The following is a 144,179-nucleotide window of genomic DNA, read 5'->3' on the forward strand; positions in this document are numbered from 1 at the left end:
ATGTGTGTGCGTTTTTTTGTTTATGCATGTTTTCTCTCTCTTTTCCTCTCTCAATGTGTGCGTTTTTTGTTTATGCATGTTCTCTCTCTCTTTTCCTCTCTCAATGTGTGCGCTTTTTGTTTATGCATGCTCTCTCTCTCTTTTCCTCTCTTAATGTATGTGTGCATTCTTTGTTTATGTATGTGTGTGCGTTTTTGTTTATATTTGTACTCTTTCTCTCTCTCTCTCTCTCTCTAAAACACTATGTGTGTGTGTGTGTGTGAGAGAGAGAGAGAGAGAGAGGGAGAGAGAAAGAGGGGAAGGGAACATGAGAGTGAGGAGAGGGAAGGAGCATACCTGGCTCTCCTTCCTCTCCTCGTGTGTGTGTGTGTGTGTGTGTGTGTGTGGTGAAGAAAGAGAGAGAGAGAGAGAGAGAGAGAGAGAGAGAGAGAGAGGGAGAGCGTTACCTGCTCTTGCTTGAGGGCGCCGAAAAACTCAAATATGAGATCTGAGTTTTTGGGCGCTCTCTGTTATTTTTTTAGCCCAGCCGGCGTCGCTATGAGGGTCGCAAGTAAATTTGCGACGCTCATAGCGACGTCGGGATTATTTTTTTTTGAGCGTCGCTAATATGAATAGCCTCTTGTAGTGCATGTAAATCCGGTCCTCAACTATTGTCAATAGCTTAATTTCTCTCTCTTTTTGAGGTATTGTTCATGCCTATCTAACTAGGTGTTACGCTTTTGTTGCTCTCTCCATCGAAGCACTCTTGCTATGCTCATCAAGAATCTAGTCTTAATGAAATGCTCACTATGTCTATGTTATTTTCTGCAATTACTAGACCATTAAATGTTACATTGGTATCAGAGCACAAGGTTTTTCTTTTCTTGCTCAAGAAGAGAGGTCCTCAAGCTGATTATAAATGGTTGGTATTATTAATTGCAATTGAGTAAGTACAATAGGGATTTTTCAGCCTTGCAGTGTGCCTGCTTCGTGCAGATAATGAGACATCACCGTCGAGAGCTATGGTCTTAATAGTGGAGTCTTACGGGGCTTGCCTACGGCCACTATTGAGCTATTAGAAGCTTGACAGAAGCCGGTACTGTTTTGGTGGTGAAAGACCCTCTCTTCTATTCATTGCAATTAATAATATTTGAGCCACAGGTACAGGAGCTTGAGTGCTTTCCTAAAGGGGTAAAGAGGAGTAGCAATTAGGGCTTGAAGTGCCAAAGTATGCTTAAAAATTTTACACGTAAAAGTTGCTAGAATGGTTGATAATAGTAAAGAGAGTGAAATTAATGTTGATAGCTTTGATTTTGCTAATGAACAGGCTACTAATGATGCCCCTATGCTTGTTAATCACCTTGTTACTAAGCTTCAACAAGCCATGGGCAAATCCATCGCTCCAAAGTGAAGTACAAAGGCAGCTACGTGCTCATGGGATTCTCCAAACTCCCCACCAAGAAGAGAGAGTATTTAGGAAGCCTCCTTGTGAGACTTCCAAAAGAGGCCTCTCTCCGATAAGAGAAGAAGAAGAGGATCCGTACAAAGGGCTCAAAAATCTACTACTTGACAACGCATCTCCTTCCCAAAGGAGAACTCAAGTTTCAATGGTAGAGCCCCCACCGAAAGAAAGAGAAAGAAGTTTCTCCTGCCACCTCGACGGAGATGGCTCCACGAAGACAGCGGGCAAAATGCTCTTGAACACCCCCTAAACGGAGAAGACCATCGTACACTTCTGTACACCATAATACAAAGGGACTACAACAAACAAGAGAAGAAAAAAGCGAGAAAGAGGTCACCCTCTTCTCCATCTTCTTCATCCTCTTCCTCTTATGAAGAAAATAATGGTGCAGACAAGGAGGAACAAGGGAAGAAAAAGGCGAGAAAGAGGTCACTCTCTTCTCCATCCTCCTCAAATTCTTCCTCTTTTGAAGAAAGTGATGGTGTAGCTTTTGAACCACCAAAAAGAAGAGGCCATAGGAAATCCTATGCCGCGTGGAAGAGGTCGCTCAAGCTCAAAAAGTTCAAAGAGGGAGGAAAGAGCATCTCTTTCCTTACCTACGATGGCAGCTTTGGTGCTACGAACAAAGTTTTGGCCTTCATCCAACAATTCGATGCAGTGTTTGGAGATGAGGGCTTCATGGAGTCCTGTAAGCTACACCATGTAGCTATGCATTTTCAAAAGTCCGTCAGGCAATGGTGGTCTAGCCTACGGGCAAACAGTGAAGCTCCACGAACATGGAAAGCTTTAAGAGCTTCCATCATGAAGCAGTTTTTGGCTACCGATGCCAAAGACAAAGTACTCACCGAATGGCGAAGCTTGAAGCTCTCTCCCTACGAACCTATTCACAAATATGTAGACAAGCTTTGGGACTTACATCTCAAAGCCACTGCCTTCAAAAAGAAGGATTTTGGAGAGCAGAAACAACAATTTTGTGCGGGTCTAACTGAAGATATGTCGGAGTATGTTAACTCCCAAAGGCCACGCACCATATCTGCGGTCATACACCATACCATGGTGGCTTCACGAATCAATTTCCAACAAGGGGCTAAGAGAAATCTTAAGCCCACAGATACCAAGGACCGTAATAATGAGCCTAAGGGGAAGGACACTGTCCAAAAGTCTCCTAAAGGCAACGCCAACAACAACAAAGCTAAGGAGAAGGGAGTTTATAAAGGCAAAAATAAACTCTCTTCTAAAGAGCTAGAGCGTTATCCTCAAGATAACGGTTGTTTCAAGTGCGAGGAGCAAGGGCATGCTTATCGTGCTTGTCCCCACAAGAATACACGAAATGAGCCTTCTAGAGCTACCTTGGTCGAAATCCAAGAAGAGGATTCTCACCACAAAGGATCTCCTCTGCCATGCTTGAGGAAAGGTAAGAGAGAGGGGCGGCATTTGGGGCATGAAAGGGGAGAGGTTCGGGAAATGAAGGGCCAAACATCCTGCCCGAAGGGGCAAGGAGGGTTAGGGTTGGTTGGCTATGCCATGGCCAAGCAAGAGCCTTATCAAAGGAACAAGAGACTCTCTCTCTCTCTCTCTCTCTCTCTCTCAACCCGTGCAGCCAAAAAGTTTGCCATCATTACCTTGCCATGTTGACAAGCTCTTAGGCTGGACACACACTGCCAATGCGGGTGCCCGTCACCTTTGATGATGGGCGGGCATGCATTACACACTGGCTACATTATCAAAGGTGACGGGCGAGCATGCATTACACACTGGCTACATTATTTTATCATAAAGCAAAATCATTTTTAGCAGCTGCGTCCATCGCATGGGTTCGCCGCCTGATTTTGGCTGACCTGGCAAAAGCTCAACCCCCGCCCGAGCTTGGGTAGGGGGTATCGCCTCTCCAAGACCTTGTCCTCTGCCCTTTCTGCCCTGCGTATCAGCAAACGCCGCCTAGCCTCCACGTCTGCACGCCCAAGAGCTTGGGCGCGCGGTCTGTAACCAGCCTTAGTTCCATCATATACTTCCATGCTAACGACGAAGTAGGCCAAAAATTAGCTGGTGATATTCATCTCTTGTTATCAGAAGAAGCGAAATGTTCGCTTCCTTGCTCGGTTCATCATGGAACGCGTCATTTATCTCACGTAGGGGGCCCGTGGAGGAAGGCTCCATTCCTCAGTGTAAGCTCTGCTCGTCGCCACAAAGGCAGGTTCTTCGTGGCACATTCTCGTCATCATCTGTATTCCAGCTTCAATGGTGGAGCTCTACGAGAAGTCTAGCAGACTTGCTTTTGCCAAGGGGCCCTTCACCCCATTTCGACAGACTATGGGTTTCTGCTGCTTACTCCTCTTTCGGAAGCACTCTGGGTACGGCCACTGTAAATACGGCTTATCAAAGAGTAGCAGATTGCCTCGTTTTCCAACCTCTCCCAGGTCGAAAGCCCCGTGCTCTGATCCATTTTATTGGTGGTGCCTTTATTGGAGCTGTCCCTGAAGTGACATACAGGTGACTATTAATAATCTGTTTGATGAGAGATGCGTTATCTGTGCAGCTCAAGAACGCTTGCATGGATGCATCATCATAAAAAAGCAAGTTTAGGGAGTGGTTATGCAGAAGTTTAAATGTGAGACCCGGTGAGTAAGCGCTTTGCGACGTGAACAGAAAATAAGTCCACTGATATGCACTGCTTCCATAAGTCATTGTATGAGTTTGTATCTAATTATCATACACGCAGCAGGAGACGGTCCTACTTCTGTTAAAGTGTCTACTTGTTACTTTTTGCTAACTTCGAGAGAAATTGCATGAGCCATAATGTCGATATTGACAGTCATTGTTCCATATCCTTTGGGGGTATCAAGAGGAGCCACCTAACTCACATTATCCTTCTCATTATTCTTATCCAACAAATTAAGGTAAAACTTAAGAAAACTGAGTTGTGAAAATGTGTACTCTTGGACTCCATTATGAAGTACATGTTAGAGGACCATCTGCTGTCTGGTGGTGGCTCGAGTATTTCCCAGGAGTAGTTTAGGGAGTGATGGGTGTTCTATGGGAACAATTTAGGGAGTGATGGGTGTTCTATGGCTGTGCTTGGCCGCATTTGACGCAGACATACCTTTCAGGCGGAACAAGCCATGTATGTGCTAGCCCGGTAGGTTTGCATGAGGTAGGACCCTTGTTCATGGGTTTCTCGTGTCACGTGCATCGAATTCTAGAGCCAATTTTTCCCTTCTTCCTAGATAGGAGTGTCGGAGGATTAGTACCAGCAATTTTGTGAGCCTGTTCGCTAGACTTGCATGTCTGGACGAGTCCATTAGATTAGGTTTTCCAGTTTTGGAACCCTCTTGTTTGTACACACGTTTTGACAAATGTTATTACACTAGGTGGGCATTTGGCATGACGTGCATATAGTTTTAGGTTAGAGGAATCCAATGAGCCATTCCTTGCGTCAATCGGATTCTCCGAACGGCAGATGTGCGACAATTTCACCCGAACTTAGCCTTGGTCCAAAACTTATAAATTAAATCATTTAGTGATTTAACTTGTTGGGTTTGGTGGAAAGTTTGCCCTACCTCAACCTAAAGGAGTTTATAAGTAGGAGATTGGGCCTGTAAAGGGAGCATCAAGCAGTTTCCAGGCATTGCAGCAAGGGCCAGGATCAACCCAATGTTTTGGAGACAGAGCAGCCCAGCATTTTTGGAACCGGATCTGCTGGTGTTTTCAGATTTTCAGCATAGTGCTTGTGCATCTGCAGATCAGCCCCTAGTGCCTGTAGTTCTCAGCAGATCAGCTAGCGGTTTTAGATTTCAGCCCAGCTCCCTCACGGAACCTGCTCGGATCTGTCCTTGCGAGTCTTTCCCGGTACTTTGGCAGCCCATCGAGCCTGCCCTCGGCCATTCCCTCGCCGACATCAAGTGCTACATTGCTGTCCATCATCGGCATTGTTGAGATCTTCGTTTTCAGCCCTTCATTCCTCTCACATCGGGAACGCAATTCAGCCCCAGATCTACCCCTTGGTGGCCATCCGTAATCCCATATCGACAAAGATCCAAAGGTGCATCAAATCAGCGCAAGAGGGCCCTCGTCTTAAGGAGTTACCACGGCTACATTCACCATTCGAGTCAATAGAGTCTGCACTTGAGGTAATGCATGTGTGTACATTCCATTTATACAATCTATAGCAAATACCACATCGGCAATGGTGTGAGGGGCCCTTGAGAGGGTTGGTTGGGACCCCATTGGGTGTCATTCTCCTCTTCCCTCTACACATCTCTATCTCTCTCTCATTCCCTCTCTTCAGGAAAAGGTAAAAGGAGCCTTTTTCATGTATGTGGCATTGAAAGTGTTCTAGATCAGAGTCAAGGTGTCCACCAGATCATGAGCCATTTCTTGCCTTCATTGCATTCTCCGCTACCACCTTTGACATGGTATTAAAGCCCTCGGTCACACGACCACCTTGGATGCTCGGATTTAGTTGATCCAATGCCGTTTTGAGCTCGATTGTGAGAGAAGAAACTTGCTGTTTTTTCTTGGTTTTTCTCGAAGTTTGGGGCAGGTTTGGGTATGTGGAAGCTACGGATCCTTGTCTACGACTTCCCTATCTTTACCCTTGTTTACCCTGACCTCTCTTCTCCGGGGGGAACGCGATGGAGGTTTCAGGATGTGTAGTAGTGTTGGATTGCTTTTGTCTTCCCAGATGGAGTCATGTTGCTGTGCCTTCCCGCAAGGGGCGAAAGCATGCAATTGTGGGGTCGAGAGGGGGGAGCTATTCATTTCCAGCTTCTTCTTTAGAGAGAAGTAGTAGGATCTTCAACACTTTTGGAGTAGGTTTCTATGGCCGTGTTTTCTTGGAGGAGATTGATTGGCAGATTTGCTGTGCCTTTTGCAAATGGACGTCTTTCTTGGAATTGTCGATGGAGCTACCCATCCAATGGGTAGTAGGTTGATGATTCGGTTGCAAACCAGATTGTGGATTATGGTCAACGAAGGAGGATCTCTTTCCTTCTTGAAGCAGAGGATGCTCTTTGATTTTCTCTTGTCCATTTAAGGATGGAAGTTCTAGTTTCGGCAGTTGACTTGCTCATCTAGTATGGAGCACTTCTTGTGTATGTGTTGAGTTGGCTTTGACAAGTAGAGGGGGATACTTCTATCTTTAGAACCACTTCTTGTTTTATCATCCTTCTTCTTTATATGAGGTTTAGAGGTGGAGCATGTGGTGTAGATGCTTAGTCGACAATGACAACAATTCAAGGAGGTTTTGTTGGAGTGTGGACTTCTCTTATCTCCATGTTCTCTCCTTTCCCGGTTGTAGTGTGGCCGTACAGATTTGGTCATTCCTTTTCCTTGTGTGAGCTTGTCATAACCAGTTGTGGGACAGGTTTTTGTGAGCTTGTCAGCACCATTTGTGGGACAGGTTTGTTCTCTCTTATGGGCGGTTTTCTTGATGATCGACAATAGATTTGTTAAAATTCTATGGATGACAGGTTTGCACGTAGTGTCGATAGTTAGTGGGGACATTTAGTTCCTACTCCCGGAGTCGGGAACATTTGGATGCTTCCTTCATACATCCCTTTGTAGAGCTTCAACCTTGGGGACAGTCCTTCGGGTGCAGATTTGGCCATTGCTGGCAAGTAGGCAGATTCTTTCCTCGCGGTTTTTTTTTGCCCAACTTTCTAGCATGTTACAGATCAACCCCATCGTTCTTCATGGGCTTGTTGTAGTTCCCCAGGGGGCTCCTTTATTCTTCTCTTGAGTATTGGAGTCCTGTTGTGTATTGGATATTGGTTGCACAATTCAGTTGTGGGTATCCCTTTAGCACAAGTGGAAAGGACAGTTTTGATAAAGATTTTAAGGAAACAAGTTACAATAGTGGGAATATATGTGCTCTCTTGAGTCTGTATGCAGTTTGGCATCATGTATCGAATTGTACCCACAGATTTGATCTTGGCAGATGTAGAGAAGTGGCGGACATTTGGTTTGATCTCAAGGAGTTTGCTTGAGTAGCTAGGTTGTTTTTTGGACCCCGACAGCTTCTTTGGCAAACATGATCCTCAGGTGACGACCTTTCAGGTCTTCCTATTGTTAGCGGTCTGAGTTTACCTTTGGTGTGATTCCCTTTGAGTCTTGAGTTCCTTGAGATTGAGGTTTTGCTATTCAGTTACAAAGGAAGCAATTTTACTCCAGGTGTCTCAGATTTCTTTCTGGTGGTACTCATTCTCTTTTCCTAGGATTGATTGGGAAGGGGCTTTCTATCTTAGGGGGAGCTCTCAGCTTTAGCTCTGGAGCTTTTAGTGATAGTGTTTGCTCTGATCCGACGTGGGGTTGAGTCAGTTGTTACCTCAGAGCATACTTTTGATGATACCTCTCTTTCAGAGGGGGGCTTCCAGGTTATTATCTTGAGTCGACTACTGGTCATCCATTCAACGGAGTGCCATACACGATGTCTTCTAGTCCTTGGTTTCCTTGCCCATTTCTTGTGGCTTTGGATGGTGTGCTTTAGCCCACAGTGCAATTAGTCTCTTGGCGGATGTTCTTCGTGAGCCATCTCGGTGGTTGCTTCGTCTTGCGGATTTGTGGTGTGACGGTTGCTCTACCTAGTGCATCCGAGTAGTAGTTCCTATGCCTTGTCTTCCAGATTGATTCACGGAGACTACCATTCAGGACACACCTAATTCTCTTATCCTTAGAGTGGCATGTTGTTTCGTATAGGTGGATAATGGTCCTTCTTGGACTAGGAACTAGCTATAGCTAGCTCGAGCACTCTATACAGTGGAGAAGTGGTCTTCTTGGCTCTCCTAGATTTGGTTCCAAGTTCCACAGGTATATTTTCCTTCGGATTCACCTACCTCGGGTGATCCAATTACACATGCAGAGACTGTTGGTAGAGTTATGGCAGTTATCCATGGTCTGAGTGTTCTCCCTTCAGAGGGGATGTGGAGCATTTGGTGACTTTCTACAACACCTTGTTCTTCTCTTGCACAGCTTGGGTGCAGGGTCTCTTGATCTTGCCGTATTAGCTGGAGTCTCAGGATTGATGTGTGTTTTCCGTCGGATGTTTGTTTCCGATTCACTCTGAGAGTGGGGTGATATTGTCTCATGTAAGGTGCAGTGGAAGTGAATGTTGAACTTTGCTCAAGATTAGTGCTCCGAATTGTGCTCAAGGGTTCCTTTTACTTAAGGAAGGGAGAGCCTTCTGTTCCTTTAATGAGAGTGTGCAAATGATCACAAACAAAGTGAAAAGACACTGTGAATGAAGGTGCTGAGACTGAGAGAGAGAGAGAGAAAAGAATACGACACCGGATTGTTGTCAAACCCTCCTCCAAGGGCCCCCTCTCTATGGCGAGAGAGGTCTATGCTTTTGATTGCACAAATCTGGTACAACGGTCTAGATGCAATGGACTTGCTGACGATGTCGACGACAATGATGATGGCGACGAGACGGGCTGAAATTTGAAAACGCTAGGGGCTGAAATCTGAAAATCTGCTATTTGTTGAATTCTGACACTATGTCGGCGATGACGACACGACGACGATGCGCTGAAACCGCAAGTGCTGAAATCTGCGAACAGCGGGCTGAAACTAAAAACGCTGGCTGACCTGACTGTGCGGCGAGGATCTGCTACGGGTAGGTGAGATCTGCGAGGTTTGGGGCGATACTTGCGGAGTCTAAGTGCTGAAAATAGAAAACGCTGATGCTATGGCTGATTCGTCGCGGGAATTTGCAAAACGCTGATGTTGATCTGCAAGTTGCAAAAACGCCAGGCTGATCTAGGATCTGCAAAAACTCCAGGCTGATCTGGGGATTTGCAAAAAGCTGTTTGCACTCTGTTGCAGAAACGCCAAGGCTGATCTGCTATAGAAAACGTTGGCTGGTCTTGATGGTTGAAAACGCTAAAGAATTCTGGCGGTCTTGTTGAGAAGGTGCACTGTAAGTGTAGAAACTTCTGCTGCCTCTTCTGCTAGAAAGTGCTAGCGTTAGGTTTCTTTTATAGAACTTAGCAAATTTGCCCTACCCAGTTTCCCAACAAAGTCACTTATTAATAATAAGTGAAAAATGGACAAAATGGGGAAAATGGGTTTTGTGCACTGTAAAATGCTCATGATGGTTACTGACTGTCATGCTGATGATCATGCTGTGTGCAACCAGAGGATATGCAACTACTCTAAGTGCCTGGACATGCACGGCCTACGCACAGGCTCACAAAGGTGCCATAACACTTCCTAAGTTGACATGAACCCAAGGTTGTTCTCGTCCGTCGGACGGAACGTGGCGTACGGTGGCGTCCGGTCCGATCAAGGCGTCCGTTGCGTCCGGTGGTTTTTTAGCACGTTTGACCGGTTTTTTAGTCCGTTGACTGTGCTTTTTTTGGGAGGTTTTTGGGTTACCTTTTGGCATAGGATCCCTCCCACCTAGCCTAGGATCCCCCCCTCCCCCCCCCACACACACACACACACCTCCCACATGCCCTAGCCTCCTCTCTCTCTCTCTCTCTCTCTCTCTCTCTCACACACACACACACACACACACACACATTGCTTTGGATTCCATTAGACTCCTCTCTCTTCCTCTCCCTCTCCCTCTCCCTCTCTCTCTCTCTCTCTCATCCTCTCATCTAACTCTCCCTTGTTCAAGGGCAAGTATCTACACTCTAAATCTATATATGGATGCCCTCTTTCTGTTCTTCTCCATTATGTTCCAACTCAAGGTTCAAGCTCACGAGTCATTCTCAAGCTCTCTCATGAGTCATGAGAGATTGCTCAATGGCTCAATGAATCCAGGATAAGCCGAGATTCACCCTTAAAGGAAAGTGCAAGGTATAGACCCATGGTAGTCACCCACAAGACAATATAACCATCAGCTCCATCCTTCATAGTATTGACTAAATACCACGACATCCCCACTGTGATAACCAATTGTCTAATTGTCCCAAGTGTAAAATCTAGGATTAAGAATTGCATGTTTTTATTTTTGAACGTACGTAACCATGTCGTACGACATAAAATTTTCTAGTTCGATGAGTACCGTACGTCTTCGTACGTAGACAAAACGTACGTGACCGTACGAGACCACCCTGCATGATCCCTAGACTTGAAGTAGTTTGTCCACATGCACATAGGGTTAGATGTGCACGTGACATCCCCTCCTTTTCAAAGTGAGGTATTGGTACCGAACTGTATGGCGTCGAGAGAGATCGCAAACAACGTTTGGAATCCTGGGAAGGACTCTTCACCGGCCCACTCTGATGCGTGGGTCGTGCGATACTTGAACTTCATAAAGGTCTGCAATGCTTGCTTCTTTGGGTTGCACCGAAAGTGACACAGTCATCTGTGCTGGTTCAATGCTCCAACTGACGTAGGTCCACCTCCTTCAAGAATCTCCGAGGAGGAAAATTCCTGAAACCACTTCCAACACAAAATCATGAATATGTTGGGTTAAAGGCCTAAATAACCCCTTTTTGTACATTTTTATACTTTTTCCAAGTTCATCTTGAACCTGGACACATTTTTTTAAAGTCACTTATAATAAAAGTGGGAAAACCCAAAACTCAATTATTGAGTTTTCCCCAAAAACGTGAGCTCTCTCTCTTTCTCTCTCCCTGCTTCGATCCTTAGCGCTTCCTCTCTGCTGCACTCCGCCTCTTGCTTCTTGTCCCAATCCTGCACTACATCGCGACGCGCATCTATCGGTACCTTCTGCTTCACGCTTTCAATTGGTATCAGAGTCCTAGGGTTTCAAAATAGCCCTGCGCAGTCTGCTGGACAACGAGTTAAAATTGCTCTCCCACGATCAATTTTGCTTCCATCCCGAAGCTCCTTGCTTCCGGAGTCGAAAAGGTTACCCAAAATTGTCAAAACAGCCCAAAACAGGCTGTTTTTAGGTCAAAACAGGTGATTTACAGGTTATAACAGGTCAAAACAGCAATACGCAGGTGTACCAAAGTTGTGGGATTGCATGTATTGATGTTTGTCGCAACAAATTGAGTGAAAAGCTGAGTACAAGTGCTTGAAATTGCACTTTTCAACTGAAATTTCAGATTTGGACAGTTTCATGTAAAGAAATTGTGGTCTATCGTATGCAAGGTCTTGTGGTTGCTCCTATTCGCTGAAATTTTCAGCCTATTGCATCTCTCTTGTATACACACTTGTGGTTGAATTGAAATGGCTTCTTCCTCTTCCACATCTGACACTAAAAGTTTAATGGAAATCAAACGGTTCGACGGTCAAGGCTTCGACCTCTGGCAAGAACGCATGCAATGTATCCTTTTCTTAAAGGATTGTGAAGATGCATTGGAAGAGAATAATCCGCCAGGTTTGTCTGACAAAGAGTGGGCGAGGTTGAATAAGAAGGCTATTGCCTACATCAAAATGGCTATCAATGATGACATTTTGACGGACATCAAGCGTTTGGACTCTGCTTATGCAATATGGCAAAAGCTAAAGTCCAATGAAAACACCACGCCTGTGAACCAGGTGCATTTGATGCCAAAGGTGGTGAATATGCCGTTTGATGACTCGAAGTCAGCTTTTGAGCATTTGAGTGCTTTTACAGGTATGTTGAGTCAGTTGCAGAACAGTGGGCTTCAACAATTCGATAATAAGCTGAAAGCTATTTTCTTGCTTATGACATTGCGAGATACTTGGGAAACCTTGGTTGTCTCTTTGAGCAACAGTCCGACCCTCACGTATGACGGTGTGAGAGGGTCTATTCTCAATGAAGAGATTAGACGCAAGTCTAGTGGGGAAGGTGGCAGTTCTGTCTACAATGCAAGAGATAGAAATCAAAAGCATGATGTGGACAACAGGACTCAAAATATAAGTAAGAGCAAGACAAAAGATAAGGATATCACTTGTTATCAATGTGGCAGAAAGAGTGACAAGAAACCCGATTGCAAGTATTTCAAGAAAGAGCAGGAAAGGAAGAAGGAAACGCAAGATAAGAAGAAGAAAGATGAGAAGAAAGAGGAAAAATCAGCAGGTGATTCCTCCAGGGATGTTGAGAATGCAAATATATCCTCTAGTGTGGTCATTGAGGAGTTGTCAGACGTTGAGAAAATCTTGGTTGCGGCTTTATGTCCCTCAGATTCGGTGATAGCTAATGCAGAAAACATGCTTATCTCGAAGAAAGATGTCATTGATGCATTGCTTAGTGCTAATGATGGCCTGTATTCTGGTGCTTCATTCCATGTGACTTCATCTTTGGAGTGGTTTGCCACATATGCTGCAGGCAATTATGGCAAGGTATACTTTGGTGATAATTTTGCTTGCAATATTGAGGGAATAGGTACTATGCGTTTGGCTCTTAACAATGGTCAAGAGCTTGTGTTGAATGATGTCAGGTTGTACCTGGCATTAAAAAAAGTTTGCTATCTGTCGGTCAGTTAGATGCACATGGTTATACTACCATCTTTGCTGGGGGTTCATGGAAGTTGCTTAAGGGCTCTACGCTTGTTGCAAAAGGGTCTAAAAGAGATACTTTGTACTATCTTCGATGCAAGGCTTTGCCTGGCAAGTTTCTTGGTGTTGCTGAAGTTGCTTCACACATAGAATTGTGGCATAAGAGACTTGGCCATATGAGCCAAAAGGGTATTGATGTGCTTTCCTCTCTGAAGAGGGTTGATGTAAAAGGCAAAAACTTGGATTTTTGTAACGACTGTCTTTATGGAAAGCAAAAGAAATCTTCCTATTACTCTGGTGTCTCTCGCAAAGCTAATCCTCTTGATCTTATTCACTCCGATGTATGCACTATGCCTGTTAAGTCATATGGTGGTGCATTGTATTTTGTTACATTCATTGATAACTGTACTAGGAAAGGATGGGTTATATTTGTTAAAAAATAAGAGTGAGACTTTTAATGCTTTTAAGAAGTTTCATGCTTTTGTGACTTGTCACTACGCAAAAGAGTACTAAACTTAAATGTCTCAGATCTGATAATGGAGGAGAGTATGTATCTGTTAAATTTCAGTGTTTTTGTGATGAAAATGGGATTAAAAGGGAGTTGACAGCCTCTTATAATCCGTCTTCTAATAGTGTGGCTGAGAGGTATAATCGTACTTTATGCGAGAGAGTGTGTTGCATGTTGTCCACCGCTAATCTTTCCCAAGAGTTTTGGGGGGAGGCATTGAAAACTGCAGTTCATATTTGCAATTGCTCTCCTAATAGTACGCCGAAAAATGACATTCGAGAGGAGGTTTGGTCTGGCAAACCTGCCTCTTATGATCATTTGAGAGTATTTGGCTGCGAAGCTTTTGTTCATGTACGCAATGACTTGAGAACAAAGCTTGATATGAAGTCCATAAAAGGAGTCTTCTTAGGTTATGGGGAAAAAGGTGAAATGGGCTATAGAATGTGGTTACCACAGTTTAGAAAGGTAATACGCAGCTGAGATGTAGTGTTCAATGAGGCAAAATTGCTTAAGAATGCTACAAAATCTGATGCTGACAAAAAAACAGTCAGATTTCAGCCTTCCGTGCTACCCATTGATGTTGAAAAAGAGCCTCATGATGCATTACCGCAAGCTGAAATTGATAATCAGCCGGTTAACCTTGAGCTAGAAGAGGTAGGACATGATTTTGATGCTCCTAATGAGGATGGAGAGGCGCCCGAATTTGCTGAAAAGCATGATAGAGCTGAAAATGAGTTGCCTTATGATGTAGAACCGTTGCCTGAGAATGTAGATCATTGGGTACGCAGGTTGACTCGTTTGAGATGGCAACCGCAGAGATTTAACCCCTCTTTGGATCATGTAATGTTGACAGATGAGGGTGAACCTCTTATGTCACAAAGTGATGACGTGGCGGACAGCAGAAACCCTAATTTCTGCCAAAAACCCTAAAATTCTTGCAAACCCTAATTTTTGTCAAAAACCCTAAATTCCGGAAATCGCAAAGGATTATTAATTTTTTTTTTTTTTTTGGAAAATGATGAGCGACGCGAATTTTGCTTTTGCTTTTTTTTTTTTATAAAAAAAGAGAAAAGACTCTCTAAGAGAGAGAGAACTGATGCTTTTGATTTTAAAAGCTTTTGGGGCTCTGCTTTTGGGCATCCCTTGTAACCTTTAAATTAGTGGTGAGGGCCTCACTTCTCAGAGCATCTGGACGCAGAGTCTGAGAGTGAAACCCTAACCGCTCTCTTGTACTTTGATGATTGATTAATACAAAAAGAAATACCGAAAGGGACGTCAGTCTTTGGGGCCAATATCTCTAGGCACGGAACTCCGACGGGCCAGTGCAAATCTATTGTGATCTGTGAATTGTTTTGAAGTGGTTATTTGGTGCTGTCGCGGTTGATTCTTGACTTGGAGTGTCCAAGTTTGTTACAGTGGTATCAGAGCACGGCCGATTTCTCTTCTACGGGAAATCCGATCCCCGAATTTTTTTTCCGCGGCACCTATGGCTTCAGGCAATGATCAGTCGACTCCCTCTGCATTTGGAGATGCGGGCTCGGATCACAACGAAGATTCAGACAGAGTATGGCCCGCCTCGGCCTACTCAGGCGTAGCAAAGAGAGATGGAGCGTCGTCAATTGATTGGTGATGCAACAAAGATGATGCTCAATTTTGCCAAGGACGCGAAGATGGCAAAATATATGAACCAGACCTCTTTGGAAGAGGTACAGATGGAGTGGCAGAGAACCACAACACCACTCCCGAAACTCGCTCTCAAGAAACCTTCTGCCTCCAAGAAAATATACGGAGCAGGAACTGGAGAACGTGGTTGATGCACGGATTGCTCTGCTTTTTGACACGCAAAAGAAAGCCAAAAAGCACAGCAAAAAGCAGAAGAAAGGCACTGACTTCCCGGGATATTTGGGTCGTCGGTCGACATTTGACAAGGCAAAGAAATTGAAGAAGTGCGTCAAGTTTGAAGACCTATCCAGTTCTTCTTCTTCTTCTTCTGACAGTTCTTCTAGCTCCTCGGATTCGAGCGAAGAAGACAGAAAAGGTAAAAAGCGAAGCAAGAAGCAACGCTTTGGAAAGGGCAAGAGAAAGGCAAAGAAGGCTAAATCTCGCCCAGAGACTGACAGTTCTACCGAGGACTCGTCTACAGACAGCTCAGATTCCGATGACGGAAAGTTTTATGCGAACAAGAAGAATTTTTACAAAGCCAACCAGTATGACTTTCTCGAAGATAAAAGCAAGAAAGTCCGAGAGTTTAAGGAAGGTGGCCACTCGATCAAGTTTGATACTTTTCAGGATACTCAGATGCTTCGAAGGCTTTGTCTTTTATACAGCAGTTTGACATCGCTTTCGCGGGAGGACGCTATTCAGAGCACTCCAAGATTCGGAGAGCTGCCTCTTACTTTAAGGGGAATGCTCGTACTTGGTGGTCCACGCTTCTATTTAGCAAGACTGTGCTAGTTACATGGCTGAAATTCAAGAGGCTTTTTATTTCTTCTTGGTTGACTCAAGAGTTTGAGCGAGATATACGAGCTGCTTGGAACCATCTCCGGATGACCAAGAGCGATACAGTGAATTCTTATTGTGAAAGATTCTGGAGCTCTTTTCTACCCACCTCTTCATTCAAGAAGATCTTGTTCAGAGAACAGATTGAGCGGTTTACCTTGGGTCTACCTACAGAGATCCGAGATCACTGCTTGGAACAGAAGTCAGCTTCTATTCAGGAGTTGATGAGTCATGCGAAGCGGGGCTTTGCCATTCACTGTGGCAGTCTGACCTACCCCACAGATGAGGCCATGACACAACGAGCCGAACAGACTTCTGGGAATGAAAGTAGAATGAAAAAGAGCAACCCAGAAAAAAAAAAAAGGATGCACGACCCAAGCTTACTCCCGAGGAGAGAGCTCGCTTCATCAGAGAGGGAAAGTGCTTTGGATGCGGGGAACATGGACTTCTTTCCGCAAAGTGCCCTGATAAGGCACAGAAAGAACAAAATGATAAAGACGACGACAGGTCTGAGAGTTCGAGAGCAGCTGAGGAATGTGGCAGAAAAGGCAGATAGAAAAGCAGAACTGGTACCACATGGCGTGGGACCTGCACCGAATCTAATGAATGAAAGTACAAACTTTGCCGCTTTCGGGGCAAAGTGAAGGATCAAGAAGCTCTTTTGAAGGAGCCAAGGCCAACTTCTTTTCACTTGGAATTGGCGGCTCGATTTGGAACTACGCCCGACAGACTGACGCCACAGGCGAAGGTAGTTCGACTGGCACCCGGATGGGATGTTGCCATTACACCGAGCATTGGCAAACTTCGTTTGCAAAGACAGGGGTGTTCAGGGCACGCGAGTGACGTTCTACTCGGGATCCCTTGGTACCACAAGAACTACGCCGTGGTTGACTACCGGGCCGAGAAAGCGTTTTTGATAAATGAAGGGCTTAGAGATTGTACTTGATGAACTTCAGTTTTCTTACTCATTCTTTTGGGAGAACTGAACGATGGATAAAGGTTGAATATGTTTTGACCTGAAGAAAAGAACGACAAGATTTTTTTTTTTTTTTTTTTTTCTCTCCACGCTCATGCCGATTGCTTTTGAGAGGGCTTGAAGATCATACCATTGATCTGATATCTGGAAGCACGCCACCGAATCGGCCACCTTATCGTGTGAGCCGAGTACAGAATGAAAAGATTATGAACTCAGTGAAAGACCTCTTGGAAAATGGTCTTGTCCAGCCTAGTACTTCACCGTATTGCTCTCCAGTGTTGTTGGTTTTGAAGAAAGACGGATCTTGGAGAATGTGCATCGATTATAGCACTCTCAACGAAATCACCATCACGAACAGATTTCCGATTCCTAGGATCGATGATATACTCGACAGGTTCCAGGGATCCTCGTGCTTTAGCAGGATTGACTTGAAGAGTGGATATCATCAGATCAGGATAGCACCAGGAGATGTCTACAAGACAGCTTTTCGGACGACTTTTGGGTTATTTGAGTTTTTGGTGATGCCTTTTGGCTTAACCAATGCTCCTGCGACATTTAACCGGATGATGGATAGGATTTTTCGAGAGTACAGGCTATTTGTTGGCACTTTCTTTGACGACATCATTGTTTTCTCCAAGAATGAGGCAGAACACAGAGATCATCTGCTTCAAGTCTTTCAGGCATTACGAGATCACACATTAGTGATTAATGCTACGAAAAGTGAATTTTTCCTACCAAAGATACATTTTTTGGGACACATTGTGTCAACAGCAGGAGTGCAAATGAACCCGGCCAAGATAGAGACTATCCGTGATTGGCCCGATTTGAGGAATGTCCATGAAGCTAGAAGCTTCTTGGGACTGTGTTCGTACTAGAGGCGGTTCATACGAAAGTTTGCAGAGGTTGCTTCCCCTTTGCATACCTTGACACAGAAAGGAGTACCTTTTTCGTGGGGACCCACAGAGGTGACTGCCTTTCAGACATTGAAAGAGAAATTGACTACAGGACCATATTTTGACTTTGCCGGACTTGCAGAAGTCATTTGAAGTATATTGTGATGCTTGTGGTCGTAGTCTGGGTACGGTCTTGATGCAAGAAGGCCATGTCATAGCTTACGAGAGCCGTTTGTTCTCTAGGCCGGAGATGACAACACAGATCTATGGGAAAGAGCTTTTGGCGGTTATCCATGCTCTTACTCAGTGGCGGCATTACCTACTCGGAGCGGATTTTACTGTCTTTACAGACCATCAGAGTTTGCACTACTTCTTGTCACAGAAGCAGCTTTCGAAAAAGCAGATGCGGTGGGTGAACATCTTGTCACAGTTCCACTTCCAGATTGTCCATGTGTAGGGACAGAAGAATGTGGTGGCAGATGCTTTGTCTCGGAAACCGTTGGTTCTGGCTATTTCCGCGATACACCATAGGAGCTTCGAGGATATGGTCGATCAGTATGCCACAGATACAGGTTTTGCAGATATTTTCACACGGATACGGGATGGGGAGACAGTAGCTGGATACTCCCTTCGGGAAGGCTACTTGATGAAAAAGACTATGTTGTGAGTTACACAGCTGTTGAGGGAAAAGGTTATGACTGATTGCCACTGTCCACCTTTTACGGGTCACCGCGGCATTGCTACCACCATGAAAGGGGTAGAGAGAGATTTCTTTTGGCGGAGACTGAAGAAGGATGTGGAAGAGTTTGTGCGCAGTTGCTTGGTATGTCAGAAGGTCAAGTTTGACAGGCATAAGGCACAGGGATTGTTAGAGGCTTTACCCATACCCACCCGCCCCTCGGAAAATATTGAAATGGATTTCATTTTTTTTGATCTCCCGAGAATACAGAATGATCACGATGATTTTCCGATTACATGGCACGCCTGAGACGATTGTCTCCGACAGAGACCCCAGATTTATGAGTTTGTTTTGGAAGGCAATTTGGGAGAACATTGGCACGCGGTTGCAGTTCTCGTCATCGTTTCACTTGCAGACTGACGGGCAATTTGAGATTGCCAATTCAGTGATTTTAGATTTATTGAAGTCTTGTATCTCGCATCAGAAGACTCAATGGGAAAAGAACTTACCTTTGGTGGAATTTGCCTACAATAACACGATACACTCTTCGACGGGGAAGACGCCATGAGAGATTGTTGAAACTGCTGCGAAGGTTCCATCCTTCCTGAGCACGAAAGATTAGAAATTTGAAGCGGATGAATATTCGCGAGATTTGGATACGGCTTTTGCCAAGGTTCGCGAGACTTTACAGAAGTCTCAAGAACGACAGAAAAAGGCAGCGGATCGCCATCGTCGCGACTGGAAACTGAAGGAGGATGATTGGGTGCTCTTACTTTTGAGAAGGCACGCCTAAGAAAGAAAAAGGGAAAGGAGAGGTTTTTTTCCAAAGCTTAGTATGCGATACTACGGCCCTTTCCAGATTACTAAAAAGATAATGAAGTCTCCTTCCGACTGAAACTGCCAGATACTTGGAGGATTCACAATGCATTTCATGTGAATCTCTTGAGACCTTTTAAAGGTGATGTGCCTGATGATGGGGAGCCTGATGAGCAACCCGAAGTGGAAGAAAACGAGGAGATCCTTGTTCCTGAACAGATTTTGGCACATAAGAATACGAAGAATAAGGGTAAAGTCCGAAGGCGGTTCTTGGTTAAGTTCAAGAATTATCCTGCACTTGATGCGAAGTGGATGGAGGAGGAGGACCTAGCAGATACTCCTCAGATTGTGAAACTTTACCTCGATGCTTTTGGTTTAGCATAGTCTACTCCAAATGGAACCCAGAAACTCAGCTTGGCCGAAGATCTGGTGCAGTGGGATGCACAAGAGGGGAGTTACTCCACTCCTTTGTCAACAGATGCCTCGATTTTGATACTAAAGTCACTGATGTCTCTTTGAGCTTCAGGGATACTGAGAGCTGACAGTATTCTGCTGGATGACTTTATGAAATATAATTCCTGATTATGATACTGATTTGTTCTTGACTTCTTGTGAGTGCAGGAACTGGTAGACGAAATGACTGCAGCATTTCGGTCTACTTGATCTCGAATAGACATGGTTGCAATAGGGGTTAGTCAATCGGACATCGATGAGGTCCCGATTGGACCTAGATGTGATTGCTAGCTACATTGCCGATAAATCATGGTCTAAGATCCGAATGAATGTTGAATGTCATGTGATGTCCTGTGATGTCTGGTGATGTCCTGTGATGTCGTGTGATGTGACTGTCGATTTTGTACATGTGCTAGATGTGTGTTCCTAGTACGAAGGTACTAACAGTCAGTGTCTGCTAAGACAGTTTATGGCTTTTGTTGGTTTTGCAGGCGTAATCGCGGTCGATTACAATGCTTTCAAGAGGGGGGTATGTCACAAAGTGATGACGTGGCGGACAATAGAAACCCTAATTTCTGCCAGAAACCCTAAAATTCCTGCAAACCCTAATTTTTGCCAAAAACCCTAAATTCCGGAAATCGCGGAGGCGGACTATTATTATTATTATTTTTTTTTTGGAAAATGATGAGCGACACGAATTTTGCTTTTGCTTTTTTTTATAAAAAAAGAGAAAAGACTCTCTAAGAGAGAGAGAGAACTGATGCTTTTGATTTTAAAAGCTTTTGGGGCTCTGCTTTTGGGCATCCCTTGTAACCTTTAAATTAGTGGTGAGGGCCTCACTTCTCAGAGCATCTGGACGCAGAGTCTGAGAGTGAAACCCTAACCGCTCTCTTGTACTTTGATGATTGATTAATACAAAAAGAAATACCGAAAGGGGCGCCAGTCTTTGGGGCCAATATCTCTAGGCACGGAACTCTGCCGGGCCAGTGCAAATCTATTGTGATCTGTGAATTGTTTTGAAGTGGTTATTTGGTGCTGTCGCGGTTGATTCTTGACTTGGAGTGTCCAAGTTTGTTACATCTTACATATAAAGAGGCCAAATCATGTGAGTCAAGCAGTAAGTGGGAGCTTGCGATGCAAGAGGAAATGAAATCCTTGTATTGTAAGGTGCAACGGAATGAATGTTTGCGCTTTGCTCAAGATGAGTGCTCCGAACTGTGCTCAGGGTTCCTTTTAGTTCTTATGGAAGGGAGAGCCTTCCGTTCTTAATGGAGAGTATTATGATCACAACAAAGTGAATGGACACTGTGCGTGCAAGTGTATGAGACTGAGAGATAGAGAGAAGAGAGATACGACACGAGAGATGTTGTAAAACCCTCCTCCGAAGGCCCCACTCTCGTCGGCGAGAGTGGTCTACTTATGATTGCACAATTTGGTACAAATGGTATGCATGAGACTGATGCAAGTGTAGGCTATGTCGACGATGACGACGGTGATGACGAGGTCGACCTGACCTAAGGGCTGAAATCTGCAATCTTTCTACTGCTGTCCAAAAACGCTATGGGCTGAAATCTGCGATTAGTCCAAAACGCTGATTTGGGGGGGCTGTTTCTGTGGTTCTTTGACGCTGAAATCTGCAGGTTTAGGGCTGAAAACTTATGATTTTCAAGGCTGAAAACTAAGTTCTTCTGGGGCTGAATCTGCTACCTTTTCATGGGCTGAATCTGAAGGTCTTTATCGCTTGGAATCTGCAAAATCGTTGGACCTCCTCAAAACGCTAGGGCTGCTTGTCTGCTATTGACCAAAACGCTAGCTGATCTTGCATCTTCAAAAACGTTGGGCATGTGAAAAACGCAAGGCATGTGATGGTCTTGCTGGCGACGATTTGATGCAAAACGCCAAGGGCTTGGCTCGCTGGCGATGAAGGTTGTTGAAAAAACGCTAGGGATTGGCTGATGTAGGAAACACTAGGTGAGGGAAGGGGCTATGGCGAAGGTTCTTGCTTGGAGGAAAATCCACCAAGATTCTTGTGAGAAGTTGCCTGCTGAGCTTGGCTCCTGTTGCCTCTTCTGCCATTGAGTGCTAACTTGGATTTGCTTATATACAAACTTAGCAAAATTGCCCTACCTACTCTTGTTGGAAAGTCACTTAAATTAATAAGTGAAAAATAGGCTAAATGCACTGGAAAATTGCCCTGATGGAATCTGATGGATTCTGAAGGGAATACTGATGATCATGCTGTGTGCAACCAGAGGATATGCATCTACACTAAGTGACTGGGCATGCACGGTCTACGAATAGACTCACAAAAAGTGCTAGATTACTTCTAATCTAGACTGACTGGACTTGACGGAAACTCTGTTATGGTGTAGCTTGTCCACGGACACATAGGGTTGGATGTGTCACGTGACATCCCCTCCTTTTCAAAGTGAAGTACTGGTACCAAAGTGTATGGCGTCGAGGGAGATCGCCAACAGCATCCGGAATCCTGGAAGGGATTCTTCGCTGGCCCACTCTGATGTGTGGGTCGTGCGGTACTTGAACTTCATAAAGGTCTGCAACGCTTGCTTCTTTGGGCCGCGCCGAAAGCGACGCAAAGTCATCTTCAATGCTTCAACTTTGGCTAGAGTCGTGCTTCTTCCTTCTTCAAGAATCTCCATAACTCAAAATTCCTGAAACCATTTTCAAAACAAAACCATGAACATACCCATTCCATGTAAAGTGAATGGAAAAAATCTTGTCTTCTTCAAAGACTGTGCATGCAATGTAGATGAACAAGGAGACGGAGTGTCAAACCGTTCACCACACACACGCAAACAATGAGATAGAATCTTTCTCTTATGATCTAGAGCAATCAACTTTGGCAATTCACAACGGAAATACCCATGCTTGGTGCTCATACTTTCATGTGCTCTTGCTAGAAATGTGTCATGCCAAGGAAGAGACAAGGATTGTGACTGTGACTTCTTTGAATGCATACTTTTCAGCTTTTCATGAAAAATCCGCATACATTCGTGCTCATTCATGAGTGAAACGTGCTCAACGTACAATATGTCATGCATAGGAAAAGGGATCACATAAAGACGCTGACTAAAATACAGGTAACGATCACGAATGAAACACTTGAACAATGCGTGCATATCAATCATGCGAACACATAATACTTCCTGTGAGGGTTCTTTGGACCTAGGCTCAAGAGCCAATATCGATTCGTCCTGAATGATCGAATCGTGTTGTGGGGGTTCTTTGGACCTCGACTCGAAAGCCAAGATCGGTTCTTCGTGATTGATCAAATCTACAACGAGGTTAGCTTCGCTAGAAAAAGCATCCACTAACACATCATCCTTGTGAACAATCACATCATCTTCATGCAACTCATCATGCTTGTGAGAAATCAGATCTTGATCATGCAAATCATGCTTGTCATTGTCATCCAAATTATCATGCAAATCATTGTCATTCAAATCATCATGCTTCTCATAATCATGCAAATCCCGTGTGTCATGCTTTGGAAAAGAAGAGACTTAGAGAGTCTCCTTTTCCCGAATCTCTTGCATCTGTGCCTGAACTTGAGAAAAGAGTCGCAAGAACTCTTTCATGTGTTGGTCGCTCTTTTCTATGATGGCTTTGTTCTGGCGATCAAATTCTGCTTGTCTTGCTTTGTTCTCGCAATCAAATTTGGCTTGACTTTCTTTTTCTTCCAAATGTGCTTGCTCGTCCTCACGCGCTATGGCTGCCATTCTTTCTTGGTGTTCGCGTCTATTTCTGCTTTTCTTTCTGCTCTTCTTCCTTCGCGTTCTAACTTCCTTTCCATAAACATCTGCTCCAACTCCTCCATAGTAGTTAGTGCGATCCTTGACGTAGATGGGGAAGGGGGAGGGTCTGAAAAACCTCCTGGTGGGGAAAATTCTTCTTCGCCTCTCTCATGCTCATCACCTCTAAGCGAAGTATTCATTCCGCTTCGAATGATGACCATTCTGAAGTCGTGGGTTCTTGTGGTCTTGGGTTCTTAAGTTCACGAGGAACTTGGGTTCTTGCGGGTCTTGGTTCTCGGGGTTCTTGAGTTCTTGAGGTTCTTGCTGGTCTTGAGGTTCTTCTTTCGCTTGCAATCTGTGTTAGAGAAGGATCTTCTCTTCACCCGGGTTCTGCTCTTTTCCGCGGGCGCACCCCTTGGCGGCCTTGCGCTCACACCAAGGTTGCTTTTTCCCACCTCACGTCGATTGGCCGGCCGCTAAGTGCACGGTCCGCTCTCAATGAGTGAAAGGAGGCACAAGGGGAGGCTGGACAAGCCCTTCTTTCTTGGGATTCCTGTCACTCTTCAAAAACACGATTAGGAATCGACACGCCCAAGCGAACTTGGGTTCGTGCGACCTCAACAAGCAAAAAAAATCCTGTGGTTCTTGTGGTTCTTTCCTTGAGTGACACAAAACAGTGCCAAAGTTCTGATACCAATGTTAGGTGCAACACAATGATTGTTTGCGCCTTGCTCAAGATGAGTGCTCCGAACTGTGCTCAAGGTTCCTTTTAGTTCTTACGGAAGGGAGAGCCTTCCGTTCTTAATGGAGAGCATTATGATCACAACAAAGTGAATTGTAAGGTGCAGTGGAATGAATGTTGTATTTTCTCAAGATTAGGGATCTTTATCTGCTCAAGGTTCCTTTTAGTTCTTAGGGAAGGAGAGAGCCTTCCGTCTTTATGGAGAGTGCTATGATCACGAACAAAGTGAGTGGATATTGTGCCTGCAAGTGAATGAGACTGAGAGAAGGAGAGAAAAGAGATACCACACCCGAGAGGTTGTAAAACCCTCCTCCGAAGGCCCCACTCTCATCGGCGAGAGTGGTCTAACTTTGATTGCACAAAGGTGTACAATGATGATGCATGGACTGATGCAAATGGGGGCTATGTTGATGACGACGATGATGACTTTAGGGCTGTTTTTGGTCTTCTTGTATCTGCTGTCCACAAGGGCTTGATGGCTGAAAATCGGGGTGATCTTGGGGCTGATTCTTGTGGCTGAAAATCCCTGTTTTTGTCGATGGTTCTAGGCTGAAAGAAAACGCTGAGGTCAAGGGTAAGGCTGCATTTTTGACTGACTGTTGCCGGCTGAAAACGTTGAGGATTTGCTGCGTTTTTTAATGGCTGAAACTGAAGATAAAAACGTTGGTTCTGCTGCAGGCCAGTAGTGCGTTTTGAGGCCGAAATCGCTGCGAATCTGCAAGGGTGGCTAGCGTTAGTAGAAGCTTGATGCTGCTGCCGGTAAAGAGTAAAAACGCTAGGCAAGTGGGGACTTGGATGGCGATGGGCTGAATCTGGGAAGCGCCAAGGAAGGGAGAGGGCAAGCGATGAGGAAACGCTGGCTTGAAGGAGTGGCCTCGCTAAGGGTTTGGGGAGGGTCTTGCTGAGAGAGAGGGAACACCTGTTGCTTGGGGAAGCCTGCTGTGCTCCTTGCTCATCTTCCAAATTATGCTAACTTGGGTTTGCTTATATATTAACTTACCCAATTTACCCTATTGAGTACCCAACAAAAGTCACTTAATAAATAAGTGAAAAATGTCAAAAATAGGGAAAAATGGGATAAAGTCACTTGAAAAATCCCCAAACTGACTCTGATGGAATCTGATTTAAATGCTTATGCTTATGCAGTGTGCAACCAGAGGATATGCATCTACATTGAGTGACAGGGCATGCACGGTCTACGAATAGACTCACAAAAGTGCCAGATCACTTCTAGTCTAACTTGACTGGACTTGACGGAAACCATGTTATGGTGTAGCTTGTCCACGGACACATAGGGTTGGATGTGTCACGTGACATGAATGGATATTGTGCGTGCAAGTGTATAAGACTGAGAGATAGAGAGAAGAGAGATACGACACCAGAGACGTAAAACCCTCCTCCGAAGGCCCCACCTCGTCGGTGAGAGTGGTCTACTTATGATTGCACAATCTGGTACAAATGGTATGCATGAGATTGATGCAAGTCTAGGCTATGTCGACGGTGATGACAAGGTCGACCTAAGGGTTGAAATCTGCAATCTTTCTATTGCTGTCGAAAAACGCTATGGGTTGAAATCTGCGATTAGTCCAAAACGCCGATTTGGGGGGGTTGTTTTTGTGGTTCTTTGACGCTGAAAATATGCACGTTTAGGGCTGAAAACTGATGATCTTCAAGGCTGAAAACGGAGGTCTTCTGGGGCTGAATCTGCTACCTTTTCATGGGCTGAATCAACAATCGCTTGGAATCAACAATCGCTGGATCTCCTCAAAACACTAGGGCTGCTTGTCTGCTACTGACCAAAAACGCTAGTTGATCTTGCATCTTCAAAAACACTGGGCATGTGAAAAACGCCAGGCATGTGATGGTCTTGCTGGCGACGATCTAATGCAAAACGCCAAGGGCTTGGCTTGCTGGCGATGAAGGCTGTTGAAAAAACGCTAGGGATTGGATGATGTAGGAAACGCTAGGTGAGGGAAGTGGCTATGGCGAATATAAACGGCATGTACAACGTAGAGGGCGGTACTATTTCAATTACCTGTTAACTTTACACAGAGCACTGAGAAGGGAAGAGAACACAGTTGCGTCTAGGGACTAGAATGCCACTGCGTAGACGAGACCGACACCCTGTAGGCCCCAAAGACTAGCGTCCCTTTCGGTATTTCTTTATTCAAATTAAAGTAGACGATCCGATCACTTCGCACAAGCTTTCACAAAGCTGTCCAAACCTGGCGAGGGCTGAAAATCCAGGTTTTCGACCTGATTTTGGTAGCATAATGGCGCAAAAACCCCTGTAGGTCAAAAGCACCTGTCTAGGACGGATTCCCTCGCTATCTGGAAGCTTTCTGGTGAGCTATCACAGAAATTCAGCGGGCTGTAATTCCCTGTTTTTCACTGCCGGGTGCCCAAAAGCCTGTACACGCATGCCAAGGCTCTCACAAGGCTCCCCCGGGGTTCCCTTGCAGTTTAGGTGCAAAACCCTAAACCTGTAGAAAAACACAGCAGGCTGTAATTCGTTGTTTCGGATCGTTTTTAGCGGAGCGAACACGCCTACGCGTGTCCCAAGGGCTCCCGCACGCAATGGGACAGTTCCCCTGTGAATCGGACGAGTTTTCACGCGAGAAAATTTCCAAAATCGCAATCTTTCGCGATGGAACTGTGCGTACCTGTGGGGGATTAGCAGTTAGCTAATCCGGTTCTTGTTCAGAAGGCTCTTGCCTTGGCAAACGCGCATAAACCCCCAGAACTGTACATGTTCATCTGAGTAGCCCATCTAGTGGGGCATTACCATATGTGCCAAAGGGGAGAGAGAGATGCACGAGAGCAAATCATCGCGCTAAATGAGACAGAGGAGAAGGCAAGCTTTCCATTAAAGCTGTAGACCTGCACCTACTACTCACACACACACACACTGTAGGTCACTTCTTGCAAAAATCAGCCTCCTCTCTCAAATTGGGCGCCTCCTCCAGCTGAGGTGTCCTGCAGACTGACCTCCTCCTGCCAAGTGTCCAGTTTGCCCCTTTGAGTTAATTCTCTAGTTCCCACTCACTTATAAAGTTGTAAGTGACTTTCCGAGTGGCCCAGATTTCGTTTGGCGGGCATAGGCTTCCATACTCATCAGAATTCAGTGCTAACTGGCCCGACCAATCCCAGACTGACCGACCCAGACTCCCGATGTGAGAAACTTATTCGGTCGCAGCCGTTTCACACTGGCCATGCAATGCCCACTTGCACCTTTTCAAGGGTTCCGGGGAAAACAAGTAAGAATAAAAATAAATAAAAATATCTAGTACTTATTTACGAAAGGCAACAGGAAAAATACACCTCCTGGTGACACTCCCCACCCTTGAAATACTGCAAGCGACCTCGCTTGCATGCCAATAATACATGCGGTATCTCGTGATATCACATATATTCTATGATGGGAATCCTAGATATACATGCTTCCGGAAATGTAGCGTTGGACGATTAAACAATCCCACCAACCTGGCTACGACACATATATCAAGCATAGAAGTCTTGTAGTGTACTCTCAAGCACAAACTTCTCTAGCTAAATTCTGTATGGAAAGAGTAGATACAATTGCTTAACTACTCTCTTGAGCATCATGAACCATGCTCTTGCCTTGCTCCAGAAAAGGCTACATCAAGTGACTGTGGGTTCCATATGAAAGGCTTCAAGATACAATTGCAATAGCTGAGGTGAATCAACCAATTCAGACTCTTCCATCCATTTGGCATCCAACAATGGATAGTTCTTGAACTTCACCAAATAGCGTCGTGCAACCTTTCCTCTAACCTTTCTTTCTTTATGTGCCAATATCTGTTCAAGAACAAGGATTTCATCCAATTCTTCCACTTCGGGTTGTTCCTCATCAAGCATGTTCTCTGGCACATTACCAACAAAGGGTCTTAGAAGGCTGACATGAAAAGCATTTTGTATTTTCCAGCCTTCTGGTAGCTTTAACTTGTAAGCTACATCGCTGACCTTTTCTGAAATCTGAAAAGGACCATATACTGAGCTTAGGAAACAAGTGTTCCTTGCCTTTCCTTTTCCTTAACCTGGCCTTTTCAAAGCGCAAAAGCACCCAATCACCAAGTGAAAATACAAGTTCATGACGGTGACGATCAGCAGCTTTCTTTTGCTTAGCCTGAGTCTTCTCAAGAGCAATCTTTATCTTCCTGTATGTTTCATCCATATCTTGCACGTACTTGTCTGCCTCAAAAATCTTGTCCTTAGTCTGCAAAATGGGCGGGACTTTCTTCCCTCCTTCCACTATCTCAAATGGTGCCTTACCTGTTGAGGTATGCACAGTGTTATTGTAAGCATATTCAACCAATGGAAGATGGTGTTCCCAAGTTGCCTTGTGCTCTGACACATAACATTTGAGTAGGTCCAGAACAGTTGTCACAAATGCGGGCACCACGTGCCAATAGAAAAGAACAGACTGAACAAACTTTTAGCACTTCAACAACAACTGAACTGAAAGAGAGAGACGACACGCGACACGGAGTGGCGGAATTCCACCCCAGAGAGTATTGGCCCCAAACCTTGGCGCCCCTTTCGATATTTCTTTATATTGCATCATCAAAGTACAAGCCGGTACTCCAAACTCTGCACCTTCTCCAGGAAGCATGCCAGAGAATGAGCCCTAGCCTCATATTTAAAGGCCCTTGGCCTGAAAAGCAGTTATAGTAAAAAGCCTTTAAAACTCAAAAGCTTCTGGTCCAAAAAGCAGTTTACATGAAAAACTTTCAAACTCAAAAGCTTATGGTCCAAAAAGCAATGCCAAAAGTTGCCAGCGTAATTTACGGAAATCCGTACAGCCTGCCACGTCATCATGTCAGCGCAATTTTCGGAATTTGTCTGCTGCCTTAGGGTTAGGGTTAGGGTTTCTGGCAGAAATTAGGGTTTGCAGGTTTTAGGGTTAGGGTTTTCAGAATTAGGGTTTCTGGCAGAAATTAGGGTTTGCATATTTTAGGGTTAGGGTTTCCAGAATTAGGGTTTCTGGAAGAAATTAGGGTTAGGGTTTTTCTGCACTTGGGGCAACCACGTCATCACTCTGTGACACTTCCTCTGTTGCTTGTTCTTCTTAGGGTTTAGGCCCCTCGGCCGGTAGCTCCGTTCTTTAGTAGGTGGACACGTCAGCAATTTGTCACAACAGTAGAATTTGCCTCTTCTGACTGTCCATCAGTTTGCGGATGAAACGAAGAAGAGAACTTTAGCGTAGTGCCCATGTTCTCAAACAAAGCCTTCCAAAAAAGACTCGTCATACGTGGATCCCTGTCACCGACAATTGACTGAGGCATCCCGTGGTATTTAAAGATATTGCTCATGAATATCTTGACCATGTGTTCTGGCTTTATCTTCTTCCTCACACAGGAATGAAATGGGCTTGCTTACTGACCCTACAAATGATAGTCCAAATCCCATCATTGCCTGTTTGCGTCCTTGGAAGATCAAAGATAAAGTCCATTGCTATGCTTTCCCATGGCCTATCTGGGATCGGCAATGGCTGCAACAATCCTGGTTGTTTTTGTCTATCAAATTTGACTTTTTGGCATACTAAGCATGATCTTACAAATGTGTCAACATCTTGATGCAAAGCTGGCCAATAGAAAAATGCCTCAACCCCTTTCACTGTCGCATCAATTCCACGATGCCCGGCATAAGGTGGAGCATGACTTTCCATCAAAATCTTTGGCCGTAACTGTTCGCATAACTTTCCATGCATCATGAGAAAGTCATTCTTAAGCATATAGTGCTCATGATGTTGCCCATCAACAAGCTGGTCATAGGTCCTTGCAAAATCTGAATCTTCAGCATTGTGTCTTCATTTCGTCTAGTTCACAATGGTACGGAATTGACACTGCTGAAATTTGGGGCTTTCGTGACAACGCATCAGTCACCACATTCTTTTTCCCTTGCACATGCACAATCTGAAAATGGAACATTGACAAGATGTTTGCCCATCGCATGTGCTTCTCAGACAACTTCGTCTGTGTGAGAAATCTGAAAATGCACAATCTGAAAATGGAACATTGACAAGATGTTTGCCCATCGCATGTGCTTCTCAGACAACTTCGTCTGTGTGAGAAAATATCGTAAGGTTTGATGATCCGTTTGGACAACAAAATCAGCCCCTAGCAAATAGTGTTTCCAACTAGTGAGAGCATGAATTACTGCCAGCAATTCTTTCTCATAGACTTGCAAGTTCCTTTCAGTCTTCAAAAGAATTCTGCTCTCATATGTGACTACTCGGCCATTCTGCATTAGAACTGCACCAAGACTATGGCCACACGCATCACACTGAACCACAAAAGGTTTTGAAAGATCTGGCAAAATGATTACCGGATCTGAAGTCAGCTTCTCTTTCAAGTGTTTGAACGCTAAAATTTCCTTGGCTGTCCACTTGAAAGTAACTCCTTTTCCTTGTAGTGCATGGAGTGGAGAAGCAATCTCAGCAAAATTTCGGATGAACCTCTTGTAGTAGGAACATAAGCCTAGAAAGCTTCGAATGTCATGTACGGACTTCAAGTCTGGCCATGACCTAATTGCTTCCACTTTAGCAGGATCCATGCGTACCCCATCCTTTGAAACAATGTGCCCAAGGAAGTGAATCTCTTGCAAAAAGAATTCACTCTTCTTCGCATTAATGAGTAGCCTGTTCGTACGTAACTCGTTGAAAACTGTAGTCAAGTGATCCCTATGCTCCTCTTCAGACTTCGAATAGACAATCATGTCATCAAAGAAGGTACCCACGAAGTTTCTATGTGGTCTAAAAATTCTGTCCATTATTCTATTAAACGTGGCAGGAGCATTTGTGAGACCAAATGGCATGACAAGAAACTCATAGAGACCAAATGTTGTCTTGAACGCAGTCTTATGGACATCTTCTGGCCTAATGCGTATCTGATGGTAGCCACTCTTTAGGTCTATCCTTGTAAACAATGACGCTCCCTCAAGCCGATCAAGAATGTCATCTATCCTCGGTATGGGGAACTTGTTCTTGATGGTATTCTTATTCAAGGCGCGATAGTTAATGCACATGCACCATGAACCATCCTTCTTCTGCACTAAGAGTACAGGCGAACAAAAAGGGGATGAACTGGGCTGAATCAGCCCCTTCTCTAAAAGCTCATTGACCTGACTCATAATCTCTTTCTGCTGGGCTGCACTAACCCTGTATGGTGGTCTATTTGGTGGACTAGAACCTGGCACAAGATCTATGGTATGATCCTCAGGTCTCTCAGGAGGTAACTCCCCTGGCAAAGAGTCCGAAAAACAATCACTGAAACCACTCAAAAAAGTTGACCTGTCTTTATCTAAGGTAGACAAATTAAATACAACTTGAGGTACTTCTTTTGCAAAGATCAAGTACGCAGAAAGATGATTCTTTATTACAGATGAAATAGCATAAGCAGAAACAACTGGGACAGACTCGCCTTTAAGCTTTACATCAAGGACATGAGTCTTTCCTCTATGTACAAGAGTAATCTTTTTGTTGTAAGTATCCACCATAGCATGCAACCTGTAACACCATGGGATACCGAGTAACACATCACAGCCCTCAAGTGGCATAATATGAAATTCTTCTGCATCCACATAGCTCTGAATGTGCAGACGAAGCTTCCCCAAAATGGGAGTAACAGGCTCTGAATGACCTGGGCATGCCAAACTTGCTTCCCCTGTCATACCCATCTCCTCTACACGAATGCCCAACTTTGATGCCAATTCTGGTGATACGAAATTTGCACGGGCTCGTGGATCAAAGAAAACCAGCATTGTCTGGTTTCCAACTTTGCCCCAAGCTCTGCACAGCTCCGTGGCATCTGTGTTTGGCTGGTCTCCAACCAAATCTGGAACAAGTCTTGCACTTGGCTTTGGCTTCTTCCCTTTATGGTCTGACTTGTCATCCTTATCCTGTGACTTTTTCTGTGGGCATTCATTCGCAAAATGTCCTTCCTGTTCACAAATGTAGCATTTCTTGGCCTCCCTAAGAGCTTTCCTTTCTTCAAAAGTTTTGCCTGAAAAATGCCTTTTTTGTCCTTGTCCTCGTCCCGAAGAAGAAGACTTAGATTGCTTCTTGGACGTATCACCTTCTTCAGTGGAGGGCTTCTTTGTGGGAGGCTCAGAAGGCTTTGCTGCAACATTGCCCTTGGCTGAAAACTGTTTGCCCTGGGACCCTTTCTTGTGGCTATTAAATCCATCGGAATCTCCCTTCGACAGATTGCTGGCCACTCTTGCATTCTCTATCAAATGAAACATATTCATGACAGTAGTCTTTGTGCAATAGTCCATGATTTTCTTGGGCAATCCGCAACAATACTTCTCAATCTGTTCTGACAATGGCACAAACCTGTAAGAGGTGATTGGCAACAGTGCGGCCCAAAACTGTTTATTGTACTCTTCCAAATTCGCACACTGGTTAGCATTCAAGTCGTGCCATTCTGTCATCACATCCACTTCAAAAGTGTTTGTCAACCATGCAGGCGCAAAAAGCTGTTTGAATTGGACCCACGTCGTTGGGGCTTGACCTTGGTTCAACAATGCGGTCCACCATTGAAGTGCATTCCCTTTCAAGAAAGTGTCAGCCTTGCGTATCTTTGAAGATTCCGTGAAGTTTCCTCCAGCATAAGCTGCATCGAACTGCTGTATGAAGGTCAAAGCCTTCAATTGATCCTCAGTTCCTCTGAAAGTTTCAAACTTCACTCCCTGCCCACCTTCCTTGTAATCCTTCAACTGACTCAAAGGAGCCACATTATCATAAACAGGTGCCTGTAACAGTGGTGCTCCATGATTGTTCATTCCAGCACTCGCATCAACTGTTCTACCTGTGGTATCTGCATTTGGTACGTATGGCTGTGAAAAACCAGCCGTACCAAATTGTGTTCAGGCTCTCGAAACTGGCCATAGGCACCCTGAAAACCTGGTTGGACACCCATGTTCGCGTACATAGGGTTACCCATGCTTGTTTGCATTGTCCCGAACACATTCCCTGGCATATAACCTCTGGAAGGTCCAGCCATAGCTTGAAACATTGAACCACCTCCAAAATAACCAGGATAAGTATTAGGTAATGGAAGGGTCTGACGCATAGCGTGTTCATTACTCCCTTGACCATTCACAATTGGTTCCTGTCCAGCTAAAGCAAGTTGCTTTGGATCATTGGACACCGCTAGTTGCTCAACCACATGGGCTTTCCCTCGAGCATCATGAGTCCTCTGCACATTGGAAATCTCCTTTTCCTGCAACGGCTCAGTCGTGCCCTGTGTAGGAGGCTGAAAACCCTGTGTCGGAGCCTCTAAGAACTCCTGCATCCTTGGGTTGTTAGCCAACTGCTGAAACATGTCAATACAGCAACGCAGTTGAGTTCTAAACAACCTGTCCTCTTCTTGAAGAGTTGAAGGAACTTTCTCCGTGCCATGTGAGGAAGATCCCTCTTCATGTACTTGGTCTCTCTTCTCTGCCATAACGACAAGCTCTGTGTTGCTTTCACCCACAACAATCCACGCTACACTTTTTGAAGAAAAAGTGACTATCCCGTCGATGGAACCATATAACCGGCCTGTACAACGTAGAGGGCGGTACTACTTCAATTACCTGTTAACTTTACACAGAGCACTGAGAACGGAAGAGAACACAGTTGCGTCCAGCGACTAGAATGCCACTGCGCACACGAGACCGACACCCTGTAGGCCCCAAAGACTAGCGCCCCTTTCAGTATTTCTTTATTCAAATTAAAGTAGACGATCCGACCTCTTCGCACAAACTTTCAGAAAGCTGTCCAAACCTGGCGAGGGCTGAAAACGTAGGTTTTCGACCTGATTTTGGCAGCATAACGGTGCAAAAACCCCTGTAGGTCAACAGCACGTTTCTAGGACGGATGCCCTCACTATCTGGAAGCTTTCCGGTGAGCTGTCACAGAAATTCAGTGGGCTGTAATTCCCTGTTTTTTACTGCTGGGTGCCCAAAAGCCTGTACACGCATCCCAAGGCTCTCACAAGGCTCCCCCGGGGTTCCCTTGCAGTTTAGGTGCGAAACCCTAAACCTGCAGAAAAACACAGCAGGCTGTAATTCGTTGTTTCGGATCGTTTTTAGCGGAGTGAACACGCCTACGCGTGTCCCAAGGGCTCCCGCACGCAATGGGACAGTTCCCCTGTGAATCGGACGAGTTTTCTCGCGAGAAAACTCTCCAAAATCGCAATCTTTCACGATGGAACTGTGCGTATTTGTGGGGGATTAGCAATTAGCTAATCCGGTTCCTGTTCAGAAGGCTCTTGCCTTGGCAAACGCGCATAAACCCCCAGAACTGTACATGTTCAGCTGAGTAGCCCATCTAGTGGGGCATTACCATATGTGCCAAAGGGGAGAGAGAGATGCACGAGAGAAAATCATTGCGCTACATGAGACAGAGGAGAAGGCAAGCTTTCCATTAAAGCTGTAGACCTGCACCCACTACTCACACACACACTGAAGGTCACTTCTTGCAAAAATCAGCTTCCTCTCTCAAATTGGGCGCCTCCTCCAGCTGAGGTGTCCTGTAGACTGACCTCCTCCTGCCAAGTGTCCAATTTGCCCCTTTGAGTTAATTCTCTAGTTCCCACTCACTTATAAAGTTGTGACTTTCCGAGTGGCCCAGATTTCGTTTGGCGGGCACAAGCTTCCATACTCATCAGAATTCAGTGCTAACTGGCCTGGCCAGTCCCAGACTGACTACCCAGACTCCCGATGTGAGAAACTTATTCGGCTGTAGCCGTTTCACACTGGGCATGCAATGTCCACTTGCACCTTTTCAAGGGTTCCGGGGAAAACAAGTAAAAATAAAAATATCTAGTACTTATTTACGAAAGGCAACAGGATAAATACACCTCCTGGTGATAGCGAAGGTTCTTGCTTGGAGGAAAATCAACCAAGGTTCTTGTGAGAAGTTGCCTGTTGAGCTTGGCTGGTGTTGCCTCTTTTGCCATTGAGTGCTAACTTGGGTTTGCTTATATACAAACTTAGCAAAATTGCCCTACCTACTTTTGTTGGAAAGTCACTTAAATTAATAAGTGAAAAATGTCAAAAATAGGAAAAATAGGCTAAATGCATTGGAAAATTTCCCTGATGGAATCTGATGGATTCTGAAGGGAATACTGATGATCATGTTGTGTGCAACCAGAGGATATGCATCTACACCAAGTGACTGGGCATGCACGGTCTACGAATAGACTCACAAAAAGTGCTAGATCACTTCTAATCTAGACTGACTGGACTTGACGGAAACCCTGTTATGGTGTAGCTTGTCCACGGACACATAGGGTTGGATGTGTCAAGTGACATGTGTATGCAAATGATACTTGGGATCTTGTGCCATTGCCTAAAGGGAGAAAGGCTGTTCCTAACAAATGGGTATACAAGATTAAGATAGTGGATGAGAAACCCAAGTACAAAGCAAGATTGGTTGCAAAAGGATATGCACAGAAAGAAGGAATTGATTTTCAAGAAATCTTTTCTCCTGTTGTAAAGCTTACAACTTTACATGTCCTTTTTGCTCTCATTGTGGTGCTTGATTTGGAATTGAATCAAATGGATGTAAAGACAATGTTTTTGCATGGTGACATTGAAGAGGACATATACATGAAACAGCCTGAAGGTTTTGTAGTTCCTACACGTGAGGAACTTGTATGCAAACTGAAAAGGGCTCTTTATGGTTTGAGACAATCATCACGACAGTGGTATAAGAAGTTTGACACTTTTATGCTATCTCAAGGCTTTAAACGCAGCCATGCAGATCATTGTTTGTATACGAAAAGGGATGAAGATGGTAGTCCCATCATACTTGTTCTCTATGTTGATGACATGTTGCTTGCCGGGAAACATAAGACTAGTCTTGATGCTCTGAAACGTAAGCTAAATTCAGCATTTGCTATGAAAGATTTGGGTGATGCAGAGCATATTTTGGGCATGCGTATTAAAAGAGATAGAAAGCTGAAATTGCTGTTTTTATTTCAAGAAAGGTACATTGCAAAAGTACTTGACAGATTTAATATGGCTGATGCTAAGTCTCTTGGGGTACCTTTACCACGATACACTAAGCTTAGCAAAGCAGATTGCACAAAGGATGAGGTGGCATTGAAAGCAATGAAGGGAATCCCTTATGCATCAGCTTGCGGTTCTCTTATGTATGCAATGGTTGCCACTCGTCCCGACATTGCTTATGTAGTGGGAGTTGTTAGTCAATACATGCCGAATCCTGGCAAAGCGCATTGGGAAGCTGTCAAATGCATTCTGAGATATTTGAAAGGTACATTGAAAGCAATGAAGGGAATCCCTTATGCATAAGCTTGTGGTTCTCTTATGTTTGCAATGGTAGCCACTCGTCCCGACATTGCTTATGCAGTGGGAGTTGTTAGTCAATACATGTCGAATCCTGGCAAAGCGCATTGGGAAGCTGTCAAATGCATTCTGAGATATTCTGAAATTGCTGTTTTTATTTCAAGAAAGGTACATTGCAAAAGTACTCGACGGATTTAATATGGCTGATGCTAAGTCTCTCGGGGTACCTTTACCACCATACACTAAGCTTAGCAAAGCAGATTGCCCAAAGGATGAGGTGGCATTGAAAGCAATGAAGGGAATCCCTTATGCATCAGCTTGTGGTTCTCTTATGTATGCAATGGTTGCCCAAAGGATGAGGTGGCATTGAAAGCAATGAAGGGAATCCCTTATGCATCAGCTTGTGGTTCTCTTATGTATGCAGATTGCCCAAAGAATGAGGTGGCATCGAAAGCAATGAAGGGAATCCCTTATGCATCAGCTTGTGGTTCTCTTATGTATGCAATGGTTGCCACTCGTCCCGACATTGCTTATGCAGTGGGAGTTGTTAGTCAATACATGTCGAATCGTGGCAAAGCGCATTGGGAAGCTGTCAAATGCATTCTGAGATATTCTGAAATTGTTGTTTTTATTTCAAGAAAGGTACATTGCAAAAGTACTCGACGGATTTAATATGGCTGATGCTAAGTCTCTTGGGGTACCTTTACCACCATACACTAAGCTTAGCAAAGCAGATTGCCCAAAGGATGAGGTGGCATTGAAAGCAATGAAGGGAATCCCTTATGCATCAACTTGTGGTTCTCTTATGTATGCAATGGTTGCCACTCGTCCTGACATTGCTTATGCAGTGGGAGTTGTTAGTCAATAAATGTCGAATCCTGGCAAAGCGCATTGGGAAGTTGTCAAATGCATTCTGAGATATTTGAAAGGTACACAATCAAAGTGTATCTGTTATGGCAAAAGTGACTTAAAGTTGCAGGGATATTGTGATGCAGACATTGCAGGTGACATGGATACCAGGAAATCTACCAGTGGATATGTATTTGCCATTGCCGGTGGTGCAGTCTCTTGGTGTTCTAGGTTACAGAAAATTGTGGCATTGAGTACTACAGAGGCTGAATATATTTCAGCCGCAGAGGCTTCAAAAGAGGCCATTTGGTTGGGTAGACTTGCAAAAGAACTTGGCATGCCTGCTCATACACTCGTGTTGGGTTGTGATAGCCAGAGTGCTGTCTATTTAGCCAAAAATCCCATGTTTCATGCGCTTACCAAACACATAGATGTACGGTACCACTTCATATGACAGGTATTGGAGGATGGTCTAGTCACCTTGACTAACATCCATACACAGGATAACCCTACAGATGTTCTCACCAAGAGTCTTGCTAAGGCTCAACATGAGCATTGCATACATCTGGTGGGAGTTGGTTAACTTAAAGGCGTCATTTATGTCTTTAAGTGGGAGGTTGTTGGGTTAAAGGTTTAAATAACCCCTTTATGTACATTTTTATACTTTGTCCAGGTTCATATTGAACCTGGACACATTTTTTTAAAGTCACTTATAATAAAAGTGGGAAAACCAAAAACTCAATTATTGAGTTTTCCCCAAAAACGTTAGCTCTCTCTCTCTCTCTCTCTCTCTCTCTCTCTCTCTCTCTCTCCCTGCTTCGATCCCTATCGCTTCCTCTCTGCTGCACTCCTCCTCTTGCTTCTTGCCCCAATCCTGCACTACATCGCGACGCGCACCTATCGGTACCTTCTGCTTCGCGCTTTCAGAACATACTCATTCCATGTAGAGTGACTTGAAAAATACTGGTCTTCCTAAAAGACTGTTCATGCAATGTAGATGAACAAAGTGACGAAGCGCCAAGCCATTCACCAAACACACCCAAAAAATGGGGTCAAAACTTGACTTTTTGATCTAAATCTATCAACTGTGGCAAATCACAACCGAAAAGCCGATGCTTGATTGACAATCTTTCTTGTGCTCTTTCTAAGACTCTGTCATGCCAAGAAAGAGACATGGAATGTGAATTCTTTGAATGCAAACTTTCTTTCTTTTTGAGAGAAATCCGCATACATCCGTGCTCATTCATGAGTGAATCATGTGCATCGTACAATACGGCATGCCTGTGGAAAGGGAACACATAAAGACGGTGACGAAAATACAAGAAACAGTCACGAATGAAACACTTGAACAATGCGTGTTGACTAATCATGCGAACACACAATACTTCTTGAGTGGGTTCTTTAGACCTCGACTCGAGAGCCAAGATCGGTTCTTCGTGATTGATCGTATCTGCAATGAGGTTAGCTTCACTCGAAAAAGCATCAACTAAACCATCATCCTTGTGAACAATGACATCTTTATCATGCAAATCACGTGTGTCGTGCTTTGGAGAAGAAAAGACTGAGAGAGTCTCCTTCTCCTGTTTCTTTTCAAACTTCGCCTGCACATTGGAAATGAGAGGTAAAGAATGAACAACTGCCTCTCCACGAATGACAACGGGAGAGTCACTTTTGGCATTGAAAGTGAGAGGATTCTCCGCCCAGTCAATGAGAGGGTTATGCTCATGAAACCATCTAATGCCCAAAATCATATCACATCCTGAAAGAGGAGACGCTACAAATTTTCTGCGGAAGGACGCTTGTTGAACAGTGAATAACACATCAAGGCACTCTCGTGTAATGAGAGAGTCCATACCGGGAGCGAAGCTTGACACCTCGAGAGGAGATGTCTGGCTAACCTCCAAGCGGGCTCTTTCGACAAGAGAGTCACCAATCACATCATGCATACTACGAGAATTAGACCACCATGTGTTGACGATTCACATGACCATAACACTTCATGAGAGACTCGTCAATGAGAGGATCATGAGAAACTTGGGGGACAGTAGTGTGCTCATTTATGGCATTAATAGAGGATGTGGGTTCCATGGGTTCTTTAGATTTGTTAGATTCAATCTTAGGACATGTTTTCTTTATATGACCCTTGTCGTGACAGTGATAATGTAAGGTGCAACGGAAGTGAATGTTGAACTTTGCTCAAGATGAGTGCTCCGAACTGTGCTCAAGGTTCCTTTTACTTACGGAAGGGAGAGCCTTCCGTTCCTTTAGTGAGAAAGTGGTGAACACTGTGAATGAAGGTGCATGAGACTGAGAGATAGAGAGAGAAGAATACGACACCAGAATGTTGTCAAACCCTCCGAAGGCCCCACTCTCTATGGCGAGAGCGGTTTACTATTGATCGCACAAAACTCTACAATGCTTGGAGTTGCCAACGATGTCGACGACGACGAGATGGGCTGAAATCTAAAAACGCTAAGGGCTGAAATCTGCAAATCTTCTATCTGCTGAATTTTGACTCTATGTCGGTGACGATGTCGATGACGACGATGCAACGACGACGCACTGAAAACGCAGATGCTGAAATCTGCGTTTTCCGGGCTGAAACTGCAAACTGTGGCTGATTTGACCGTGCGGCGAGGATCTGTTGCGGGAAGGTGAGATCTGCGAGGTTTGGGGGTTCTTTTGCGGAGTCTTGATGCTGAAAACTGAAAACGCTGGTGCTACTGTTGATTCCGTCGCGATGGAATTGCAAATTGCCGAGGCTGATCTGCAACCAAAAACGCTAGGGCTGAAAACTATCCTTGCTGAGGAAATCTGTTAACGCTAGGGCTGATTTGTTGTCGCTGTGGAATCTGCTAACGCTAGGGCTGATCTGCTGTATCTTGTTGTCGCGGAGGCTGATCTGCCATGCAAAAACGCCAAGGCTGGTATGTGGATGAAAAACGCTAGGTCCTGGCTGTGATGCAAAAACGCTAGGCCTGTTGGGGGTCCTACTGAGAAGGTACCTGTTGAACCGAAGTTCCTGCTGCCTCTTCTGCCAGAAAGTGCTAGTGCTAGTTTGCTTATATAGTTACTTGCTAAAATTGGCCTACCTAGTTCCCAACAAGTCACTTAAAAATAATAAGTGAAAAATGGCTAAAATAGGGAAAATAGGTCTATGCACTGTAAAAATGCTCCCGATGGGTTCTGATGGAAATTTGATGATCATGCTGTGTGGAACCAGAGGATATGCATCTACTCTAACTGTCTGGACATGCACGTCCTGCGAACAGACTCACAAAAGTGCCAGATCACTTTCTAAGCTAGGCTAACTGAACTGATTTGAACTGAACCCATGTCATGAAGTAGCTTGTCCACGTACACATAGGATTAGATGTGCACGTGACAGATTACATCTTCCTTTCTTAGAATAAATGACTTGTTCGTCTGGCGTTATGTATCCTCCTATGATTCCTTGTGCAACTTTTTCATCTGGGGTTAGCTTAGGTTTAGCAGGTGTGTTAGCTTTACCCTTAGATTCATTTTGAGTGTTCTTTTTTGAAGTATTAGAGGAAGATTGGCTACAAGAGTTACCGTTCTTACCATTCTTATCGTTCTTACCATTCTGTGGGTTCTGAGGAGTCTGAGAGGTACTTTGAGAAGACTTGTTCTCCTTAGGCTTTCCTTCTCTTGGGAGAGAGCAATTGCTACCGCCTTGCTGAGATCCACGGGGTCGAAGACTTCTACATCAAACTTGATATATTCGTCTAACCCAGAAAGGAATGCCTCTTTGTGCTTATCATCCGATTTGCGTAATTGGGTGCTGAGCTGCAAAACACAGTTAGAAAAAGACATGACTGGCATACCATTTTGCTTGAGATTGCGCCAATTTTCTTTCAATCGTGCTAGGTACTGAGGAGGCATAAACTGCGTCTTGAGCTTGTCTTGGAAGACGGCCCAACTGAAGGAAAGGGACTCGTCTTCTTCCGCTTTCTCTAGGTACGTGGTCAACTGTGCCTCTTGCCATGCGTGATACCAATTAATGGCATCGCCGGCAAGGTACATGGCTGTTGTCAAAACCTAGCTATTCCCTGTCTTCTTAGTTGTCGCAAAATAAGCATTAAATTGATGCAACCAAGAATGAATAACACTAGCATCCATCTTACCGTCATACTTATTGAATGTCAACTTCTCAGTGACGGGGTTATTGGAGTCCGAATCTCTGCTTGTGCTACATGATGAACTACCAACATCTTTGACTGGCTCGAGCTTCGAGGTAAGTACGTGTAGGAGCAACTCTTGCATGCGTTGATCTCTCTGCACCTCACGCTCTAACTCCAAGGCTGCTCGTCTTTCTTTGGCCGCCAAGTGCGCTTGCTCACACTCACTCTCCAAGGCTACCCTTCTGTCTTCGGCTGCCAAGCGCGCTTGCTCGCGCTCACGCTCCAAGGCTAACTGTCTTTCTTTGGCCGCCAAGCGCGCTTGCTCGCGCTCGCGATCAAAGGTGGCGTGTTGCACCTCTTGTTGTAGAATCATGTACATCATCGACTTGACCAAAGCCTCCATAGGATTTGGTGCAAACAGTGGCGTAGATGGGGAAGGGGGAGGGTCGGAAAAACCTCCTGGTGGGGAAAATTCTTCTTTGCCACCTTCATACTCATCACCTTCACGCAAAGTATCCGTTCCGCTTCGGGTTGAAGGAGTACGAGCGGAAGCGCGACGCGAGAGAGAGTGCGAGAAGAAGAGCACGACGATATGGTGAACTCACTCTGTTGTAATGTGTAGAGCATAGTGAGTTCTTATTAGGTTTTTACAAAAGAATATGTGTATATACCTGGCGGCCCGCCCACCTATCTGGGCGACCACATTGGGCTTTATACCCCAACAACCTCCCACTTAAAGTCCAATGTGGTACTTTAAGTGTGAGAGAAGCTACTATACAAGCTAATATACAAGAGATGTAGAGAAGTGATGTACTACCCTACACCTAACTGCTTGCGAAAATGCGCAAAGCTCTCTGAGGGAAGTCCTTTTGTAAGTAGATCAACAGGATTTTCTGTGGTGTGAGCTTTGACAAGCTGAATTTGCTTATCCTCGAGCATTTCCCTGATGAAATGATACTTCACATCCACATGCTTTGTCTTTGAGTGATGAACTGGATTGTGAGCCAATTGTATAGCACTCTGACTATCACAATATAACACAGGTATCTCTTCTTTGATTCCCAAATCTGTTACTAGTCGATTAAGCCAAATTGATTCTGTGCATGCCTTTGACGCTGTAACATATTCAGCCTCTGTAGTAGACTGAGTAACACAATCTTGTAATCTAGAACGCCATGATACTGCTCCACCAGCCAATGTAAAGACATACCTTGACGTAGACTTTCGGTTGTCTAAGTCACCTGCATAATCTGAGTCTGTTAAACCCTTTACACTTAGCTCCTGACTCCCATAGCATATACGCATACTCTTTGTAGCTTTCAGGTATCTCAATATTCCTTTCACTGCCTCCCAATGTTTCTTGCCTGGGTTTGACATGTATCGACTTACTACTCCCACTGCAAATGCAATGTCTGGGCGAGTAGCAATCATTGCATACATCAAACTACCCACTGCAGACGCATATGGAATCTTATCCATTTCAGCCTGTTCTTCCTGAGACACAGGACAATCTTGTTTTCTAAGTTTCACATATGGTGGCAATGGAACACTCAATGCCTTTCCCTTGTGCATATTGAAACGTTGCAAAACCTTGTCAATATACTCTGTTTGAGATAACCAAATTAACTTCTTTGATCTGTCTCTCTCAATGCGCATACCAAGTATATGACTTGCCTCACCCATGTCTTTTATGTCAAACGATTTTGCCATCTTTGACTTCAAAGTTGAAATTTCTTCCAAGTGCTTGCCAGCAATCAACATGTCATCCACGTACACTTTCAGATGGACCCAAAAAGAGATTTCAGCTTTTAGTCTCTTAAAGGAAAAGTTGACTTCAGATCCAGTTATTGTTTTGCCAGATCTCAAAAAGTCATTTGTGGTCCAGTGTGACGCGTGTGGCAGTAGCATCGGAGCAGTGCTAATGCAAGATGGACGGGTAGTAGCCTATGAAAGCCGAATTTTGCAAGGGCCAGAGAGGACTATGCAAGTCTATGAGAAAGAGCTCTTGGCCGTGATTCATGCGCTTTCTAGTTGGAAGCACTACCTCTTAGGTGCTGATTTTGTTGTCCAAACAGATCATCAGACCTTGCGATACTTCTTGACACAGTCAAAGTTATCCGAAAAGCATATGCGATGGGCAAACATTCTTTCCATGTTCCACTTCCAGATTATGCATGTGGAAGGCAAGCAGAATGTTGTGGCTGATGCGTTATCAAGAAAGCCACAAATTTCAGCTGTGTCAATTCCTTATCATCATGAGTTAGATGACATGAAGGAACAGTATACTGCTGATGAAGATTTTGCAAGGATCTTTGAACAGTTACAAGAGGGGCAACATCACGAGCACTACCTCCTCATAGATGGTTTTATGATGATGCATGGCAGACTTTGTGTCACTAGGCCACTGCGACATAAGGTCATGGAAGAGAGTCATGTCCCACCGTATGCAGGGCATCGTGGCATTGATGCGACAGTTAAGGCGGTAGAGACATTCTTCTATTGGCCTACCTTGAGGAGAGATGTGGATGCCTTTGTGCGAGCATGCATAGTTTGCCAAAAGGTCAAGTTTGACAGGCAAAAGGCACCAGGGTTGTTACAACCACTGCCGATTCCGGATAAGCCATGGAAAAGCATTGCTATGGACTTTATCTTTGATCTTCCAAGGACGCCAACAGGGAATGATGGTATATGGACCATTATCTGCAGGTTCAGCAAGCAGGCCCATTTTATCCCTGTCAGGAAGAAGATAAAATCTGATCAGATGGCACGCTTGTTCATGTACAATGTGTTTAAGTACCATGGTATGCCACAATCGATTATCAGTGATCGTGATCCTCGCATGACCAGTTTGTTCTGGAGAGGATTGTTTGAGAACATGGGTACTACGCTCAAGTTCTCGTCTTCGTTTCATCCACAAACTGATGGACAGTCAGAAGAGGCCAATTCTACTGTCTTAGATCTGCTGAAATGCTATGTGTCAGATAATAAGGGCAACTGGGAACAGTATTTGCCTATGCTTGAGTATGCGTACAATAATACAGTGCATTCGTCTACTGGCAAAGCACCTTTTGAAATTGTTGAAGGCGGCAAAAAGGTTCCTCCCATTTTGCATACAAAGGACAAGATCTTTGAGGCAGATCGATATGTTGAGAACTTGGATGAGATGTATAAGAAGATTAAAGTTGCCTTGGAGAAGACTCTGGCAAAACAGAAAAAGGCTGCTGATCGTCACCGTCGTGAATTGCTACTATCACCTGGTGATTGGGTTCTCTTAAGGTTCGAAAAGGCAAGGTTAAAGAAGATGAAGGGCAAGGAACGGCTGTTTCCTAAGCTCAGCATGCGATACTATGGGCCTTTTCAAGTGCTTGACAAGATCAGCGATGTGGCTTACATGCTGAAATTGCCTGATGTGTGGAAGATTCATAATGTGTCACGTGAGTCTTCTAAGACCCTTCGTGGGTGATGTGCCAGAAGATATGCCAGTTGAGGATCAGCCAGAAGTTGAGGAACTTGATGAGATCCTGGTACCTGAGCAAGTTTTGGCACATAAGGATAGAAAAGTAAAAGGACAAGTTGCAAGACGCTATTTGGTGAAGTTCAAGAACTATCCGCCTATGGATGCAAAGTGGATGGAAGAGCATGAACTGTCAGAGTCACCAAATGTATTGCAGCTTTACCTTGAAGCCTTTGGGTTACAGCCTACTTATGCCCCAACCCAACGTGTGCAAAGGAGGGGTAATGATAGAGCTAGTACATCGAATGTACATATGAATTCAGTGCCATAGATAGAAATGGCAAAAGTATGAAGGCCTCATTAAGTCATTTGTATCTATGTATGTTACGACCTTTCTTGCGGATACATGCGATGATAAAAGAGTGTTGATAGCACAAGATCATCAGTGGCGTGTATTTATGGTATGCAATCGAGGACGTTTGCGATTTCAAGAGGGGGGTATGTCACGAGGACGTGGCAATTATTAACCATGTCACAGAGATGTGGCAACTGCTAACCTTGGTTGTTGGTTTCTTTCCAATGGGGTTTATTTTATTTATTTTGAGACCCTCTTTTTGAAGTAGCAAACGGTCGGACATTCGATGGCCAATGTGAACGGTAGATTCACCCGCAGACGGGAAGTGGTCGGCACTGGAATTCGTATGGTAAGAGGATGTCTAGGCTCAGAGCAAGATCATATAGGTCCCCCCGTCGCACTTAGCAAGTTGGTGGATACTAGGAAGTGAACTCAATTAAGGCATAAAGTCAAGGTGGGACTACCAACAAAAAGTATCCGACAGTTGGGCCACATTGCATTTTTGGATGCGGTCCCAATGAGGATAGATGGTCAGAAGACCAGTGGGAGCCCAACGGAAGCATCTCCTAAAATTTAGGGAACTGCTATTTTGGGCCACGAAATGTGTTCGCGTCATTACCTTCGGTATGACTAGGGGAACACTTTACAACTCTGCCGCGAAGTCAACTGACGCACCAGTTGAGATATTTTTAGCAGGGAAAGCCCAAACTCGGAAACTGGGCGACGTGTCAGCTTGTGAGCGATTCTGCCACTCTTGGAGGCAAAAAAGAGCTGCATATCATCAAAGGGGGCGCCATTTTCAGCCACAGGCGGATTGCAACAGGTACAGAAGCTATGGAATGCTTACCTTGCCCTCTATGCACAGTATGGTGACGGGAGTGATGCCCCGCACGCTACATACTGCTCTCTTTCTCCCCTACGTGCAGTTATGTGATGCCCCACAAGAGGGCTACTCATTTGACTGATGTACAGTTGTGTGGGTTCATGCTTTTGTGCTGAGGCAAGAGCTTCCTTGAGCAGGAACAGGGGTAGCTAACTGCTGCTCCAAAGCAGGCACTGGTGAGGGTCATAACCTCACCGTACAGGTGCAAAATCAGCGCTGTGTATGCGCTGTAATTTGACTGTTTTTCAGCCATACGGACGCCAGGATCATTGGGAATCGTGCCCCACTGGCAAAGGACAGTTAGGGGACTGTTTGGGGCTGAAAACAGGGCAAAAACCAGTAAATACAGCGTGCTGAATTTACTGTTTTTGGACAGGAATCAGAGGGTATACGACAGTGCAAGCGAGTTCCAGCAGGGGAATTGGTTTCGCGCAAGTTTTGGGGCTGTTATGCTGCCGAAATTTGGCCAAATCAAATGGTATCTAGGTGGATACACGTGAAGGATTCCCAGGACCTTACCTTGTAATTTACCCTCCTAAAGAATAAAGAAATACCGAAAGGGGCGCCAATTTTGGGGCCTACAAGTTGTGGGCGTCTGCTCGGAGCATTCTAGCTTCCGAGCCGTGTGTGTGATCAAGTGTGAACTCCCGTCGCAGGTTCTCTTTGCAAAGTGCTCTGTGTGTGTGTGTTTAAAGTAAAGAATTTCGGGTGAAAGCCAACGCCTACCGCCCTACGGGCCGGTTTCAGTTAGTGTTAAAAGTCCTTTGACCCTATGCAAGCTAGGGCTGAGCTTGAGGTGGGGACTTGACCTAAGCTTGAGGTGCTTGTCGTGCTTGATGACTAAGGTGGTTGAGTTGCTTGTCATGCTTGATGACCAAGGTGCTTGAGGTGCTTGATGACTAAGGTGCTTGAGGTGCTTGTCATGCTTGATGAGGAAGGTGCTTGAGAAGCTTCCCATGCATGGGAGGTAAGGTGCTTGAGTCAAAAAGAGACCCTACAAAGGAGGGGGAAAGCTCCAAAGTTGAGAAATCTTTGACTTAACCTCCCACTCACCCAAAGGGCACCCCCTTTCTGAAGCGGCACATGGGACACATGCTAGAATCTCCCTATACTTAGCCACATGGTGTGCTTGAATCCTATTGGTTGGGCTAAAGAGGAGTCCAATGAGTTTCTAGTTCAATTCAACAAATATCTAGATATTTTCAAGCTCTCTCTCTTAAAGGGGTAAGGAGGACACTTGTCCAAAGACTACCCATGTGCTTGAAATGCATGGTGCATGTGATTGACTAGGGGGAGAGGGGTCCAATGAGCTTCAAGCTTGAGCAAAAAGGAGGGCTCGCCCAAAGCAAGCAAGGGGTATGCTGGGGGGGTATGCATCTCTCATATACTCATTTTTTTAAAAATATTCTCACTTGGTGAAATTGGAGGAACTCCATCTTCTTCTCCAAGCTTGTTGAGAGGTGGAGTGCCTACACCAACACTCTTGGCTATGGAATGCAAATCCAACCAAGAGCCATGCTTCAATGCAGGGCATAAAGCCATGAAGAATCTCACATTACTTATGGATTCTAACAAGAATCAGTCGACTTCTTCTACATCTGCTAATGCGGGAGGAGATCACGAAGAAGATTCTCATGATCAAACAGAGGAAGAGTACGCCCACCTCGGCCTACTCAGTACGAACTTGAAGAGATGGAACGTCGACAACAGGTTGAGATGATTAAAATTGTGACGGATTTGAAATTTGCAAAATTTTTGCCTCAGCAATCCATCGCAGAAGTGGACACTCATTGGCAGAAAGCCACACAACCACCCATCAAACCAGTGATCAAGAAGCCTCCTACTTCGAGAATGTTTATTGAAGAAGAACTCCATGTTGCGGTCCAGGCCTAAATCAATCAGCTTCTGGACACGAAGAAGCCGTCGGAAAAGGGTCAAAAAATCCACTTTTGAAAACGCCAGAAAGCAGTAGTAGTGTGCATGCTTCGAAGGATTGCCCAGTTCGTCCTCATCTTCTGACAGCTCGGACACCTCATCTTCTTCTGACTCGAGTGATGAGGACAGGAAGGACAAGAAACGATGGAAAGATCACATGTTTTATGCAAAAAGAAAGCATTTTTACAGAGCCAATCGATATGATTTCCTTGACGACAAGGGCAAAAAGCCCAAAGAATTCAAAGAGGGAGGACAAGCAGTAAAGTTTTGGCACTTTTTAGGGTTTTGAGATGCTCCCAAGGCTTTAGCCTTTGTCCAATAATTTGACATATTATTTTTTGGAGGCTGCTATACAGAGCACTCCAAGATCAGACGGGCGACATCCTTTCTGAAAGGCCATGCATGGACATGGTGGTCCACTCGCTTGTTAAGGAAACAAGCGCCGACAAAGTGGTTGAAATTTAAGAAACTCTTCATTTCTTCATGACTCACACAAGAATACGAACGAGACGTGATTACTGATTGGAACCATGTTCGGATGGTTAAGACAGAATCTTTGGATTCTTACTGTGAAAGATTTTGGGAAATTTTCCTACCTGTTTCGTCCTTTAAGAAGATCAGTTTTAAGGAGCAGATTGAACGATTTTGTTGTGGCCTTCCCAAAGAAATTCGAGACTATTGTCTCGAAAGAAAGTCCGAGTCTATACAATAGTTGTCACAAGGTGGGCACCACGTGTCAATAGAACAGAACAGACTGAATAGACTTTTAGCACTTCAATAACAACTGAACTGAGAGAGAGAGACGACACGCGACACGGAGTGGTGGAATTTCACCCCAGAGAGTATTGGCCCCAAACCTTGGCGTCCCTTTCGGTATTTCTTTTTATTGCATCAACACAGTACAAGCCGGTACTCCAGACTCTGCACCTTCTCCAAGAAGCATGCCAGAGAATGAGCCCTAGCCTCATATTTAGAGGCCCTTGGCCTGAAAAGCAATTACAGTAAAAAGCTTTTAAAACTCAAAAGCTTCTGGTCTAAAAAGCAATGCCAAAAGCTGCGAGCGTAATTTACGGAAATCCGTATAGCTTGCCACGTCATCAGCCAGTGCAAAACGCGGAAATCCGTACAGCTTGCCACGTCATCATGCCAACGCAATTTTCGGAAATCTGCCATGTCATGAGTTTTTGGCGTGTGTGCGGATCTTGCTTTATTTTCTTCCTTTATGTCACTTGGGGCCCCATCGAACGGGGTCCCCATAAGTTGGTAGGACTTCTTCTGTTACTTGTTCTTCTTAGGGTTTAGGCCCCTTGGCCACATCTGTAAGTTGGCTCCATTCTTAGGCTTTGACACGTCAACAGTTTGTTACAATAGTTAAATGAGGTCCAGAATGGATCTAGATGTGGTTACTAAAAACGTTGCTGGCAGTCATTGTCTGAGATTTGGAATGGATGTTTTGTGATTGATTGTCATGTGATGTCGTGTGATGTCATGTGCAGTGATGTGACTGCCGTCTTTGTACATGTGCTAGATGTGTCGTGTCTAGTGCATCGATACTAACAATTAGTGTCTACTAAGACAATTTATGGCCTTTGTTTATATTGTAGGCGTAATTGAGGGCGATTACAATTCTTTCAAGAGGAGGGTATGTCACAAACTGGTGAGGTGGCATGACCACCTGCGGGCATAAACTGTACGAGCAGATGTGCTAACGTGGCAGTACGGACAAGTGCTGACGTGGCAGAAACCGTATGGATAGGTGTTGACATGGCAGAAACTGTACAGACAGCAGTACGGATCTCCGCATATCGCGCTGACATGCTGATGTGGCTGTTGTACGGATTTTCGCAAATTGCGCTGATGCGTTTTTTTGGGATCAGTTGCTTTTGGAACAAATTGCTTTAGGGACTGTTTGCTTTTGAGTTTAATAGCCTTTGGGGCTCTGCTTTTGGCATCCCTTATAAGAATAAAAGAGTCCTAAGGGCCTCACTTCTCAGAGCATTTGGACATATAGTTTGAGAGAGGAGGACCCTTCGGGAGTTGTACTTTACTAAAAGCTTGATATAAAAGAAATACCGAAAGGGGTGCCAGTCTTTGGGGCCAATCTCTCTGGGCACGGAACTACGTCGGGCCTTGTCGACCAAATTGAATTGTGATTTTAAAGTTGTGAAGTATTTTAAGTGATTCTCTCTCTTGTCGCGTGTAACAAACTTTTGACGTGTCAAAGCCTAAAGAATGGAGCCAACTTACAGATGTGGCCGAGGGGCCTAAGCCCTAAGAAGAACAAGTAACAGAAGAAGTCCTACCAACTTATGGGGACCCCGTTCGATGGGGCCCCAAGTGACATAAAGGAAGAAAATAAAGCAGGATCCAGACACACGCCAAAAACTGATGACGTGGCAGATTTTCGAAAATTGCGATGGCATGATGACATGGTAGGTTGTACGGATTTTCGCGTTTTGCATTGGCTGATGACGTGGCAGGCTGTACGGATTTCCGTAAATTACGCTGGCAGCTTTTGGCATTGCTTTTTGGACCAGAAGCTTTTGAGTTTTAAAAGCTTTTTACTGTAATTGCTTTTCAGGCCAAGGGCCTCTAAATATGAGGCTAGGGCTCTTTATCTGGCATGGTTCCTGGAGAAGGTGCAGAGTTTGGAGTACCGGCTTGTACTGTGTTGATGCAATATAAAGAACTACTGAAATTCCGCCACTCCGTGTCGCTTGTCGTCTCTTTCTTTCAGTTCACTTGTTATTGAAGAGCTAAAAGTTTGTTCAGTCTGCTCTTTTCTATTGGCACGTGTCGCCCGTCTTGTGACAGTGGTATCAAAGCATTAGGCGTGTGCTTTTCTGAAAGCATGCCGGTCCTACAAAAGAGCTGACAGAGCTATTGGAATTTTATTTGAGGTATCTTCGCCCTCCAACCCGGACTTATTAGCCACTCCCACCCTTACTTCATCGTGCATCGGGCGCTCTCTCGTCTTCACCGCTCATGTCTTACAGGGCATAAGCCAATTAAGATCACTTGCAAGAGAAGGATCCAGATTTGTTTCAAGTCACTGTTTTTTCTTAGAAGCAGTGCCATGCAGATGTTGATGTCTGCAGCTACCAAGCAGCATACTCCAAGTACGTGGCAAGCTTTCAAGAAAAATTTTGCTTGAAGTTATATGGTTTCTGACATCTTCCTTCGGAGTGCAACTTCTTGTAGAGTGGGGTATCTTGAAATGCTTGCCATGGAAACCCTATCAGATTATAACATGAAATTTCTCGACATCTCTCAGTAGATGTCTCTTCACGAGCAGATGACCTTGGAGGTCTAGTGAGATTGCTATCTTGGGACTATCATCGCCGCCAAAGAAACACTGTTTGTCCAAGAGCTGATGGACCATGCTGTGCTCGGCTACGACCTTATGGAAGAAACCTAACCCTAATTTTTGGTGCAGGTTTCAGGATGGAAAGTCAGTCGACTTTTCGAGCTCGACTAATGTCGAGATTGCTTTTTAAGTTTGAAAACTGTTTGAAAACTTTTTTGGTGATCCTGTTTGGAATTTGTTTGAAATGGATGGTATTTGTTTTGAACCTTACTTGGTGCCGATTTGAAATGTTTGACTCTAGTTTTAATACTGGTTTCATTGATTGGTGATTTTACTCCCAAGTGGAGAAGTGAGAAATATTGTTTTGGTATTGTTTGAACCTCGGAACGACGTAGGCCAATCAATGCTTGGGGAACGTTTCGTTGTATGTTTGAAAACATCGAAACTACGTAGGCCGATGCCTCGAGAGCGTTTTGTTGTACGCTAGAAAACCTCCGAACGACGCAGGCCGATGCCTGGGGAGCGTTTGGTTGTATGCTTGAACCTCCAAGCGACGCAGACTGCGGTCTGGGGAGTGTTTGGTTGTACAGTCCTCTGAGCTCATGGCCGGACCTTTTGAGGTTATTTGCGGGGGGAGTGACGAGGTAGTCGTTGAGTAGCTTCATATTGCAGACTGTTTGTCTCGGGGGAGTGCTTAGCGACGCTGTTTGTTGTGTCTTGTAACGTGCATATGTAAGCATTTGTGTTGCATTGTGATGTGCCAATTACTGAATATTCCTAATTGGATGAGATTGCATGGGTATGTAATTTTAGTGCATCAAGACACCTGTGGAAGATCAGTACGGTCTGGGTGTGATGGCTAATTTTACTACGCCGGAATATCAAGAGTTCCGAACTGGACGAAAGGAGAAGCTAATTCCTTGATCAAAAGAGCAGAAAGGAGAAGCTAACTCCTTGATCAAAACAGCCGAAAGGAGAAGCCAACTCCTTGATCAAAAGAGCTGAAAGGAGAAGCTAACTTCGTAATAAAAGGAGCAAATTGATTGTCCCTCGAAATGACCCTCGGACATTTTTGAGCTAACTGGAGTTGTTTTGCAGATATGCTGTTATTGCAGACGATTACTCTCTTTCAAGAAGGGGAGATGTAACAAACTGCTGACGTGTCAAAGCCTAAAGAATGGAGCCAACTTACAGATGTGGCCGAGGGGCCTAAACCCTAAGAAGAACAAGTAACAGAAGAAGTCCTACCAACTTATGGGGACCCCGTTCGATGGGGCCCCAAGTGACATAAAGGAAGAAAATAAAGCAGGATCCGGACACAGACCAAAAACTGATGACGTGGCAGATTTTTGAAAATTGCGCTGACATGATGACGTGGCAGGCTGTACGGATTTCCGCGTTTTGTGCTGGCTGATGACGTGGCAGGCTGTACGGATTTCCGTAAATTACGTTGGCAGCTTTTGGCATTGCTTTTTGGACCAGAAGCTTTTGAGTTTTAAAAGCTTTTTATTGTAACTGCTTTTCAGGCCAAGGGCTTTTAAATATGAGGCTAGGGCTCTTTCTCTAGCATGCTTCCTGGAGAAGGTGCAGAGTTTGGAGTACCGGCTTGTACTGTGTTGATGCAATATAAAGAAATACCGAAAGGGGCGCCAAGGTTTGGGGCCAATACTCTCTGGGTTGGAATTCCGCCACTCCGTGCCGCGTGTGTCTCTCCCTTTCAGTTGAGTTGTTATTGAAGTGCTAAAAATGTGTTCAATCTTCTCTTTTCTATTGGCACATGGTGCCCGTCTTGTGACATCGCGACGGAATCTAGACTTGGGGTGCCCAAGTTTGTTACAAGCTCCATTAATTTCCTCTGCTAAAGTGGGAGGGTTAGCCTGCATCATAGGTGATTGTTCCTCTTATGAGAAGAAGAAGAAAGCTGAGCTCTGATACCACTATATAGTATAATCACCTGTTGGGCGGATGATCCACTTGAACACACAAAGTGCAATTGAAAGACTGGAACATAACATAACAAATCACCCTTGCAGATTGTAGACTACACGGGAGAGGTGTAGTTCCCAAAGAGTGTCGGCGCTCAAGTTGAGTGACCCTGGTGTTATTTCTTTATTTATTAATCCGATAAGAGTTACAGTTGTTCTTGTGTGACCACATACTCTGATCTGTGAACAATGGCACGGTGGCCTTCATTTTACAAGCACTTTAGCCTAAAAGAAACAAAAAATCAACTTTCGTATTTTAAAGTGCTAAAAAGCACAAATGTTATTTGCTTTCAAGAACTAGCCTAAACAAGAAGCTCTACTGTAAATGTTCCAGGCCAGCAAAGGCAATACATAGTGTTATTTGGTATATCTCTTTATAAACTTAAGTCGACTCTTATCCAACTTCAGAGTGAACTTTCAGTGTCAAACTATTCCTCTCCTTTGCAGAAATCAAGTAAGCAGAAACACACTTCTTTATTTCTTTCTTAGTAGAAATGTGACTCATAGTAGGCAATTCATCTGATGAAATTGGGAGAACAGATCAATAAGCTGGTCTATGTTATGTCACTGAAAATTTTAGGTAGTTCATATCTTTCTTTGCTTTTACCTGCACTAGTTTGTAATCCTATTGCCACTCAGCGGCTTTTGGTCTGCATACATTGCATTTCTAGGTGTTCACAATGTGGTTTTTTCTATATAGACTAGAAAGGAACCAAGGAAGTGGTGATCTAAGCTAATTATTTGGTTTGTTTGCTTTTAACAGTTTGTTCATTGAGCTTTTGAGGCAGCAGGACTTTTTGATTGTAGCAACGCCATATAATGTGACATTTGAACACGTCTTAGCTGCTGAGTTAGTGTACACAAAATTTCAACAAGGAAAAGATGCTCTTGTGAATGGTGAATGCAATATACCGGGCATTAGTACCAATGAAATCTCAAGCTTGCCTGTTTTCAGCATTGGCCATAGGTCTGTACTGAAATTTATCAAAAGCAAATGGATTCGAATTTGAGTATAGTTTATTGAATTTTTTAGCTCATTTTCAGTAATGGAGCCTTGCTGCAGCTCTTGATAGGATGCTTATTTCAAGAGGATCTTCCAAAGGTGAGTGGACTTGAGTGCAAGACAATAGTTAAGGATTTACTGGCTATAAGCAGATTTGGATTTGCTATCTATGAAGAGACCAGGGATGCTGTTTTAGTTGCATCTTCAGGGGCATTGGAGGATTGGTGGTGCTTTTCATGCCCATCTTTTAACGCCTTAACGAGAACCTCCTCCAATGGCTTCTGTTATAAATAATCCACCTTAAGTAGATGCTTTTCATGTCCATCTTCAACGTCTTGTCAAGAACCTCCTCGCTCTTGTTATTAAGATTCCACCTTAAGTATATGAATAGGAAGAAAAACTTCAATGTTAGCAAACAGCTTTTCATATGACTATTAGGACAAAACAAATTCAAGGAAATGTAATCAATTGTCTGTAAATCGACCATTATTTAGTCATATGAACTCTATGATGCTGATGGAGCTTGAAATGTACTTTGAATGCTCTTTGACTATGGTAGAAACCGAGTACTCAATTTCAAGGGTTCCAACGGCTAGAGCACCCTATTTGTCAAGATACTTATATTTGTGCAGCGGAATCAAGAATTATTAAAGAGATTAATCTATGTGTGTAACAATTTGCAAAAGCTCACATAACAATTGCTAGATCAATCGCACATACACCCATGTGCGGATGAGAGAGAGAGAAAGAAAGAAAGAAAGAAAGCTTTATTTACGTCTTCTAAAGGCCGAAGTCGGCCTATGAGACAAATCAATGTACATCTAGTGGTAGTCCGGGTGTCCGGAAAAGAAAATACTGAAAATAAAATGCTGAAATGAAAGCTAATCTAGAACCGGGATGTGCAGTGTGGTGGTATGATGGTAATGTGTGGTGGTATGGGTATATATGGCTCTGGCACCGTAGATACTGACCATATGAATATATGGCTGTGGATGTAGCTCTGCCACAACAGAAAATGACTACCTCGTGCTGAGTGAAAGTAAAAGTGTGAGTTCATACCCGTATCAGAGCTGGCTAGTAGTGTGTAATGGGTGATGGGTATAAAAAGTGGTACATGGGGGGGAGGGGCTGAAAAACCCGATGTAAGTGGGTTCTCCAATGTGTGGTGGAGCGGGCCCTCTCCAGCTGCTGCTCATGAAGTGTACGGATCCTCAGTATATCCTGCTGGTATAGACGGGGCCGTCGGTATCCTGACTCCCGGGGTCGGCGTCGTGCTCGCTGTGCCTCTGCCTGCTCGAGTGTCAGCCCAGTCGTCGTCGGCGGTGTGGGATCCCCTGAAGTCATTCTCTGGAAAAACTGAGTGATCGTCTGCTGAACACCTCCAGTGTCATGTGGTCGTGGTCGTGTAGACTCCTCACGTATGTGGAGTGCTCCTGTGATGAAATGGCCCACATGAGTCTGGTCTCTCCTCCTCATGCATGTCTGGAGAGTGCCCTCAATCCCAAATCTCTATCTAAGCTCTGAGTAAGCTGGGCATCGTAGCATGAAGTGCTCCTCCGTCTCCACCTGTCTGACACATTGGGCAAGTCTGAGAGAGAGAGAGAGAGAGAGAGAGAGAGAGAGAGAGAGAGAGAGAGAGAGAGAGAGAGAGAGAGCGAGCCTTATTTAACGTCTTCTAGAGGCCGAATTCGGCCTATGAGACAAAACCATGTACATGTGTGTATCCTTTGGGTATCCAAAAAAGGATAAAAGTGCTGGGAGGTTGATGTGGAGAAGTCACGTGGATGTTTGGTGTGTCTATTTATCCATGGATGCTTTGCGAGTCTTGCTTTTTTTCCCTCTCCAGCCACCCTCTGTATGCGCATCTTGTGAGAGGCCTTGACTTTTTTTTTTTGGAAGTATGTCTTGAGGGTAAGATATACAAGAGAGAAGAGTGTGTGCTGAATGGATGGAATTTTCATCCATCAAGGAAGCATAGCTGAAGGTTGATTGAATCGAAGAACCATGCCTTTTGCTCTCACACACACATCGGCTCCTATTGGTTCAACACACTGCAATCCACCTCTTGATGGAGTTGCATGTAGAGAGAGAGGTTGTTCCGAAAGATGTAGTATTGCGTATGATACAAGGATTTGAGGCGTTCCCTACTGTTGGGTTTGTGGCCTTTGGCCTAGCACCGACAATTGGCGTGTAAGAACCATCTCTTGTACAGTAAGCAGTCCAATAAGCAAGTAAGCATGTGAGGGCAAATGGCTTAGCTCATGTGGCAGATGAGTTGCACAAGAGTCCAAATGCCATCCCAATCAGCATAGCTTTTCCACATTTTATGGAGCCACTCTTGACCTTTGGAGAGTTGCCCCTTGACCCTTGGGAAAAGGCACCTGTGACCCTTGATAGGTACATCTAGCCATATGAGCTACTATATAAGTAGCAAACTCTTGTACACATTCTGTTCAACCTTTGCCTAATCAACCATTGTATGGATCAACCATTGTATGCATCTTATGAGTTTATGATTAATCAAGTCATGTTTTGAGTCTCTCTCTCTCTCTCTCTCTCTCTCTCTCTCTCTCTCTCTCTCTCTCTCTCTCTCTCTCTCTCTACTAGTGTAATTATGAATGCTATCGACATGAATGCTAGTCTCGTCGATCCACCCTAGCGTAACAAGTGGTATCGGAACTTATGGTAAGATTAGCATTCTCTCTTTGCATCTCTTACCAATCGAGCCCTAATGTATCTATGTGTGGGCACGTCCTTGGTAGACCCAAGAGGCCACTACCCTCCATGGATTAGGCAAGCTTGATTAGAAAGCATTAGTTTTCATCAGGTTGCATTTTAGTATTGATTTTGCATTTTTTCTACTCCCCTAGTTGCTCTCACTTAAGCTTCAAACCGTTGCATTGATTGTGTGTGGGCACTGGGATTAGTGTTCCTTGAGCTCTCTCCGACGAGCCTTCAAGCACCTCAATCCGACACCGATAGCCCATCCAATTGATTTTGCTATTATTGGGTGTGTGTTGGCATTTGTGTGTGTGCGTGTAGCTTTACCCCTCGTAGAACAACTCTTGTGTATGTGTGTGGAGGCATGTAATGCCAAGGTTTTTTGTGGGGATAAAAAGCTTTTAAGTGCACAGGAACCTCCTACTTGTAGGGATCAAAGCCACAAAAGGAGGTGCTCTCACATGGCTTGACCGCCCGGTGGATCCGAAGCAAGACGGTAAACTATTTTGAATTGCCTGTCGGGTCCGGCTGAACTGATTGGCCGCTAGCACACGCGCTTTTGACCAGCCGTTTTGGCCCACCGATTTTTAGACCGGTCCTTGGTCATACTCCGTCCGATCGCTACGGACTTTAAGGACTTGAAGACGTTTTTCGGGTCCGTCACTGTGTGGCCCCCCTTCCCATGGGCAGCCACTAGAGCTCGCTCCAAGTGGAACCCCTAAGCAAGGCTCTTGCTTAAGGCACTTTCCCACGGAAAGAATCTCTACTCACAAGCAAAGTCTTCAAAAGGTTACAAGGGACTGTTTCCTGCCGTTAGTGACATTGCATAGAAGCAAAAGGTTTCAAGTACCCCTATTTTCAAGCTTCAAGAGGGATTTAAAGGGTATTTCCATACGCATTTAAAAGCTCCACGAGCATTCAAAAGCGAACTTCAAAGCAACATCAAAGCTTCAAAGAGGAACCCCATCTTGTGAGCACAAGAGATAGTGTCACGTGCACATCTAACCCTATGTGCATGTGGACAAGCTACTTCAGGTCTAGGGTTCTGGTCAGCTTAGGAAGTGTTCTAGCACCTTTGTGAGCTTGTGCGCAGGCCATGCATGTCGAGGCACTTAGAGTAGTTGCATATCCTCTGGTTGCACACAACATGATCATCAGCATGACAGTCATTGCCCATCATGAGCATTTTACAGTACACAGAACCCATTTTCCCTATGTATCCATTTTTCACTTATTATTTAATAAGTGACTTTTGTTGGAAAACTGGGTAGGGCAAATTTGCTAAGTTAGTATATAAGAAACCTAGCGCTAGCACTTTCTGGCAGAAGAGGCAGCAGAAGTTCCAACGACTTGTAGTGCACCTTCTTAGCAATACTGGCAGGAGACTTAGCGTTTCAGCCACAAGACAAACCTGGCGTTTTTGGACATCCCAGATCAGCCAACGTTTTCAGATCCCAGCAGATAGCGTTTTCAGGTTACAGATCAGCCTGGCGTTTTTGCTACAGTAGATTCCACTTGGCGTTTTTGTAGTTGCAGATCTAGCCTAGCGTTTTGCAATTTCCGGCGTCAGATCAGCCCCAATGCATCAACTTTTTCAGTTTTCAGCACTTCAGACACAGCAGATCCCGCCCCTAGCCTCGCAGATCTCACCTACCCGCAATAGATCCTCGCCGTACCATCAGATGTGCCAGTGTTTTCAGATTCAGTCCACTGTCCGCAGTTTTCAGCATTTGGTTTTTTAGTGCATCGTCGTCGCGTCATCGCCATCGCCGCCTGACACTGTCAGAGATCAACAAAAAGTCAGCGTTTTGCAGATTTCAGATTTCAGCCCCTAGTGTTTTCAGATTTCAGCCCGTCCTCATCGTTGTCGTCGACATCGTCGGCAAGTCCATTGCATCTAGACCATTGTACCAGATTTGTGCAATCAATAGCACAGACCTCTCTCGCCATAGAGAGGGGGGTCCTTGGAGGAGGGTCTGAGAACCGTCTGGTGTCGTATTCTTCTCTCTCTCTCTCTCTCTCTCTCTCTCTCTCTCAGTCTCATCACCTTCATTCATAGTAGCATTCACTTTGTTTGTGATCATTGCACTCTCTCACTAAAGGAACAGAAGGCTCTCCCTTCCATAAGTAAAAGGAACCCTTGAGCACAGTTCGGAGCATTCATCTTGAGCAAGAACAACATTCACTTCCGCTGCACCTTACATTGGTATCAAAGCTTTGGCAGTGTTTTGTATCACTCGTGGAAATAACCACATAATTTTTTTTGCTTTGTGCGGCCAAGTTCACTTGTGTTTTTGAAGAGTGACAGGTAACCCAAGAAAGAAGGGCTCCTCCCCTCGTTCCTTTTTTCACTCATTGAGAGCGGACCGTGCACTTAGCGGCCGGCCAATCGACGTAAGGTGGGAAAAAGCAACCTTGGTGTGAGCACAAGGCCGCCAAGGGGTGTGCCCGCAGGGAAGAGTCGAGCTCGGGTAAGAGAAAAGCCGTCTCTAACACCGATTGCAAGCTGAAGAACTCAAGAACCTCAAGACCTCAAGAACCTCAAGAACTCAAGAACCTCAAGAACCCAAGAACCTCAAGAACCCAAGTTCCTCGCGAACTTAAGTACCCAAGATCTCAGTGTATGGTCATCACCCGAAGCGGAATGAATACTCTGTGTGAAGGTGATGAGCATAAGGTGGTGACGAAGAATTTTCCCCACCGGGAGTTTTTTCCGACTCTCCCCCTTCCTCATCGACGCCACGGGTTGTACCCAATCGTATGGAGGCTTTGGCCAAAACGATGATGGACATGATGGTACAACAAGAAGCGCAACGCGCCGCCTTGGATCGCGAGCGTGAAGAAAGAACGGCAGCCTTGGAGCGTGAACGTGAGCAAGCGCGCTTGGCGGCCGAAGAAAGAAAGGTAGCCTTGGAGCATGAGCGTGAGCAAGTGCGCTTGGTAACCGAAGAAAAAAAGACAGCTAATGAGCTTGAGCGTGAGCAAGCCGAACGCATAGTGGCCGAAGAAAGACGAGCGGCCTTGGAATTAGAATGTGAGGCATAGAGAGACCAACGCATGCAAGAGTTGGTTCTACAGGTACTCACCTCGAAGCGCGAGCTGGTCAAAGATGTTGGCAGTTCATCAGGTAGCACAAGCAGAGATTTAGACTCCAACAATCCAGTCACTGAGAAGACACGTTCAGTAAGTATGACGGTAAGATGGATGCTAGTGTTATTCATTCTTGGTTGCATCAATGTAATGCTTATTTTGCGACAACTAAGAAAACAGGAAAGAGTAAATTTTTGACGTCAGCCATGTATCTTGCCGGTGATGCCGTTAATTGGTATCTCGCATGGCAAGAGGCACAGTTGATCGCGCACCTAGAGGAAGCCGAAGAAGACGTGCCCCTTTCCTTCAATTGGGCCGACTTCCTAGACAAGCTCAAGGCGCGGTTTATGTCACCTCAGTACTTAGCGCGGTTGAAAGAAGATTGGCGCAATCTCAAGCAAAATGGTATGCCAGTTATGTCTTTCTGTAACCGTGTTTTGCAGTTCGGCTCCCAATTACGCAAATTGGATGATGAGCGCAAAGAGGCATTCCTTTTCGGGTTGGACGAGTATATCAAGTTTGATGTAAAAGTCTTCGACCCCGTGGATCTCAACAAGGCGGTAGCAATTGATCTCTCCCCAAGAGATGAAGCACAACAAAGGAAAGCCTAAGGAGAACAAGTTTTCTCACGATACCTCTCGGACTCCTCAGAACCCACAAACGGTAAGAACAGTAAGAATGGTAAGAACGGTAACTCTTCTAGCCAATCTTCCTCTAGTCTTTCGGAAAAGAACACTCGAAATGAATCTAAGGGTAAAGCTAACACACTTGCTAAACCTAAGCTCACCCCATATGAAAAAGCTGCACAAAGGAATTTTAGGAGGATATATAACGGCAGAAGAACAAGTCATTTATTGTAAGGAAGGTCGTTGTTATCAATGTCACGTCAAGGGTCATATAAAGAGCACATGTCCTAAGAGCCCATCCAACGAACCTCAAGAACCCACAGAACCCATATCCTCTGTTAATGCCATAAATGAGATCATGGCTGCGTCCCAAGTTTCTCATGATTCTCTCATTGATGCGTCTCTCATGAAGTGTTATGGTCATGCGAATGGTCAACACATGATGGTCTTGTTTGATTCAAGTAGTATGCATGATGTGATTGGTGCCTCTCTTGTCGAAAGATCCCGCTTGGAGGTTAGCCAGACAACTTCTCTCGAGGTGTCGGACTTTGCTCCCGGCATGGACTCTGTCATTACACAAGAGTGCCTTGATGTGTTATTCACTGTTCAACAAGCGTCCTTCCGCAGAAGATTTGTAGTGTCTCCTCTCTCACGATGTGATATGAGTCTAGGCATTCGATGGTTTCGTGAGCATAACGCTCTCATTGATTGGGTAGACAATGCTCTCACTTTCAATGCCAAAAGTGACTCTCCCATTGTCATTCGTGGAGAGGAAGATATTCATTCTTCACCCCTCATTTCTAATGTGTAGGTGAAGGTTGAAAAGAAACAGGAGAAGGAGACTCTCTAAGTCTTTTCTTCTCCAAAGCACGACACACAGGTTTTGCATGGTAGAGATGTAACAGACTTGGACACTCCAAGTCAAGAATCTACTGCGACAGCACCAAATAACCACTTCAAAACAGTTCACAGTTCACAATTGATTTACATTGGCCCGTCGGAGTTCCGTGCCTAGAGATATTGGCCCCAAAGACTGGCGCCCTTTCGGTATTTCTTTTTGTATTAATTTGAGTTCAAAGTACAAGAGTGCGGTTGGGTCTCACTCTTAGACTCTGCGTCCAAATGCTCTGCAGAGTGGGAGCCCAAACCACTTATTTATTTGTTTACAAGGGATGCCCAAAAGCAGAGCCCCAAAAGCTGCCATCTTTTTTAAAACAAAGCAATTTGTTCATAAGCCTTGCTTGAAAATTAAAGCAAAGTTCAAAAGCTGCCCAAAAATTGTGTAGAACTTCCAACTGCTTTTCTCAGCGCAAAAAGCGGAAATTCTGCTGTACAGTCCAACGTGAAACGTGCCGCGTTTTTCGGATTCTGCCGTAGGGTGCCACGTCATCATGTCTGCGGGAATTCCGCGTTTCACGGGCCTGCCCTGCTCACCGAATCTGCTGCGGGTTTGCCACGTCACCATTTTGTGACATGACTGCTAGAGTGAATGGCAAAACCCCGTTCCGCATGACTCATCAACTCCTGAATAGAAGCTGACTTCTGTTCCAAGTAGTGATCTCGGATCTTTGTAGGTAGACCCAAGGTAACTGCTCAATGTGTTCTCTGAACGAAATCTTCTTGAATGAAGAGGCGGGTAGAAAAGAGCTCCAGAATCTCTCGCGATAAGCGTCCACTGTATCTTTCTTGGTCATCCAAAGATGGTTCCAAGCAGCTCGTATATTGCGTTCATACTCTTGAGTTAGCCAAGAAGAAATAAAAAGCTTCTAAATTTCAGCCATTTAACTGGCGCAGTCTTGTTTATAAGAAGCGTGGATCACCAAGTTCGAGCATTCCCCTTAAAGTAAGAGGCAACTCTCCGAATCTTAGAGTGCTCTAAGTAGCGTCCTCCCACGAAAGCGATGTCAAACTGCTGTACAAAAGACAAAGCCTTCGAAGCATCTCTATATCCCGAAAACGTGTCAAATTTAATTGACTGTCCACCTTCCTTAAACTCTCGGACTTTCTTGCTTTTGTCTTCCAGAAAGTCACATTGGTTGGCTTTATAAAATTCTTCTTCTTTGCATAAAAGTTGCCGTCGTCAGAGTCTGAACTGTCTGTAGACGAGTCCTCTGTAGAACTGTCACTCACTGAGCGAGATTTAGACTTCTTTGTTTTTTTCTTGCCCTTTCTGGAGCGTTGTTTCTTGCTTCGCTTTTTACCTTTGCGGTCTTCTTCGCTCGAGACAGATGAGCTAGAAGAACTGTCAGAAGAAGAAGAAGAACTGGGTACTTCTTCAAATCGAACACGCTTCTTTTGTTTCTTTGCCTTTTCAATTGTCGACTGACAACCCAAATAACCCGGGAAGTCAATGCCTTTCTTCTGCCTTTTGCCGTGCTTTTTAGCTTTGTTTTGCGCGTCAAAAAGCTGAGCAATCCGTGCATCAACCACCTCTTCTAATTCCTTCTCTGAATACTTCTTGTGAGCAGAAGGTTTCTTGAGAGCGGGTTTCGGGGGTGGTGTTGTGGTTTTCTGCCACTGCTCGTCCAGTTCCTGAAAAGAAGTCTCGCTGATATATTTTGCAAATTTTGGGTCCTTCGCAAAATTGAGCATCATCTTTGTTGCATCGCCGATCAATTGACGACGCTCCATCTCTCGTCGCTCCGCTTGAGTAGGCCGAGGCGGGCCATACTCCCTGCCAGAATCTTCGTTGTGATCCCTTGCCGCATCTCCGGATGCAGAGGGAGTCGACTGCTGCTTGGGTGAAGCCATAGGTGCCGCGGGAAAAATATTTGGGATCGGATTTCTCGTAGAAGAGAAATCGGCCGTGCTCTGATACCAGGTAACAAACTTGGACACTTCAAGTCAAGAATCTACCGCGAGAGCACCAAATAACCACTTCAAAACAGTTCACAATTCACAATTGATTTACACTGGCCCAGCGGAGTTCCGTGCCTAGAGATATTGGCCTCAAAGACTGACACCCCTTTCGGTATTTCTTTTTGTACTAATCTGAGTTCAAAGTACAAGAGTGCGGTTGGGTCTCAGTCTGAGACTCTGCGTCCAGATGCTCTGCAGAGTGGGAGCCCAAACCACTTATTTGTTTTTTTACAAGGGATGCCCAAAAGCAGAGCCCCAAACGCTGCCATCTTTTTAAAAATAAAGCAATTTGTCTCATAAGCCTTGCTTGAAAATTAAAGCAAAGTTCAAAAGCTGCCAAAAATTGCGTAAAACTTCCAACTGCTTTTCCGAGCGCAAAAGCGAAAATTCTGCCGTATAGTCCAACGTGAAATGCACCGCGTTTTCCGGATTCTGCCGTACGGTGCCACGTCATCATGTCTGCAGGAATTCCGCATTTCACGGGCCTGCCCTGCTCATCGAATCTGCTGCGGGTTTGCCACGTCACCATTTTGTGACAAGAGATGTGATTGTTCACAAGGATGATGGTTTAGATAAAGATTTTTCTAGTGACGCTAATGTCATTGCAGATACGATCAATCACGCAGAACCGATCTTGACTCTTGAGCCGAGGTGCAAAGAACCCACTCAGGAAGTATTGTGTGTTTGCATGATTAGTCAGCACGCATTGTTCGAGTGTTTCATTCGTGGCGGTTTCTTGTATTTTCGTCACCATCTTTATGTGTTCCCTTTCCACAGGCATGCCGTATTGTACGATGCACATGGTTCACTCACGGATGAGCATGGATGTATGCGGATCTTTCTCGGAAAGAAAAAAAGTTTACGTTCAAGGAATTCACATTGTTTCCCGATCGTTCGTTTTGTCAATTGATTTTACATCTCTTCCTTGGCATGACATATTCTTAAAAAGAGCACAAGAAAGATTGTCCATCAAGCATTGGCATTTCCATTGTGATTTGCCACAGTTGATAGGTTTAGGACGACAAGTCAAGATTCGATCTCACCTTTTGCGTGTGTTTGGTGAACGGTTTGGCACTATGTCACGAGGACGTGGCAACTGCTAAGCTTAGTTATTGGTTTCTTTCCAATGATTTTTGTTTAATTTTTAAGACACGCTTTTTGAAGTTGCAAATGGTCGGACATTGTATGGCCAATGTGAACGGTAGTTTCACCCGTAGATGGGAAGTTGGTCGGCACTGGAACTCGTAAAGTAAAAGGATGTCTAGGCTCAGTTCAAGATCATGTAGGTTCCCTTGTCGCACTTAGCAAGTTGGTGGATACTAGGAAGTGAACTCAATAAAGGCATAAAGTCAAGGTGGGATCACCAACAGAAAGTATCCGACAGTTGGGCCACATTGCACTTTTGGATGCGGTCCCAATGAGGATAGATGGTCAGAAGACCATTGAGAGCCCGACGAAATCATTTCCTAAAATTTAGGGAACTGCTATTTTGGGCCACGAAATGTGTTCGCGTCATTACTTTCAGAATGACAAGGGGAACATTTTATTACTGTGCTGCAAAGCATAGTCACAGGGGATGCCCTTTTTTAGGCTTCCCGTCCCCACTTGCCGTCCCGCCCTCTTTTTTACACTAAAAATCCATTTGAGCCCCGTCGCCCGTTCCTCGTCTCGGATGCGTCCCTTGAACTAGTTGAGAGATTTTTAAGCAGGAAGCCCAATGCGGGGAAATTGCATGTATGAGTGTCAAGTGGCACTTTTTGGCCAATTTACCAAGTCTAGGAGAAGAGAACTCGTGACTGACCCTTTGGAGCAGTTTTGGAAGCTGATAACTGTGATTTTCAGCCATTTCTCTCCATTTTTGAGCTTCCCATGACTTTGCCTAGGACCTAGGAGCTCATTTTCAGCATTGGAAGGCATCAGATGTGCGTTTACAGGGCTGTTTTGCTGCGTTTTCAGCGATACGCAGGTTTTGACAGCCATGGAAATCTTCCCCTTTTTGCATCTATTGGTTCACAGATGCATTACAGGTTAAGGGCAGCACAAGGGGCGCTCGATTTATGCTGGGGGGATGCTTCATTGAGAACCTGTCACAGGTTAAGAGCTATGGAGTGCTTGCTTTCCTCTCTATGTACAGTGTGGTGCTAGGAGTGATGACCTGCACACTACACAGTGCTCTCTCTCTCCCCTATGTGCAGTTATGTGATGCCCCACAAGAGGGCTCTTCATTTGACTGATGTACAGCTGTGTGGTTTCATGCTTTTGTGCTGAGGCAAGAGCCTCCTTGAGCAGGAACAGGGGTAGCTAACTGCTACTTCAAAGCAGGCACTGGTGAGGGTCATAACCTCACCGTACAAGTGCGTTTTCAGCGCTGTGTATGCGCTGTAAATTGACTGTTTTTCAGCCATACGGACGTTAGAACCATTGGGAATAGTGCCCCACTGGCAGAGGATAGTTAGGGGACTGTTTGGGGCTGAAAATAGGGCAAAAACCAGTAAATACAGCGTGCTGAATTTACTGTTTTTGGGCAGGAATCAGAGGGTTTATGCCAGTGGAAGTGAGTTCCAGTAGGGGAATTGGTTTCGCGCGAGTTTTGGGGTTGTTATGTTGCCGAAATCGGGCCAAATCAAGTGGTATCTAGTTGGATATAGACAAAGGATTCCCAGGACTCTACTTTGTAAATTTACCCTCTCAAAGAATAAAGAAATACCGAAAGGGGCGCCAATTTTGGGGCCTGCAGATTGTCGGCGTCTGCTCGGGGCATTCTAGCTTCCGAGCCGTGTGTGTATTCAAGTGTTAATTCCCGTCGTAGGTTTCCTTTGCACGTTCTCTGTGTGTATGTATAAAGTAAAGAATTTCGGGTGAAAGCCAACGCCTATCGCCCCACCGGACGGTTTCACACTACGCCACTTTGTTCATTTGCATTGCATGCACAGTCTTTTAGGAAGAATAGTCTTTTTCAATTACTCTACATGGAATGGGTATGATTATGATTTTATCTTGGAGGTGGTTTCAGGAATTTTCCTCCTCGGAGATTCTTGATGAAGATGAATCTACGACCATAGCCGAAGTTGGAGCATTGAAGTAGCCACAGATCACTTTGTGTCGCTTTTGGCGCAGCCCAGAGAAGCAAGCATTGCAGATCTTCATGAAGTTCCAAGTATCGTGGAACCCACGAGGCAGTGTGGATCGATGAAGAGTTTTTTAGAGATTACCCAGTGTTGTTGGCAGACTACAAGGAAACCATGCAGCTCGGTACCAATACCTCACTTTGAAAAGGAGGGGATGTCACGTGCACATCTAACCCTATGTGCATGTGGACAAGCTACTTCATGTCTAGGGTTCAGGTCAACTTAGGAAGTGTTCTAGCACCTTTGTGAGCCTGTGCGCAAGCCGTGCATATCCAGGCACTTAGAGTAGTTGCATATCCTCTGGTTGCACACAGCATGATCATGAGCATGACAGTTAGTACCCATCATAAGCATTTTACAGTACACAGAACCCATCTATTTATCCATTTTTCACTTATTATTTAATAAGTGACTTTTGTTGAAAAACTGGGTAGGGTAAATTTGCTAAGCTAGTATATAAGAAACCTAGCGCTAGCACTTTCTGGCAGAAGACGCAGTAGAAGTTCTAGCGACTTGTAGTGCACCTTCTCAATAATATCGGCAGGAGACTTAGCGTTTTCAGCCACAAGACAAACCTGGCGTTTTTGGACATTCCAGATCAGCCAGCGTTTTCAGATCCTAGCAGATAGCGTTTTCAGGTTACAGATAAGCCTGGCGTTTTTGCTACAGCAGATTCCACTTGGCCTTTTTGCAGTTGCAAACCTAGCCTAGCGTTTTGTAATTTTCGACGTCAGATCAGTCCCAATGCATCAGCGTTTTCAGTTTTCAGCACTTAAGACACAGCAGATCCCGTCCCTATCCTTGCAGATCTCACCTACCCGCAACATATCATCGCAGTACCATCATATGTGTTGGGTTAAATGCCTAAATAATCCCTTTTTGTACATTTTTATACTTTGTCCAGGTTCACACTGAACCTGCACATTTTTTTAAAGTCACTTATAATAAAAGTGGAAAAACCAAAAACTCACTTATTGAGTTCTCCCCAAAAACGTGAGCTCTCTCTCTCTCTCTCTCTCTCTCCTGCTTCGATCTCTAGCGCTAGCTCTTGCTGCCTGTGTCTCCTGCTTCTTGCCCCAATGCTGCACTACATCGCGACGCGCACCTACCGGTACCCTAGTTTCGCGCTTTCAACTGTTATCAGAGCCCTAGGGTTTCAAAACAGCCTTGCGCAGTCTACTGGACAGCGACTTAAAATTGCTCTCCCACGATCAATTTCGCTTCCATCACGAAGCCCCTTGCTTCCGGGGTCTTAAAGATCACCAAAACTGTCAAAACAGTCCAAAACAGGTTGTTTTTAGGTCAAAACAGGTGATTTACAGGTTATTACAGGTCAAAACAGCAATACGCAGGTGTACCAAAGTTGTGGGATCACATGTATTGATGTTTGTCGCGAAAAATTGAGTGAAAAGCTGAGTACAGGTGTTTGAAATTGCACATTATTTCAAATTTGGATTGTTTCATGTAAAGAAACTATGGCTCTCTGTATGCAAAGTCTTGTGGTTGCTACTATTTGCTGAACTTTTTAGTCTATTGCATCTCCCTTATATACACACTTGTGGTTGAATTAAGATTGTTTCTTCCTCTTCCACATCTGAAACTAAAAGTTTGATGGAAATCAAACGGTTCGATGGTCAAGGCTTCGATCTTTGGCAAGAACGCATGCAAGGTATCCTTTTCTTAAAGGATTGTGAAGATGCATTGGAACAGAATAAGCCACCAGGTCTGTCTGACGAAGAGTGGGCCAGGTTAAATAAGAAGGCTATGGCCTACATCAAAATGGCTATCAATGATGACATTTCGACGGGCATCAAGTGTTTGGACTCTGCTTATGCAATATGGCAAAAGCTAAAGTCCAATTATGCAAACACCACGCCTGTGAACCGGGTGCATTTTATGCGAAAGCTCGTGAATATGCAGCTTGATGACTCGAAGTCAGCTTCCGAGCATTTGAGTGCTTTTACAATTGTGTTGAGTCAGTTGCAGGACAGTGGGCTTCAACAATTTGATGATAAGGTGAAAGCTATTTTCTTGCTTATGACATTGCCAGATACTTGGGAAACACTGGTTGTCTCCTTGAGCAACAATCCCACTCTCACGTATGACGGTGTGAGAGGGTTTATTCTCAATGAAGAGATTAGACGCAAGTCTAGTTGGGAAGGTGGCAGTTCTGCCTACATTGCAAGAGGTAGAAATCAAAAGCGTGATGCGGGCAACAGGACTCAAAATAGAAGTAAGAGTAAGACAAAAGATAAGGATGTCACTTGTTATCAATGTGGCAGAAAGGGTCACAAGAAACCCGATTGTAGGTATTTCAAGAAAGAGAGAAAGGAAGAAGGAAAGGCAAAAAATGAAGAAGAAAGATGAGAAGAAAGGGGAAAAATCAACAGGTGATTCTTCCAGGGATACTGAGAATGCAAATGTATCCTCTGCTGTGGTCATTGAGGAGTTGTCAGATGTTGAGGAACTCTTGGTTGCGGCTTCATGCCCCTCAGATTTGGTGATGGTCAATGCAGAAGACATGCTTATCTCGAAGAAAGATGTCATTGATGCATTGCTTAGTGCTATGATGGCCTATCCGAGTCATGGATAGTGGATTTTGGTGCTTCATTTCATGTGACTTCATCTTTGGAGTGTTTTGCTACATATGCTGCAGGCAATTATGGCAAGGTGTACCTTGGTGATAATTTTGCTTGCAATATTTAGGGAATGAGTACTATCATTTGGCTCTTAACAATGGTCAAGAGCTTGTGTTGAATGATGTCAGGTTTGTACCAGGCATTGAGAAAAGTTTGCTATGTGTTGGCCAGTTAGATGCACATGGTTATACTACCATTTTTGTTGGGGGCTCATGGAAGTTGGTGAAGGGCTCTATTCTTGTTGCAAAAGGGTCTAAAAGAGGTACTTTGTACTATCTTCGATGCAAAGCTTTGCCTGACAAGTTTCTTGCTGTTGCTGAAGTTGCTTCAGACACGGAATTGTGGCATAAGAGACTTGGCCATATGAGCCAAAAGGATATTGATGTGCTTTCCTCTCTGAAGAGGGTTGATGTAAAAGGCAAAAACTTTGATTTTTGTAACGATTGTCTTTATGGAAAGCAAAAGAAATCTTCTTATTACTCTGGTGTCTCTCTCAAAGCTAATCCTCTTGATCTGATTCACTCCGATGTATGCACTATACCTGTTAAGTCTTTTGGTGGTGCATTGTATTTTGTTACATTCATTGATGACTGTACTAGGAAAGGATGGGTTCATTTGTTGAAAAATAAGAGTGGGACTTTTAATGCGTTTAAGAAGTTTCATGCTTTTGTCACTACGCAAAAGAGTACTAAGCTTAAATGTCTCAGATCTGATAATGGAGGAGAGTATGTATCTGTTGAATTTCAGTGTTTTTGTGATGAAAATGGGATTAAAAGAGAGTTGACAGCCCCTTATAATCCGTGTTCTAATGGTGTGGCTGAGAGGTATAATCGTACTTTATGCGAGAGAGTGCGTTGCATGTTGTCCATCGCTAATCTTTCCCAAGAGTTTTGGGGGGAGGCATTGAAAACTGCAGTTCATATTTGCAATCGCTCTCCTAATAGTACGTTGAAAAATGACATTCCAGAGGAGGTTTGGTCTGGCAAACCTGCCTCTTATAATCATTTGAGAGTATTTGACTACGAAGCTTTTGTTCATGTACGCAATAACTTGAGAACAAAGCTTGATATGAAGTCCATTAAAGGAGTCTTCTTAGGTTATGGGGAAGAAGGTGAAATAGGCTATAGAGTGTGGTTACCATAGTATAGAAAGGTAATACGCAGCTGAGATGTAGTGTTCAATGAGGCAAAATTGCTTAAGAATGCTACAAAATCTGATGGTGACAAGAAAACAGTCAGATTTCAGCCTTCCGTGCCACCCATTGATGCTGAAAAAGAGCCTCATGATGCATTACCGCAAGCTGAAATTGACAATCAGCCGGTTAACGTTGAGCCATAAGAGGTAGGACATGATTTTGATGCTCCTAATGAGGATAGACAGCCACCTGAATTGGTTGAAAATGATTTTCAGCAGCATGATAGAGCTGAAAATGAGTTGCCGTATGAGGATATGATGTAGAACCGTCGCCTGAGAATGTAAATCATTGGGTACGCAAGTCAACTCGTTTGAGAAGGCAACCGCAAAGATTTAATCCCTCTTTGCATCATGTAATGTTGACAGATGAGGGTGAACCTCTTACATATAAAGAGGCTAAATCATGTGAGTCAAGCAGTAAGTGGGAGCTTGCAATGCAAGAGGAAATGAAATCCTTGTATGCAAATGATACTTGGGATCTTGTGCCATTGCCTAAAGGGAGAAAGGCTCTTCCCAACAAATGGGTGTACAAGATTTAGATTTTGGATGAAAAACCAAAGTACAAGGCAAGATTGGTTGCAAAAGGATATGCACAGAAAGAAGGAATTGATTTTCAAAAAATCTTTTCCCCTGTTGTAAAGCTTACAACTTTATGCGTCCTTTTTGCTCTCGTTGCGGTGCTTGATTTGGAATTGAATCAAATGGATGTAAAGATAGCGTTTTTGCATGGTGACATTGAAGAGGACATCTACATGAAACAACCTGAAGGTTTTGTAGTTTTTGCAGGTGAGGAACTTGTATGCAAACTGAAAAGGGCTCCTGTTGTCCGTAGTTTTCAGCATCTGCGTTTCAGCGCATAGTCGCCATCGCCGTCTCACACTGTCAGAGATTAGGAGAAAGTCAACGTTTTGCAGATTTCAGATTTCAGCCCCTAGCGTTTTCAGATTTCAGCCCGTCCTCGTCGTTGTCATCATTGTCGTCAACATCGTCGGCAAGTCCATTGCATCTAGACCATTGTACCAGATTTATGCAATCAATAGCATAGACCTCTCTCGCCATAGAGAGGGGGTCCTTTGAGGAGGATTTGAGAACCGTCTGATGTCGTATTCTTCTCTCTCTCTCTCTCTCTCTCTCTCTCTCTCTCTCTCTCTCAGTCTCAGCACCTTCTTTTTAGATTCTTTCTTAGGACACTCCCTTTTCATGTGACCTACTTCGTGACAGTGAAAACACCTATGTTCCTTTGCATAGAATGCCTGTTCTTCTTTACTTAACTGACCGTCTTAAACTCCTAGAGAAATCTTTTCATCAGATGTGAGGTGAGGTTTATCAGATTTTCCTTTACTCTTATTACTAGATTTATCACTCTTAGATTGAGATTGAGACGGAGAATCAGATTGAGAAGAAGAATTGAGAGAGTTCTTTTTATGGTTACCGTTCCCATTAGAATTCTTGTCCTTAGACGTCTAAGTCACAAGAGGAAGAGTTACCATTACTTGAGGTCGTCTGGAGCTTACCCTTGTTGTGCTTCATCTCTTGGAGTTGAGCCAAGCGTATGCCGTCTTGCAATGTCTTTTAGATCTTGCAATGTCTTTAGATCATCGGCCTCCACATCAAACATGATCGAGTGGTCCAATCCAAAGAGAAAGGCCTCTTAACCTTTCCTCATCCAATTTCCTCAATTGTCCACCTAATTGGGACACACGGTTAGCATACGATATCACAAGTTTACCTTGTTGAGACAAAGCCCGAAAATCCTCTTTCAATCGCTTTAAGTATTGTGGAGGTAAGAAGCAATTCTTTAGATACTCCTCGAACTCCTCCAACTAAACTCGAGAGGGGGAACGAGGAGAGGTGGGCCTCCTCCTCCTTTTCCATCCATTCATCCTTCCAAGTGATGGCATCACCCATGAGATGCATGGAAGCCAAGAGAACCTTGGTAGTATCATACTTTTTCACAACCGCAAAATAAGATGTAAATTGATGCAATCTTACTGTCATATTTACTGAACGTGATCCTCTCGAGAATTCGTTCATTGGTCGTCCGTGTAGCAATGGTTGCCTTTGCGATGGTCTTGGCAAGCTTTTCATGATCGGGCTCCGAAGAAGGGGTATCGAATCGCACTGCCAAAGTGGTGATGAGATCACGCATGGTTTCCCTTTCTTGCCTACATGCCTCGGCCTCAACTGTCAAGCGACGTTCTTCTCGTTCTGCCGCTTGCGCACGCTCCCGTTGACGGGCCTCGGCGTGTGCTTCGCGCTCTCGTCTAGGAGCCTCGGCTTCCGCCGCCAAGCGACGGTCCTCTCGCTTCGCTGCTTCCAAACGCTCGACACGACGTGCCTCCTCCGCTTCTCTTGTTGTCAAGTTTCGTCTTGCCGCATCATCATCTCCATCATCATGCGCATCATAGCATCCATGGGATTTGGTGGCAAAGAGGGAGGGGTAGGGGAAGGGCTAATGGGAGGACCCGTAGGTGGAACTTGCTCGCCTTCTTGATTTGTGGAGGTCTCCATACCGCTATGAGTGTTGACCATGCAAGGATTTCTCCTCTTGGCTCAAGGAAGGTCGCAGACTAATTTTCGGGAGACTATCTACCCCCTTGTCGGCGCACCCCGCATGCAACACTCGGTATACAATTGGTTGCTATTCTCCGACGCTCAAGGCGCACGGCGTTACACTCAATGGCAGGCCTGCTGTTCCAAGAGTGGGAGGAGTATACATCGAAGGACTGCCAACACAACCAAAAACACGAGAGGAAAAAAACCTTTTGGGGATCAGCGGATTAGTGCAAAACCTTCAAAGCTTTGCTACCAATGTCAGGTGCAGTGGAATTGAAATGGTGAAGATCTAGTTTTACACTTTCACAAATCCTTCAACTTCTTTCCTTGTTTTAGTGATTCCTTTTTGATGAGCGCGAAGCGGTGTGTGCAAGTGAAAGAGCACGAGGAAATGTGCAGGGTGTGCACCTTGGAGAGGGGCGAGTGCAAGCAGAGAGGTGGGCGCTAGCAGAACGAAGAGAGAGGGAGAGAGGTAGCGTTAGATTTTGGAAGGGGAAGAATTGAGTGAGTAAAATGACTCACCTTCCCCTTTATTAAAAGTGTAGGACCAATTTTAAAGTTAGTGGCCAAGTTCAATGTGAACTTGGCCAAAGGTTAATAACCTTTAAACTATACGCAAAAGGGGGCCATTTGGGCGTTTAACCCAACAACCTCCCACTTAAAGACATAAATGGCGCCTTTAAGCTACGTGACTCCCACCATCTGTATGCATAGCTGATGTTGTGCTTTGGATAAGCACTTAGTGAGAGCATCTGTTGGATTTTGTGATGTATGGACCTTAACCAATGTAATAAGGCCATCCTCAAGCACTTCTCGAATGAAGTGGTACCGCACATCAATATGCTTTGTGCGTGCATGAAACATGGCATTCTTTGCCAGACATATGACACTTTGGCTATCACAACCAAGCATAGGTGCCTTGGCAGGCAAACCAAACTCACTGCATAGGCGTGCTAACCAAATAGCTTCTTTAGAAGCCTCAATGGCTGAAATATATTCAGCCTCTGTAGTAGACAATGCAACGATCTTTTGCAATCTAGAACACCATGAAACAACACCTCCATCAAGAGTAAACACATAGCCACTTGTGGATTTACGTGTGTCCACATCACCAGCCATGTCAGAGTCACAAAATCCCTTCAACTCCAATGGTTCTTTACCATAGCAGAGGCATTTGTTTTTAGTCCCTTTCAAGTACCTCATAATGGACTTCACTACATCCCAATGCAACCTGCCTGGATTAGCCATAAACCGGCTCACAACTCCCATGCATGGGCTATGTCAGGCCTAGTAGCAACCATAGCATACATAAGTGAACCACAAGCTGAAGCATAAGGCACACTTTGCATGTCATTGGCTTTTTCCTTTGACTTAGGACAATCATCCTTGGAGATTTTGACATATGGCTGTAATGGCACACCAAGAGGCTTTGCTTTAGCCATGTTAAATCTGTCCAGCACTTTTTCAATGTATTTTTCTTGCGACAAATACAATAGGCGCTTGTCTCTTTGCCTTGTAACACGCACTCCAAGTATATGTTCAGCTGTCCCAAGGTCTTTCATTGAAAATGCAGATTTCAGATGCCCTTTAAGAGCATCAATAGTGCTTCTTTTCTTTGTAGCTATCAACATATCATCCACATAGAGCACAAGAATGATAGGGCTGCCATCCTCGTCGCGGTTGGTATACAGACAATGGTCTGCATGGCTTCTTTTGTAACCATGTTTAAGCATCAAGCGATCAAACTTCTTGTACCATTGTCTACATGATTGTTTCAACCCATACAAGCTTCTATTGAGCATACATACCAAATGTTCCTTGCCAAGAATAACAAAACCCTCGGGTTGCTTTATGTAAAGCTCTTCTTTTACATCACCATGCAAGAAAGCGGTATGTACATCCATTTGGTCCATTTCCAAATCAAGAGCAGCCACTATGGCAAACAATACACGCAAAGTGGTCATCTTCACAACAGGAGAGAACACTTCGTGAAAGTCTATGCCCTTGGTTTGAACATATCCCTTTGCAACTAGCCTTGCCTTATACTTGGGTTATGCATCAACTGTCTTGATTTTATACACCCATTTATTAGGAATAGCCTTCCTTCCTTTGGGCAATTCCATCAAATCCCAAGTATGATTAGCATGCAAAGCTTTAATCTCTTCCTGCATAGCAAGCTCCCACTTGTCGCTGTGCTCACATGTCTTTGCCTCTTTATACGTAAGAGGCTCTCCCTCATCTGTCAACATAATGTAATGCAAAGAGGGATCATATCTGGTCACAGGCCGTCTTTGACGAGTAGACCGCCTCACCCAATGATCCACATTATCCGGCAATGGGTTTACATCAGGTGGTATGATAAAATCATCAACAATGGGCTGTTGTACATCATTTTCTGCACCATTTTCAGCATTGTTTCGTGGCTGCAAATGCCCTTTAGGAGCCTCAATTTGCTGCCCAACATCATCTGGCTCAAACACCATTGGATCATCTACATTTTCAGCCATGTGTGGTGCATCCTGAGGGTCAAAAATAGGCCTAACAGGTGGCCGGTCATGCTGAAATTTGACCCTTTTATGGTCATGCTTTGAGGCACAACTGTTTTGAAGGAGCCTTGCCTCATTAAAGACAACATCCCGGCTGCGTATAACCCTTTTGAGCTCAGGTAACCAAATCGTGTAACCCATTTTGCCTTCTTCACCATATCCCATGAAAAGGCCTTTAATGGACTTGGCATCTAGTTTACTCCTCAACTTAGGTCTAACATGCACAAAAGCCTCACAACCAAAAATGCGTAAGTGATCATATGAAGTAGGCTTGCCAGACCAAACCTCTTTAGGGATGTCACCTTTCAAAGACATGTGAGGGGATCGATTGCATATATGCACTGCAGTTTTCAAAGCTTCTCCCCAAAATCCATGAGAGAGATTAGCTGTGGACAACATGCATCTCACCCTCTCACAAAGTGTCCTATTGAATCTTTCAGCCACACCATTAGAAGAGGGGCTGTATGGCACATTAAGCTCCGCTCCCTCTTAATGCCCAAATTTTCACAAAATTTGTTAAATTCAGCATTTGTGAACGCCCCCCCATTGTCCGTACGCAAGCATTTTAGCTTTCTATTTGTTTGGGTGGTCACAAATGCATGAAATCTCTTAAACGCAGCAAAGGCTTCATCCTTAGATTTAAGCAAATAAACCCAAATTTTCCTAGAATGATCATCAACAAAGGAGACAAAATAGCATGCACGTCCCATAGACTTAGTAGGCATGCTACATACATCAGAATGTACAAGATCAAGCACACAAGATTTACGAGAGACACCAGAGTAATAAGAACGCTTTACTTGCTTGCCATATTGACATTCATTACAAAAGTCAAGCTTTGTGCCTTTAGCATCAAGCTTGTTCAAAGTACAAAGCTTAGAAAGGCCCTTTTGGCTCATATGGCCAAGCCTCTTGTGCCACAAGCCAATGCAATAAACTTGCCCAACACGGCCTTTCCATGCATGCAGTAAAGTGTCCCTTTCTTTGTGCCCTTTACAATCAGCCTTGAGCCTTTAGTCATTTTTCATGATCCTCTCAAACAAGATGCTGTAACCATGCATATCCATCTGACCAACAGAAAGCAGACTCTTCTTGATTCCCGGCACATATCTAACATCATGCATGACAAGCTCATTTGTGCCATCTATGGAGAGATGCATTGTGTCAATACCCTCAATGGAACGCACGATTGTTTCCAAGGTATACATGGCCACGCTTGCCTGCATCAAAAGTAGAGAAACACTCCTTTTGATAAGAGTCACATGAAATGAAGCACCGGAATCAACTATCCAAGTCTGGGATAATGCATCATTGACGGTCAACAAAGCATCAATAAGATCACTCTTGGTGATCTGCATGTCTTGTGAATGAACATTAAGAGAGGCATCAAAGTCATAAGCATCATCATCTGACAAAGTGGCACACAAGATGTCCTCTACATCTGACAGCTCCTCAATCACAACACTAGAGGCCACATTGGCCTTCTCTTTGTCCTTTGAGCTATCCTGTGCATCTGTCTTGACTTCCTTCTTCTCTTTCTTTTTGTCTCCGCCATTCTTTTTCCGTTCTAACTCGGCTTTATAGTACTTGCAATCGGGGTTCTTGTGACCTTTCCTGCCACACTCATAGCAAGTCACATCACCCTTGCCTTTGCTGGCATTTCCCTTTTCCTTGCTCTTACTCTTACTCCTTTGTGCATAGACATTCTTCTTCTCTGTCTTGCCTCTAACCATGTTGGCAAAGCTGCCTCCCTCTCCACTTGCTTTCCTCCTGATTTCCTCATTCAAGATAGAACCCCTAACACCATCAAAGGTCAAATTGGGGTTATTGGACAATGAAACCACCAATGTTTCCCATGACTCAGGTAAGGTCATAAGCAAGAAGATAGCTTTCAGCTTATCATCAAAAGGAGGCAAGCATGAATCCTGTAACTGCGACAAAGTACCTGCGAACAACGACTAGTGCTCTGCAGCGCTCTCGGACTCATTTAGTTGCATGCCAACAAGTTTTCGCATCAAATGCACTTGGTTGACAGGCGTTGTATTCTCATACATTCCCTTTAACTTCTCCCACACATCAAAAGCACTTTTGAGACCTTTCACATCAATGACTGTCTCATCGATCATGGCCATTTTAATGTATGTAACAGCCTTCCTGTTCAGGCTAACCCATGCTTCATCCGTCATATTCTGTGGCTTTACCTGTTCAAGTGTCCCTTCACAATCTTTAAGAAATAGGATTCCCTGGATCCTGTCTTTCCAAAGGTCGAAACGTGTTCCATTGAACCTCCTAATCTCGAAGAGATTCTTCACATCCGAAGAAGATGAGGCCATAGTTGCACGAATAAGAGGGTTAATACGTTGAATTTTTGGGCAAAATGCACAAAAACCGGAGTATAGCCTCACAGAGGTGTGCACTACAGCTTCAAATGGTCACAGGAGCAATTTGGGGCAAAATAGGTCGATTAAAGCACAAAAAACAATTTCTGAAATTTATGCGCAAGAAATTTCAGCGAGCGAATTTGTGCTCAAAAACAACAATTTTAGTTGTTTTTAGCTTCACAGAACATACATAAGGCTAATGCATAGCCTTTAGAAGTATGTAAGAGCAAAACCCCCAATTTGTAGCATCAAATTGCATGAAATTGAGCCACAAATGGTCATACATAGTCAAACTTTGTTAAACGTGCGTAGATTGCATCAATTTTCTCTTTCCCCTATGTAGTCGCATCATAAAAACACTTGCAAAAACCTGCGTAAATCTGAAATTTGCTAAAAACACCTGTTTTGGGACCTGTTTTTCGGCAATTTCAGTGTTTTCGGGTAGTGGGGACTTAGCAAAGATGTTCCCACATCTTAATGCATCATTTGCAAAACCTGTATTTTGTTGGTATAACCTGTAATTTGCTGATTTTGACCTAATTTCAGCCTGTTTTAGGTAAATTTGACTTACCGGGAGCTCTCTAGTGTTCGGGGACGAGTCCTTTGGCGATGAAATTGCAAAATCTCGCGTGAAAGTTGACCTCCTTGGCTGAAAATCAACATTTGCAGGTTTGGGAGCAAACCCGAATTGGGCTCTGATACCAGTTGATGAGCGCGAAGCGGTGTGTGCAAGTGAAAGAGCACGAGGAAATGTGCAGGGTGTGCACCTTGGAGAGGGGCGAGTGCAAGCAGAGAGGTGGGCGCTAGCAGAACGAAGAGAGAGGGAGAGAGGTAGCGCTAGATTTTGGAAGGAGAAGAATTGAGTGAGTAAAATGACTCACCTTCCCCTTTATTAAAAGTATAGGACCAATTTTAAAGTTAGTGGCCAAGTTCACATTACCTTTCCTTTATTAAAAGTATAGGACCAATTTTAAAATTAGTGGCCAAGTTCAATGTGAACTTGGCCAAAGGTTAATAACCTTTAAACTATACACAAAAGGGGGCCATTTGGGCCTTTAACTCAACACTTTTAGCTTCAATGATGGTTTCTTTTACTTTCCTTTGAAGAGGGTCTGAGAGAATGCAATAGAGAGGTGTAGAGGGAGAGAGAAAGAGAGAGAAGAGAAGGGCGACATCCGATGGGGTCCCAACCAACCCTCTCAAGGGCCCCCCACACCGTTGTCGATGTGGTATTTGCTTTTGATTGCGTAAATGGTCTGGGCTGATTTGATGCACCTTGGATCCTTCTTGATGTGGGATTGCAGATGGCCACCAAGGGGCTGATTTGCACTCCTGATGTGAGAGGAACGAAGGGCTGAAAACGTAGATCTCGACGATGCCGATGATAAACAGCAATGGAGCACTCGATGCAGGCGAGGGAATGCCCGATGGGCTGCCGAAGGACCGGACCGTAACGGGAAGGTTGCGAACTACATATCCTTGCCGGTTTCTGCGACGGAAAGGGGCTGAAATCTGAAAATTATGACCTGATTTGCTGCAAAAAGCTGGCGCTAGGCTGATCGGACGGCGGAAAGCAAAAACGTCAAAACTGGCTGCAGGTTGAAAAATGCTAGGGCGGTTGGCTGAAAACGGTGGGCTGATCCCTGCTTCATTGCTAGCGTTACTGCAATTTGCAACTTGACTTCAAATGGGAGCTCTCATGCTCCCTTTATAGGTGAGGTATAGGCCTTAAGTATTTATATAGGTTGAAATAGGGCAAGTGTCCACCAGGTCACCCAACAAATAAATCATAAAAATGATTTATTAAAAACTGAGCCAGGGGGTGTTCGTTTGGGTGAAACTGTTGCACATCTTCCTACTTTGGAATCCAATCGATGCGGCTCGTCGCGCGAGATGCCCACCATAGTGTAATAACATCTGTCAAAATGTGTACACAAACCATTTATGCAAGAGGGTTCTAAAATTGGGAAACCTAATCTAATGGACTTGTCTGGACATGGTCCTGCGAACAGGCTCACAAAATTGCTGGTACTAATCCTCCTAGGATTATAGACACTCCTATCTGGGAAAACTGGCTTTGGAAGTTGATGAAGCATGTCCACTTGGCACACAGAGCCATGTGCACATGACAAGTATTTGTGCAATCTAAAGCAAATACCTCTCTAGCAATGGAGAGGGGGCCCCTTTTGAGGGGGGTTTGGGACCCCATCTGGTGTCCGTCTTCTCTCTCTCTCTCTCTCTCTCTCTCTCTCTCTCTATCACTGAGAGCACTTTCACTCAGTTGTCGTTCTCTTTCTCGCTCTAGTCTATTGCACAATTCTCATTAAGTAAAAAGGGGGGCTCTCTCTCCCCTTCAGTAAAAGGAACCCCGAGTACGCACTGAGCACTCATCTTGAGCATTCACCATCAATCACTTCCGTTGCACACTACAGAGCTTGCTATGCGGGAAGAAATCAAGGCACTGCATGCCAATAATACTTGGGATTTGGTTAAGTTACCCAAAGGAAGGAAAGCCATTCCTAACAAGTGGGTGTACAAAATAAAAAATGTCAATGGGAAACCCAAGTAAAAAGCTAGGCTTGTTGCCAAAGGATATGCGCAAAAGGCAAGCATTGATTTTCTTGAGGTGTTTTCTCCTGTTGTGAAAATGACTACCTTGACTACCCTTCTCGTTCTTTTTGCTCTCATTGCTATATTGGATTTGGCGATGGATTAGATGGATGTAAAGACAACATTCTTTCATGGTGATCTTGAAGAAGAGCTGTACATGAAGCAACGGGAAGGTTTTGTCATCCCTTGCAAGGAAGAGCTTGTATGCATGCTCAAAAGAAGTTTGTATGGCCTGAAACAAGCTTCTAGACAATGGTACAAAAAGTTTGACACTTTTATGCTTAAACATGGGTTCAAACGTAGCCATGTAGATCACTGTCTAACCAGCTAAATTCAGCTTTTGCCATGAAAGATTTGGGTTCAGCTAACATTTTTTGGGCATGCGCATAAGGAGAGAGAGGCAACAGAAACTCTTGTTTTTGTCTCAAGAAAAGTACATTGAGAAAATACTTGACAGGTTTAATACGGCTGATGCTAAGCCTTTGAGCGTGCCATCGCAACGACATGTGAAGTTGAGTGCAAGTAAATTGGCCGAAAACTGATGATGCAACCAAGTTATGCAGGGAGTACGTTATGCTTCAGCTTGTGGCTCTCTCATGTATGCAATGGTTGCCACTAGACCTAACATTGCTTATTTAGTGGAGGTAGTGAGCAGGTTTTCTGTCTACTAGCACATTGGGATGCTGTAAGGTCCATAACGAGGTACTTGAAAGGGACCAAAAGCACATTCCCGTGTTATGAAAAAGGTCCATTACAACTGAAGGGATATTGTAGATTCTGACGTTGTAGGGATTATTGATACTTGCAAGTCAACTAGTGGGTACATGTACATTTACATATTTCATGGTGCTCTAGACTCTAGAGGATAGCTACACTCTCTACTAGTGAAGCTGATATATTTTAGTCACTGAGGCTTCCAAAGAGGCCATATGGTTAGCCCCCCTAGTCAGTGAGCTTGGGTTGCCTGATGGCATGCCTGTCCTTGGATGTGACATCCTGAGTGCAGTTTGTTTGGCTAAAATTCCCATGTGTCATGTGCATACCAAACATATTGATGTGCGGTGCCATTTTATCAGACAAATGCTTGCTGATGGTTTGGTCCTATTGATCAAAATTTGTACACATGAAAACTGTCACCAGCGTGTGACTACTATCTATCCTTTTTGTTGATTTCTTTCTTATTATCTATTTACTTTCACTTTTTGGAAACACCCCTCGGGAAATCTAACTGCCCTGCATTGCATAGCTAGTGTGGAACTGTCCAGAGGGAGTCCGGGCCTGAGGGCAAGAGAGCACTAAGGTTGGACAAGGACTATGGTTAGCCAAGTGGGGTCATTGACTAGCCAAAGTGGAATCCTTTGCTACAGAGGCTACATTTCAGTTTTGGATGTGGCCACAGTGTACAAAGAGGGTCGGATGACCTAGAAAGATATAATGGCAGCATCTCCTAAAATTTAGGGAACTGCTATTTTGGGACCTGAAAATGTCTTCGCGTCATTACGTGCAGTTTGACATGGGGATCATTTTGTTACTCTGTGGCCAAGTCAACAGAGGCTGCAGGTGAGATATTTTTAGACCCGAGGGTCTAAAGCGGGAAAATGCACAAATGAGTGACACTTGGCACTCTGAGGCCAGTTTGCTACTTATAGAGAAGGCAAAAACGTGATTTATAGTTGGGAGGCTCATTTTGCAAGTCTCTGTCACAGGTTAAGAGCTATGGAGTGCTTGCTTTCCCTCTTATGCACAGTGCGGTGCCAGGAGTGATGCCCTGCACGCTACGCACTACCCTCTCTCTCCCCTTTGGCAGTATGTTATGCCCCTCTAGTGGGCTCTTCATTTGACCAATGTACAGTTGTGTGGGTTCATGCGCGATTGCCGAGGCAAGAGCCTCTTGCACAGGTACTGGATTAGCTAGCGGCTAATCCCCCCGCAGGTACAGGTGAATTCGGAGAGGTTTCACGCCAGAAATCTCGTCCGATTCAAAGGGCAAGTAGCCCTACAGGTGCGGGAGCTCGAGGACTTGCTAGGGATGCGACCGGCACGCGAAACGGAGCCCGAAACAGTGAATTACAGCCTGCTGTGTATTTTTGCAGGTTTAGGGTTTTGGCCCTAAACGGACCCTAATACCCCCAGGAGGTTCGGGGACGCAAGGGGACCGCTGTACAGGTGATCTGGCGCATTTTCAGGGCTGAAAACAGAGAATTCAGCGTGCTGCAGATTCTCGCCAGGTTTTGCAAAGTGCCCGTATGCGTCGGGAAAGTCAGTCAATGCGTGGGAATACTGACCGTGAAGGGTTCTAGTACAGTTATGCTGCCGAAATCAGGCTGGAACAGTGGAAATTCAGCCGAGTTTGTGCGGGGCAGCTTGTAGGGAACCACAGCGTTTATTCCCTCTTTTGAACAATAAAGAAATACCGAAAGGGGCGCCTAAGTTAGGGGCCAATCTGGTGTCCGTCTACTCATACAGGTGCAATCTAGCAGCCTGTATCCCTCTCCCCTTTGTTGTGTCTTGAAAGTACAGGTAAAATAGACGACTAATAATGGGTGAAAGCTAAATCAAGGTTTAAAGTAAAGTCTACCGCCCTTTTTGGATTGAACAAGCCGGTTTCATGGTTCCATCGACGGGATTAAATCACTTTTTCCCATAGAAGTGAGCCTTGGGCAGTTTTGGGCTTGAAGACACAGGGGATCATAGACGAGACACAGGGAATTGTAATTATGGCTGACAGACCAGATGATGTGACTGAAGAGGTTTCCTCTTCACAGGGTCAACAGACACATGAAGTGGGTGAGTCCTCAAGACCACCACAGACTGATGATGATATATTCAAGACCCAGTTGGTTACTGCTGTGGCTATGTTCACACAAGTAATGCAGAACCCAAGGTTTTTAGCCTTTCTGCAACCTCCTGTTCTGTCTCAGCAAGTTGGGTCACTGGATCATATTCAAAAGCCTGTTAAGGCTCGAACACAGGTGATTCATACCGCACAGTCAATGGAAACACCTGTACACTTGACGGAGAACATGCAGTCTCCACAACGTATGCCTAAGGTGCAAGAACAGGTGGCTGAGATGCCAGTTTTTCAAGCTGTACCAATTCAGCCCGCCACCTTTCAGCAGCCTATAGCTGGTTCTAATGGGCAGGGAAGCAACCTACAGGCTATGCAACAGGTCTTCCCACCACCTTCAGTACACCCTGGCTATTTTGGAGGTGGATCCGTATTCCAAAGCATGGCTGGTCATGCACCTGGAAATCAGTTTTATACGCCAGGAACAGTGTTTGCGGGTGCTCAAACGATGATCCCTAACCCCATGTACAGTGTCATGGGTATGCAACCAGGGTTTCAAAGCACTCAGGGACAATTTGGGATGCCACAAGCAAATTTTGGCATGGCTGGAATTACAAATCAGCAGCCAAATATGGCATTTCCAGGTCAAGTTAATAGCGGCCAAGGAACACAGATGAACCCTAATAGTGTTCCCATGTTTCAGTCACTTCCATATGACAATTTAACGCCGCTGGAGAGGCCAACTCCGTACAAAGAAGGTGGCAAAGGTGTGTCATTCACGACCTTTACAGGGTTTGATGACAGGAAGAAGGCTCTTTCATTCCTCCAGCAGTTTGATAAGGCCTATGCAGAGGGAAACTTTACAGAGGCTTCAAAGGTCCGCAAGGCAGCCACTTTCTTGACAGGGAATGCGGGACAATGGTGGACAAATTTATTGCTTCAAGGGCAAGCTCCGTCCACATGGATTTACTTCAAGCAGATTTTTGCAGCAGCATGGTTATCTGATGATTTCGAAGCAGATGTCATGACAGAATGGCACCAGCTAAATGCTGCCACTTGCAGAAATCTGGATGATTACAATCGGAAGTTTTGGAAAGCTCTACTTCCAGTAACTTCCTATAGGTTTGTGCCATTGACAGAACAGATAGAAAAATACTGTTGTGGCCTACCCAAAGGATTGAGAAAATACTGCACAAAGACCAAAGTCACTACTTTGACGCAGCTCATCGAGGTAGCAAACACTGGCAATGGTTTGCTCAAGGGAGAAGATTGTGAATTTAACACTGGCGTCAAGGCAGGATCAGGCAAGAAAAATTCAGCCAAGAAGCACGTTCCCAATGAGGCTCCTAAAGGGACTCAGGAGTCGGCCAACGCAGGGAAAGACAAAGCTACGGCTGAATCAGAAAAAGGACCAGCAAAGAAATGGAAAAGACGTTTTCCTCGCAAGTCAGAAGAGCAAAAGAAGGTCCTGAGGACAGAGAACAAATGCTTTATATGTGAGCAGCCTGGCCACATTGCTTACAACTGTCCTACAAAGAAAAGGCCAGCTGATTCTGAAGACAAGGAAGACAAGGAAGACAAGAAAGGAAAGAAGCCCATGGCTGGTCTAGTGCCAGATATGGTGGGCGATAAGCCAAATTCGGATGCAAGTGAGCTTTGCAGAGCATGGGGAAAGGTCAGGGATCAAACAGTGCTTATCTTCTTTGATCCAGGTGCCAAAGCCAACTTTATTTCCCCAGAATTGGCTTCAAAGTTGGGAATCAGACCTGAAGAGATGGGGTATACAGCAGAGGCAGGTTTGGCATGTCCTGGCCATACAGAGGCTGTGACACCCATCATTGGAAAGTTGCGTCTACATATCCAGTCCTATGTAGATGCTGAAGAATTTTACATCATGCCACTGGACGGATGTGATGTGTTGTTAGGTATTCCTTGGTTGTTTCGTGTACAGGGAATCATGGATGCCTACAACAAAAAGATCACTGTACAGAGCAGGGGAAAGACTCACATTCTGGATGTAAAGCTTAAAGGGGAGTCTATTCCTACTGTATCAGCTTCTGCTATTACTTCTGTAATGAAAAAGCATCTTTCTGCGTACTTGGTTTTTGCACGTGAAGTGTCAGATTGTGATGAATCAAATTTATCTGTGCTAGATAAAGAAAGGTCAATGTTTTTACAACAGTATAGTGACTGTTTTTCCGATTCATTACCGTCTCAATTACCGCCAGAGAGACCCGAGGACCATGCGATAGATTTGGTGCCAGGCAGTAGCCCACCAAATAAGCCTCCGTACAGGGTTAGTGCGGCTCAGCAGAAAGAGATAATGGGCCAAGTACAGGAACTGTTAGAAAAGGGGCTGATTCAGCCCAGTTCATCTCCATTCTGTTCTCCAGTGTTGTTGGTGCAGAAAAAGGATGGCTCATGGCGTATGTGCATCGACTACCGTGCACTGAACAAGAATACCATCAAGAATAGGTTTCCTATACCTAGAATTGATGATATTATGGACAAATTAGAAGGAGCAGCTATGTTTAGCAGGATAGATCTAAAGAGTGGGTATCATCAGATCCGCATTAGATCAGAGGATGTGCACAAGACTGCTTTTAGAACGACGTTTGGTCTTTACGAATTTTTAGTGATGCCCTTTGGTCTCACAAATGCTCCTGCTACGTTTAATAGGATGATGGACAGAATTTTCCGTCCACACCAGCAGTTTGTTGGTACGTTCTTTGATGACATGATAGTCTATTCAAAGAATGAAGAGGAGCATAGGCATCACTTGGCCATTGTGTTCAAAGAGCTACGCAGTCATAGGTTGCTCATCAATGCAAAGAAAAGTGAGTTTTTTCTGGAAGAGATTCACTTTCTGGGACACATTGTCTCAAAGGATGGTGTCAGAATGGATCCTGCAAAAGTTGAAGCGATCAAATCATGGCCAAATTTGAAGACGGTGCATGATGTCCGAAGCTTTTTGGGACTATGCTCCTATTACAGACGGTTTATCCGAAATTTCGCTGAGATTGCTTCACCTTTACATGCTCTTCAAAAGAAGGCAGTCACCTTTAGATGGACACAGAAAGAGATTTCAGCTTTTAATCTCTTAAAGGAAAAGATGACTTCAGATCCAGTCATTGTCTTGCCAGATCTTAGGAAGTCATTTGTGGTCCAATGTGATGCCTGCGGTAGTAGCATTGGTGCTGTGCTAATGCAAGATGGCAGGGTAGTAGCCTATGAGAGCAGAATTTTGCAAGGGCCAGAGATGACCATGCAGGTCTATGAGAAAGAGTTACTGGCTGTGATTCATGCGCTCTTAAGTTGGAAACACTACCTGCTAGGTGCAGACTTTGTTGTCCAAACGGACCATCAGACCTTGCGATACTTCTTGACACAGACAAAGTTATCTGAGAAGCATATGCGATGGGCAAATATCTTGTCCATGTTCCATTTTCAGATTGTGCATGTGGAAGGCAAGAAGAACGTTGTGGCTGATGCCTTGTCAAGGAAGCCACAAATTTCAGCTGTGTCGATTCCTTATCATCATGAACTTGATGATATGAGAGAACAGTATGCAAATGATGAAGATTTTGCAAGGGTCTTCGAGCAACTAATGGATGGACAACGTCATGAACACTATCTTCTCAAAGATGGGTTCATGATGATGCATGGCAGATTGTGTGTCACAAAGCCATTGCGACGCAAAGTTATGGAAGAGAGTCATGTCCCACCGTATGCAGGGCATCGTGGTATTGATGCTACAGTTAAAGCGGTTGAGACATTCTTCTATTGGCCTACATTGAGAAGGGATGTGGATGCCTTTGTGCGAGAATGCCTAATATGCCAAAAGGTCAAGTTTGACAGGCAAAAGGCACCAGGGTTATTGCAACCCCTACCTATTCCAGATAAACCATGGGAAAGTATTGCTATGGATTTTATCTTTGATCTTCCAAGAACGCAGACAGGAAATGATGGTATTTGGACCATTATTTGCAGATTCAGCAAACAGGCTCATTTTATTCCTGTCAGGAAGAAGATAAAGCCAGATCAGATGGCACGCTTGTTTATGAGCAATATTTTCAAGTATCATGGCATGCCACAGTCGATTGTTAGCGACCGTGATCCACGCATGACAAGTTTGTTCTGGAGAGGTTTGTTTGAGAATATGGGCACCACGCTCAAATTCTCTTCGTCATTTCATCCTCAAACAGATGGGCAGTCGGAAGAGGCAAATTCTACTGTCCTAGATCTGCTCAAGTGCTATGTGTCAGAGCATAAAGGAAAGTGGGAGCAGTATTTGCCATTGGTGGAGTATGCATACAATAATACAGTGCATTCATCAACTGGCAAGGCACCCTTTGAGATAGTTGAAGGTGGCAAGAAAGTTCCTCCCATACTGCATACAAAGGACAAGATATTTGAAGCAGATAAGTATGTTCAGGACATGGATGAAATGTACAAGAAGGTCAAAGTGGCCTTAGAAAGGACTCAGGCAAAGCAAAAGAAAGCAGCTGATCGTCACCGTCGTGAAGTGGTATATTCACTTGGTGATTGGGTGCTTCTACGGTTTGAAAAGGCAAGGTTAAAGAAGATGAAGGGCAAGGAAAGACTGTTTCCAAAGCTCAGCATGCGTTACTATGGGCCTTTTCAAGTGTGCGACATAATCAGTGATGTTGCATATAGGCTGAAATTGCCTGACAGTTGGAAGATTCACAATGCGTTTCATGTGAGTCTTCTCAGACCCTATGTGGGTGATGTGCCAGAAGCTATTCCAGCTGAAGATCAGCCGGAAGTCGAGGAACTTGACGAGATCTTGGTCCCTGAACAGATTTTGGCACACAAAGAAAGGAAAGTGAAAGGCAAGGTTGCTAGGCGTTACTTGGTAAAGTTCAGAAACTATCCACCAATGGATGCTAAGTGGATGGAAGAAGGTGAACTTGCAGAGTCACCAACTGTGTTATCACTTTACCTGGAAGCCTTCGATTTGCAACCTACCTTGACCCCTTGAGTTTCAAAGCTACATGGATTCTCAGTGTGACAATGGCTTCTGAAACAAATGATGTACATGGTATTTAAAGTGAGCTCAAATGAAATACCTGTTACATGAATGTTAGAGCTGTACAGATTGTCAGTTTGGCAATTGCTCTTATGGAATGTCCAAAAGTTTGGTTAGTGCTATAGAAGTGAGTATTTCTTGTCAGTCTGTCAAGGATACAGTGATTGCTTCTATTAAAGAGTACATGTGTAACTGCATTCTTAAACTGTCGGTTTGGGTATGCTCGAAAGTGTTACGGGATCCAACGTGTACTATAAGACAGTGGCAAAATGTGCAGCTACCATTTTGTCATTGGAAAGTTAGTGACTCAAAGCAATGGCAGAGTGCGAAGCTACCACTATGTCATTGGGACAGGGTTCACACGCAGGCAATACATGAGTCGACGAGGTGTTGAATACACCAGGGTTGACAATGAGCATGTATGTGTCGTATATGTGTCGACATGTGTTGAATACATCAGTGTTGACAGTAAGCATGGACGACATAGATGCAAACGAGGACGTTTGAGATTTCAAGAGGGGGGTATGTCACCAGCGTGTGACTACTATCTATCCTTTTTGTTGATTTCTTTCTTATTATCTATTTACTTTCACTTTTTGGAAACACCCCTCGGGAAATCTAACTGCCCTGCATTGCATAGCTAGTGTGGAACTGTCCAGAGGGAGTCCGGGCCTGAGGGCAAGAGAGCACTAAGGTTGGACAAGGACTATGGTTAGCCAAGTGGGGTCATTGACTAGCCAAAGTGGAATCCTTTGCTACAGAGGCTACATTTCAGTTTTGGATGTGGCCACAGTGTACAAAGAGGGTCGGATGACCTAGAAAGATATAATGGCAGCATCTCCTAAAATTTAGGGAACTGCTATTTTGGGACCTGAAAATGTCTTCGCGTCATTACGTGCAGTTTGACATGGGGATCATTTTGTTACTCTGTGGCCAAGTCAACAGAGGCTGCAGGTGAGATATTTTTAGACCCGAGGGTCTAAAGCGGGAAAATGCACAAATGAGTGACACTTGGCACTCTGAGGCCAGTTTGCTACTTATAGAGAAGGCAAAAACGTGATTTATAGTTGGGAGGCTCATTTTGCAAGTCTCTGTCACAGGTTAAGAGCTATGGAGTGCTTGCTTTCCCTCTTATGCACAGTGCGGTGCCAGGAGTGATGCCCTGCACGCTACGCACTGCCCTCTCTCTCCCCTTTGGCAGTATGTTATGCCCCTCTAGTGGGCTCTTCATTTGACCAATGTACAGTTGTGTGGGTTCATGCGCGATTGCCGAGGCAAGAGCCTCTTGCACAGGTACTGGATTAGCTAGCGGCTAATCCCCCCGCAGGTACAGGTGAATTCGGAGAGGTTTCACGCCAGAAATCTCGTCCGATTCAAAGGGCAAGTAGCCCTACAGGTGCGGGAGCTCGAGGACTTGCTAGGGATGCGACCGGCACGCGAAACGGAGCCCGAAACAGTGAATTACAGCCTGCTGTGTATTTTTGCAGGTTTAGGGTTTTGGCCCTAAACGGACCCTAATACCCCCAGGAGGTTCGGGGACGCAAGGGGACCGCTGTACAGGTGATCTGGCGCATTTTCAGGGCTGAAAACAGAGAATTCAGCGTGCTGCAGATTCTCGCCAGGTTTTGCAAAGTGCCCGTATGCGTCGGGAAAGTCAGTCAATGCGTGGGAATACTGACCGTGAAGGGTTCTAGTACAGTTATGCTGCCGAAATCAGGCTGGAACAGTGGAAATTCAGCCGAGTTTGTGCGGGGCAGCTTGTAGGGAACCACAGCGTTTATTCCCTCTTTTGAACAATAAAGAAATACCGAAAGGGGCGCCTAAGTTAGGGGCCAATCTGGTGTCCGTCTACTCATACAGGTGCAATCTAGCAGCCTGTATCCCTCTCCCCTTTGTTGTGTCTTGAAAGTACAGGTAAAATAGACGACTAATAATGGGTGAAAGCTAAATCAAGGTTTAAAGTAAAGTCTACCGCCCTTTTTGGATTGAACAGGCCGGTTTCAAAAACCCTGCAGATGCTCTTACCAAAAGTCTGCACAAGGCACAAGATGAGCATTGCCTAAATATGGTGGCAGCTACATAGCTTAAAGGCGACTCTTTGGGGAGGTTGTTGGGGTAAATGCCCAGACGTCACCTCTCGACCGTTTCCATTGTGTAGCTCTGATTGAGAGCTTAACAATTATATTTTCTGTACAAGCATAATACTCCATTATTGGCCTTTGTGCCACTTGGACTATTTTTAAAGTGCTCACATTGTCCAAGTGGCCAAATGGCCCATTTAAACCTCATCACTTGAGGTTTTTAGGACTTCATAAAAAAATTGTGTTCTCTCTCCTACAGCTAGCGCAAGAACTCCACACTCCTCTCTCTGTCTCTATGCACTTGACCTGCACGCACACACATCGTTGCCGAAACTCACCCAATCTGGGTTCGCAAACCTCCTCTTTCATTCTAGAAGGAGAGGGTGCTAGGTTTCTTGAAGGAGTATGAGGATGATACTATGCTTTTTTCTTAGTACTTGCTGGGGGATTATTGATCGAGAGGTGTAGAGTTGTGCTATACTTTCTAAGCTCATTGTTTGCAGTTAATCCCTGGGCAATGAAGCTTTCTGCATCTTGTTATGGTTGCGTGATTTCCAAATATGGTGCCTCGGATGCAGACAACTGGCTTGCTCTATTTGGCATATATTTATAGATGCTCCCTTGTCCTTTTTCTTATGGCTCGACTTCATTCGTTGTTTGTGGTGGATTTGGGTGAAGATGAGGAAAAGTTTCACGAGTCTGTGATAACCATTAACTTTATTGGTTGGTTTCCTTCCCTTGATTTTTATTTAATTTTAGGGACCCTCTTTTAAAAATTACAAACGCCCGGACATTGCATGGCTAGTGTGAAATGGCCGTTGTTTCACTCGCAGGAGTCAAGGCCAGGCAGCCACGAGATGGTTGGGCCAATAGACACATGGAATCCGACTAGTAAAGGAGTGGCTAGGTTGTAGGCCCCACGGTAGGACTTTATATGTTGGTGGATACTAGGAATTAAACCAAATGGGACAAACTGGACACATGGCAGTAGGAGAGCAACTTGGAAGCCAACAAACACATCTAGAAGGCTCATCCAGCTGGAACGCCCAGCTGTCATGGCTCTTCTAGTTAGGCTCTATCGGATCCATCTAGGCTCTAGCTCTCCTCTTTCAGTCCGGTGCTAGCATGCCACATCATCACTTTGTGACATTCGCACATGCTTTCTTCTATCATGTGGTTTGTTTGCTGTTACAATTCCTAGGTTCTCACGTTAATTTTGATGGTGAAGGGGAGGTTTGCGTTTTCTTATTGACAGATCTTGATTATTGTCGGGGCATTCTGGACTATTATACATGCTTTTGAGCCACACCGTTGCGAGATCATCTTCGCCACTATGATTGCAGTCACTTTGTTGATGATGTGGAAGGCTGGATGCTTGCATGTTATTGGTGGTCAGCCTTCCTCTTCAGTGGATACTCTCAATCGAATCTGGACAGAGATAGTTTACTCTCTTCACAGTCAGTGGGATACCTCAATAGGCTCTTCTAGGGGCAGCGGAGGAGCCTCACCATGCCTTCTTGAGATGGTGAGCGTGCACCATTCTTTTCCCTACAGTGTCACAGGGCCTGATTACTTGGCAGCATTCTCCACTGCCTTGGTTTCTATATGACTCCTACAGGCCACCCTGACCTTGGAATCCTTGTACATATGCTTTGATCTGTACGACTCCTTGAGGGCAGGCGGACTCCTTGGAATCCTTGTATGTACTATGTATGCTTTGAATTTTTGGAATGGTCTTGACTGAGATTGTTGCTCATCAAGATGCACGTATAAATTACTAATGGAGCTCAACTATTGTCTGCATTCCAAGGTTCTGGTAAGAGTTGTATCTGGCTAGCTAGCATCAGACCTTGTTTGTGTATTATAATTGAGTTTTATAGGGCTGGGATGGTGCTTGGAAGTTGGCAGTCTTTTGGCTCCAAGAGTGACAGAGTCAGACTTTGACGCTAAGTAGATTTATTATGCAAGTCTATTGCATAGGAAATGTGTTCGCGGGAGGTTCGATGCAATGTACTAATAGTCTATAATAAAATGGGAAGTATTCATTTTAGAGGAGCATTTTATGTGTCAAAATCTTTCTTTAGGTGTAAATGTAAAAGGAGTGAATAGTTTAAGGTAAGCCTATAGGAAATTCAGTAATAAATGTTGCAAAATATATTTTCTTTTAATTTGTGTGGATGTTATGTTTCAGGCTAGTGTAGTGCTTGCCTTCAATAACAAACCAGCAGCTGATGCAGTTCCTTATTTTGAACAGGTATATCCTTATGATTTTAGGAATTTTTGCCCAACATATCAGAATTAAAAAACTTTGATTTCATTCTCATGCCTTGAAAAATTTCAGATATAGTAATTGAGAAGCCTCATTAAAGATTAGATAGTTCTTGTAATTTTGCCAATTTGACATGTCGTTTGTTGTTTTGCTATCCAGCTAGGGCCAGTGACTGCTCAATTGACCCCCCTCATTGCATCATCGCCTCTTCTCAGTCTTTCCAATAGTTTGTTTGGTAAGAATGTGAACTTCAACTTTAGATACAAAATATCGTCATGGCCAAAGCATCATTGCATCACTATAATAAGGTAGCATCATCTATGCAGTTACAATGACATATTTAGGTTTTTACTATTTACGTGTATTGGAGAGAAATGAAATGTTAATGCTAAAATTTCAGACAAATCAATGGAGCCACCTAGTAGCCTTCGAAAGGATTATCCCCTAAAACTTTGCAAGAGTTACTCTATTCAAATACATCATCGATGCGATGTGAGATCTACTAATATCTGTAGCTCCATCAAAGAGGGTCCCCTGTATTGAGAGAGAGAGAGAGAGAGAGAGAGAGATTTATCGTCCATGGAGGTCAGATATGACCTATGGGACCATCACAAAAGCATTACATCGGCTCATTGCTTCTAAGTGAAGCCATTGGATACATATCAGCTAAGGACTGAGGTCCAATGGTCAAGGTAAAAAGAAGGAACAAAATCTAAGGAGGGTTGGGTAGAGCCTTTTTAGGGGCTCGTAACTCTTGGATGATGGCTATGAACCCATCCTCCAATATAGTAAGAAAATGGTCTCTGTAGTGTGACATCTTCCGCCAGAGGGGAGATTGATCCAAGTCTGTCCGATATAGAGCTGCCAGAGATCCTGTCGGATCACTATGTTTCTTTCACTACGTGAGAGATGAAGTTGGGGGGAGTCGGGGTCGTACTAGAAATGGCAAACACTCTAGGTCAAGGCCGTGTGCTGTGAACCATGCTCTCATCTGTTGACACCATGCTCTGTCGTATCCAACCTCTGATATCTGTATAGCTGACTCAAATGCTCGTTAGTGAGTCTGTCGGTCGGGAGCTCTCTCTCTCTCTGGATGAAGCAGCCTGTCTGGAAGAGTGCCTCTACTATTGGGGGGAGGGGGGTAAGCTCTGCCCTGATGATGTCCGGCGGCACTGTGTGCTTGCCTCGAAACAGGCGAGAAATCATATAGATCTGTGGTCTCTCAATCCGTGCCCATTGAATCCTTGCTTTCAGAGTCAAATCAATGAGGGGAAAGTTGAGATCCAGGAGGATTACACAACCTGTTGCTGAGCTTAAATGAACATGAGGTAATGGTTGCATTCAAGAGGTGGTACAACAATTGTTGCCAAAGTCCTCCAATAGCATGGTTGCTGCGCCTGAATCTTGCTACTCATAAGTTGGGGGTTTTGCCCAAGTTATAACCAGTTGATTTTGTGTTCATTCTTTTTTATGGGTATGCCCTATCAACTACCTTATCTTTTTCCTACTTGATGCATCTTTTAGTGCTAGGCTTCATTATGTCTGAATGTACCTTGCATCTCTAGAGGTATGACAAAAACTGAGCTCATAGATCTTTGTATTGATGTATGCTCGTGTGTGTGTGTGTGCATGCACTGTGGGGGTGTGTGGGGGCATATATTGGTAGCTAGTTCTACACCCACTATTGGGCACATGATGTTAGTGGCATGTTGTAGTATCTGTCAATACTATTGATGGGAGCCTATGGTTATGTTGTCTTGTGGATGACTACCAAGAGTCTGTACCTCACACTTTGCTTCGAGGGTGAATCTAGGCTTGTCTTGGATTTATCTAGGTATATATGTTTTAGCTTGGGCTCAGTGTGAGGATTAGTGGTGCTAATCCTATAATTAATACTTAAAACTTTATACTTAAGATCAAACTGAGACTCAAGGGACTGAATGTGTGTTTGATTGATTGAATGAATGAATGCTTGAAAACTGAGTACAATAGGCTCCTTATATAGGAAACGATGAGACATGAATGAAAAGACACGTCTCATGGTGAAGAGACATGACTTTAGACGTAAAGATATATCCTGTCGGCGAAGAGCTGCAACCATTGGACGAAGAGTCGCAACCGTAGAGCGAAGGGGTGTGACAAGTCGTCGAAGGAGTGTGGATGTTGGCGAAGAGGCATGTCTCTTGAGCGAAGGGTCATGACCATCCAAGCGTAGGGGTTCTCCTTGGCATGACACTTTGCATATCTGCAACTAGGAGTAGATGTAATACTGTAACTTAGTCACAATCGTGACATTCCCTCCCATTTAAAATGAGAGCCTCGGTTAAAGAAAGGACTTTTGATGTTGATAGAACTCTGGAAAAGCATTGAATATCCGAAAATCTTCAATCTTTGAGTTATTTGAAACCATTATCTTGAACCTTTGCTTCTTGCGAAACTTTTTTGCTTTGACTGCTAAATCCCATGTCATTGCATTGTTCAAAGACTTTTTAGAGGAATCTGGCATAATCGGGTTGGCTGCAACAAGAGATTGATCTTCAAAATCTTTCATGTGATGTAGGACTTCTGGTACAAAATCTTCCAATTGGCGAAGAGGAAATCTTCTCAAGGCATTCTTCGAAGGGGTTAACTTCATCTTTGCTAATCACTGGAGAGGATTTTGGATTGAGACTGTAATCTATCTTCCAATATTGAATCCCAAAATTCTTCAGAACCGTCTTCAAAAGTTGTTACTTCATGACTTGCAATTGTCATATCATCATCCAACAAAGAATCAAAGAAAGCATAATCATCTTCTGACTCAAAATCTGCAGCTATGTCCTTATCTTTGTCTGGTAATGAAGTATCACTTGGAAAAACTTCTTCATCAATAAAAATTTCAACATTTGCATCGGAGATCATATTTGTTTCATAATCCACTGTATCATGCTGTTTGACTTGTACACGTGAGGCTTGAATCACTTGTTCTGCATGATAAAACCCGTGTAAAATTAGTTCACGTCCATCTTTGAACAAGTTGATAGTATGTCCTCGAAAGCTAATTGCTGGATCATATTGGAATAACCAATGTTGACCAAGAATCATGCCGTAATAAGATAGAGACATGACTTCAAAATCCAGTTGATTTGCATAATTTTGAATACCGAATTGCAACCGTCGAATTGTCTCATCACAAGTTAAAATTGATCCATCTGCTAATTCCACATCATATAAATGAGATTCCTTCTTAGTTGGCAAGCCAAGCTGTCGAACTATCTGAGTGCCGGTGAAATTATTAGAGCATCTGCTGTTCACCAAAATGTTGATGAACTGTTGAGAGTTCCAAGAAGACTCAAAACTTGCTTTGAAAGAGGCTCTAAAACTGAAGAATTGCACTAAGCATGCTTCATAAGAATAGTTGTATCCTCTAGGACACGAATTGTATTGACCACAAATTTTCCTTTATCTTGAGCAGAAGCTGGTTGTTCAACATTTGATGATGTTTCCGCGTTGGAATTTCTTTTCAAATTAGAAGGATTTGGTTTCTTTGGACATTGATACCATGTATGGTCACCACCGTAAATTGTACATAAGCCACCCTTCTTTGAAGTCCAAGAAACATTTAACGAAGAGTCTTGCTGAGTATTGGAATGCCGACCATGATCAAGTGTAGGAACGTTTGAAGAAGATCTGTTTTAAGATTGTCGATCTTGAGAATAGAACCTTGAAGTTGAATAAGGCTGTGTTGCTTGCTGTCTGAACTGAGATTGTCGCTGTTGACTTTGGCTATAACTTTCTCTGCGATCGCGTTGTGAAAAGCGAGCGCTATTTGAAGATCTGTCACTAGGGAAAAAATTCTGTACAGGGCGTCAATTATCGCCAAGACGTTCCACATAGGCAATTGCATCATCCAAGGAGGTAGGGTTGTATTTGTGCACATCGTCCTTCAGGGTTAGTTCAAGCCCGTCGATGAAACCGTGTAGTTTATCAAAGGGGTTGAGATTCTCTATCTCCAGAGTTAGTTTCTGAAACTCTGTGATGTACCGGCCAAGGAACCAGTCTTGCTCAGGCGGCGAAGAGAGGACCGGGCATGAAAATCCGCATTGGCAGGTTCGAATGCCTTGCGAATAGCACGCCGGAATCTGTCCCAAGAAGGTGTGAGTTTACCATCAACAACCCATCATTGCCACCAAAGAAATATTGTGTCCATGAGCAGAGAACTAGCAAGTGCAACTTTTTACTCTCGATCAAATCTATGTTTGATAAGTAAACCTCCATTTTAAACAGCCATTGGTCTAGCACACGCTTGCTACGGTGGCCATTATACGGCTCGGACAGTTTAACATCCAGTTTCTTCTTCTGTGCAGCATTAAAAATCTTATAGAAGTAATTGAAGTTCGCGATTGTCTACCTCATCAGTTGGATCTGGTTCGTTTTGTTCGTCCACTGAAGCATCGGAAGAAGGTGGTGGAGAAGCAGCATTAGTCATCCGAGAAGTCGTAGGACGACTTCGAGAAGTGTTTTGCGTCTGCATCTGATCCAAACGATTGTGAAGTGATGCGAGGCTTGTGGAAAGTGTGGCCATCTGCTCCTTGATGGTTATACACCTCAAAGGGAACTCTCGAACAGGTGCAGGTTTTGGGTTGGGAATAGGTTCTGGGACGGGGTCTCCGAGAGTTGAAACTATGTCTGGAACGAGTTTGGGCTTTGGAGTAGAGGAATCTGGAATTATGATGACCACCTCTAGCGTAGGAGAATTTGTCGGTAAAACTCCTCGAGTTTTGTCTACTGGTGGTGATTCCGACGGCGCACAGAGAAGTAGCAGATAACCAGCGCTAAAGGAGAGAGAGGGATAGCATGGAAACTTGGAATCCCTGGCTGGATGTCTTTTTTTTTTGGATGTTACGTAAGGTAAACTACAAGAGGTGCACTACATGAGGTAAAATTTTAGGGGCTTATCGGACACTTGAAAAATAAAACCTTATGGCTGATTTTTCAAAGTTTGCGCTACTTATTTGCTTACGTAAAAACAGCCAGCGATTTGATGCAGCGTTTCAGCCCAGCATTCAGTTTTCAGCGTTTAGGCCAGCGCTTTGCATTTCGAACCAACACGCAGCAAAGGGTCGCCTGGGTGCCACATGCTTGAAGGGTGTGAGCCAGGCGAACAATTGCGAGGGCAAGACCCTTTCACATGAACGAGTACACTCAAAGAAGGGCGAAGAGGTGCGATCCTCTGGGAAGGGATGCCAACGCAAATGTTCAATTCAGCCAGCGCAGAATTTCAGCGTTTCAGCAGTCCATCCTTTTTAAAAAGGGTGCGCAAAGGGGCACGTCCCTTGGAAAGGGTGCGAACACGGAGAACAAGGAGCATGTCTGCTGTGTTCGCAGAAAGGGGTGCGAGGGCAGGTTAGAAGGATTACCACCCGAGCAAAGGTGCATGAGGTTCTCCGGGTACGCTATGCACACACATCCGTGTTCAGTCTTTACTTATAGAATTGGAACATAAAAATTCAAGCTACCTCATATGATCGAGAGCATTTGTGTACCACCTTTCTTTTGCTTTCATACAATTGCGGGAAGGGGATAGAGTGTAGCGGTGAGGGTGAGAGGCTCACACCCGAGAAAAATTTTTACTCTGATACCACTGTGAGGATTAGTGGTGTTAATCCTATAATAAAGACTTAAAACTTCATACTTAAGATCAAACTGAGATTCAAGAGACTGAATGTGTTTTTGGTTGATTGAATGAATGAATGCTTGAAAACTGAGTACAATAGGCTCCGCGTATAGAAGACGATAAGACATGAATGAAAAGACACGTCTCATGGTGACGAGACATGACTTTAGACGTAAAGACACATCCTTTCGGCGACGAGCTGCAACCATTGGACGAAGAGTCGCAACCGTAGAGCGAAGGGTGTGACCAGTCGTCGAAGGAGTGTAGCTTTTGGCAAAGAGGCATGTCTCTTGAGCGAAGGGTCGTGACCATCCAAGCATAGAGGTTCTCTTGGCATGGCACTTTTCGTAATGTAACTAGGAGTAGATGTAATACTGTAACATAGTCACAATCGTGACACTTAGAGTCAAGTGTATGGAAATATAGTGTATATATTATGAGATTCTCTAAGCTCTAAACAAGTTAGGTTTAATAAGTATAGCAAAATCTTGGCGTTCTTGACGTACTTTTTATTGGAGAATGTGCCCTACTGCGTATCATACTTGCATCGTATTGTACGTATCATACTCATGGACGTACCTTGAAGTCAATTTTGTGTGATTACCTTTGAAGGGGATGCGGCAGACAATAAGGCTGTCTGGGGTTAGGATTTGATACTACTATGGCCGAAACCTGTTGGTGCTCTCGAAGGGTTACTTGCAGGTGGGCGTGTAAAATGGTACGGAGGATGCTGGTGGAAACGTGGGTTCCACTGCTAAAATAGGGGCAGGTCTGAACAAGGGCAGACAGGCACAATGCAATGGCAAGGCTAAATGCATATGGACTGCAGCAAAGAGCAGGTGGGGGACTGGGCTTGGTATGAGGTGAGCTACTGATTCTCATCTCTTCAAACGTAAATCAAATTGGCAACCACCAAGCAAAGAACGTTTATCTGGTGTCTCACCCACAGACATGAAGCTGTAAAAATCTGTCTGGTATAAGGATTTGATACTGTATGATCAAAACCTTGTTGCTGCTCTCAAAGGGCTACTTTCAAGTGGGAGTGAAAAATCCTATTGAGGAAGCTGATGGATACATGGGTGGCAGCAGCAAATTAGGAGAGGGTGTGAATGAAAGTGGACGAGCACAATGCAGGGGCAAGGCTGAAATGCATATGGGCTGGATTAGGGAGCAGGTGGTGCCTGAGCTTGGTACGAGGTGAAAGGCATTGCTTCAAACTTCCATCTCCTCGTTGTGGTGACTAGGACCAAGCAAAGAAGGTCTATTTAGTGTCTCACCTGCAAGGTGTGCTTCAGTTGTTTACATGTTGTATGATTTTAATACTGCAACTTAAGTCAATGAAGAATTTTTTTGTGCTCTTTCTTTTTCTATTATGTTGTGTGTGTTTTTCTTTCTGTTTAGGCAAGGTCAGGTGTCTTTCGGAAGATGAGATGCCAGCTGTTGTAGTATATTGGGGTAAACGTAAATAAATGTAGTGGTCGATTCGAGACAATCAAGTTATTACTTTGTTTGTTCCTGCAGGAGACTCCTTCAAGAATCTATTGGATGCAGCTTCACCCATTCTTCCCTCGTATGATGAGGAGACATTACAGTCTTTGCAGAATTTTGTAGAGCAAGTTCCTTTGGTCCTCGAGCAGGTGCTTATAAGCAAGAGCTATTGGAGGGGTGGTTTCTCTTGATTCTTGAATTGTGCTTGTCGTTTCTGTCATCACAGGTAAGCAGAGGGGTTTCAGAGTTTACTCCAGCTCCTCTTGAAAACCGAAAATCTATTGGCAATAACTACAGAGTTCAGAACACCTTGCTGGTAGCTCCATGGTTTAAGGCGCTTTTTTCCTTGGACATACTCGTGCTGTCTGGTGTCCTTAACATTTATATGCGTGTCTTATGTTGAACTTTATGGATCAGGTGAAATTCAAGGTAGATCCTATTGATGAAAGTGATATTATCGAAGATGTTTTAAACTCCGTTGTTCAGAAGGTAGATGGGAGTCTCACAAAGATAACAATTGATGGAAATCACATCACTCCCTGTGTGCAGGTAATACGTGTTTTCTTGTAAAATGTTTTTCTATGTCTGCATGAATGTCTGTTTTTGGCTGTACATGGCATTTAATAGTTTTCAGGTTATTGGTGCCCATGAGTATGCATTGAGTGCTCTTAGGGAGCTAATTACTATAAATTATCCCTGTACTTCGAACATTATTTAGAACACGTTGGAAGATATATTAGAACCAGCCTTCGATCTACATAGAGCGGTGAGGCACCATATGATGCAAAGCACACAACTGAAATTTCAATTTTCAAAAGCAGGGGTCTAAAGTGCCCTGTGTCAGATTCCCTTCTATTTGCTTTGGGAAGTGTTTTTGGCTGTTTGGTGTGCTGTCCTACCCTTTTATGAATCTTCCTTCTTTGGATGTGTCCATTATTGGGCTTTGTGGCCTATTTGGAGTTTTAGGAATGATCATTTGTTCCTGCAAACTCCAAGAGATCCTTTGCCCTTTTCACAGATGTCTCGTCATCAATCATTACACTTTCTGGTTTACTAATGGCAAATCTCTCAGCAGACAAAAGAGCTGTTTTTTTGACTGCTTTTAGTTGTTCACTACCTTGACCATTTTCTTCATGGTCCGAGTGTAGGATTTTACTCTGTAGATTATACCTTTGCGGGTTTTCTTGAGGTTTCCCGCCAGTAATATAAGTATTACCAAAAATGTGTGTATGTGTGCGCACCTCAAAAACTCTGGCGTTCCACACCAATATACATGCAGAAACTGAGCTAAGCTGATTAAGTGACATCCTGAGTAGGACTTCTAAAAGGGTTGGGTTAATCGCTACAGGATCATAGCAACAAGTGTAGCCACAATTGTGAGAAAGGAAGTTGCAAATATTAGAATGGCAAAGTACACAGTGGTGTGACCAAAAAATTATACAATTGCACAACTGGCTGTATAAGTTTTTCAGATTATTATCTTCAAGGAACGTACTGTAAAATTTTTCATTGGAAAGTCTACCCACCATATTAGTAGGAACTTGTACTGGATGAGATATGCTCGAGAGGAAGCATCCTATATATTCAATTCAAATTGGTTTGATTTGTGCAGGATATTAGATGGGAAATAGGTAGAGTTTATACTCCATTTGATGCTGCAGCCCAGCTTTTTCGAACAGCTGCCTTGTCCGAGATTCGAGAAACGGTTGCTAGTATAACAAGCTGGCTTGAACAATTCCTGTGATTATGGTCCTAGTTTTGTTTTAAAGACCAAATGGTGTATATATATGACGTAGTATTACGGAACTTGTAAATTGTTGAAAGGCCAATGAACTCTTTTGCAGAGGCATTGAGGACACCACCAGTGTCTTCATGCTGCACCCAATAATCTCATTTCCCTGGGTTGCACATGGATACCTCAGAAGATGCTTGTTTTACATCTGTATTATACAGAGATGGGCTGCATTGTGGCCAATGATGGCGTCAGTGTGATGCCCTCATTAGCATCTTGGGCTCATCAAGCTGGGCTATGCATAGTTGCATTTTTATTGTTCATGTTATTGAAAAGAGATGTATTGTATTGTCTCATAGACTCGTTTGGCATTAACACTAGTATCCCCCCCCCCCCCCCCACACCCCTCTCCCAAAACAAATGTGTAGTCATATCAAGTACCCAAAAAAAAGTGAATCCCTAGAGAGTAAAAGCAACATAAGTATGTAGCTATGTAATCAATGCCCAACTGACTATCAAGAACGTTATGGAGATTATAAACCCGTATCGTGTTTGGTTCACAACTTTTGACGATAGTGATCAATACAAGTGATTAGCAACGTTTTTGTGCAAATCTTTTAAGTTCCTCCCATAAAGGATATAGGTCGTGACTGTTTAGAGTTGGGTGGATATGGAGCAACTCAATAATTTCCATGTTTCAATTGTTGGGTGTAGTGCTAGAAGACAAAGCAGGCTGTAAGTGATTGCTTCAAAGTATCATCATGCTGAGAGAACAATTCATTCTTAAGTTGATCTCATTGTAGGTTTTTGTTTTCAAGCAAGTTATGCAAGACATTCCCAATCTCATGCTCTGTAGTGTCAGCTTGAAGGGTACCATCCATGTCATGTGAAACATGGGTCTGCACCGAATCAAGTTTCTAGCTATACTCTTAGAGCAACATTCACATTCTCTGATGGATCCACCAAGGAACATTGAAAGCATCACATAGAAATGAAAGTGGAGGATCCACACAAATATCTCGAAGATAATTTTTACCTTGATTATCTAAGAGCGATTTTGGAAACTCTGAAGGGAGAGGCAGTCCAGTTGGCCGGTTTTTAATGGACATAGAAGTTGGAAAAAAAAAACTTTCAAAAGGCAGCGAAAGCAGAGGGAGAAGAGAGGATTGCTTGAGCATGGCCAAAAAGCTCCAGGCTTGCGGGATACGCACGATAGGAGCAGGGCAGGGCCAGAAAGCTGTAGACTATTTTTAGCGAACAGATGCAAAGGCAGGGCCTCTCTCCTGCAGCTCCTGATTCAATCACATACGGGGTGCAGTTTGGAGGCATGTGGCTTTACGCAAGATGCTGATATGGGCATAAAAATTCACACTGAAGGCCCAACATATGCGTCGAAGGAGAGGAGACAGCTAATCCAAAGATCTCTATAACGGTAGATGATGGGTCTAGCCCAGAACAGATGTTCTTGTGACAGAGATGATGATTCTTTGTGGTGAAATAATTGCTAGGTATGGGGGCGAGAGGGGTCTTTCCCTTCCATACATGTGTCAAGCTTAACATGAAGAGTTGAACAAGCATACATTCACAATCCCAGAAGGACCAGCCAGTTCATCGGCATTGTTGCGGTCATCTTCTCGGCCAAAAAGCTCCGGCTTGCGGGATATGCACGATAGGAGCAGGGCAGGGCCAGAAAGATGTACACTATTTTTAGCAAACAGATGCAAAGTCAGGGCCTCTCTCCTGCAGCTCCTGATGCAATCACATATGAGGTGCAGCTTGGAGGCATGTGGCTTTACGCAAGATGCTGATATGGGCATCAAAATTCACACTGAAGGCCCAGCATATGCATCGAAGGAGAGGAGACAGCTAATCCAAAGATCTCTATAACAGTAGATGATGTGTGACAGAGATGATGATTCTTTGTGGTGAAATAATTGCCGAGTATGGGGACGAGAGGGGTCTTTCCCTTTCATACAGGTGTCAAGCTTAACATGAAGAGTTGAACAAGCATACATTCACAATCCCAGAAGGACCAGCCCGTTCATTGGCATTGTTGCGGTCATCTTCTCGAGTTGATATGAATTTCTTGAAGCCTTTGCAACATGCATCGCTTGGGCTTCTTGGATACGTGCAGTTTACATCATCTATTCGGCGGTATGCTGACCTTTTGGCTCATTTTTAGGTAGTACAGATTATTACCTGCATTTTGATTTGTTTAGCACGCTCCAAACGCACTCATTGATTGGAATTGTTGCAAATAAAGGCGGTCTTGAGAGGCAAAGGGCCTCCCTTTTTACCTGGCTTTCTGGAGACTTCCCTTGTATCTCTCTTTGATGCATGCAAACAGGTCAAAAAGCTACAAATTCACAGTGAACGCTATTGCATCCAGCTGGAGTATTTTCGAAGGAAACCACGTAGCAGAAAATATCAAGCATGTTCATTCACTTTGTAAAAAGTACGATGACAGCTTTAGTCCTTCTAACGGAGGTATATTGTGTATACATTTTCATATTTCTTACCTTTCTTTGAGTTATGTATGAATTGCTTAAAATTTGGGGTTTATTGGGTCCGCTCTGTTTGATATACTTGTCTTTGTATAAAATAGCATCTTTTTGTCCTCCAGCTGCATGACAAAAGATACAATATAATGTAAAATAGTTGCTACTTCAAAGTTAGAATACCTTTACTTTCACACTTTCAAGGAAAATTGATCTCACAATTGTTTTCGAGCCAGAATTTTTTCACATGCTTTGGACTGTCATCATCCAAGTGAAGGGAAGGAAGACGAGGTGTGACTAGTGTGGTTGTAGGGGCCATTTCTCGCCTTAGCCAAAAGAAAAGAAAGATGATAAAAATTGATGGCAAGTTGATATATGTTCCTGCTATATCTATATTTACGTGGACAACAATCACATCAAGCATTTGAGCAGCAATGGTGATGTTGGAGCACATGTCAACGGTTCTTCCCATGTCAAAGAAACCAGGTCTTTTGTCTAAAGACACATTTCATGACAAGGAGGAGATTAGGAAAGACTTAGGTTTGAATGTCACGATTTGTATTCGCAATGCCAGTTGTGGTGCCTTGTGCTTGAAGATGGCCAGATGACATAATGGAGGTGCTCCTTTGTGTGGGTTGAAAGGCGGTTTTACAACACAATGTCATCTCTAGATCATGTGGAAGAGGCCACATGGCATGCACAAAAAAAAAGGCAACACAAGGGGGATTTTGCAAGTATGGCTATGTAGCTTCTCTAGCTTTGAATGGTATTTGCCTACGATGGTATTAAAGGGTGACATAGCCTCACAAAGCTATCCATCATGGTGACAAGAGATACCTCATGTGCCAGATGCATTGCTGAGGTTAGAGTTTGTATGTCTTGGGTGTAATGATAAGGTTAGCTCCATAAGACAAAAGTTATTCCAAATTTCTAAGTGTACACACTAAGAATCGTGTTCTATAGGGAATCTGGAAATCAACTTGTTTAGGAGAGACTAATTACAACCCTAGAGGATTAAAGGCTTTCATTATATTGTGAAATGCCCGTAAGAGTCTAATGCAATCTGGTACAAAGGCAACCCTCTTCTAGGTAAGACAAGGATAAAGATGTCGTGCTTGGCAATGCCTTGATTGACATGTTTGCTAAATGTGGTGCAGTTTAGAGCGCTCCAGAACTTCTCGAAAAGCTTTCGTCCAGAGCTAGAATGCACCGATTGAAAGATTTGCTCCACAGGGACAGTTTTTGGTTGATGCGAAACGACGGCCTAGAGCAATATCCACTACACAAGCAAAGATGGGAGAGGAAGAGATGGCATCTGACTCTATGCAAGATGCCGATTCGGGCTTAAAAATTCATTCTGATATTATTGGTCAGGGATTGCTATCTAATGTCATCTTTTAGAGTGCATTGATTTCGGGATACATGCAACGAGAGCAGGCGAGAAAGCTTCAAGCTGTTTTCAACGGATGCAAAGCAAGGGCTTCTCTCTAGATGCAATCACATACGAATGCTCCTTTAAGGCATGTGGCTCTACATGAGATGCTGGTATGAGCATAAAAACTCATGCCGATATTGTTAGCCAGAGGCTATTGAAAAAAGATGTGCTTGGCAATGCCTTTGTTGACATGTCCAGTAAATGTTGTGCACTTCAGAGAGCACATATAATGCTCAAGGAGCTTACTCTCCATGGTATGGACTCTTGGAATGCACTGATTGCAGGATTTTCCCCAAAGGGGCAGGGCACAAAGCTCTCGTTTGTTTTCAGCAGATGCAAAGTGAGGGTCACTCTCAAGATGCAAGCATGCATATTGAAGGCATGTGGTTGTTAATATGGGCATAAAAATTCACGCTAATATTGTTAATCAGAGGCTGTTGAAGAAAGATGTCGTGCTTGGCATTGCCTTGGTCAATATGTATGCTAAATGTGGTGCACTTTAAAAATTCACTCTAATATTGCTAGTCCGGGGTTGTTGCATGCCAAATGTGGTGCACTTCAAAAAGCATAGAGAGTGCTTGAGGAGCTTCCTGTCCGAAATGTGGGGCAACAAGTCTTTGACGAGCTTCCTGTTCGGGATGTTCTTTGATTATAGGATATGCCCAACAGGAACAGGGCCAGGAAACGAGTATTTCTTTTGTGAGATCACTTAAAGACTGTGCTGGGAACAAGGATTTGTACCAAGGAAGTAAAATCCATGTTGATATTCGTGACAGTGGATTACTTGAAAAGAACGCATACTTGGGGAACATGTTGGTCAGTATGCCTATAAGTGCAGTGCACCTGTCATGGCACAAGTCTTTGATGAGATTCTTGTGCAAAATGTCATCTCTGATTGTAGGATATGCCCAACAAGGGCATGGCCAGGAAACGAGTATTTCTTTTGTGAGCTCACTTAAAGACTGTGTTGAGAATAAGGATTTGTACCAAGGTAGTAGGATTCATGTTGATATTTGTGATAGTGGGTTACTTAAAAAGAACGCATACTTGGGAAACATGTTAGTCAGTATGTATGTCTAGTGCGGTGCACTTGTCATGGCACAACAAGTCTTTGACAAGATTCCTGTGCGGGATGATGTCTTTGATTGAGGGATATGCCCAACAAGAGCAGGGCCAGGAAACAAGTATTTCTTTTGTGAGATCACTTAGAGACTGTGCTGAGAAGAAGGATTCGTACCGAGGCAGGAAAATTCATGTTGATATTTGCGAAAGTGGATTACTTGAAAAGAACACATACTTGGGAAACATGTTGGTCGGTGCACCTGGCATGGTGCAAGAAGTCTTCGACGAGATTCCTATGCGGGATGTCGTCTCTGATTGTAGGATATTACCAATAGGTATTTCTTTTCTGAGCAATAGGATTCATGCTGATATTCGCAATAGTGGGTTCTTGAAGCGAACATATACTTTCCGACCACGTTGCAGTATGTATGTCAAGTGCGGTGCACATGTCATGGTGCAACAAGTTTTTGACGAGCTTCCTGTGCGGGATGTTGTGTCTGATTGTAGGATATGCCCAATAGGGGCATCACCAAGAAAACCCGGGTTGTTTTCAGTAGATTCAAAGAGAGGTCTCTCTCCAAACGCAATCACGTTCATTTTGAAGGCATCTAGCTTTACACAATATGCTGATATGGGCATATTGTTAGTCAGGGGTTGTTGAAAAGGATGTTGTGCTTGGCAATCCCTTGATTGACATGCATGGTAATTGTGGTGCACTTCAAGAGCACCGAAACTTCTCAAAAAGATTCGTGTCCAGGGTGTGGACTCTTTGAATGTAGTGATTGTAAGATTGGCCCCACAAGTATAGGGCTAGAAAGCTTTACTCTATTTTCAACAGATGCAAAGTGATGGCCCCTCTCTTAATTGTGGGATTTTTCCCAAAAGTGTAGCGCCAAAAAGCTCTAGGATGTTTTCAGCAGATACGAGACAGATGTCGTCCTTGGTTGTGTTTTGATCGATATGCATGCTAGATGGGGTGCCCCAAAGACCGTGACTTTGTGTATGTGTGTGTGTGAGCCTACGAACAAACAATAAGGCAGATTCAACATACCTTGAAACCAAGAACATCAGAAGTAGTGCAGGTAATGGTAGGCATGATAGCAAGAGTGATTGAGAAAGCATGTTTGCAGAAGTCACAGAATGGATGACGATGACAGAAGGTATACTGATGGAAAGTGGCAGAACAACGTAAGGAAGGTCTAGCATCGGATCCATCCAAGATTGTGCGTTGATCCACACGACCAATACCAAAGGTACACGTATTTTGATTTCCTTTTTGTGATCCCAAAAGTACTTAGATTGCATCATGTACACATTAAAGCAATAAATTTACATCATTTTCATTCAAAAGATTGTAGAAGAAGGTGACAAGGGCTGAAGAATTTTTGTGATGCCCAACAATGGACACATGGACAATACACCACGGCATGGTTACGTGGAATAATACATGTTTTCATAAAGCATCGGTAATGAGTTCTTTCTTGTACAAATGTAGTATATTTACAATAAGAAAGTCCCTCCAACACTGGAGGAGAAGCATAAGTCCCTCTTCAACACTGGAGGGGATAAAAGTGGCGGGGGAAGGGCACATTCCCTACGGTATTATTATAAATGTGGAGAATGGTGCCAACTCTACACCATACATACTATGTTTTTTTTTTTTTTAATGGACACAAGCATCACAAATGCACGAAGTGCATCTCTCTTCATTTTTATTATAATGTGAAAATTTTCACATCCACACATCTTTTAATGCAACATCTCGTTTGCGATGTGAGGTCATAGAGTTTTTGGCGAAAGCTTCGAGGAGAGATGCTATGGAGCCTTCAAAATAAGAGACAATATAAAGTGAAAGGTATAACATTGCTCCTCTTGTTTAATTCACACCATTTTCACAGCAAATCAATCAAGGCATACTAGTTCAACCTAAAAATCTCTTTAGGAGCATGCATTAGATGCTAGCTGGGATGGAAGTGACGTGTATAAATTTCTATTAAGAGAAAGTACTAAAATATTGTTGACATTTGTGGAAATTCCCAAATTGCTCTTGGAATTTTTAAAATTTAAATTGTCATAAATTTTCTCAACCTCTGAAATATCCCTTGTTAATCTCTAAACTTATTCAAAGACATTTTTGTTCACTCTTTAGAGAAAAATTGGTTGAATTATTTAAGATTTTTTAATCTTTATTCCTTTTTGACAAATGAGATTTGTTTTTGAGTGCTTAGCATGTAATTTGTCACAAATCACCTCACAAAAAAGGCAATTATGTCTAAAAAATTATGAAACAATCCATTTCCAAAGCCTACATAAACAACTCAAATTCTAGTTTTAGCATCTTGTATTGATAGACAATCAGTCTTCTTATAAGACGCTTCAATTTTTTTAATCTTGGGAGATATTTATTGCCACGACTAGGGGTATTTTGGAAATTTTGAAAAACTTGAAGGGCATTTTGGGAAATTATGACAAAATATTGGGGGCATTTTGGGAATTTTTGTAATTTGAGGGGTATTTTGGGAATTTCCACAAATTAGAGGGGTTTTTCGGTAATATTGTTACCTACAACAAGCTTGACATGAGTAGTCTCACAAGGCCTTCCAATAGTATCAATTGTTGACTACACACACATATTATAAACACCATATTGTCGTGCCACCCTTTGCACAATTACAATATATCTACCATAAGCGTAAAGACCAAAGGAGGGCAATATGACAATGAAGTTGTCACTAATTTGGGCATATGGCCTTTGAACATGGAGTTGTTCAAAGGTCATGTGTCAATAAAGTTGTCAATAATCTAGAACATATGGCCTTTGAACACGGAGTTGTCTAAAAATAAGCACATTGGAACTTAGATAAGCCTTTCTTACCAAGGTTTTAAACATATCCACAAGCTGCTGCAACATCTGAAACACCTTGGGAAAGTGATTCAAGAGAACATGTCGGCATTCCAAAATCATAGTCAGAACCTCAAGTAAAACCATGAGAATAGACATTTTAGTTCATGACAATCCTTGGAAATTCCAAGGCCAATGCATCAACAAAAGAAGCCCAATAAAAAGGACCCTGCTTGGGGAACAATAAGCCAGAAGAGCTCCCATCAATACTAAACTTTGAAACTAATGTAGCATCCATGTGTATCATTTAACATAGCATTGGTTGCAAAGAGGAATTAACATAAAACGTAATAGGAGAGATTGAGATGTATGCTTGCTACAATAGCAAACAACATGGCCTTTATGATGAAAAGGAGCTCCTATTTCATAAGAATTCTTGTACTCTATCACACATAAAACATTCAAGCTAAATTCAATAGTGTCTTTCACTGTTGACATTGCTTTTGTCAAGCTAAAATGTTCACACATTCCCAACTTTATTGTGAAACAAAGTCAAAGAATTATTGACAGGTTGACATCTCTCTCTCTCTCTCTCTCTCTCTCTCTCTCTCTCTCTCTCTCTCTCTCTCTCTCTCTCTCTCTCTGTGTGTGTGTTTTTGACTAACTGCCAAACTCACTTCAAATCAAGCATATAACCACTTGATAGAGAAAAGAAGAAGGATTAGTTGAGGAGGAGGGTTTGTTTGAAGAACCACTTTCTCCTCTATATCTGCTATCCCATGGCGAATCAATTTTCCCCTCTTCTCAAATTGAAATGATGTAGAAGTGTCCACAAATTATTTTGAATGATGTCTCAAATTATATAGGTGAGATTGATTGCCTTGTGCGCTCGCAAGCGCACATGAACAAGAATTGTATGCCAAAACTAAACAACCGGGAAGGCTTTTGAAGGTAAGCAGTGAGAGGCAATTGAGGAGGAAAGTGTTAAATTATGAGAATAATCTCTATGAGAAATAGGGGCATGTGGTAAAACATGAAAAGAAAAATCACCAAGTTGATGTGTAAGGTACCAAAATGAAGTTTACAGATTAGGGCCTTTTTAAAGGCTTTGTTTAATGGAAAATCTTTGTGAGTTTTTTTAGTATTTTTACAAGCTCTCTCTCTCTCTCTCTCTCTCTCTCTCTCTCTCTCTCTCTCTCTCTCTCATAACTACTGATGTGTCAGCCCACTGAAGACCCCAAAGGGTTAGGACTCCCTGAGACTAATTCTAGCCAGCCTCCAGATCCCATACGAGGGGCTTAAACCCTAGCAGAAATAGACGAAGAAGTACCAACTTGCAGATCATCACTGAGTGGCCCAAACAATAAATTGGGTTAGGATTTTGAATCCTAACCCCCAAACATCTTATGGAACAAGCGGAGGAGCATAAACCTTAAAAAATAAAGCAAACACACACATCACTCCAACTTGCATAAAAATTGATGACATGGTAGTTGTACGGATATTCTGCGAAGTGCGCTAATTGTTGATGATGTGGCAGCATTGTACGAATAGCCCCGTGGTTGCTTGCTTTTGGACCAAATGCTTTTAGAATCACTCCTTTTCATGTAAAGTGCTTTTGTGTAGGCCAAGGGCCTTTATATATGTGTTGTGGGCTCTCTCTCTCTCTCTCTCTCTCTCTCTCTCTCTCTCTCTCTCTCTCTCTCTGGCATTCTACCACATGGGAGATACATAGAATAGCCATAGACTTGTACATTGTTCTAGAAATATAAAGAAATATCGAAATGGGTGCCATCATTTGGGGCCATTGTTATCTGGGAGTGGAACTCCGCCACTCCGTCTCGTGTGGATTCTCTCTTTCTTTCTGGTCATTTGTTTGAAGTGGTAAATGTCCCATTCTGACAGTTGGCACATGGTGCCCGTTCCATTACAATGGTTTTAGAGCTTCAGTCATGTGCTTTTCTGAAAGCATATCAGTCCTCCCAAGAAAAGGTAGAGCAACATATAGTTTTTGAATTCCACAGAGCATTTGTAATTTCTCTTTTTGATGAGCCTAGCGACATTCTCCCAAAGCATCCTCATTAGGATCTTCCAGTTGTTCTGAAGAGCTTCAAATAGTACTTGAATTAGAAATTGCTGACTATGTTACCTTAGGCTGTTTCTCCTCCTCTGGCACCAGAAAGCATAAGTACTTCTAATTGACAATCTACTTAGTCTTCAATTTCGATCAGGGGAGTTTTTTGGAATATGGTTCAATCTCCTAAAGTGTACCTAGTGCAAAGCCTCCTCCACCGTAGTTGCCACTACCTCCCCCACCGAATACAATGGTTGGAGTCCTTATGGTTTCCCCTATTATTATCCACATCCTAGGGTTGCACCAAATCAACTAAAAGAATGATGAAACTACAAAGAAAATTTTCACTTTTTTTGGAGTGAAAGAAAGAATGCCTTGCAATTCCTCCAACAATTTGACAACATCTATGCCTTGGGGAACTACACAAAAGAATCAAATATTTCTCAAAGATAATGCTATGAAATGGTGGATTTCAGTTGCTAGGTCGAATATGATGCTCTAAGGACTGTTTTTGCGCGAAGCTACATGAACTCCTAGTTCAATGTCCATATTCTTGTAGAATGGGGAAACTTGAAAATGTTTGCAATGGAAACCATGGAAGGTTACAACCAAAGGTTCCTTGATGTTTACCTTTTGGTGTCTTTCTTCAACTTGATTTCCTTGGAGGACCAATGTGAGTGCTATACAATTGGAGTGCCATCATTGTTATAGGAATATTGTCTCTCTAAACAAGTATCTACTATGAACTGATGGACCATGCTATGATTGGTTACAAACTTATGAAAGAAAAATTGAAATTTGTTACACAAGCGCAACCGGCAAACACTTAGAATCCTTGATCCCAATTAACCACTTCTTGGGATTCTTGAGACAACTTGACTCAAGTGGCCAGACCTCGTTTAACTCAATGTCAATGAGACACCCTACTACAAGAAGGATGCTTCTAGATAGGACACACTTCCCCAACAATTGTCCTACTAGGGGGGATACACCTCCAAGAAACTACTTGCAAGAGACCCAAAACTACGGTGGTACCGATCCGCGACATTTATAACATTGGTCTAGAAGGTTCCAATGAACTATGCAAAGCCTATGGAAAGATAAATGACTTTAAGGCACTTATCTTCTTTGATCTAGGGGCCACACAATTTCATCCATCCCGCATTTCTGAAATATATGGATTTTGAGTATGATCAACTCATTGGAGAACTTGAATCCGAGCTAGCCACCCAACAAACTCAAAAAGTTGTGCCTCATTGGTGCTCTTCCGGTCACCATCCAAGGGTATCATGGCAATGAAGATTTTCATAACATGAAGCTAGGCAATTGTGATGCTCTTTTGGGCATTCCTTAGCACAACAAGAATGATGGGACCATCTAGATTTGGAACCGCACCATCACTTTGCAGCAAAATGACAAGCCAATCATCCTCAAAGTTCATCTGATAGAAACCAACATTAAATGATTTTAAGACTAAATTGTATTAGAATATGTTTTGAATTAAAAAATTTTGTTTAAAAAATTGTTTGAAATAGAAATGAATTGTTTTGAACTTGATTTGGTGGCGATTTGAGAATGCTTAGTTTTTGATGTTGTCTTCTCAATATCTTCGGCTCAAGGTTTCCTAAGAGGAGTGTTTATGTTTGATGCGGAACCTAGAAAACCTGTAAATGATGCTGGCCAGTGGTCTGGGGAGTGTTTAGTTGTATTTGGATCCTCCAAGAGAGACATGATGTGTTCTCGAGAGCATTTGGTTGTCTCAGTCCTTTGAGATCATGGCCCAGACCTTTTTATGTTATTTGCGAGGGGGTTGAGGAGGTAGTTGTTCAATATCTTCATGCCTAAGACTGTCTTTTTGGGAGAAGTGCTCAACGGTGCTATTTGTTTTTATGTCTTAGCTAACATATGCATGTCTTGTAACATGCATATGTTATCATTTGTGCTACATCATGATGTGTTAACCATTGAATATTCTTGATTGGATGAGGCTGCTTGGGTATGTAAGTTTAGTGCATCAAGAGACACCACTATAAAGATTAATGTGGTATGGGTATGATGGCTAATTTCACTACCTTAGAATGTAAAAAGCTCCAAGATATGGAATGAGAAAATTGAATGACCCTCGGGATGAACCTCGGATATGTTTTATCTAAGTTGAGTTGTTTTGCAGATACAAATGTGGACGATTATACTTCTTTCAAGAAGGGGGATGTCACAAATTCTTGATGTGTCAGGCTTGAAGTCCCAGAGGGTTAGGAATCCCTGAGCCTCTAACCCTAGCCAGCATGTATATGCTAATCATTAGAGCCTAATCAAAAACCCCCTTTACACATTTTGTGGATTGGAGTAAATCTAACGCTCTTTCTTCACAAACTTATAACTTTTTTTGGAAATTGAATTAAAATGTCTCTTGTAAATCTGTAACTGATATGAACTATAATGTACCCTCCTGTCGACCACATGTGATACACCTACGTTCCTATAAGGTGCGCCCTTGGGTATAGGGTATGGGATTCTAAAGTTCATAACTTTGAGAGGTGGGGGGGTTTAAAAGTATGGGAATAATCTTTATGAGCTCTAGGGGCATGTGGTAGAAAGAAAAAAAGAAATTGTCCAAGTAGACATGTAAGGTGTCAAACATAAGTGTACAAATTGAAGTCTTTTTAAAGGCCTTGTTTAATGAAAATTGTGTGCAAGTATTTTTGTAGTCACTCTTTGTTATGAGACTGGGCACCCTCCTATTGTATGTGGTTATCTGCAATTGGGATAGCTGGCTTAATGGTTAATTATGTGCTATCTATTTGATTTTACTGATAGCGTGTGCATGATGGTTTGTAGATTGGAATTTTGGGAGTTGACAAGGAGGCGCCAATAAATAATAATCCTCTCTCACATTTTATTCTAGCACAATATGTTAGATCTTTTATCAATAAGCCACTATGGTTGCTTTTTAAATAGGACAGTGAACCCGGTTCAAACATATCTGCCTTAGCACCAATTTGTAGTGCTAAGCCGGATATATACTTACATTTTTATTTCCTGTGACTAACATGTTCAATAGCTTGCAATTGAATTAAACAGTTCCAAAAATGATCCGTATAGCCTTGTACAACTTCATTCGACCCTGTCAAATTAAAATCTCACTGGCGTCGTGCTTTAGCTTTATACCTTGTGGGCAAAAATTTAGGTAAAAACAACTTTTTGAATGCATGCCAGGTACGTTGTCTTTTACCATGCTGTTTGGTGGCGTTCCACCACAATGCAATACTATTGGTGTGATGATTTGATGCGCACTTTACCATTTCACGTACGAAAAAGTCTTCATCATGAAAATAGTCATCTAATTGACTAATCCATGCTAGAATCGTGCTAGCATCTTTAGTGCCATCAAAATGCTTGGGTGCCGGTGCAGATTCTATGCGTGCAGAAGGCAATAATTTATCTTCAAGCTCTTGCCTTTGTATACATTCATACGTGAGAGATTGTTGCAGATTGGCAAGCTGCTCAACAACTGTGGGTGCCTGTGGAAGGTGTACCATGATGGCGTGTTTTTCTTTCTTTCTTTCTTTCTTTCTTTCTTTCTTTCTTTTTTTACTATATTTTTTTTGATATATATATATATATATATATATATATATATATATATATATATATATATATATATATATATATATATATATATATAGCGAGAGAGAGAGAGAGAGAGAGAGATTTAAATAAAAGAAAATAACTATGTATAAATAAATGTATGCTTGATAAGTGGAACATATGAAAAAAGTAAAGTAAATAACAGAATGAGGGTACTTAGCTCGTGGATGGATGATGTCGTCCGATCCAAATTGTGGAGTACGATGGCAAGATAAAAAATTGGTACCCAGTTAGACAGGCCCGTTGCAAGAAATTGGAAAAATTCCTTCTTCTTTTTTTAAATAAAAAATAATAATTTTGAGCTCTCTTCCTATGTAGATGGCAGTCGTTGATGGTGTTTGCCCTTTGATGATTGCCGATTAATTTTATCACTCGCTTCAAGCTTTTGACATTGATCGAAAGAATTTTGGTTGCCTCGTTGATGTGTGTTGTACAAGCTTTGAAAATTTGGAAACACTATTTAATGGGTGTTGATTTAATCATAAAAATTGATCAACAAAGTATCAAGTATTTACTGTCTCAACCCTTAATAGATGATATACATATTAAATGGGCTGCCTTTATTCAAAGTTTTCAACCAAACATTCAATACCAACCTGGTAAGGAGAATGTTGTAGCTGACGCTTTGAGTTGAAGACCCTCTCTTAATAATCTAACAACCATTACGGATACATTTGATTCAATGCCTAACACTTATGCACAAGATGATGATTTCAAAACCACATGGTTACATATGATTAAGAATTATGTGCACACATTTTTGGAATACACTATTCAAGAAAACTTTCTTTATTTCAAAAGAAATTGTGTGTAACTAATTCTTTTCGTACATTGATCATTGAAGAGTTGCACAAACCACCCTATGCTGGACATAGAGGATTTGATGCTACTTTTTAAAACTTATGTCGTGATTTCTATTGGCCTACTATGAAAATTGATGTTAAACGGTATGTTTCAACTTGTTTGATTTGTCAAAAGGTTAAAGTAGCAACATGTAAGAATTGGGAACTTTACACTCTCTCCCTATTCTTGAAAAACCTTGGGAACATATATTTCAATGGATTTTGTCAGTGGATTTCCACTTACTGTTCACAAGCATGATATGATTTGGACTGTCATTGACCACTTTTCTAAACAAGCATACTTCATTCCTTGTAAGAAAACACTCATAGCACATCAAGCTATCTTAAAGGTGTCTTTCCACATCATGGTTTGCCTAAAGCTATAATAGTTGATCATGAGACCACCACCACACGCATTGGCATGATTTATAACCGCTATCTTTTGACCTTCAAAGGCCACCCTAGAGAGGATGCCAAGTGGATGCCTGAATTTTATTTCCGCAACTTCCGAGACCTTCTTCACACTTTCTATCTCTCACGGTCCAGTTGATTCTTTAGTCAGCAGCCGGAGACAGTTGATATCCCTGGTGGGAGGGATATTATGAGACTGGGCACCCTCCTGTTGCATGTGGTTAATTGCAATTGGGGTAGCTTGCTTAATGGTCAATTATGTACTGGCTACTTGATTTTACTACCAGTGAGTGCATGATGGTTTGTAGATTGGAATTGAATTCTGGGATTTGACGAGGAGGCGTCGGAAAATGATAATCCTCTCAGTCATTTTATTCTAGCAAAATATTTTAGATCTTTTATCAATAAGCCACTATGGCTGCTTTGTAAATAGGACAATGAGAACATACCCTAAGAGGGTTATGCAATAAGTAATGTGTTTCACTCATAATTAAAGTGGGACTAAAGTGTAACAGAGGGGCCTCCAATTTTTGGCACCAACAATAATATCAAATATCAAGCTCCACAAGAGGTGCCGTGGAGTTTGAGGCTCTAATCTTTAGGCTTTTCTTGTGTAGATGCTCAAATTTTTCCCTTCCCTCTCTCTTATGCTATGCTTTGTTATTCTGTGTACTCAATGATTATTTCTACATCTCTTACACCCCTCTTACACTCTTTCCCAAGGTTGACAGAGAAGTGTGCAAGAAAGCTTGGGAATTCAAAGCAACCGTTCTCCCCATCTCCCCCCCCCCCTTGTGGTCACTGTTATGAATGCAACCCTAGAGTTTTCACCATAGTTGCTCTTTGCAACACGCGCAAAAGGGACTCAAGGGGACAATCATGTTCAAGTGGAGTCATCCGATTCATGGTTAATTTTTTTGAAAGTCACTATATGGTTATATTTATTTTATCCTTGCTTAATGACATCCACGTAATTTTGAATATGTAATTCCCATTTTTTAAGGTAGATAACCTCAAGAGAGGATAGAGAAGCTTGGGGAATTTTGCATCCTAAACAAGGTGTATGTTGATGAGTGCGCAATGTGAAAGGGGTGCAAGGGCTAGGAGATTAGGGTTGAGAGAGAGAGAGAGAGAGAGAGAGAGAGAGAGAGAGAGAGAGAGAGAGAGAGATTTTGGTGGTGCTTTTTCTCACCCTATATATGAGCTCCTTATTGTTCCATATCAGCAATGACAAAAAAATGAGATTAGTGCTAGTGAGCATTTAGTTTTTGATGGTATTGGCTTAATGGCCTTTATCCCCAACAACCTCCCACTTAAAGGCCAATGTGCCAATAAGTAGAGAAAAGGGTAAGTAGAGTATAATGGCTATACCCAATGCCCATCAACAAGTCACGACACTATGCTAAATGCATAGAATGTAAACCCTTCGTGATTGAGAAGGTTTGCAAGGTTATCATGTATGTGCACCTTGACAAGCTGGTTGCACTTGTCTTCAAGCATCTCCCAATTGAAATGATACTTGGTCTGCAAGGTTATCATGTGTGTGCACCTTGACAAGCTTGATGCACTTGTCTTCAACTTGTTGGAATTAGGGTTGCAGGGAAACACACACAGCTTGGAGAAGATGGATAGGAAGCTTAAGGCACACAAAATAGATTTTATTACTTAGTGTGCAATGGAAAGATAAGATATCTATAGAGTGATGGTCGTTGAAATTAGGGTTGCAGGGAAACATGCATAGCTTGGAGAAGATGAAGGAAGCTTAAGGCACACAACAAAGAGTATATTACTTAGTGTGCAACGGAAAGATAAGATAGCCCTAGAGTGATGGGCGTATATACAATGCATGGGGGAAAAAACCTCCTAGTGAGGAAAAAATGCCCCTGTGGTCCTACGTGTGTTCACACACATCACTACCACATGTATATGGTAACAAATCTCCCCTGGAAGTGATGCGATGAACGAGAGCTAGCACATAGAGTATAGGGAGGTGCCATGCCCTGAGGACATGATCAGTCCACAAAGGGGATTAAGCCCAAAGATTTGCGGAAAGGTTTGAACTTCTCACGAGGCAATGCCTTCGTGAAAAGATATGCAAGGCTGTCATGTGTTGGCACATAAGCCAAGTCGATCTCTGTTGCTGAGAGCCTCTCCCTGACATAGTGGTAATGCACCTCAATGTGCTTTGTGCAAGCATGGAAAATTGGGTTCCTTGCAACTGCCAATGCGCTTTGACCATCAGTGTAGATAGTGTTGATAGTGTCGATAGTGTCCTATCCAACACCCAAATCATCCATAAGGCGTCTGAGCCATGCCTTGTACTCAACCTCACATCTGGAAGTGGCCACAATAGGCTGATTTTTTCTCACTTATGATATGCATGAATTGCCAAGCATGAAACAAAAACCACTTGTGGACACTTGTGTGTCAAAACAACCAGCCCAATCCGAGTTCGAAAAACCAATCATGGACACTTGTGTGTCAAAACAACAAGCCCAATATGAGTCCAAAAAAGCATGTAAATATGGAGGCAATGATCCCTCTTGGGATGAAATAAGCCAAGATGTGCTATGCCCCTCAAGTAGCAAAAAATCCTCTTGACAGCCTGCTAAAGCTTAGACCCTAGGCTATGCATGAATCTGTTGACCTGTGAGACTGCAAATTGAATATCCGGCCTCCTATTGCATACATAAATAAGGTAGTCAATAGTAGTTTGGTAAAGAGTGACATCGACAGGATCACTAGCATCATGAAGAATCAATTTGAAAACTGTTTCCATGGGAGTGGCAATAGGTTTGCAATCTTCAAGTCCAAACTTACATACCAATTCTCTATGCAACTTGTCTTACACAAGGCAAAACCACCACCACACTACTTACATTGTATACCCAAGTGATGCAATAGCCCCACATCCTTCATCTTGAAAGTAGCATTCAAATTAGCCTTAAATTCAGCAATATGTCTGTCATTTGGTCCAGTGATAAAAAAATCATCCACATAGAGAACGACAATAAGAAGTACATCACCCTCACGCTTTACATACAGTGTGCTTTCTGTTGGACTATTACAAAAGCCTCATTTGACCAAATGAGTGTTAGCCTTCTCATACCAAGCATGAAAAGATTGCTTCAACCCATACACAACTTTCTTACATTTCCACACTTTATCTTTTGCCATTCAATGACAAAACCACGAGGCTGCGTTACATAAACTTCCTCAAATATGTCATCATTCAAGAAAGCGATAAAAATTTATGATTGATGTGCATCCCAACCATAATGAGCTACCAATGCTCATAGAAAATGCACAGTAGTCATACGACACATGGGAGAAAAAGTCTCTTCATAATCTATGCCTTTTTGTTGTGCATAACCCTTTGCAATAAGTCGAGCCTTATAACGATCAATCTCACCATCCGGATTGTGTTTCAACGTGTAAACCCACTTTGTACATATGGCCTTTTTGCCAGGAGGCAAATCACATAAAGTCCATGTGTCATTTTCTATAAGTGCATCATATTCTGATTGCATAGCAGCCATCCAATTTTTTGAATTTTGTGCTTCATCAAAAGACAAAGGTTTCTCAACATCACATAAGCTAGACACATCCAAAACACAACAATTTGATGCATAAGATGCATGGCAAGAACCTGAACGAGTATGACTATACAAAGGTGCGTCCAATTTACTATCACATAAAATATGCACCAGCCATTTTGGCATATCTCTAGCCTGCTCATTCTCAGCCCTTTCCTAATCAAGTACATGTGCATCAATAAGAGGCTGATCTGTAACATTTTCAAAAACCCCCATACGATGTACATTTGCATCATTGGAGTTTACATTCAAACGTCTACCACTGAAAAGAGGCAGCAAAGTATCATAAATGTCTTGTGAGCTTACAAAACTGTCTTTAGTACATGACAATAAGGGTTGAGCATAATCTTCCACAAACACAACATCTTGTGAGACCAAGATACATTTTTTTTGCGGATGATACAACCTGTAACCTTTGATTTCAGTACTATAACCAACAAAAATGCATTTGACAACCTTATCATCCAATTTTTTGTGCTGCATTTGTGGCACCAAAGCATAAGCCAAACAACCAAAAACGTGTATGTGCTCAATAGAAGGCTTTCTATCGTGCCATGCTTCATAAGGAGTCATAGACTACACAAATTTTGTAGGACACCTGTTAAGTACAATCACAAAAAATGGCCGAGTACTCAAAACAAATTTCCTCCTTTGGCCACTACCAACCCTTGCAGAATAACCCCGTCCAAAAAGTCAAAAATTGATCATACCACCCCTCATTGTGCAATTGGGTGGGAATAGTCTCACTTTGAACTTGAACATTGAATATCGAAGCATCAAGTAACTCATCTAAAATGCCTTCAAGTGGATAACCATGCTCCATCCTCCTTAAAAAATCTACCACAACATGCAACCTTCTTGGTGTATGAACAATAAGAAAATAAAATTCTTGCAATATTAGCATCCATCTTGCCAATCTTCTAGCCAGTTGAGGTTTTTGGGATAAGATACAACAACGCCTGATGATCCACATGAGAAATTACTCTATTGTTCAAAAGATAATGAAGGAATTTCCACGTAGCATGAACCATTCCCAAGGCTTCCCTTTCGGTCACCAAGTAATTCTTCTCTGTTGATGACAGTAGCTTACTTGCATAGTAAATGGGCCTGAACCATCCTTGCAGCTTACCGCTTGCATTAAAACTGCCCCTACTGCAACACCCAAAGCGTCAACAAACACATGAAAAGGAAATTCCTAGTTTGGGGGCTACAATATAGGGGCACTAACATATATTTTAGCACCCTGAGTGCTCTATCCTGTGCAGATCCTCAAACAAAATCCACATCCTTCTTCGTAAGATTATACAATGGTGCCAAAACATCTGCTAGGTACCATAAATTTTGACTATGCCACTTAAATAGCCCATTGAACCTCTGCAGATATTTTAGATTCCTTGGAGCGGTACCTTTTGAATTGTTTCAATCTTATTAGCATCAATAGAAATATCCTCGACTAAAATCACATTTCCCAATAGATTTCCACTTATCACTACAATAACACACTTAAAGGGATTCAAAGACATCCAAAACATCTGACAGTGGATAAAACATTTCCTTAAATGCTCCAAATTTTTACAGCTTCTACCATACACACAAATGTCATCAATGAACGCCTTCATGAAATTTGTCAGATATGGTTCAAAAGTCTTATTTGCTGCCTTTGAATACTCTTGAGGGCCATTCTTCAATCCAAAGCTCATTACCTCATAGGGAAAGGCTCCCCATTTGGTAATGAATGTTGCTTTCGAAATATCCTCCTTTGCCATTGAAATATGATTATACCCAGAAAACGCGTCTAAAAAGCTATACATCTCTTTGCCTATAACCTCATCCGAGAGAGTATCAATAAAGGGTAATGGAAATGGATCTGATATTTTGGCTGCATTTAATTTTCCATAATCCACACATATGCTCAGCTTTCTTGACTTCTTGGGCACCACCACAATGGGTGGTGATAACCATTCTACTGACTCTACTAATTTTATAAATCTTGCACTCAACAACTTATCCAATTCCTCCTTAACTTGCTTTGCATAGTTAGGAATCATTATGTACCTCTATTGAATCACTGGTAAAACATACTTCTTAAGGTTAACCTAATGTTGACATACTTTGGGATCCATTCCTAGCATATCTGAATACTCCCATGCAAGAAAACATCTCTAAACTCCACCAATAATGCCCACAATTGCTGCTTAAAGTTTTCATCTAAGTGAACACTTACTTTGACAACCTTTGGTACTGCCTCTTTCCCAAATTCAAGTTCTGCAGATCATTCTCTTGAACTCAAGTTGTTAACCCCTCACGGCTCACGGACACCCTATCACCTACGACAGATGTTGTATTATTTACTTGGTAGAGTTAGGTACCGGGCTTGTCGGTCCAATAGGAAAAGGGTAAGAGTGATAGTCGATGAGAGGCGCACTCTAACTGGAACATTCAAGGGATTAGTTGGCTAAGCATGGGCGCCCAAGTGTGAATGGGGCGAGCTCATATAAAAGTCAACTAAACCTAAAATTCACTCATTCTCTCATTTGTGCAATTGGAGTTAGGTCTTCAAGCGAGCTCAACGGAGCGAGCTTTAGAGCAAGCTTTTTTTTTTTTTGGAGGGCTACCCTCTCTACCTCCCCTTCCTCTTCTTGCCACCCATGTGCTTCCTCATCTTCCCTTGCTCCTCCTCTTCAGATTCCTCCTCCAACATCCTCCCTCTCCTCCACCTCCTCTCTCCATCTACTCCACTAGCGCCCTCCCTCCTCCTCCAACAATCACCCTTCCTTCCTCAAGATTTGACTCTTCTTCCTCTCTCTTTCCCTATCATTATATAACCTCTCTCTCTCTCTCTCTCTCTCTCTCTCTCTCTCTCTCTCTCTCTCTCTCTCCCCCCCCCCCTTCCCCCTTCTCCTTGCTTGCCCTCTCCAACTCCCACCCCCCCCATCGCCCCTCCCACTTTCCTCTCCCCCCCTCTCTCTCCTCCCCCATCGCCTCTCTCTCTCTCTCTCTCTCTCTCTCTCTCTCTCTCTCTCTCTCTCTCTCTCTCTCTCTCTCTCTCTGTGCATGCCACTCTCTCCGGCCCCTTCTTCCCCCTTCATTGTCCCCCCATCTTTCTCTCCCCATCCTCTCTCTCTCTCTCTCTCTCTCTCCAACCCTCATCACCGGATAGATCTTTACGGTCTCTTGGGATAGTTTCCTACGACGTTAAAATTATCTTATTCTTCTTCTTCTTCTTCTCTCTTGCAATCACTCATTCACTCTCTCCCTCTGTCTCTCTCTCTCCCCTTTCTATCTCTCTCACTCTGAGACAAAAGGGACAAAATGGTGGGGTAGAGAGAGAGAGAGAGAGAGAGAGAGAGAGGGAGAGAGAGTTGGTTTGGGGGGGGGGGGGCAAGGGGCGTCGCACTAGAAAATACATTTTTTCTAACCGAAGAAAATAAGGGCAAACTTGAAATTCTCTCGATTATTACGTAAAAAATTAAAGGTTTTACCAGTATTTACACGAAAACTTATGAATTTCTCGATTTTCTTCAAGGACAGCTTAAAATATAGCGGAGATTTTTAAAATTTTAGCTGATTAAAAACACGTTACCCTGTTTTTTTTTTAACTCTGATAAGGGGATTGAGAGAGAGAGAGAGAGAGAGAGAGAGGCCGAGGGAGGGGGGGGGGGGGGGGGGCAGTGAAAAGGAGTTTATGCCCAAAAAAAAAAGAGCTCTCTCAAGCAAAGTTAGTAGGTTACCCCAATCTCAGAAAAAGAAAATTGATTGTGCAATGTCTTTGAAGTTCCAAATCATATGTAAATGGTTGTCATATTTTGAAAAAATTGGAAGGTGAAGAGCTAAGTAGAATTTAGAAGGTTGAGAGTCCGCCTCATGCCAGTGCCAAAGAATTGATTGCATTTCTTGCTCCTATTTGGTCGAACAGAGACGAATGAGCAATGGAAATGATTCCCTCTCTCTAAAACCTCCTCATCAGGGCGTTTCTCTCTCTCTCTCTCTCTCTCTCTCTCTCTCTCTCTCTCTCATCTCTCTCTAGATATCAATGTCTATGCATCCGTGTGTGTTCCTGTGTTTTTTTGTGTGGGTGAGTGTGTTTTGCTATGGTGATGAAGCAAAACTTGAGTCGAGGAGAGGCGCCTATCAAGGGGAGCACCAAAAAGCAAGTCAATGTAGGCAAGCGAGCATGTGTGTATGTGGGGTTTTTTTTTTTTTTTTTGGGGGGGGGGGGGGGGGGGGGGGAAGGTGGGGGGCAACTCTGAAATGGGGAGGCAGAGTTGGGTCAAAAGGATGCTACCTTGTGCAACATGTTGCTCCTCCTATGTTGGACGTCAAAGGCATGTGATCATCCACTAAGATGCAACACTAAGACATGACCGCCATTAGGTGATCCTTTTAATTTTTTTGAAGCCATTAGGTGATCTTTTTAATTTAAGCTACTAAAGGAGCTCAAGGCAAAAAAAAAAAAAAAAAAGAACTCTCCCCAGCAAAGCAATAGCTATATATAGCTATTGCTTTTAGAAGAGCTCCTTTTTTTTTTTGGCTTCAACTCTTTTTCACTCTTTTTTTACTCTTTCTATGGAAAAAAAAAACAATGCTCTCCCCCTCTCGCCCCCCCCCCCCTCCTCTCTCTCTCTCTCTCTCTCTCTCTCTCTCTCTCACACACACACACACACACAAACAACTTTTGTCCTAGCTTTCGACTTGTGCTACCCATGTCCCCCCTTGGGCGAGGGCAGCCCTTGGGAGGGCGTTAGGAACTTAGCCTTGCCCCTTGCCTCAGTTCGACAGCTTGCAGCGGTCGCCTTAGGCCGACATCTTACAACACACACACCTCGACTCGGTTCAATAGCTTGCGCCTCGTTCAGCACACAGAGGCCGCACAGCTCTATTGAGCACTTCCACTGTGGAGAGACTGTGGAGCGACTATGGACAACTCGATTCTGGAGCGACTTTGGAGCACGCCAACAACTCGCTTCTGGAGTGACTATGGTCGGCTACCTCATATGTTGCCCATCCCGGATACCTGCAGGTCGGCTATTGCACAGCTCCGGTTCTTGCGCGCCACTTGCTACTCAAGGGATTTTGGCAACCCGAAGGTTAACTTTGCATTTTTTGTGGGGTGAAACCTTAGGGACTGTTCACAAGGTCCCCGGTGGCCAACGTTAACAGTGTGTGCAAAGTTGCATCTGTCGGACCGTGTCTTCTTCTAGTACCCCAGCCCACAACCGCAAGAGCTTTCTTGCGATGGCATCTGCCCCAAGAAAAGACCCCTTTGCTCGCCAAGATACATGGATCACAATCCTAGAGGTGCAAATCCAAGAGCTAATCAAGGAGAACGAGTCGCTTAAGCAACGCCTGCAATTGCTTGAGGAAACAAAGGAAGCCGATAGTCAAGATCTACTTACAAAAACAAATGCATAAGGTAACACACAAGAAGCTTGACATTCTTGTAGCTCTACCTCGAAGTGCCTCGCAGCTCTACCTCACAGTGCCTCGCAACTTTACCTTGCTCAGCCTCACAATTCAACATTGTAGTTCAATCGCATTGCGCTTAGCCTTGCTCAACCTTGATGTGCCTCCCTTTTTCTTTCGCACTCGACCCCAATTCACGCGGTAGCCACGAACAATATCTTTTAGGTTTAGACACTCACACACTATAGCCGGTGCTCCTACGTTGCAAGCCAACCCAGCCCCATCGTGGACGATACGACAACCAAAGAGAAGACTACAACCCCAAAAACCCTGTGAGGACACAGTCAAGCTTTGTGGTTACCCACTTTGGCATGTATAGAGTTATGGTCTATGGAGCACATAGAGTGGGTAAGCAAGGAGCTCCTCGCTCGGGAGAACGGCCAATTGTATGGACCATGTCGGATGAGACCAAACAAAACATTATCCTTGATAATAGTTGGATCTATTTGAGGGATACAAAATGTTTTGTATATGAAGATCGCACTATTAAGCAACAAAATATGCGTCGCAAGGCATATGAGGAAAAGAATAAGAAAAACAATGAGATCTCTCACGAAGAAAATGTGCCCAAGGAGGAGGCAAGTCCCTCGAGGATGCGCGACGCATGAGTCCGAGTTAAAATTGAAAATATGCTTTTGGAATTGCAATGGATACCCATGGAATGTGGGGGTTGGCATTGATGAACTAACAAGAAAAGCAGATGTTGTACTTCTTGTTGAAACTCGGGAGCATGATACACAAAGGATTAATGGCTTGGAGGATTACAATGTACATTCATTGATATGGTCAAAGAATCTCAAGCAACAAAGAGGTCAAAGAGGGGGAGCATGTATGGTTAAGAAAGGATTGAAAGATTTTGTATCAATTGTGAAAAATGACAAGTACAAACGTTATGTATGGCTGAGAATTATGACACCAAAAAGAGCACCCGTTTTTGTAGCCGGTTGCTATTTTCCTCATCATGATTCCCCCTTTTCTGCTTGCACGGATAGAGATCGTCCATTTTTTTATTTAGAAGAGGACATTGCTTATTTCAAAGGCAAAGGTGATGTATTGTATTTGGGGATATGAATGCTCGGACAAAAACATTGCAATATGATATTCAACAATTTGATATGCCATACATTTCAAGGGAGTTGGAGGAAGTTCACTTGTTTGATCATACCTCAATCGATGAGGAAGAGCCAGATCACTATGGAAAGTTACTTTTACACATGTGTAATAGCACGGGTATGCTCATTGCCAATGGTGTATCTTTGTGGAGTGGAACCAATGGATTTACATATAGAAAACATAATGGGGATAGTGTGATTGGCTATATGCTATTCTCCGAAGCCATCATGTATCTCATAAAGAGTTTTATGTTTGGCCAATGGACCCTGGAATTAGACCATCAGACCTTATGTATTGACCTTGCATGTGGAGAAGTAATCTCAGCCAAAGGGAAGAGAAGTTATCACTATGTATGGATTTCAAACGGGCACCGATGTACATTGAAATGGTTGAGCAAAAGTTATGGATGACAAAGCTTCAATATGACACACCATTGGAAACTAAATGGGAAGCTTTCAAGAAAGGTATTTGTTCTTGTGTTGAAGAATGCTTTGCCATAAAGCATCTCCATGGTATCAACAAAGATAGATCATGCAAAAGGTGCTTTGATAAAAAATGTCAAGATGCTCGAAAGTCCTTGATAAAGCTTGATGCAACCATGAACAAAGACAACTATCAAAGTCATCTGCATATATACAAGGCATTGATTCAAAAGAAGAAAAGAAAATGGAAGGTAAAACAACAACTTTTTCAAGTCCAAGAAAAGGCACATGCATGTGGAAGATTTTTGAGAAACTTGAGGGACAAGCGGGTTGAGACTTTTGGTAATTTGAGTCTTATGGATACGTACACCCATTGTAGGCAATTATATGAGCAACCAAATGCTAAAAAATGTCATTTAATGGTTTACTCCCATGTATGCCCTCCTTTTTTACTATTGAGGATGTATGCGGTGGGCTTGAAAAGTTGGCTACTCGCAAAGCGGGAGATCTTCAAGGTATCAAGCCGAAGATGATTAAATGGATGGGAGATTTTGCCCATGAGTGGATGTGTGATATGTTCAACCTTGCCCTTCAACATGGTATGCCTTATGATTGGAGTACTTATTGGGTCAAGCCTTTGCATAAAGGAGGGGATGTAAAGAATGTAAACAACTACTGGACTATAATGATTGGGTCTCTTATGGCAAAGTTGTTTGGGTGCATAATGGAGATGAAATTGAGTGATTGGGTTGAAGAGAATGATAAGCGTTCAAAAGGACAAACGGGTTTTCGTCGATGCCATAGCACCATTGATCATCTGGTCACTCTTCATGTTCTCATGGAGGAAAGTCAGTTGAAAGGCAAGCGATTGTATTGTTGTTTTGTGGACTTTAAGAAAGCCTTTGACAGGATTTCACGTAACAATTTGTGGAGAAGGATGGAAGAACTCCAAGTGCCAAGTGAGTTTATGCTTGCGGTTTCTTGAATCTATGAGAAGGTGATGTGTCAATTGCGCATGGAAAGAGGAATTTTAGAAATTTTTGTAAGCACTATTGAGGTTAAAACAAGGATGTTCGTTGTCACCAACTCTCTTTGGTCTATACATCGATCAATTGGACACCTCAAAGTCTACTCGGAAAGAGTTTGAGAATGTCCAAAAGCATTTTCTTGCAAACTTTCCAAACACAATATATGCTCCTACTTCTTGAGTCAGGATCTCCTCCAATTGAGGTTATGGGCATGGAAAGGGTTGTGGAGTACATGATAAAGATGCGTCAAAACCCCTCACATAGACTTCCTAAAATTGCATGGAAAGTAAGCAAAAAAGTTAAAAAGACGCATAAAAGCAAGATCTTGAGCACGAGATGGATGCAAGACATAAAGAGGCTGTTTGGGAGATTTTTCTACAATGCCAATGTATTACGGCTTGGGAGAAATCTGGTGGGTCACGCTTCATACATTACACCACCCATATTGCCCCCAACTACAAAACCATGTTCTTCGTTGAAAGAGGAAACCGTACTCACACTTACATGCTTGAGCATATCCCCTTGTTGGCGATACACACTATTGCAACCATTCCGCTTAGTTCTCATTCCCTTTGATGCGAGACAAGGCATTGGGGCAATGGAGAAGAGTCCAATCAAACGTGCACATTATGATCAGTGCAAGTTTAAGAGTCTTGTCTCACATTTTCAATCATGACTTGGACCTACACACTTTCCTCTCCCAGGCATAGTGTGGGCTCTCCATTGCGACTCTCATCACCACAATTTTGGAGCATCGAGAGTCACTCATCAGCCATACACATACTACATCACATGTAACTTTGGTCCCATAGGTCATATTTGACCTCCGAGGACGATCATAAAATCTCTCTCTCTCTCTCTCTCTCTCTCTCTCTCTCTCTCTCTCTCTCTCTCTCTCTCTCTCTCTCTCTCTCACACACACACACACACACACACACACTTTTTCACACATGTACACACACTCTATGGATTCACCTTTGAGGTCTATTGAGATTCTTCCTATGACATTGATACGACAGGTTTTTCTCGGACTCCCCTATGTGTGTGTGTGTGTGTGTGTGTGTGTGTGTGTGTGTGTGTGTGTGTGTGTGTGTGTGTGTGTGTGTGTGTGTGTGTGTGTGTGTGTGTGTGTGTGTGTGTGTGTGTGTGTGTGTGTGTGTGTGTGTGTGTGTGAGAGATAGATAGATAGATAGATAGATAGTGCTATTATCGTCCCTGTGTGTGTGTGTGTATGTGTGTGTGAGTGTGTGTGTGTGTGTGTGTAAGAGAGAGAGAGAGAGAGAGAGAGAGAGAGTATTTGCACTCAAAGCAGAGGTGCTCAATGCTCATTCATCAAGTTGCATAGGGTTCATGATAAGCCCAACAAGCTTTCAAAGCTGCCCACTCAAAGTTTCAAAACTATCGCTCAAGAAGCCGTCACTCAAGAGGAAACAAAGCATTGGTTCATTTACCATGATAAATTCTCTCTCTCTCTCTCTCTCTCTCTCTCTCTCTCTCTCTCTCTCTCTCTCTCTCTCTCTCTCTCTCTTTGTGTGTGTGTGTTTGTGGAAGCATTGAGTGGAAAGGAGGGAAAAAAGAGGCAATCTAGCTCTTTGAGGTGCTACTCCCAAAACTGGCTTATGTGCGTCAATGAGAGACCATATTGATGGCTAGGCCTTGCTAGAAAACCATATGCTCTACTGTGGGAAGCATGCTCCTAGCAGTGATGTGAGAAGCACTTATTTCACTATCATGGTGAATTTGCGACCTTGCCTCGCTAGCAAAGAAAATGAGAGACATAAAATATGAAAAATGAGCATAGTATGTGAAACTCAACCTTGCCTGTAGGAAAAGTGCTTGCCATTCTAGAAAAATCCATGAGACCTTGCCCTTTTAGAATAGCTCGTGAGACCTTGACCTTGAGGCTCCATAGGAGCTCCATTACCCCTTGGATTCCTATCCCATGTTTACCACTTTTCCTTCTTATAAGCATCCTCAAGCATAGACTAGATTCCTAACTACTTCCCTCAATCCATGGCTAATTTTTGTGCCTTTGTCCTTGTGTGTTGCAATGACACTTAACATGCCTAGCCATCCAGCCTACTGACACACTTGCACTTGCAAGAACACTTGACATGCCTAGCCGTCCAACCTACTACACAATTGCACTTGGTCTATCTCTGGGACCTAAGCATTGTCCAAAGACTCTGGCTATTTTTGGATCTCATAATTTACTAGCAATTTAGCTTCAAGTCATCTTCTAAATATGCCAAGTTTTACTTGATGTCTAACATTTGCACCCCCTTAACCTAGGTCATTGCCCTCAATGATCACTTTGAAGGGTGTAGTTAGAAAAACAAAAATTTCTTTCATGCAAAACACATCCCAAACTAAGCAAGAATTAGTTATGGTCAACTTACAAGTTTCTAACTGGGTTTCTTGTTAGATTAGCATTTGTTAGCTTGGTTTCTCCAAGCTTGGAAGTTCGAAACTCATATTTCCCCTTGCAATATCTAAAAGCTAAATCGCTATATCGAAGGCACTAATGAACTACTAGTCAATCTAACAACCCCATCACATAAATTCTTCTATATAAAGATTCTTTTAATAAGCATAACGGTCCTGATATCTGGAGTACTTGTTAGTTTATGACTCTCCACGGAGTGGAAAGTCTGTTACTAATTTCTCCACCCCTTCAAAAGATGCATTATCCTCAATGATAGCTAAATACCTGGAAGCCTAAGTTGTTGCTCAACTACAAAGATACTCTACAACTGTGTCCCATGCCACATAAGAAAGCAATTCAAGTGAATTCCTTTTTAGTAATATTGGGTTGCTTGACCCAAACAAAGAAAAATAATAATCGAATGGATATTCATGCTACCTAGATGCTCGCCATAGATGTGTCCCATACTCCATTGTAAAGAAATCAGCACAACTAAAGAGAACTCCTTCTTCCATAATATAAGTTTGCTTGACCTAAACAAAGAAATGGTGTCATCGTGAGAATAACAATGTTCTATTTATTGTCATGAGCTTATATTTTTTACTTTGTCTATTGTGGTCTATATGAAGAGTCAAACAAAGTTGATCTATCACCTTTATAAATATATCCTTTGCATGTGGGAGCCACAACTTAATCCCAAATTATCTCTATATAGCTTCTTTTTATTGGCTATCCTTTCACTTGTACTTGCTTGGCCATCGTTGCCCATGTACTTCCTTAGTTAACTTCATAGGAGAACTCTAACAAGCAAAACTTACATATTTCCATTATTTTCTTCTCTAACCACGTGCTTTTACTCAGGACCTCTTGTCCCATACGAGAGTGTAATGAGTCAATAAGAAATCACTCATGTAACCTTTTTTGAAGAAATGTGACAATGAATATTATGCACTACATCTTGACTTGAACCTAGGCCTAGCCTTAGGCTCATCCTAGGGCTAAAGCACAACTTTCAATCACCTGTTGAGCTTTGCCAATTACCAAAATGGTATAAACTATCTCAATTATGTCATGAGTCAACTCGACTTAGAATTAAGTTTTGGATATCCAAAGAGAAATAAGAGTAGCTTGCCCTTTTACTATAACCATTTTAGATACTCTTTCATGCCACTTGCATGTATGGATTCTATAAATATCCTAGCAACATTCATGTAACCATGTCTAGTCAAGGGACATTGCAACAGACCAATGCTTGTGCTCGGGCCAAAGTAAGTTGTCTCCAACACATCAATTCTAACAACCAAACCAAGGGACTAACATTTAGGTGGGTGGAAAAAATAGAAGCCTCATATGTGAGTATCTATCAAGGGACTAACCAAGGGATGTTGGAAATAGGGTTGTTGGGAAACACACACAGCTTGGAGAAGATGAAGGAAGCTCAAGGCACACAACACAGAGTAGTATTACTTAGTGTGCAATGGAAAGGTAAGATTTCCTTAGAGTGATGGGCGTATATACAATGCAACCGGGGGGGGGGGACCTCCTAGTGAGGAAAAAAATGCCCCAACAGTCCTAAGTATGTTCACACACATCACTACCACATGTATATGGTAACAAGCCCCCTGGGAGTGATGCGATGACGAGAGATGTCACATAAAGTATAGGGAAGTTCCATGTCCTGAGGACATGATCAATCCACAGAGGGGAATAAGCCCAGAGCTTTGCATAAAGCTTCAAACTTCTCATGAGACAATGCCTTTGTAGATAGATTGGCGAGTTTGTCTTGTGTCGATACATAAGCCAAGCTGATCTCTTGTGTTGAGAGTCTCTCCCTGACATAGTGGCAATGCACCTCAATGTGCTTCATGCAAGCATGAAAAACTGGGCTCTTTCAACTACCAATACAATTTGATTGTCAGTGTAAATGATGTTGGTAGTGTCCTATCCAACACCCAAATCAGCCATAGGGCATCTGAGCCCTACAAACTCAACTGTAATTGTGAAGACTTCCCTGTACTCAGTCTCACAACTGGAAGTGTCCATAGGAGGTTGCTTCTTGCTTAACCATGTATCCATGAACTGGTGAGCATGAAATAGAAACCACTTGTAGACACTCACATGTCAAAACAACTAACCCAATCTGAGTCCAAAAAAGCATGTAAATATTGCAATAATGATCCCCCTTTGGTATAAATCAACTCAGATGTAAAGTGCCACTCAAGTAGCGAGAAAGATCCGCTTGACAGCTTGCCAATGCTTAGACCCTAGTGCATGCATAAATCTATTGACCTGTGAGACTGCAAAATGAATATTTGACCTTGTGTTGCATTCATAAATAAGGCATCCATAAATAGTTTGGTAAAGAGTGACAGTGGCAGGATGAACAACATCATGAAGACTCAATTTCAAACTTGTTTCCATGGGAGTGGCAATAGGTTTGCAATCCTCAAGTCCAAACTTACATAGAAATGTCTCTATGTAACTTGTCTGACACAAGGCAATACCACCATCACACTGCTTAAACTGTATACCCAAGTAATGAGGAAACAACCCCAAATCTTTCATCTTGAAAGTAGCCTTCAAATCAGCCTTGAATTCACCAATATGTGCCTCATTCAGTCCAGTGATCAGCAAATCCTCCACAAATAGAATGACAATAAGAAGAAGTACATCGCCCTCACATTTTACATACAAAGTGCTTTCTATTAGACTGTTGTGAAAGCCTCATTTAATCAAATGAGTGTTAGCTTCTCATGCCAAGCACGAGGAGATTTGTTGAAACCATACAAAGATTTCTTACATTCACTTTATCTTCTTGTCCTTTCTTGACAAAACCGTGAGGCTGTGATACATAAACTTCCTCAAATATGTCACCATTCATGAAAAACATCCAAAATGAGATGCAAATGCACATAGAAAATGAATGGTAGTCATACAACAAGTGGGAGCAAAAGTCTCTTCATAATATATTCCTTTCTACTGTGCATAACCTTTTGCAACGAGTTGAGCCTTATAGCGATCAATCTTACCATCCGGCTTGCATTTCAACTTGTAAACCCACATCGTATCAATGGCCTTTTTGCCAGGAGTCAAATCACATGAAGTCCATGTGTCATTTTCTATAAGTGCATCATATTTGGATTGCATGGCAACCATCCAATGTTTTGAATTTTGTGCTTCATAAAAAAACAGAGATTCCTCTACATCACATACGCTAGAAATAGCCGAAGCATAAAAATTTGATGTATAAGATGCATGGCGAGAACCTGAACGAGTACGACTAGACAAAGGTGCATCCAATTTATTGTCACGCAAAGTATGCACCTGCCATTTTGGCATACCTCTAGCCTGCTCATTCTCAGCCCTTTCCACGTTGAGTACATCATGTACATCTACATTATAAATAGGATGATTTGTAGCATTTTTAGAAACCCCCAAAGGTACATTTGCCTCATTGGAATTTACATTTAAGTTTCCACCACTGAAAAGAGGCAACAAACTGTCATAAATTTCATGTGAGCTTACATTACTGTCTCTAGTTCATGACAACAAAGGCTGAACAGAATCTTCCACAAACACAACATTATGTGAAACCAAGATACTCTTTGTTTGTGGATGGTATAACCTGTAACCTTTCCTTTCATTACTATAACCAACAAAAATACATTTGCCAGCATTATCATCCAATTCTTTGTGCTGCATTTGTGGCATCAAAGCATAACCCAAACAACCAAAAACACGCATATGATCAATAGATGGATTTTTGTCATGACATGATTCATATGGATTCATAGACTGCAAAGCTTTTGTAGGACACCTGTTAAGTACATAAGTAGCACACATGATAGCCTTAAGCCAAAACACGTGGCAAAGTGACCTATTTTTCCTTTTAGCAACACCATTTTGCTAAGGTTTTTATGGCACTGTACATTGGTGTTTTATCCCACCACTAGCCATAATGCATTAAATTCATGAGACATATACTCCCCCCCTCGATCAAAACGGAGGGTGCCCATAGTACATTTAGAGACATTTTCAACCATAGCTAGAAATTGCTTAAAGCACATAAACACTTTGGACTTAGCTTTAAGCAGATACACCCATGCATGCCTGGAGTAGTCATCAATGAAAGTCATGAAGTAAAGGTAATTTTCCAAGGACGGAGTTTGCATGGGCCCACAAACATCACTATGCACAAGAGTAGCCAACATGTAGCCCTTACTAAACCATCCTTTGGAAACTTTAAACCCTACATCTTACCCAAAATACAGCCTTCACAAAAATGCTTCACAAGTGCTTCAAGAGGTGGCAAAGAAGCAACCATATAAGATTTTTGCAAATGTAGCAAACTGGCAAAATTCAGATGCCCAAAACATGCGTGCCAAAGTTTAGCATTTGAAATAGCCTTTGAATCCACAACTGCATTTGCAAAATTCTATCCACACTTGTCATACAAAGTGAGTTTATATAGCCCACGACACAAAGTGCCAAGTGCAACAATCTCATCATCAAAACTGAGATTATGAATAGTACATCTATAATCCACAAATTTGACAATAAGATGAAGTCTAGCAAGTGTAGATACAAACAAAAGGTTCTTCTTGATCCTAGGTACATAAAGTGCATCAACAAGTGTGAAAGAACTTCCATTTGCAGCAGTCAGCACAATCTTTCCAACTCCCTTGATCAGATAAGAGGCATTGTTGGCATTAGTGATTGAATTCCCATGAGGGGCATCCTCGAGAGAAGTAAACAAGTTACAATGAGAGGTAATGTGCTTTGTAGCACCACTATCAACGTACCACACATGAGCATCTATGAAGGATCATAAGTACACTTTGCTTTAAATGCTAATTGTGCATCTACATCAGCATCACAATCTCCTTTCACAGAAGACTGTACAATAGCAGCGCTTGTAGTGGAACTACCCTCTATCTTCTTAGCTTCTTTTACCTTCAACTTAGGACATTGCTTGATCAAGTGATCATTAGCTTTACAATAATGGCAATGCATCTTCTCTTTTCCATTTTCACCAGAATTCCCAGACAAAGTGCTGCCATCAGAAGCATTAGAAACATGCGATATACCACTCGCATAAGAACCATGAGAAATGGCTACATTGTTGTTACTACTTTTCTTTGAGCAACAATGAAGGCATGTTCAATTACTCATTGTTTAGCCTTGTTTTTTTCTAAAAAGTGACTCTTGCAATAGCGATGTGCATAATGCATCAAACTTGACAAATTCAGGATTTCCTTGGGTCATAAGTCTCCATGCACTATGTCAGGCCTAGGGTAAGACTGGGTAGGTCAAGGGCCAAGACTCACATGCGGTCAAGGGGTACCATATTTAGCAGGCTATGAGCATATAAATGGTGAGGATGGGTAGAGAGTTGCATGTGTTAGTTCCTGCAATCTTAGAAGGATGTCAGAGCTCAGGTTCGAGAGGAGTCATGGAGGAGGAGAAGGCATGGAGCAACATGGATCTCTCTCTCCCTCTAGCTCTCTCAAGATTGGATGATTCAAGGTCGTGTATGGTTTAGCATGGCATGGAGGGTTATGGTTGCAAGAAAGGGGTCGAGGCACGACAAGGAGCATGGCAATGGAATTGGCCGCTTGCAGGAATTCGAGGTTCAAGGTAGCAACATGGCACGTGAGCAGCCTCTTGCATGGAAGTGGCTCCAATCAACTGTGTAAAACAGGTGCAAATAGACCCAAAGAGAGTCGCCCTAAGGTGATGTGCAGCTTACGCTTCTGTATGGAGGTCAACCAAAGCCCACAACGCCCAGTATGAGCAGATCTCTCCCTTACTTTGTCGCTCTCGCCATCGCCATGCACATGTTTTCTTTATTTTCACATTTTGGGTTTTAATGGGTGCCCTAAAGGTGCCCTCAGGCCACCCTAGGGGCCTTTCCAATAGCGGGGGTAGGCTATGAAGGGTATGCAAGGGTCACCTAGCTTGCATGCAAGGGCTGCCTTATCATGGACTGAGGTAAAGCGTGCATGTTGTTGACACCAAAGATTACCCAAGGGGATTTCTCTTAGGGTTCCAAAGGGGATCATGCATTGACAATGAGGGAGTAATCTAAGAATTACTCACAAACAATTTTGACATCAATGCCATGACCCAAGGATTTAAACAAAACGGTCTCAACAAGACTTGAGCATACGACAAGGGTCGTTTCAATGACCTCAGCAATTGAAAGCAATTGTTGACAAGCAGAAGCTCCAAATCTCCACGATAATGAGATATGTAGTTGGCTTTTATTTTTGTTGAGATTGTGCTCTATATGCAAGCAACTAGTCTGCTTAGGTCATTCATGACAATGACACACAAGTTGAAGTAGGAACTTCCTAAGGTACACCACTGATTTTTTATCTTTGTCGAGAATATGTTTGATCGTTGTGGAATCATGCACAGTTTTTCAAGTGGGGCAGTATTCTATCTTAAGAGGGAACTACTCCAAAAGCAAGGTGCACTCTAGATTTTTCCATCAGTCATGTAGGATGTGCAATGGCTATGAGATGCACTCACGATGGTAAAAATATCATGTAAAGGCAAGAGGGCTCACCGATTGATAAGTCCGCTAAGTCATCTAATTGCAATAAGGCAAGTCAAGGCATGGCATGTTACTTTGTCATGTACATTTCTTCTCACCTACTTTTACTTGAAGATGATGACAAAGGTCCTCAGAATGGCCGACTACAAATGGGGAAGCCGACAGGAGTCTCTCTATGTTGCATTTTGGATTTGTAATTTTGCTAGGGCATGGCTCCTAGGCAACCTTTTTTGCATGTCCGTCGATCAAGACAAATCTATATGGTCAAGGACAACAGTATAATCAAGCCAAGTAGACATGAGGAACATAACCTACAAGTATTTTTTTGCTTTTCAATATGTTGTACAATTCGACAAGGTTGATTATCTGTGAATGCTTGACAAGGTCGACTTTATTTTGCTATGACATTTGTAAAGGGGCAAGAGTATCTGATAGCTATGAGCACCAGAACTCCATGAGTACTTAGGTGAAGCAAGGCTTTAATTTCGGCATCTGGCATCGTGATTTCTAAATTTTGGAATATGCTATTAGCATATATATGGCTATGAGCTTCTTACTTATGAATTAACAGACACCTGGCCACAAGTGGGCAACAAGGTTACAACTTTCAATTTCTTCCTATTTTTCTGTCTTTTAACCTTTATTTTGCAAAAGATTTCTTGTTGTGCGAAGCAAAGTGCTTTGACAGAATTCATGAGAAACAATGCTTCTAACATGTGCCCAGGTATTGCCCATTGATTTGAGGTCAAGGGCAATTGGACTACATCCTTGACAGAGTGGTTGGTGTTATAGCCAAAATGTAAAAAATGATGCGGTGGAATTGATCAATTCCACCGTATTGGTATAGTAAAAGGAAAGGTTAAGATCAATTCATTTTTGAAGGCTACGAGCCATCTACTTTGGAATGGCTAAGAGCCATTCGTTTGTAATCCATCAGCGATTGCTATCAAGATTGAACAATTCTATCTAGTTGAGTACCCATCCATCCTAGTCGACCAGCAAGAGTCCTGCCATTAGTGATTTTTTGGGTTTACTTTAGCACTACACGTACTTTTAATGTAAAGATCAAGTTGAGTTTTTGACCATCTTAAACTCGTAAAGGCTTATCTCTACCAAGGTGTATAGATGAAGCAAACATTTTCAAACAACATGGCTATCCATAAAAAACCCTAGATTATGGATTTTCAAGCACCAAAGATCTAGTTGTGAATACGATTCCAACTTCAATGGATCTCTTGTTTTGTCTACAGCACTGAGAGTGTCTATATAAGCACCTCTTGGGGGGTAGGACCTAGCTTGTGATAACTACATTACTCAAGAAGTTTTGATGGTCAATTTTGGACACCTTCACACTTTTCTCTTCAGGAAAAGAAATTTTTTATTTGCCAAGTAAGTAAGTCCTTTGATGGTCAATTTTGGACACCTTCACACTTTTCTTTTCTAAGAAAATAAATTCTTTATTTTCCAAGGGGTAGTAAGTAAGTCCTTTTCAGACTCTCACTAAGGGAGCTGGATTGGTGATTTATACTAAGGGGTTTTGATTGCCAAGGAAACAACCAGGGTTAACAAGGTTAATAATTTCAATTTCTTTATCCTCACTAGGTGCATAGAATGAAAAACATTAAAATACTGCAACACTCCACAATATATATATTGTATATAGCTATAGAGCAAGCAATGGCATGGATGTAGTGGCTTGAGAATTATATAGCACATCTTCTCTTCAACCATGGCAAACAAGAACTTGGCTGCTATATAGCACAAAAATAGACATGTTATATAGTATACCTACTATAAGCCAACGACCGACTGCTATATAGCACACAAGAGCACCCAATTTGAGCATTGTATAGCACACCTACTATTGAAAAGTTATAAACGAGACCCTAGCTACCATCATATAGGACACACATTCACATAAAAGAACATTGTATACTAACAAACTCATAGAACAGAGCACACCATTATCCTTCAAGTTATTGGCTTTCAAGGCACTCACCCTTACCTCAACCACTTTTTCTTATAGCATGCTAGGTGTTGGATTGATTTGAAATTGTGGCATCAATGCAAGCAATTTATCCTTGGTTTCACAATATTTGGATATAAATTCACCTTGTAGCATTGCTAGATGATTGTTGAACGAGAACCCAAAACCTATGCAAGCTACAACAACAAGGCCAACATGTAGCTCTCCCAAGAGCCACTTGTGCCACTCTTACCTCTCCCTCAACCATCCTTCATGGTGTGAAAATGTTTGTTCTCTCCTTCAACCTTAAGATGATATGCCTCTGCTTTCTAGCTTTCTTGTATATTGTGTGCTTTCATCATCAACTCCTAGTTATTGCTTTCTACTATCCATTTGATCCTCCTATTGCTTGCACTTGTTCTCAAGATTATGCCTCTCCTTGGAGCTTCTCATGGATGTTTATTGCACAAGGGGCCCTTGAAATGGTGTACATAGCTTTTTTAAAGTGTGTTTTGGTGGCAACAAAATTCTCTTATGCAAATGCCTTGGTGAGCTTTAGCCCTATCTTGTACATCGAGAAACCCTCTTGGTAGACATCCTAATCCCAATGCACAAGTTTCTCTACACAGCCTCGTCTCACAAGTAAGACCTCACCTTCTTGATGTTCCTAGGTGTTGGCATTAGGTAGGTGAAAATAGAACTCAATTGTCTTACTCTTGTCTAATGATTGAGGACTAACCTCGGGGATGGGAACAGAGCGAGCTTTTTAAGCAAGCTTTTTCTATCGTTTTCTTTATATGTTTTATTTTACTCAAAATGCTTGCTTGAGAGACCTTTGAAGGGGGATTTTTGGAGAAAGATTTTTGGGATCTAATTCTATTTTAAGAGATCCTTAAACAATGCAGTAGATGGTTTGATTTGGAAAACTAAATGCAGAAGGTTGTCTCAAATTTGCATCATTGAGATGGGGTAGAGAACAAAGTGTATATTCTCTATTCTTTCAGTCTCCAATTCTACTGTGTGTGTGTGTGTGTGTGTGTGTGTGTTGACGACGCGACTGGATCAACAACACGACATAACTCAACAAAGCCTTACTTTTTGAGAGTTATGAAATGCTGAGGATTATGGTTAAAACATCATTTGTAATAAGTAGGTCGTCTAGTTGCAGAAACCGGAGTGTAATGGCACTTCCAGATTGTAAATACCAAGCCATTTTACCCCTTGAAATCTATTTTAGGTTTAACCTAAGGTGACATTAGTATATAAGGTACCTAGGTCACTTTTGCAAGGACAACTTTAATCATAATCAAAGTTTTAAGTTGTCGTCGACTGTGTGTGAGAGAGGAAGAGAGAGAGTGAGTGAGCTTCATCCTGGTGCTACTCCCCGCTCGTTCATCACATTGTAGATCCGACTTCACCATCACGCTAGCTCGGCAAGGGCTACGCATCGACGCCAAGCATTCCTCGCGGAACGGAGCATATGCGCTCGCGCATCTACGAGCTATTTGCCACTGTAAGTATATCAAACCATGTCTGTTTTCTACCTGCAAGTAGTCATTAGAATCATGGCGACATAAGCTACGCATAGGTACTCATAGATTCCAGTTTCGGGCATTTCTGAAATCCGGCTCTGTCTTTATACACGTGTTTCAGATATGGGTTTAGAGCTAGGATTTTGAGTGTAGAGGCTTTAGGATAGGTGTATCCTAGTGAGGGGATGGTGTTCCTTAAGTTTCGTACGCTTATGGTATCATTTAGTGAGTTTTCCTTCCGTTTGTGTGTATGTGGTTGGTGGTGTAGTTGAGAGCAGTTAGATTCTAGGTTGTGGTTTAGTTGGCCTTCTAGAGTGTTGTATGTGTAGGATGGTCTCAGCCTGACAAGCTAAAGAGATTTCCTTCGTGTCATCTATGTCCTCGATTGAGATTATGTTGATCTAGGTTGTGTTGCATGCACTTTATGGGTGGTGTGATTCACTCTCGCAACATTCGCGCCGCTGTCGGGGATACAAGGACTTAGGTAGGTATTCCTACTAACACTCGTGTGATGGTTGCTTGCTTTAGTTTCGGCTAAAGAAAGCATTTTTCTTAAGTGGATCCGGAAGAGGTTATTTCGAGATCAAGTGGATAGCCAGGAAGCATGTGTCTTGCCGAGGGTCTGCAACTAGGTAGATTTAGGTAGGATTTGTAGATTAGAGTAGTTGTTGGTGGTCGAGTGGTTTGGTAAAAGCGTTTGCTAGTCCGTGTGTTGCATTGAAGCGTTTTTCTACTCATAAATAAAAAAAACCCATATGATTTGTAGGAGTAGCCTTAGGTAAGTAATTTGATTTTGATCTAGAGCTATTCATCATTGATTTATTTGCTAAAGTGCTTGTTTTGCATTCACAATCTCTGAAAAGGCTCCTTTTAAGAAAAAAATGCAATAAAAAGCTTTCTATTGACATTTTTGCATGAATGATTGATGTTGAGCATATAAAAGAGCAAGTGCAAGGGTTCTGTGAAGAAAAACTAAAATTCTGTAAACTTGGACATCATACGCGTATGATGTCTCAAAGGCTAAAAAGAGACCAAAACTGTGAAAACTGACTGTACCAGTGTGTTCAAAAGGGTCATTATACCCTACTAACACCTTGAAACTTGAAGTGTGGTCATCTTAAAACGCGCAAAACACAAGAGCCGAGAAGTCAAAAGCGGCAAAAACTGAAAACAGCCTTGATTGAGCTAAAAAAAGATAAAAACATTGCACAAGCCATCAAAACAGCTATAAAGACCAAAACAGCAGTTTGGAAAAGCAAAAAGTTGAAAATTTCCCAGTAGACATCATACGTGTATGATGTCTCAAGGGATAATAGCAAGGTAATTTTGCAAAATCTGAGGTTACTAGTGTGTTCAAAAGGTATCATTTACCCTTGGAGCACTTTGAATAGGGAGTTTTGGCTTAGATTTGGGGACCAAAAGCCAAAAGATAGAGTGGTTGTGATTTAAAAAGCAAAAACACTTTTGAACTTTAAATTTTGTTGTAAACACATGTACATGTTGCTGATGGTAAGGAGCACCTCTGGTAGAAACAGAACTAAATGCGTACGATGTCTTAGAGGCCAGAGCTGGGGTCAAAAGTTACATCTGAGTGTACCCTTGCGATCTACAGCATTTAGGGAGCATATAGGCAAAATTCATTCAATTTGAAGCAATTTTGAGCTTTCAAAGACCATAAGACGCATCTAGGCAAGTGAATGCTTGTATTGGCCATAACTTGCTCAAAAAGTATCGACATTCAATTTTGAAACTTGTTGTAAGTTGCTAGTGTAGTGAGGAACCTCTAGAGTGAAATTCATGTCATTCTGAGCCAAAAGACTTTATACGCCTATAATGTCTTAGGGACCAAATTTTGGTCAAATCAGACATTTGAGTATACCTCAGTGTCCTAGAGCATAAAAGAAATCCCTAGCCAAAATTTCATAGAATTTGGAGCTCATTTGGGCTTGTAGAGAGCAAAAGACAGAAAACTGCAGATTCAGGCTTGTAATTGGTTTTAACTTGCTCAAAAAATGTCAAAACTGAATTCTAAAACTTACTAAGAGTTGCTTGAGTGATAAGGAATCAGTGGAACAAAAGTCACCTCATTCTGCCACAAAAGACATTATACACGTATAATGTCCCAAGTGTCAATATAAAGGTCAAATTCACAAACTGAAACTTGCAATGGGTAGAGGACATCAAGGAAAGCTCATATACCAAATTTTGTCAAATTCTGCCACAAAAGACATCGAAGTTTGGGTATCTCTCAAGAGCTCCAAAAAAGCTAGTCTCTGTTAGAAAAAAGGGTGTGCAGGGACTTGCAGCTATTAAAAAGGGGTTTTTTGGCTCTAATCCCAAGGAATTTTCTCTCCCCTCTTAGCCGACACGGTTCTCTCTTTGGTCACCTTTTAATTGGTCCATTTTGGGCTTAATTTGGGTAGAAAAAGGCATGTCGACCATTTTTTGACCAAGGCAAGTGGGGAAGGGAGATGTCCAATGGACCAAAAAAGACCCCAAGTTCCTGGGCAGCAGGTAATCCCACACGGGAGGGAGCAAGTGGAAATTGGAGGGTATAAGAGGGGGAGTGGGTACCCCTAAGGGTGTATCAAAGGAGCAAATGAAGCCTCCTTGCCTTGCTAATGAGGGCTGATGGGTATTGGGGGAGAGAGGGGGTGCCATTTTCAGTTCATACTCCATTGCCACTTGGCACCATTCTCCCACCTCCCCACTTGAGCCAATAAATTTTTTGTTTTGTTCCCCACACCGAGCAATCTTGGCGGAGGCGTGACGGGTGACTCCGAGCACCGAATGCGATGCTGTAAAGCCCGGCTCGGAGCTTATTACTTCAGCTATTTTCAAAAATCCTCGGCCACACCTTTTCTAATTAAATCCATCAAATCGTCCCACTTGCCTTTCCTCGCATGCATCTGCACCCACTTTCTAAATAAGGAAACGCCCACTTCCAATGCATGACACTTATGATGTATGAGTCCGATTCACCGACTATCAAGCACGATTGAAAGTACTCATTGAAAACCACCATTTAGAAGTTTGACCAACCCAAAACTCTTGCAAATGACTAAGAAGAACCAAGTCTTTATAAATAAATTTTACAAGAGCACTCTGAAAACTCAAAGCAGTATGTACATCTATATACTCGGGGCTAGTGAGCAAGCTTTTTACCATGGATTAGTGACTTTACCTTCATCCAAAAAATGCCTAACATAGCTTGCCAATCCCCCCTAGTACTTGATCATTCATGACAAGCAGAGGTGTCTAGGGTGAACAACTCCTGCATCTCATCCCCAGAAACCTCATCCATATTTTCAGATATTTCCACATTGTTCCCTTCTATTGACAACATTTCATCAATCACAATTGTCATCAAACGTGCCAGATATTTCTTCAATCTATAACTATTGACACGATATTTATGATGTGACCATTCAAGTCTACCAACTGATATGTGCCATTTTCAAATTTGTTTACAACAGT

General features: G+C 43.2%; 1 protein-coding gene across 1 annotated transcript; it reads left to right on the forward strand.

Annotated features, from left to right (window-relative positions):
* The first annotated feature begins 3,461 nt into the window (after window positions 1-3,461).
* On the forward strand, window positions 3,462-102,142 carry LOC147464540 (initiation factor 4F subunit (DUF1350)). Its single transcript, XM_086515427.1, has 9 exons — window positions 3,462-3,931; window positions 54,133-54,336; window positions 54,414-54,471; window positions 92,833-92,895; window positions 93,070-93,145; window positions 100,088-100,203; window positions 100,281-100,370; window positions 100,472-100,603; window positions 101,667-102,142. Exons 1-9 carry the CDS (start codon window positions 3,522-3,524, stop codon window positions 101,796-101,798), a joined length of 1,281 nt encoding a protein of 426 aa, XP_086371553.1. The 5' UTR covers window positions 3,462-3,521; the 3' UTR covers window positions 101,799-102,142.
* The last annotated feature ends 42,037 nt before the right edge of the window (window positions 102,143-144,179 follow it).

This window comes from Adiantum capillus-veneris, chromosome 1 (assembly GCF_014529385.1).
Source record: "Adiantum capillus-veneris isolate H3 chromosome 1, ASM1452938v2, whole genome shotgun sequence".
NCBI lineage: Eukaryota > Viridiplantae > Streptophyta > Polypodiopsida > Polypodiales > Pteridaceae > Adiantum > Adiantum capillus-veneris.

What these genes read in the sequence shown, in the direction of transcription:
- LOC147464540 (XM_086515427.1), top strand. Translation starts at nt 3,522, where the DNA reads ATGTTCGCTTCCTTGCTCGGTTCATCATGGAACGCGTCATTTATCTCA. An exon ending in GTCCCTGAAGTGACATACAG is followed by an intron (nt 3,932 to 54,132) that starts GTGACTATTAAT and finishes TGCTTTTAACAG; the next exon opens with TTTGTTCATTGAGCTTTTGA. An exon ending in GTTTTCAGCATTGGCCATAG is followed by an intron (nt 54,337 to 54,413) that starts GTCTGTACTGAA and finishes GCTCATTTTCAG; the next exon opens with TAATGGAGCCTTGCTGCAGC.